We start from the raw sequence: 144,179 nt of genomic DNA, 5'->3' as shown, positions 1-144,179 counted from the left end.
CTTTGGTTTCATCTGACCACATGACATTCTCCCAATCCTCTGCTGTATCATCCATGTGCTCTCTGGCAAACTTCAGACGGGCCTGGACATGCACTGGCTTCAGCAGCGGAACACGTCTGGCACTGCGGGATTTGATTCCCTGCCGTTGTAGTGTGTTACTGATGGTGACCTTTGTTACTTTGGTCCCAGCTCTCTGCAGGTCATTCACCAGGTCCCCCCGTGTGGTTCTGGGATCTTTGCTCACCGTTCTCATGATTATTTTGACCCCACGGGATGAGATCTTGCGTGGAGCCCCAGATCGAGGGAGATTATCAGTGGTCTTGTATGTCTTCCATTTTCTGATGATTGCTCCCACAGTTGATTTTTTCACACCAAGCTGCTTGCCTATTGTAGATTCACTCTTCCCAGTCTGGTGCAGGTCTACAATACTTTTCCTGGTGTCCTTCGAAAGCTCTTTGGTCTTGGCCATGGCGGAGTTTGGAGTCTGACTGTTTGAGGCTGTGGACAGGTGTCTTTTATACAGATGATGAGTTCAAACAGGTGCCATTCATACAGGTAACGAGTGGGGGACAGAAAAGCTTCTTACAGAAGACGTTACAGGTCTGTGAGAGCCAGAGATTTTCCTTGTTTGAGGTGACCAAATACTTATTTTCCACCCTAATTTACGAATAAATTCTTTACAAATCCTACCATGTGAATTCATGGATTTTTTTTTTCACATTCTGTCTCTCACAGTTGAAGTGTACCTCTGGTGCAAATTACTGACCTCTGTCATCATTTTAAGTTGGGGAACTTGCACAATCGGTGGCTGACTAAATACTTTTTTGCCCCACTGTATGCTAGGAAATGAGGTTTGGGAAAAATTGGCATTTTAATATGAAAGGTGAAATTCAACCCAAACCATCATGTACCCTTAAATCTTAAACCGAAAAAAACAGCAGCAGAAAAATGAAAACACAAAATATTTTAGCTTTTACATAGGGTTTGTGAATTACTTCTCATTTTTAGAACAACTTTGGAGTTCTGGTTATGACTGATAATGGGTAAATGATACACAATAACAGTAAATGATACTGTTATTGACATATTGCCACTAGCTAGATGCCAATGGTGATATAGGTGTATTTTGGCCAGTGTGACTCTGTGGGCCAGATACTATGTGGTGCATATTTATGTGAGGCTGCAAATGTAAAAATGCATCTATAGGAGGGGAAGTTTTACTGGTGAGCCACAGAAGATATGCTAATGTACAAACAAAGGCATAGTCTATTTAATAAATCAATAATCTATAACAACCAGAATTCATTAAAATGTATGTTTTATGCTATTCAGATCAGTGAGATGCAGGAGAACAGTACTATGTTAGAATTTTTGTGATATTAATCTAACACACTTCACATCTGTCCCATTAATTCCTGCCTTTTGACAGATGTTTCAGTATGATCCAATACTAGAGAGAAGTAAAAAATAAAGACAGAAAGAAAGAAATATGCCACTATTATTAAGGAGATAGTTGAGACTATACTCTGAACATTTAGAGTGAGGACCGAAGAGCTAAAGGAGTCAGCTAAAGCTTTGGTACCGAATTTACAGCTTTACAGTAAAATTTAGTAAAATATAGACATTTCTGCAGGAGGCTTTTGTAAATCAGGTTTGGATGATTCCTTTTAAAAACTTACTGTGTCCCTTCAGTAAATTCTGACAATAGCTTCTTATTTTCAAATCAAGGTTTTGCAGTGGTGCAGATCATTTCCAAAGCATGGCAATTTCCAGAAAGCAGGTTGAAATGTGCAGACAGCAGGAGATGAGAGAAACGCAAAGTTTTCTGTTGCAGATAGACCTCTGTGGACCTCAGGTTTTCTTCACTGGACACTGGATTTATTATCATCTACAAAAAAAAAAAAATTGTGTAGGCTACTTTCTTATTATCCGGCTGATGTGGACAGTAAGGCAGCTGTCTGGTTATCTGCCTCTGAAAGATTTCCTGTATCTTACTGTAGTTATTATTCAATACAATGGATGTGCATGACAATGGACTCCAACTGTAAGTTAAAGGATGCTCCAGACCTTATTGCAAATGTTTTACATCTAAGATAATGTGAATATGAATCAAGATAAGCTTGAAAAGACTAAGATACTGAAAATGCACTAAATGCAATTTAAAGTGGGTTTTATAGCTGCAATTCATGTTGAACTATGTTGATATATAAAACCATGTTGGCCATAATTATTCAGCCCTAGCATCAATTAAAATGTACCAAAGGGAAAGCGACCATTGTTTTCATCTCAAAACATTCTCACCTGCTTGCCTCTATCACTTATATTACTGACATCTAGTGGCTGCTTTCAGTTATTGACTCTGGACACAGGCTTAAGTCTGCTTGAGTTTCTGTTGATTGTCACGGGAGTGTCTGTGTCCCTTTAACAGCAGCCTGGTGAAGCTGTGAGGACAGCATCTTTTTTTGGTTGGTTGTGCATGTGCGTTGTGGATAAACCTCTGATCTATTTACTGGAGAAGCTTCTGGCTCTGCTTTCACTGCTTTGAGATGAGTATGGTCTGTGCATTTGTCAAAACAGAGCTAGCATTAGCAAGCAAATGACCACTATTTATCAACTTACCAGATGAGCTTTCTCTTACTAATCAGCTTGGCCAGCGTGTGTAATGTAGAGTAGTTAGAGTGCAGTTTGAAAAGGTTTGTAATAGTACCTTTAAGCAAACCTGACTTAGTCCCTGCCTTTCTGTAAAGGTCACTGAACGTTACTGCGTTAAGTGTTAACTGTCATATTGAGAAAATAAATAATCTTGGTAAGAATATTTTAAATTTTATTTCATGAAAAGATACTGTACATACAGAGATTACCATCATCCAAATCAATAAAGCATGTAAACCTACAAGATGTATCAACAACATAGAAAAGTACACCGTCTACTGCAAACGATTATGAAATACGTATGTTGGAGGCAATGTTCATACTGCAGCTTGTTCACCATGTGTGGGCTGTTCCTATAGCCTAATAGTGCTCTGAATCAGTCATCTAAATTCTGCTCCACACACATCCTGACTGACGATGTGAAACAAGAGGGGAGGAAAAAAAATCAAACTTCTGCTTTTCTTACAGCACAGCAGATGGATAGAGGAGACATCTGCAATGTGCACTGTGTGTACAATACATCTCTCTAACTTTCTCCTTCTTACTCCCTCGTTCCCCTTGTGTCTGTACCCCCCCCCCCCCCCCCCCCCCTGCCCCGCCCCCCAACCCTCTGGCTAAACACGCTCCATTGTATTCCTCATGTTGACTCGCAAGAAAAACTGTCACCAGCACACCAGTCCTGTGCCATCATCTGGCTCTTCAGAGGGGAGTGGTGGTGCTGTGTGCGTCTGCGTGATGTTTGCATGTGTGTTTGTGGGTGGCCTGCCATCCCTCTGTCTCTGTTGAACTGATTGGCATGGCAGCAGAGAGAGCAGACACTAATCTCATGTGCCAGGTTGGAGGCATTGCATGGGCTGCTATCACTTTCACAGATAAACAAGTGTTGCAGAAGTAATGCTGCCACAGTACGTCAGTAGACTCAATAAATGACATCGACCGGGGGTAGACTGAGAGTTTTATGCACTTCCTTTACACAGAGGAGGCAGTGGTCTGACAGTGAGGGTCACAAGTTCAATATCCAGAGAGTCACAAGTTCAACAAAAAGTGAAGGGGCCACTTTGTCTTGAGCAAAACTAGGACAAGTTATTGAACATTTCGGCACTCAGTGCCACTACATGACATGATGTGCCTCTTAAGGTGAAAGCCTGAATGCAGAGTTGCAGCAAAAACGAGTTAAACCTAGAGTTTCATTCATGAAAGCTGAAATATAACTGCTGCGTATGTGTACAGTTCTGTGCAAAAGTCTTGAGTGACTCATCATTTCACAAGAGTCAGTGAACTTCTAATGAGCTTGAAAGTCAACATCCTTTATTCTTCAACACAGCCCGAACTCTCTTAGTCAAGCTTTCTTATAATTTCTTTAAGTAGTCTTCAGGAATAGTTCTCTAGGCTTCTTGAAGGAAATTCAAAGCTCTTCTTTGGATATTGGCTGCCTTTTCGTTCTGTTCTCTGCAAAGGTCTCACACTGCTTCAATATTGTTGAAGTCTGAGCTCTGGGGAGGCCAATCCATGACTGATAGAAAAACGCACAATAAAAGACTATCTATAGATATACCTTCACTGCACCGGCAGTGTGTTTGGGATCACCGTGATGAGCTGTTGATGCTCTCCAGATGGTATTACACTGTGAATCAAAATCTTTTCTGTGTTTTTAATTCCATCAATTTTGATAAAGTCTCCAATACCACTGGCTGAAATGCAGCTCCAAGGAATGACAGAGCCTTTACAATTAGCTGTAGACACTGACTGTTAATAAGGGTTTAAACTATGCATTTCAAATCTGGATTTATAAAAACTACCTGTTGCCACAGAGTTTCAGTCCAGTTCTTTTTTCATTTCCGGCTGCATCTCTCTGGTCCTGTCTCCTTTGTAGATTTTATCCCCTATTCCCTAAGCATATAAGCATATGACTTTCAAATAATGTGAATTTGCTCTACATCGTTTTTTAGCTCTGCCACTTCTATTGTCCCTCACTTATCCAGTTTCCTCAAGTTTTTTTAAGGTCACACTGCACACCATGCAGTTTTTCAGTTAATAGTTCCTCGGGAATCACTTCATTGATGCAAATATACTATTTTGTGCCTGTCAGACTGTATTATCTTTGGAAGAAATTGTGGATTCAGCTAAAGAAATGGGAAGAAATTTAAATGACTTAAGCCAGTGGCTAACCAACCAGTGTCCATTGAAAAATTCTAAAGAATTCAGAAAAAAGCCTGTAGACCTACAGTATTACTCGAGACTGCAAAAAATAGTAAAGTATGGCTCCTTGGAAGCAAAATATAAAGAAATAAGTGACTCAAGACTTTTGCACATTATTATTTAAAATGGTATTTGGTGTTAAAAATGTGCAGACCACAATTTTACCACCAAATACATGCAGTACTACAGCTTACTGCATGAGCAAAGAGGGCACGCTCAAGCAGAGCTGATGTATGAATTTAATATTTTTCAACCGTGGCACTTTAGGGCCAACAACTATATTCAGGAAGTGTAATCTCACTTACTGCATGTACAAGTGAGATTGTATTGCCACCCATGGCTACATCCCCAGTCATTTAGAAAGCATCTGAAGACACTTGTTATTTATCCAGGTGAGTTTAAAGAGTTATTCTGCAGCACAGCTATTGTCAGTTTGAGTCACGGCAGACACTTTGTCAAGCTGAGTCTTTTCCACTTGCAACAATCACACAGCAAAGGAAGTTAAAGGTGTTGCTCAAGGGCACACTGTCAGTAATTGTCGATGGAGAAGTAGATCCCGCTGCTATATAAACAAGCATTTGAAACAGATGATGAAACCTGACGGCATAAATTCTCAACATCCCAGCGGTGACACAGGTGGTTTTATCACACATTTTATCCCATGTGACTCAACAGCACAGAGATGGGAACATCAAATGAGAACAGAAATTGAAGCCCAAATAGTGGAACTGTGTGATTAATACAGAGGATAAGAGCGTGGCTGCTGACATTAGGATGGCATTGTGCACATAAACATCTGTTTTGTTTTGTCAAGACAGCCTGCTCCCAGGGGCTCCTGCTGCTTAGCATCATCAAATCCATGTAGATTTGGAGAGTGCACGTGTGTGTGTGTGTGTGTGTGTGTGTGCATTACTATGAATGTGAGAACAAGTTTGTATGTACATCGCCTATGTGTTTGTTGTGTAGTTAACACGTGACACACGCACAAATACAATTTTCTTCTTAAGGAAAAAGGCAGCAAACAGAGGTTTCACCAAAGGGTCCAGACACACAGCCTCAACGTGGGAAACGCACTGTAACTCCAATCCCCCCACCTCACGCCTCAAAATGCTCTCTTCATCATATTAGGTGTAGCAAAACAGAGAGAGGCAGCAAGTAAACAAAGTGGCTGTAGGGATGCTGCAGTTCACACTCGGGCCGTGGGTGTCTTCAAGTAAAAGACAGGAAGAAAAAAAAGAGGATGCACAATCAGTTTGAGGTGCTTTGCTTTTTTTACGTGACATTAAATTTTGCAGAAGGGTGAATTTAAGTTCACGTCGCATAAAATTAGCGTCTGCAGCGTCATATTTCAAATAATCTCTGGTCTCGCAACCCATACATCAATCAGAAAACAACAAACTGATCAGTAATTGTCACAAAGCAGCGTCTTTTGATACTAAGATTTTTTTTATACAGCGCTTCTGACCTAAATACATCAACAAAAAAGTTGCCTTGTTCTTAGCAATGTATTTATATAAATTTGTAGATGTATGCATGCATAAGTGCCTGAATGATTAGATTTTTTCCCCCCAGAACTTTGGAATTCTTTACCACAGTTATGCAAAAGCACCCATTATAAATGCATATGCAAGAAGCCATAAAAATAAGTTCCATCCTCTTCAAACATAAACTTTATACAGAACTCCAAGGGGTGCTCTAGTATTTCTTTAGGCCTTGGGTTTGAGGATGTTTTGCACCGTGAAGTGTCCCTCAGTTTTAAAGTGATGGTTGGTACTTTACAAAGTGATGTAGATTTTAAGTGTTGAAGGTTTTAAAACAGAGATGTCAGGACCACACCTCTTGAGTGTAGACATTGGGAGTGCCGAGACAGAGAGACACCATTCAGAAATGGGTAGAATGGTTCACAGCGCATGTGTGTCCACATCTCTTTGGGTGGGCTATGTCACAGAATAAGGGCCGGTGTACGGACAAGGTGTGCGGCTCCAAAAATAGAAAATCTATTTGTGTCAGACAAATGGATACATTCATTTATATATGGCCACTGCCACATATAAATGAATATATGAGAAACTGCCTCATAAATAAACTTGCCTCTCTCTAGTGTACTGAAGGTGCAGTGAAGCATTTTGCATAAAGATGACAAACTTGACCAACCACTGACCTCATGAGACACTCATGAGACAGAAAAACAAGACAAGACAAAAAAGAAAAAGAAAAAACAAACTTATTGTCTCCTGAGGCCTTTTGCTGGTAGAAAGACTCAAGGTTTAAGACCAAGAAGGGCTTTGCATTAAGTATTTTGTGTTTTGCTTGCTAGAGTTGAGTTGCAAGGATCCGTGAAAAGTGGAAGGAAGAGGCCACTCTCCCAGGACAATTGGCCCACGGATGTATATGCTTCTACACTCGACCCTCATTATGTGAATTGTATTAGTCTGCATGGGTAGCCAAATCCATTGATCTTGGCAGAAGCTGAAAGTAGCTAATTAATTAGTGCCGTCAGGGGGAAGGAGGAGGGGGTGAGCAGAGAGAATACTTAATGCAAAAATCTTCCACACGGCAAAGACCCATCCGAAAGTCACTCCCATACCACTGGTGGAGATTTCAGGTTGAGGCCTGGCTCTGTACCTTATGTAAATATACCTATAATGAATAATTTATGAGCAAGTGTCAGGGACAGTGTTACTTTGGTATGCAAAAGAGATATGTAAATAGATAGCAGCAGGTTGGACCAGCAGTAGGTTTAAGAGATCACTGAGGGATCAATAGTTGAATGGATTGGAGTGAATTCATTTGCTAATGTATGTACACATGTTCACGTCAAACACTGCATATGTGAGCAGGGATTCAGTGCACCGGTACGGACTGTTTGATGAAAAGAAAGGCAGGAGTTGAAAATGCACAGACTGGTATGAATCTATTTCTGATATGTTTCTAACAAAACCTAAAGGCCGACATCTTCGTAGTTGTAAAAGTTCTTTCTTTATTAATGAGCTAAGACACTTAAAAATAAATGATGCACAGAAACACTAGGTTGGCTTTTCAGAATTAAAGTTCCAAAAAGACCACATGCACAGATTTTCTTTTTAAGTACTGTCTCCTTTGCTGCTGCTGGTCCTTTTATGGATCACCACAGCAGATCATCTTACTCTATCTCATCCTATCTCTTCCATTCTCCTCTGTCGCATTAACCCTCTGTGGTCTTCCTCTTCTCCTAACTGTCCTCCGTCCGTCCTCCCCTCGCTCTCTCATTTTCTACATTCATCAGATCCTCACAGTACTCCTATCTTCTCAATGCTCTCTTCACTCTCCTGTTAGCAAATTTCCATCTATATCATTAATCACTCAAACCATCCCTTTGAGCTCGATCTCTCCTCCTAGTCAGTCCTTTTCCTCTGTGGGTAATGAAAACATCTGTACCTCAAATATATTTGGGTTTATCATCTTTATACCTGTTCAAGTTCATATCTGTACATCCGTGTGATTCATTATTACTAACTTCAGTTCATACCTAGCACATTATGTTCTGGCAGAACAGATCCTTTCCGTCAGAAAGCCTGAAGGAGACGAAAAGGTTGCACATTTTCAGCTGCTATTTGAACTAAAACTCAATACCAGCCAAAGTGTTACGTTTTCTCGTCATGGTGATGATGCAGTGATGAGCTGATTCTTCTCCTAATGCTATTTGTCAGATAGACTTAGGATTTAATTCAGCATCGCACATACACGTGCTATGTTTACATGCACTGAGCACCGTCTATCCTGCAGATTCATTACAAACCTTACTGGCCTGCTTTAATTGGATGGTCTATTCTGTTGTCCATTATTCTTTTTCAGTGAAAGGCTTTATTTACAGTGTTATTCTTGGTCTGCTTCTGTTTTACTTAGAGAACTAAGTAGAATGAGGCAAACTGTTGACAAAAAAAATCATTCAGATCACTGAAAAGAAGTGTGGGAAGTTACTGTCTTTACTCTCAAGACTTATTTCCTCCATCTGTCCCCGAAGCCCAGACTGAAGAGGAAAAACAGGGATTTAAATACATTGCTTCCTCCACTTGGAATCAGGTGGAAAGTCAACTCAATATAATCGAAATGTGTATGGGAAAATAAGTGCGTATGCAGCCACTCCTGGTTCAGGTGCTGCTTGGACACTTTTTTAAAACTACCTCCTGATTGCATAAATAAATAACAGCTCCAACATATTCCATCAGTCACCATTCAGCAACACCCTGACAAACTCTCGTCACTAGGGAAGTTGCTAAAATGTGCATCTTCCACTTGATTAGATAGTTGCTGCAGGAGTTGCTGAAATTAGTCGCAAAGATACGTACAGTGCTGCACAAACCAGTGGTTGCCAGGAGGTTGCCAACCACTTTTTTATGCCTGTGTGACTGGATCCTATTCAAATTGACAACTCCACAACAGTTACTATAGTAAATGGCTCTAATGGGGAGAGTGATTTATGGTTCTTTTACTGGAAGGTTATTTGGTGTATTGTTGATGTTCACACACAGCTAACTAATAATAATAACAATAAAAGGCATACAGTGTGGTTTATGACTTTTACAAACAGCTCTCTTTCTATGCTTCGCATTTTGACAATCCTTTTACCTACCCAGTCATTTCTTTTAGTTTAACAGTAATGAGAAGTGCAGCAGAGTGACAGAGCTAGCAGGGCACAGTGGGATGGAAATGGCTTGGTGTCTATCAAAGTGTCAAAATGGAATATAGCTGTGCTGCACTCTGGCCTCGAGCCACAGGGTGAGTCAGGCATTCACACTCACATGCAGACAGACATACACACACCTACACTCATACTGTAAGGTCAATAAAATCACTCCTGAGTCAACCGCTATATTCGTGATTTGGCCTCAAAGGGTGACTAAGAGAGACAAAGGAGTTAAACAGACAGACAGCAGAAACACTTAAGACTGGGTTCATTCTTGAGCTAGAAGGCTCTTTAGGCGCATAAGCAGGGCACTCTCACATGTGTGCGCTCTGGCCCTGCACATACAACTGCTCCATTATACATTTGTCCACATGGGAAATAATGAGATCACTAAGATCATTCTCTTAGAAAAAGAAATCCATTGCATTTTCATGGCTGGTGCCCTCTGCATGCTAACAGCACGAGGCAAGAAGAAAATCCAGCTCTCCATCCACGCGCCTCTCTCTTTTTTCCTCTTCCTTTTTCTTTCTCACTCATTCCTTCCCTCTGGCTTCTGTTAATGCAAAAACTAGAGCATGTGAAGGGAATACACAAGAAGCCTGCAGACAGGGAATTGGGGAAAAATAAAAGGAAGAAGAAGGGAAATCAAAACAAAAAGTTAAAGAACAAGAACAGCTGTGGATTTCATGTCACCGGTTTGACGGCAGGTTCAAGTGTTCATATCTTCCGGGGCGCTTTGCTTTTTTGTTAGACTTCAGCAGAGGCTAACTGCGGCGGCAGAAGTGAAGTGTTTTAATTTGAGAGTCTGCAACACTGTGTGCAATGGCAACGCGTAAAATTCTAGACAAGATATGATTCCTGCTGCCAAAGTGTAAGCAGTATGCGTTATCATCGAGGCTAATTTTGCATAATATCTCCCCATGATTCATATGTCAAAGATGATCCTCGTCACAAAGTCTGCCATAAATGAACATTTCTACATAGTGGCCTTTCCCCAGAGTGTGAGTATTGTATGTTTGCATTATTAATGCTCTTTGACTAAAGGTCGAACTCGTGTTCTGGTTTTTCATCCAAACGAAAGTATTTGCTGCCTTCCTGATTTCTTAAGTTTTTTGGGCAGAAGGTTGCATATTTGTTACACTCACATGTTTCAGATTGTGAAACAAATGTTAATATTAGAAAAAGATAACCTGAGTAATTACGAAAAGCTGTTCAATTATTATTATTATTTGATTTATTAAGGGGGGAAAAGCTATCCAAACCACAGATGTGATTTTTCTTTCTTTCTTACTGTTGAAGGTTCAAGGTTCTTTATTCGTCACATGCATAGATATACAAGTGTAACACGCAGTGAAATGAAACGTGACATGGTCCTTGACTTGTGGGGGGGAGAGAACATGGTTGGTTTAATAATAATAATAACAACAACAGTTATGTATACTTTATTGATCCCCGTGGGGAAATTCCTCTCTGCATTTAACCCATTTACTCAGTGAAGCTGTGGGGAACCACTGGGCACCCGGGAAGCAGTGTGCAGGGACAGTACCTTGCACAGTGGTATCTCAGTGTAGTCGTTTAGTGGATTCGAACCACCGACCTTCCGATCACAGAGTCACCACTCTACCTACTGAGCTATTCCTGTTGTTTGCTGCTTGAGGTTCACTTTGTAACCCTTTCAGGACTGATAGATATCAGTGACTTGTTTCTCAGCAGCTCTAGAGTTTCATTAGATGGTGGCATGATGTGCTGCTTCTAAAGATCTTCTAGTCTACTTTACTTGGTCAGACAGGTTCTATTCAACAGGTCTGCCAGTAAACGGGCCTGTGTGTGGATGGTAAACTTGACCTTAGAATGACTTCAGAATATATATAACAAAAAAAAAAACACCCAGCACGCCCCTGCGGGCGGTTTATCCTTCAAGCTCGGGTCCTCTACCAGAGGCCTGGGAGCTTGAGGGTCCTGCGCAGTATCTTAGCTGTTCCCAGGACTGCGCTCTTCTGGACAGAGATCTCCGATGTTGTTCCCGGGATCTGCTGGAGCCACTCGCCTAGCTTGGGAGTCACCGCACCTAGTGCTCCGATTACCACGGGGACCACCGTTACCTTCACCCTCCACATCCTCTCGAGCTCTTCTCTGAGCCCTTGGTATTTCTCCAGCTTCTCGTGTTCCTTCTTCCTGATATTGCTGTCATTCGGAACCGCTACATCGATCACTACGGCCGTCTTCTTCTGTTTGTCTACCACCACTATGTCCGGTTGGTTAGCCACCACCATTTTGTCCGTCTGTATCTGGAAGTCCCACAGGATCTTAGCTCGGTCATTCTCCACCACCCTTGGGGGCATCTCCCATTTTGACCTCGGGACTTCCAGGTTATACTCGGCACAGATGTTCCTGTACACTATGCCGGCCACTTGGTTATGGCGTTCCACGTATGCCTTGCCTGCTAGCATCTTGCACCCTGCTGTTATGTGCTGGATTGTCTCTGGGGCATCTTTACACAGCCTGCACCTGGGGTCTTGCCTGGTGTGATAGACCCCAGCCTCTATGGATCTTGTGCTCAGAGCTTGTTCTTGTGCTGCCATGATTAGTGCCTCTGTGCTGTCTTTCAGTCCAGCTTTGTCCAGCCACTGGTAGGATTTCTGGATATCAGCCACCTCCTCTATCTGCCGGTGGTACATACCGTGCAGGGGCCTGTCCTTCCATGATGGTTCCTCGTCTCCCTCCTCTTTCTTGGGTTTCTGCTGCCTGAGGTATTCACTGAGCACTCGGTCAGTTGGGGCCATCTTCCTAATGTATTCTTGGATGTTCGTTGTCTCATCCTGGACTGTGGTGCTGACACTCACCAGTCCCCGGCCCCCTTCCTTCCGCTTAGCGTACAGCCTCAGGGTGCTGGATTTGGGGTGAAACCCTCCATGCATGGTAAGGAGCTTTCTTGTCTTTATGTCAGTGGCTTCTATCTCCTCCTTTGGCCAGCCTATTACCCCAGCAGGGTACCTGATCACGGGCAGGGCGTACGTGTTGATGGCCCGGATCTTGTTCTTACCATTCAGCTGACTCCTCAGGACTTGCCTGACCCTCTGCAGGTACTTGGTGGTTGCAGCTTTTCTAGCGGCCTCTTCATGGTTCCCATTCGCCTGTGGGATCCCCAAGTACTTGTAACTGTCCTCTATGTCTGCAATGTTGCCTTCTGGTAGTTCAATCCCCTCAGTTCTGACTACCTTCCCTCTCTTTGTTACCATCCGACTACACTTCTCCAGTCCGAACGACATTCCAATGTCATTGCTGTATAGCCTGGTAGTGTGGATCAGTGAATCGATGTCTCGTTCACTCTTGGCATACAGCTTGATGTCATCCATGTACAGGAGGTGGCTGACAACTGCTCCGTTCTGTAGTCGGTATCTGTAGCCAGTCTTGTTAATGATCTCACTGAGGGGGTTCAGGCCTATGCAGAACAGCAGTGGGGACAGAGCATCTCCTTGGTAGATCCCGCACTTGATGGTGACTTGTGCTATGGGCTTGGAGTTGGCCTCTAGTGTTGTACGCCACATCCCCATTGAGTTCCTGATGAAGGCTCTTAGGGTCCCATTGATCTTGTACAATTCTAGGCATTCCAGTATCCAGCTGTGGGGCATTGAGTCATAGGCCTTCTTGTAATCAATCCAGGCAGTGCACAGGTTGGTCAGTCTGGTCTTGCAGTCTCGGCTGATTGTTCTGTCTACCAGTAGCTGGTGTTTTGCGCCTCTGGTATTCTTGCCAATTCCTTTCTGTGTCCCGCTCATGTATTGACCCATGTGCCTGTTCATCTTAGCCGATATGATGCCTGACAGGAGCTTCCATGTAGTACTGAGGCAGGTTATTGGTCGGTAGTTGGAGGGGACCGGTCCCTTCTTGGGGTCCTTGGGGATCAGGACCGTCCGGCCTTCGGTTAGCCATTCCGGGTGTCTCTCGTTAACTAGCAGCTGGTTCATTTGTGCTGCCAGACGCTCGTGGAGTGCAGTCAGCTTCTTCAGCCAGTAGGCGTGAACCATGTTGGGCCCTGGTGCTGTCCAACTCTTCATACTGGAGACCCTTTCTTGGATATCTGCCACTGTGATGGTTACTGGACCCTGTTCAGGGAGGTCGCTGTGGTCAGCCCTCAGATCCTCTAGCCACTGAGCATTGCCGTTATGGGTTGCATCCTTCTCCCATATGCTCTTCCAGTATTGCTCCGTCTCCAGCCTTGGTGGTGCTGTTCTCTTATTGTTCCCTTGCCACTGAGAGTACACCTTTGCTGGTTCTGTGGAGAACAGCTGGTTTATTCTCCTGCCTTCTATCTCTCTGGTGTACCTCCTCAGGCGGCTGGCCAAGGCTGTGAGTCTTTGCTTGGCAGTTTCAAAGGCCTCAGGTATGGACAGCTTGCTGTATTTCTTAGGCACCTTATTTGTCTTACCTTTCTGCAACTCCGTTAGTTGGCTAACCTCCCTCCATGCTACTTTGATCTTGCCCTCTAGCCTCCCCTTGTCGCTGTTCAACTTGTAGCCAAGCATCTCACTGATCACTGTTGCCGTATTGTAGATGAGCTTGTTAGTGTCGGTAATCGTGGTTGTAGGTATTGCCCGTAGTGCTGCATTAACATCATCTAGCAGACCTTCTGAGGGAACTTCACGTAATCTTGGTAACCGGCTACGGGGGATCCAGGTTTCAAGCTTGGCCATGATCCTATTTTTCAGGTCAGTTCCTCTCGCACTCAACGATCCTTCTCCTATCGCACTTGGGGCTATGTACCCAATCTCGGGTGGTACCCAATATCTCCCCCCTGACCTGGCGTCCTGACTCCTCCTTGCCGTAGCATTTGTGTTGTACCTCGTCAATCTCTAGCTGTGAGAGCAGTCCATGTGAGAGCAGTCCCTTCTTTCGAATGTTGGAACACTGAGCTACTAGTTGTTTCGCCGTCATTGTGGATGTTGGGTATCGAAGAATCCATAGTTCCGTCATCCTATTCATGTAGCCCCTTCCGCCGGGGTTACTTGCGTAGTAGCATTCCAACAACGCCCTGTTTTCGTCTCTTGCCCACCGATGCCTTCTTGTTCCAGTAGCCCACTTTTCGTCAGGGTGCCCTGGTTCCTCAACACCTGACGCGGACCTTGTTGATCCAGGCGACGTCCGAGCCGGCATGCCTTCATATTTATCTGTCTCGCTCATGTCTGCGGTAGGCTTGCTTAGCATAGGGGGTCTAGCCTTAGGACCCTTACTGGATACAGACGCCCCAGGCAGGAATCGAACTTGCGATCCTGGGTTCCAAAGGCGTGTAGTCTAACCACTACGCTATCCAGCTGCCTATATATATATATATATCTATATATATATCTATATAGATATCTATATATATATATATATATAGATATATATAGATAGATAGATAGATATTAAAAAGCAGTTGTTTTCAAAATCTCACCAACTTCCTAGTAAGACTTTGGCTGCAATAAAAAAAAAACAACAAAAAAAACCAAAACGTGTTCATCTTATGTCAAGGCCTAATTTTTAGAGCATAAAGTCTGGATGGAGGGGTTCGGGTGTTGGATACTCAATCAACTAGTCGTCTTTTTTTCCTCAATCTTTTTCCCCCCATCTATACTTCCATCTATTTGTCATTTCTCTGCCTTCTCCAGCTCTGTCTCCCCGCTCACTTTCTGTTATGTAAGTAGTTCTCATTAATCACTGGGCAGCTCCAACTACTAAGACCTGTATGGATTTTTGTCAAATTGCTTCTGCCACATAAATCTAGCACATATAAATTTGTGTGCATTCAACTAACAACTGATGTGTGATTAATGAGTGTGAGTGCATGTGCCTGTTCCACTGCAGATTTTTATTTTTTTTATTTTTGGCCTCACAACGCGTTGCATCAATACCTCATATCCGTAGAGGGACTTCACATGAATGGCTTTCATGGCTGCAGGTCACTGTGCGGAATGTGTGACAGCAAAGGTCACAGGGAGTCTCGCGGATGATAACTGGAGACCTCAACACACTGGTAAGAACTGGTAGCTCCCCTTACGATAAGGGTTCAGATCGCGCGAACAGGTGTGAAATGTGTGTGTTTAGTTAGTTTGTTTGTTTGCTTGTTTTAATCAATTTTAAATCATGCTTTTTATTTGTTTTTGTTTCTAATGTCTCTGTAAAGCACTTTGAATCACCTTGTCGTTGAATTGTGCTATACAAATAAATTTGCCTTGCCTTGCCTGGTGTCTGTGAAGGTTCTCAGTCATCCAGGTCATCGTAGTCAAAGGAGCTTGCAAAGAAAAGCGTCTGGACTTGGTTTTGAGTTCCCTCCCCAGACGCCTTAACGCCCACTCACATCCTGGGCCATCTGACCTCAGGAATTCGCATGATAAGGTGGGGCCAGGTTTCACAATGCGCTCACCCAAAACCCTGGCTGATTGGGACCCACACCCAGTTTCACACCTTGGCTCAGGCAATCGAGGACCATCAGGGGGTCCTTTTGTCCCCTTGTGGGGGGATACTCCCACTAGGTTTAAATCTGGGACTCTCCACCATTTGACCCTAGAACTGAAGAAGCTTCTCGGATGAGAGGTGAAACGTCTTCAAGCAACTTAAAGAAGTCCAGACGCTTTTCTTTGCAAGCTCCTTTGACTCCACACACTGGTATTATATCAGTCATACCTCCTCCCTGTCAGTGTACTTACTGTTTTGTTTTTTTCAATGCTCTGATATCCAGAGCTTCTGTTACCAGGTAACATTTTTCAAGAGCATCGTATATCAGCATCACACATAGGGATGGGTATTGATAAGATTTTAACGATTCCGATTCCATTTTCGATTCTGTTTAACGATTCGATTCTCTTATCGATTCTTTTTTTTTTTTTTTTTAAAAGGAGAACACTAAGGTCGATTAGCTCAGAGCTTTGTTTTATATCTTCTCTTTGAACAAGATAGAAATTTAGGAGTAACATGGCCTTACAAACCCAACAGTGAGATCTTGAGAGATCCAGCCTACGGCTCTTCAATGGGGTGTCACAGGGTCCCCAGGAAAAAAAATTGTAAATGTAAAATAATAAAATAAATATTCTTGTGAGACATATCACATATTGACGGGGTCGGTTTATGTTAAAAAGTATAAATTGTTATACTTTGTTCATTGGTTCAAAGGTACCCCACACTTCTTTTTTTGTTTGCTTGTTTGTTCTGGTGTATTTTTCATTTGAACTGTTACTCTGCCAGAGTACTCATATTTACAAGATGGCATTGAACGCCCCATTGGTGTATCAGGAAAACTATTTTGTACGTATGTTCCTTGAAGGGGATTGAAGTCGTTCTTTTTTCCACCACAGCGAAGGGCTAGGAGTAGGAGAGGAGCTGCTGTATTTTTTTGTTATCAAATCGATCTGATTGTGAAATAAAGCATATGCAGTGAGAAAGCAACTCCAGGAGTCATCCCTGCCTTAAAGCTGCAACATTCTTCTGTAGCAATAACAAAGTATAACATAAATTGTTCTGTGGCAATTACACAAGAATATCCAGTAATGTCCCTGCCCACAATTAAACACATTCACTTACCAAAAATCGGGGGCATCTGCTGTGGCAAATGGGTGCAAGCCTTTGACCACAAACTTAGACACTGCTCGGTGACATTAGTCTATCCTGGCCTGAAAGGAGACGCTACCGGTAGACTGCAGCGAGAACTGCCAGCATCTGAGCCAGCCAGACTCTGTCTCTCTCATCATGGTCACCTACATGTACAGTAATGGCAGGTCTTGTAATAAGGCAGATTGCGCTAACATAATATGCACTGTTAGTTGATTATTTACCTGCCGCATTAACGGGAGAGGACGTGCAAACGTTAGCGCTGCTGCTGGGTTGAGAGTCACGAGTCCGGAGCGGAATTAAAAACGCGTGTCATCGCGTGTTTTGTGAGCAAATGCTTTTGCATATTCGTAGTGGTTCCTCCCTTAAATGAAATATCTACTTTGCAAGTTGCCCTGTTGTCATCGGTTCTCATAAAGTATAATCAAACTTTTGAGCGTTTGAGCCGCTTAGGCGCCGTGTTTCCTGCCAGGTAAATGACGCTCCGCAACGTGGTGACGTCATTCGGGGCGAGTGGAATCGATAAGGGAATCGTTTGCAAAAATGGCAAACGATTCCAAGGAATTGAAACAGTGGGAACCGGTTCTCAACAAGAACCGGTTTTCGATACCCATCCCTAATCACACAAGAACTGCAGGTGTTATAGTTTATTGGGGATAGCAGTGGGCATACAAAACCCAGGATATGGACATTTGAGTCCAAGATTTAAAACACCACTTCTATTAGTGGTTAGGTTAAGATATTATTTCATAGAAAATGCAATCTTTACAGCATCTGTTTTTCTCCAAGTTTGCTGTTAATGTTTGAGGTAAAAGTGTTAAAGGAGTTTCCAAGATGCTGATAAAAATCAAAATAAGGTCATCTCACTCTGCACCTCTACAGTGCTTCAAGTTCTGCTGGTTTGTTGACATTGCTCCCTGGAAGTCCAGATCCAAACACTTACATGGACTTAAAACTTCTGCAGTAAGCAAATACACTTGTGTGCCAAACTGAGCCAGAGATCATGTTAAGGATCACCCACAGTGCCCAGATCTAAATACAGTGCATCAGGACTCACAGGAATGTGCATCTTGAAATCAAATGTCAACATCTACTGTAGTTCAGCTACAGCTAAAGCCCTGAGGCACCTGAAAAAGGATCTTTCACGGAAGTGAATTGTGGCTTTACGTATTGTGGCACACACACACGGTCTCAGACTGCAGGCTTACTTGTGGTTCCTATAATATTTAAAAGTAGAATGGGAGGCAGAGCCTTCAGCTTTCAGGTCCCTCTTCTGTGGAACCAGCTCCCAGTTTGGGATTGGGAGGCAGACACTCTCTCTGGTTTTAAGATTAAGCTTAAAACTTACATTTTAAATAAAGCTTATAGTTACATCTGGATCAGGTGACCCTGAATCCTTCCTAGGTTACACTGCAATTGGCCAAGGATGCTAGAAACTTCCCATGATGCAATGAATGTTTCTTCTTCTCTCACCTCTTCATGCAGCACTCTGGATTTAATCATTAGTTATTATTAATCTCTGGCTGTCTTCCACAGTGTGTGTTTTGTCATGTCTGCCTCCCATCACCTCCAACTAGTCAGTTCTGACAGCCTCCCATCCCTGAGCATGGTTCTGCTGGAGGTTTCTTCCTGCTAAAGGAGTGTTTTTTCATCCCACTGTCACCAAGTGCTTGCTCAAAGGGTGTCATCTGACTGTTGGGATTGTTCTATGTATTATTGCAGGGTCTTTACCTTCAATATAAAGTGCCCAGAGGCAAATGTTGTGATGCGCTACATAAATAAAATTAAATTGAATTATGGCTTGAACAACATTTGAGGCAATACAAATAAGCCTACCATATTGCACTTTATAGAAATGTATGTGATTGGCCATAAATTTACTCATATTAATACATTTCTTTCAGAAAACATTGACTTCAAGCAGATTAAGTGTGCTCACAGGTTGAAGCACTTATCGCGTGTGTGTCCATCTCTGCTGTGAAAGCAACAAAATTAACTGTAATGACATCATCCTCAGGGATATGATCGCTAGCAAAATAAACAGCGATAGAATTTATGTGATCACAATTAAATCAAAGTTATTGCAGGAGTTTCCTTATGAACTTGTTTATTGTTCCATCCACAACACATAAAAAAAGTTTGCCCTCAATCCCTCTGCGCATTCATAAAATAAATATGAAACAGAAATCATTTTAACAAAGCCCTAACTGCTATTCCTTAGATGCCATTTCCCGTGGTTGCCCGGGAAAAATAAAATTTTAAGACAATAAAAAAGTCATAAATTGTGGATATCAAATAGCTTCCTCAAAGGTTTATGGTTGAATTCCCCTCGCTGATGTGATTTTAGGTCGTTAATTCGCACCAGTGAGCATAAATGGGATTGAAATTTCTATTTAAATGGCATACCTCATGTTTGATGTTGGAGAAGTGATCAATGATTTCATTAATTAGCTTTACATATTTGAGTGTGGGGAATAGTGTCTTTTACCATATATTTTCTCTATTATTCTTTTGCCCTGCAGTATGCTAAGGACGTACCCTTTCTTATCCTCCGGTGCCTGTAGTTTTATCTGCCTGCTGGTTCCACACTATCTGTCCTCATAGGCTGGTTGAACACGACACCGCTGCAGTGTGGACCTTCAATTCAGGCGAATGCCCGATTACTATCGAGGCCTCACCTGCGGCTTGGTGAGGCCTTGTGCTCGCCCAGTGAAGCCTGTCGGAGGTCACTGTATTTCCAGACTTATTCGCAAATTTGTATGCATATGGATGTTTTGTTGTTGCAACGAAAAAATAATCAGGTGCTTGTGAAGCTATTGCAGTGCTCTGCTTTATAATATAATCACAAAGACAGCCTATACTGTACATCCCAATTAGAAAGACTGTAGATTTTTGTTTTGATGTGCTTTAGTTATATGAGCAATATTTTCAATCTTGTGTTTTGGCCTTGTCCTTGGCCCAGGGTAAAGACCCTACAATAATCCATGTGTCTTTGTACAACTTTACAGAAATACAAATATTAAATGCAGTCATCATAGGCATGAAAGTCATGGTATTTTTGATTTCTTGGTACTGTCCTATATCCAGGATATAAGGATTATACTGCAAACATCTTAATAAAACAAATGCAAAAGTTGGACTTTATTTCGGATTTTCTCTAATCTACACAGATTCCTGGCTTTTAAGCTTAGTCCACAGGATCATCAGCTCAAACAACATAAGTACACGTTTTTTGTGATGTGTCAACACTTTGCCAAGGTCTGGAAGAAGACTGAAATGGTCACCCTTACATGAGAAGAAGTTAGTTAGCATATTCAGGAATCCCAGGATCCGAGAAGGCTCAAGGCCTGCCATGAACTGTAAACTGCTGGAACACCAGTATCATTGTGCACAGTGAAACCAGTTTTAATCGATTCTGGAGGCAGGTTTTATGGTTAGATGAGACAAAGATTGAGCTATTTGGCCACAATTACAAAAGTTATCTTCAGAAGAGTAAAGTTGGAGCTTTCAAGCCTAAGAACACTGTACCAACAGCAAAGCCCGATGGTGGTAGCGTCATGATCTGGGTTGTTTTGCTGCCTCTGATCCTGGTACATTGCACTAAGTGGATAGAATAATTAAATAGATTTACCTCCAATTTCTTGAATTTCACCTGAAATCAACAACTACCCAGCTGTGTCCAAAAATTTGGACACAACAGGACAGTGATCAATACATCCAAACTGGTTTTGGAATGGATGTATCAGACTAACATTAAGCTTCTGGAATGGCCATGAAAATTTATGAACTATGCTTAAAAGCCGGCTTTGTGCCTGGAAACCAATAAACTTAATTGAACTCTACCAATTCTGCCAAGAAGAGTAGTTAAATATCAAGCCAGAATTATGCCAGAATCTTGTTGATGGGCACCAAAAGTGTTGAGTGGCCCATGTACAACTTCCTATTGGATATTTAACCAAGTATTAGGGGGCCTGTACGTATACTTTTGACCCTGTGTGGATTAAGCAGAATAAAATGTCAATAAAAATGGAAGTTGTACAATATACACCCTGGAAAAGAATAGTTTAAACAAATCTTAAAGGCCCCAAATTACTGTAGCATAATGCTTAACATAATGTTTTGACACACTTCTATATTCTGTCCCCTGCTTTGTAGGGATCTGTCCACATGTCATCCATCTTTTCCATCATCTCTGCCATGTCATTTTTGAAATTTGTAAAATGAGCACAGCAAGTAAACAAACACTTGAAATTCACTTACCCCTTTAATATGCTTTGACAATGGAATGCAAGTACTAATTTCTGATTCAAGCAGTGAATGGAGGTAAATGGTAAACGGGCTGGTTCTTATGTAGTGCTTTTCAATTCCAGCTGAGCACTCAAAGCCCTTTATATAACTTGCCTCATTCACCCATTCATACAAGCATTTTCTCTAAGCTTTTCTACATAAGTGATTTCTGTCTAACATTCAAACTCAGATGAATGTATCAGAGAGCAACTTGGGTGGGGTCGGTATCTTAACCAAGGATATTTGGCAAGAAGACTGGAGCAGACAGGGATCAAACCACCACCCTTAAGATTAGTATGTGCCCTCCTGAGCCACAGCCAACCCAAATAATGGTCAGGTTAGGACAGATCTTTTTATGTCAGAATTTGGCTGCTGCTCTGTATTGGTCCATCATGGTGATTGCACCATTAGTTTCAAAGCTTTGCAAGTCAAGACTTTGATAGAACGATTTCAAAGGTAGCAGCTCTAGCGCATGACTTCAGCACTAAAAGTACTAAAAGTTGCAAATCTCAGTTTCTTGTGGATTTCTGATGTAAATTAAGTATCCATTTGGCACTGACACCCAGTAGTAATATTTCCAAGATTTTCATGTTCAAACTACCTACTGGTATCTGTTGGTGTACTGAAAGGCCATGCATATAGGTAGAAGTAAAATAGGACCCGAGGCATCTCTACGATCGATAGATAGATAGATAGATAGATAGATAGATAGATAGATAGATAGATAGATAGATAGATAGATAGATAGATAGATAGATATGCAAATTTAACACCAACGATGAGATAATCTGTTTCACATTTGACTGTATTGCTGCTGTCTCCTGCCATCCAGTGATGTCAGGCATTTTTGCACAATGTCTCTTGTTCTTATTTATAGTATTCACAATATTCAGTCACTGTTTTTATTCATTAAAAATAAATCTCAAAACAATTCATTGGTATGCATTGCCTAAACATTAATTACATTCAGTTTCATTCTAATTTGTATTAATTTCCCCCTGTCTCAACAGAAAAATTAATACTACCCGCTGTTCATCCCATGCAAGGCAATTCAAATTTTCATTTTTTTTTGTCAGAGAGAACAAGAAAATGAGTGAGACAATTTGCATATCAACATGACTGAATCCTAGTATTTCTTAGAAGTGGCATCTTTTGAAGACAAACATGGAGAAAAAGATAATTGTCGCACATAAACAAACTCCTCGGCTTTGTGGAAGAACTATGTTTTTCTCCTGTCCAATATTTTCAGGAATGATACGACACAACTCTACAATCATGTTTTCATTGTATGTTCTCTTATGTCTCTATGACAGCTAAAGGGGGGGGACTTTCTCCATGTTATTGAACACTGCATTGTAGTTCTATATAAAGATGCCATTAGCAGTTTGAGTGTGTAGGAGAGGCTGCAGCAGGCTGTTAATCAGAGCGTAGGGAAAGGATTAGAATGGATCTCTAATTACCTAGACTGTAATCGCCTCATATATCAACCCAGACACAAAGGCAAGATTGGAAACCTATACTAAACTATATATGAATATAATACTATCCATAGTGATGACTAGTTCATGTTAATGAGATAACGTTATGTAATTGATTTCTAAAATATCAGTAATAGTAATCAGTTACAGCTACCGAGAAAAATTAAAATGTGAAACATTACAATAAAGATATATATACAATTATGTAAAATGAAACATTCATTGAATTGCTTTGAAACTGTTTGCACTGCAGACTTTGATTGCAGATTCTATTGTTAGACAAGGACAAAAATGTTTCTCATGGCTGGAAATTCAGCAATATTTTACCTGTGAAAAATGAAAAGGGACCTGACATTATTGTGCAGAAAAAATATCAATGTGAAAATGCTCAATTTCAAAGATGTGAAAAGATGTTAATTTTATCCTATTCAGTCACGTGAACTTTTAAAAGTTCTTTATAAAGCAAAGTATAATTAATTACGAATTGATCAAACATAGAAAGTGTAATTATAATAAGAAGAGTTGCAAAGCTTATTATATTTCCTTTTTTTTAAATCGCATTTTTAATACCATATGGAAAAGAATAACAGACAAAGCTTCCAAACTCAATTTGACAAATTAATGTTATTCTTCTTTGGAGGATGCAAATTTACAAGATCGTGTTTAGAATATTTAATAGAGCAATCCTCAAAACTATTTTGTAATCCATTTAAAATGTTCTCATAAATTTAAGCTGCATGAATTTTGTTACAACTGGATCAAATGTGTAATGTAAGTGTTGCAAACAGAGTCAAACTAACAAAGAATCATTACCTTATTCTGCAATGAACTTGATCTCTGTGGAGTTAGTCATGTTAATGTTTTGGATGTCGTGTCGACTAATTTCATTTTTCAGCCACAATAAATACATAAATAAACATTTTGTTTTATATAAAGATAAGTTGTGATAAGTAATTTGCTTACCTCATGGTCAAGACTAAAAATGTAAGTTTAGAAAAGCAAAACAAAACTGTAAGATATTTAGTATAGACAGATTATTAGACACTGCCACTGTTATGTGCAACAGTTTGCTAACACATTAGCAATAGCTACCTTTACAAGGTTACAATTCATCTAGCATTGGACAAAAAATAGTAATTGTAGAATTAGCAATTAAATGATCAAAGTTTTGTAATTTTTTTAAACATACACATTAAAAAAAATGGAATTAAAAACTCTTCAAAGACAGGTGTTGTTTTACCATGTTATATTTTAATTTCTGCAGAGACAAAAATGACAAGCAATTTATTTACACAAACCTGTACAAAAGCAAATTAAATTATGTAAAATATCTCATAAATAGAAGTGGACTTGCGTTCAATACACTTTGCCATGTTCAGCTAAGCTGCGTGCATAGTGACTCATATTAAACGATGATAAATTTGTTCCTTGATTTCTATATCAACATCCAAGTCGCAGGACAAATAGTAATGGTTAATATTACAAATCTCATTACACATTGTGAATGCTATACGTATAGAACAGAGCACAGACTGAACACATACCTCAGGTAGCAACAAAGAGAATTTCAACATAAATCCCACCTGCTATTGTCCAGATTTTTGTACCACTACCCCAAATAAAAACAGTCTATCACCACTCAAAGATTATATGGTGTTGACTGTGCTTCTGCTTTCATTTCTGCTTCTTTTTCAGACACTTGCTCTACAGAGACTTTGTTTTCATTTTATCTGATCTCGAAATGCAAGGCATCACCTTGCAACACCATAGCGAACCCTGTACCGTGCTTAGTTGTAGGACAGGGTTTCATCATCTGCTGATATGCATACACTGTAAATCTTTCTGTACGAGTGTTGTGTTGCATGGCACATCCTGAGGTGTGTGTTCTGTCAGCCACTCTACCTTGCAGCTTTTTCCCTCCACACTTCCATTCCTAGTAAACCGTCACATTAGCATTTTTATCTCTAGGCTCCCTCAACTCTGAGCAGTCAAATGTCTCCAAGCATTTTTTTTAAATTTCTTTTTCCTGCTCTCTATCCTGCTAAGCTTCTAAAATCAGTCCTAGAGCTTGTTTCATGCACAAAGAAGGTTACTTGACCTCGGATGTCACACATGTACATGAGTGGAACACGACAAAAAAATCCATTATATCGTTATTATTTCTACCAACAAGCAACTTTTGAATGTACCCGCACTCATTCGGTAATGCACTAAGCTAGGAATGGATATTTCAACAAGGTAATTGAACCCAAAGAGCAATAGCCGTTTGACTATTAGACCTACAGGCTCACTGACATTTGACTGGTCGTCCTTCAACAAGCCTTTGACATCATGGGATTTCATCTAAGATATGCAAATGTATTTCAGTCCTTAAATGCCACCCCATCTATTTTTGTGTTGCATGTCAACGTAATTGTTTATGCACCATTCCAAACCAACATTTAATCATACCGATTGGTATAAAAAGGCACAATTGCATATTTGCATTCACTCTAGTTTTTTTTTTTTTTTTGTATGTTTCTTTTTTTTCCCTTTTTTTTCTTTTTTTTTCACTCTAAATATACAAAGTGGCACCAGGTAAAGAAAAAACACATAGTATACTGATGATCATTTTCACGGCTTTTGACTGTTATTGTGAAACAATATCTGTGAGTTTAAAAAAATCAAATAAAAAAGGAGTATTTTTTAAAAAAAGCAATCAAAAGCTTCAGGTAAAAAGTTGATGAAAAAGAAAACATATGAAAGATATGGGTTTTTGTTGTAGCACGAGGTGAAACAATAATGAAAATTAAGCATGAAAAATGCATGGAGGGGGTAAAATAAATCCACAGCATAGTCCAAATCGATGTACTAAGTTGTCCTACGTAACTCGTGTTTTTAGGTATAACAAAAGCAAAAACGATGAATTTCTGTGTTTACAGGGATAACATTTTTTTTGTACATTTTGTTTTACAGTTTTTTTTCTTCTTCCTTCTCAGTAAGTGAAGTAAGTTCCCATTAAACGTGCAGTAAAAAGTAAGTATTTATGTATACAGTTGATAAGTATAGGAGCACTTTCTTTCAAACAACGAGTAGTACTTACAGACTATAGATTACCGGAAATGCAAGAAAAAGCATCTCCGGTCAAACCAAAGGGGTTTTGCTAACATACAAAAAGTTCCATTGCATCTTTTGCTTTATTACAGTCATGAGATTTTGCACCTCTGTAGCTGCAAAGAAAAAAAAAAAGTCACTGGAGACAGGGAGGCACAACATCTCAACATTGTTATGTGTCTGTTTAACTGGTCATAAAGCATCAGCTCTGTGGGTGTAATGGATGTTTTGTTGAGACATCACATTCTTATCGTTCAAACTCAAACCTTCATTTTTAAAAAAAAGAATAGTTCTTCGTGTACTTACAGCAAAGTTCTCTCTGTTTTGTGTCTGCGTGTTATAAAAGAAAAAGAAAAAAGGGAATGCTTCGTATTACTTACGAAGCTTTTGGTTTTAACTGTAACACCAAATTTTTCAGCCTGTAATCCAAAACCCTTCAGGAATCTGCTCATTCAGAAGTTGCGTTTTGATTGTTCTCCATTGAGCTGATTCTTACATTCATGCCCAAAGAGCCTTCGCTGTGTACTAAGGGAAGCGGCATGTACTACTGGTAGAACAGGTCTTAGACAGCCACTTGTGGGTTAATGTCACCTCGAAGGCTTGAGAAGAAGAGAAAGAGAAGTTGATGCTTGTTGGTCACATGTGCATTATGATATTTATTGCTCAGTCCTATCACACAACAACAACAACAACAACAAAAAAGAAAATAACAGTTTTTAGAAAAAGCTGTACTTGCAGCTGTTTTTAGGACCAACTAGGCCATGTGTATGCTTCCCCCCTCCCCCCAGCCTATTATTGGTGTACATCTACAGTGGCCTATACAAACACACTATATACTGCATATCTGGCCCGTACACACATACAGTTTCCATTGAACCTTGACAATTTTAATCTCATGCCACACACTGTGCTTACCCAGGATTTTCAATGAGTCAGTATAGCAGCGCCAGCGGCCTCAGTTAAATGAATCTGCCTTTTCTGTATGTGTGTGTCTGCATGTGTGTGTTTGAGAAAAACAGGGTAAGTATCACAACTTGGTATAAATACTAGCATCCCACTAAGGTGATCCGAAATGTACAATTGTGGACACACATGCTGCTCTAGCCAATGCGGTTGTAGACGATGGCTGTAAGATCTTGCATTTATTAGGAAGGTTCGGGTCTCAATCTCGCCAATCAAAGACAAAGAACGAGAGACTGAGGAAAGGTAGCGAGACAAAAGGGAATGAGAGCGGTTAGCGCTGTTGCTATGAGCTGATGTTTATGTACAACGAGTGACTCCTGTAGAGAGCGTGCACACTGGTAGTTTAGAGTCAGTCACTGAAAGTTTGTCAGTCTATCAGTAGGGTTGTAGTCAAACCATGGGGGTTACTGCAGCAAACTGCATTGGCTCCCATTTCCATCCACGAATTCCCACATCGGGAGAGGAACGAGTATTTAAAGCTTAGTCTTTCCCCTCCTTATAAGATTCGAAAGCGGTTGACTTTTGGTCTGCAACGTTTATCACAAACAGTAAAGATGACAGAATCCGTGGTCCGTGTTACACCATGAGACCATGAATTTGTCCAGTATATTACTTCAGCCACAAAACATCATGTCCAGACACTGTTCTTTGAAATTTAAAAAAAAAGGGCATATCCAGACACACTGTAAAGTCAAAATAGTTTACATGTACAGCTTTGTTTCTAGAAAAAACACAAACAGAAAAAAACGACGTGGGCTCTTTTGTATAGCGTCAACTTCAGGGAATGGGGCCCTTAATGAGAACAGGGGTTAATGCATGCATGCACTGTATATGTAAAATGAGCTGATTACTGTACAGACTGACTGTCAGGCAGCAGACTGTGTCCTAAGAGCCCGACTCGCCAGTAGAACAACCTCAGAGAGAGTTGAATCAGTGCCCTCAGCAGTTCTTCCTCCTCCTCCTTTCGTCCAGTTAATGGCCAGAATTAGCACTTTAAAAAAACGGTGACTATGTTTATATATCCACAGGGATTTTTCATTAAGAAGCTGTCGCAAAAAAGTCTTTGGAGAAAGTGTGGCTAAAAGCTTCTAAAGCTGTAATGGTGGTGGGTAAGCAGCTATGCTTATTGTTGTGTTTGAATGCCACACGTTGTGACACACGAGGAGCTCTTCCAGCTCACAGATACACCTCCCGTCGCGTCAGAGTACCACATGTTGTGGGCTTGTACTCCCCGGTAGGTGCAAGGGGGATCTCCTCGGTGGGGTGGCCCAGCACCTCCTCCCCGGCTCCTGGCGAGCCATAGGGAGGCGAGCCGAAGGCCTCATAGGAGGAGGAGGAGGAGGCCATCTTCTTGTTGAGCAGGTTGCGATTGCGGTCACCCATCATGTGAGCAGCGGTGGGGTCTCCGTTGGCCATGGCGGCCATGGCGAGGGTCTCTTGGCTGCCGGGCTGCTCGGCGCTGCTGCTGCCGCTGCCGTTGCCGCTCATGAAAGTAGAAAGCTTTGGTTGTTGGGGGGTGGTGGTTGACTTGGATGGCCGTCGCTCGGGCGACGTGCGCACAGGCATCCAGCAGGAGTCCGAGTGGCCATACTCGTCACATTCCCGCGTGCACTTGCCAGTCATGGCTACGTCAGGCAAGGGCCGGGAGTCTAGAAGAAGCAGAAGAGAAAACCAAAAGTAAGTGACGCTGCTTGTTTTGCTAAAGTGGGCTATTTAATGATAAAACTAACGATGGTAATGACACACTCTCCTACCACTAAGTGTTTGTTTGTGGTATGTGTTACATGATTGGGCTGTCATGAATTCCTTCATTCGATGCGTGAATCTGTAACTTTTCCCTAATGAGGTCATCAACGCATCTGAATGTTAATGAAGAAGGTAGAAAACAATAGAAACTGGTCACGATGGTTGCCAGGCACCCACTTCCACAGCTAATCTGAGTTCCAATTTTTCATCCCTAGTGAGTCCAATAAGGCTTTTACGGAGAGAGGTTGTTCTCGTTTTCATGCAGAACCCATACCACATGACAGAAAAAAGTAAAACCAAAAAAAAACAGAGAAGACTCCACTGGTACGACAACAGCCCCAAACAAAAAAAAAAAAAAAACTGTGGCGTAAATCAGAGTTGAAATAATGTCATGCTTCAAAACGCGCTTGTGCTGAGAGGGGAAGGGAGGAGAGGGGAAGGGAGGAGAGGGGACCAGTGATGAAGATAGAAGAGAAGAGGTCAGTTTACACTTTCGGTGTGTTTAAAGATACAAAATTAAGCCTGCTCTGTGTGGGAGTGTGCTTGTGTGTGTCTCTAATAATCGTGCGGCTGAGGATTTTTGAGAGAAGAGAGCACCGACAAGAGCCTGTTTTCTTATTTTGGTGATTGGCAGATGGCAATCATGCTCTGATCTAAGTAGCTTAATAGCTTTGCGTGGCTCAAGCACTCTGATATCCTCTTAAATTCCGTAATAGGAGTCTTAACAAATTGCCTAGCAGGGCGCTGGCCTCAGATTAACCACGTCTACTGCATTATTGTAGAAAGCAAATTATGTGCTTACAGTGCTAAATCAGGACAACAGGTTGGACAGATATCCTTCTGTCAATAGCTACTGTCAGACTCTGTGAAGTATATTAACCCAAATGCAAAGCAGAGATAATGAATTGGTTCAATATGAGACCAAAACCGTAAGGAAGGAAGAAAAGGAGGATCCCGAATGCTTAGACGCTACACAGTGCCAAAGGTAACACAAGTGCCGGTGTTATAGAGATGCTGTGTTAATGTCTTTTTATTCATGACCTGATGGAAAGTATGGAAACCCAAAAATCAAGCAAAAGCGTTGGTGAGTGCAAACCAAGCCAAGCATGCCTTTACCTTTAAGAAAAACAACAACAGAAATGAAAAATAAAAGAGTTTGGACCATGGCTTACTTTTAATGCTCTTTTTCTCCTGTAAAAGACAAAAAAAATTTGAAATCAATCGTTATGCCTTTATGTCACGCATTTTATATATATATATATAGATATTATATGTACTGCAAGAGAAACCTTGAGCAGCCTTCAAACTGTAACTAAAAGACACGCTGACAGCGGCACAAAAAAGTTTTATGCAGAGCAGACACATGACTGAGGACAGAATGCAGCCGAGACAAGGACAGCAAAGAAAGGGGAGACAGATAACACAGAAATGAGGGTCTTCTAAAGTCCTGCTGATTTGGTTTTCGCCTCATCAAACAAATCACTTGTTCCACTATGAAATTTGCCTCACAGCAAAGCATCTGATAGGACTTCAAGAGTGCCATTCCTACGCTCTCGGAAGCTTATCTTTGTTAAAGATCTGTTTGCGGTCTGTTTTCATGTCGGCGTCAACTGTGTAATGCTAGTCAATATATAGACAAAGCCTCAGGGGCGTAAGCACCGCTCGGCAATAAGAAACTCAAATAACCAAATAAAACAAATCTTTGGGTTATTTTTCCACGTCTGAGGGCTCACAATACAAGTATTCGCGCCTAATGACTTGTAAACAGCTAAAGAAATTAGAAGAATGGCGTGGAAAATAAGTGAAATAGATGCGAGCGCAATCACAGTTAATGGCGGCTGATGTGTGATGCAAATGATAACCTTTGCTTCAGATCGGCACCGTGTTTTCTTCCTCCCTCCCTTCCTTCCTTTTCCCTGCCTCACAGCTATCAAGGAGATAAGTGGACACCAAGTACTGATTGTCTCGCTCATTTACACATAGGATTGAGCCATTAAGCTACCCACAATGCACAGCAGCTCTCTCGGGGCCCGTTTCGTGGCCCTGCTCCTGAATGCTCATCCAACTGGATTCTCACCTCACTCACATTCAGGCAAACTACTCCACAAAAAAAACAAAAAAACAGCAGGGCAGGGAAGACCACTCGCTACCTCCAGCTCTCGTGGGTAAGCAGTCAACCTTCAGCAGCACCGTCTCTGCCGCCCTGCGCAGTGAGATGCTGAGGTAGTTAGCCAGTGCTCAGTGTGTTGTGCACACTGTAAGGAGGCTGATTTTCTAGCTATGGTCCATTGACTCTGCAGGCTTGCTAAAAATGAAGACATTTCCGACTGAGCTAATGAATTGGGCTGCTACATCAAAGCAAAAATACTTTTTTTTCCCTTCTTCTTCTCTCTTTCTCCCTTCACGAGCGTGACCTCCCCCAGAGGTTGGACCATCAATATGAAACCATTTAAATCCATCTGTCCTTTAGCTTTGGACAAATAAGTGCGCCGGAGCCGGGTTCAGCTGAGAGTAGTTCCTCCACCTGCTGGCTGAGGCCGTGCTAAATGAAATCTAGCATCACGTTGATTGTTTATCTTACCGAGAAGAGAAAGAAACATTATTCCTTCATTTTCCCACTTATGAGCCCACGCTGGGCCGCTCGATTCCTACTCACTCGAAATCTTAAGGATGTAAATCTGAACAATGAAAGCTGAAAAATAAAATAGTGTAATTATTGCCAGTTTGTTTCAATGGAGAGGACGCGCTGTGCTGCTTTCCATACACACACACGGGGCCCTTTCAAGAGCCAATTCAGAAATGAGGTCGTATAGAATATCTTCAAAGGAAAAGCCCTTGAGCCCACACAGCAGAGTCGCTGGCTTTTTGCTACAATATTCGCAAACGTCCTCCGCACCCACGCTTGCTGACCACCATACGACACAATGCAAGTGGGTCAGATCTGGCGTGTTAAAATAGCCTACTGCGACACTGAGAGCCAAACAAGGAGGCCTCTCCATCCTGGGTCACATCCCTAGGGCTCAGACCTTTTATTTTATTGTTGTTGCTTTTTTATATGGGGATCCAGAGCTAGAAAACTAGTGTGGATGCCCACTCTCTACATGGCTGGAAGACAAGAACTTTCAGCCGAGTGGAGGCTGGTCTGCTAATAATGGCCACGACTTACATTCGCTCAAAAGGAGGCTTCTGAAGGATGAAGGGAGGAGTGCCGATAATGACTTGGGGATTGACAAGAGCCAGAAGAGGAACAAAAGTGCCGAGATGCCTCAGTACAAGCGACGCTCTGAGATGTCAGTGCCCCATGCTGCGCGCACATTTTTAAGGGGTATAAAAAGAAGACCTCCTTCAGCTGTGCAGGGAAAAAAGAAGCAGGCTGAAAGTGGGCCAGCGGCTGCACCAATCGTCGAGCTGCGGCTTTTCTTTAGTCAGCCACCCCTATCAGCTGACTAGCTTACACTTTGGGTATTTCAAAGAGCCTACGCTGCTTGGGTACAGTAGCGATTTGATGCGGTGTCTTTAGCGCTTGCTAAGATGTTGCAGTGGTAGTAAAAAACAAAAAGAAAAAAAGAGAAAAAAAACAGAGCGCCAGACTGTCCGGGCATTTGCACACACTTTACAGATTAAAATTTGTTCTGTTTTGTTTATGTCAGAGTAGCGTATTGCGTGTTTTCACTACAGCGTGTCAGCGAGTTCATGTGATGGTCACTTTTTTTTCTGAAACAATCTCTGAGGCTTTCTCATTTCTGGCCAGCAGATTCAACGCAAAAAGCCAAAGCAAGGGATGGAGGGAAAATGAGGAAATAAAATAGAGATGATGCGCCTGCACGCATTTTTTTCTTCTTTTTCTCTTTGTATGTGTGTCTACTCTGTGTCTTTGACAGACATTGCACTTGGCTGGATAGCAGATAGGGGTCGGAGCGGAAAAAGGAGGCGAAGGACATGAGGGAAAAGACGCAGACAGGGATGATGTAGAGAGCGAAGGACAGGCAGAAAGAGAATAAAGGAGAGTGATAGAGAGTGTGTGTTTGTGTGTGTGCTGAGTATAGCAGGGTCGGGGCATGGGAGAAGGAAAAACAGCAGACTGACTGGAGAAGACAGCATGGCTGCCTCTGGGCCGTCACAGGCCAAACACACTGCCAAAGAGAGCAGTTCAGAGGAGAAGAGAGTAGGGGAGACAAGGGGGAGATGAGGAAGAATTGAGGACATTAGCAAAGACAGGAAAGGGGGGGAGATCGCAGGAGGATAAAGAAAGGCCAGAAGAATAAAACAGAATATGTGGTCTAGTGTAAATAGTTCCTGGTATGCCACTCCATGTCTGTTCTAGCAAGCGCACATTAACTCATCAATCCAAAGCCTTAATTTAGCCCGTTTCAAGCTTCGGATTATTCCTCTAAACAATGAGGTCCTGTGTGCAGCCAGATGCAAGGCGCCACTCACCTCTCTTCTAACTCAACCTAATGTGCTTCTGTCTCACTCTCCTTTATTAAGAAGGCAAAAAAGGAAGGCTATGACCTCCCAAATGCCATTTACGCCCGTCCACATGATTTCAATTTCTCGATTAAGACAAGAGATAAGAGAAAGATTTCAGGGCCTTGAAGAAGGTGTCTGTGTGTGAGAGCAGAGTCTAGCCTAGAAACGGACATGTGATTGCCCTGCAGCCCTGGTGAAAGGCCCTCCCTGTATCGACTTTTCTATTTTTGCAATCACGGCGCACAGTGACGACGTACGTTGCCGGGTGTCGTTGGAGCAGCTTTTGGAAACGCTCTGGTGTCTGTGAGGAAAAATGCAAAAAAAAGAAGGGGGGACAAGTGTGAAGGGGTACGAGGAGACAAGAAAAAGTGGAACAAATGAGCCCGAGTTAGGGATCAAGCATTAAAAAAAACAACAACACCAAAGAGTGCTAGCGTTCCCCCCACAGTTGCTCAGCAGTCGTCTTTCTTGTTTCCCTCTTTCTACTCGTTCGCGCCTCTAATAGGGTCCCGTTTAATTAGCTGAAAACTTGCCGACTAATTATGGCACAGAGCGAGTCTCTCCGTGTTTGGCGGTCTCACTTTTTTTTTTTGCAGGGCCCCTGTGGCACTGCCTTGAAGCTGAGAGGTCCTCAGCATCAAAGGCAGATGGGTAGACAGCCCTAGCTGCAGATATAATCCAACCAAAGGTGGGTTAGAGAAGGAGGTTAGGGGGTAAAAGAGAGGAAATGGAGAGCAAAAAAAGAAGGAAAGAAAAAAAGAAAGAGAAGAAAGAGGGAGAAGGGTCTAAAAGGAGAAAATAAGGTGAGGGAGGAAATGTTCCTGGGAGAGAGGCACGGCGAGAAAAAGGAATAGGTGCTAAATTATTAACGCGGCGACGGCGAGTTCAGACAGAACAATATCCACAGGAAAAAGCGATATTTGTCTTTCTCTTGCTGAGATGTTTGCCAGACAATTAAGGAGGGATGGAAGATAAGCAGCGGCGCAGGGGAAAACGAGAACAAAAAGGGAAGTCCTGGGGAGTAATGACCTTTGAGAACCCGAGACGTGGTGTGCGCCGCCGGCGGCAGCGGCATTAATTGACCGCATTAACATCAACAGCGGATACTTCTTTTGGTTTTTTTTTCTCACCCCTCTCAGTGGCATCTAACCCCCCAGTTAAAATCCTGCAAGTGGGAGGCCGCTTGGATCGAAAGAGCATAAAATAACAAATTTCCCATCCTGTAATTACCATTCTACAAATGACTATTAGTGTTATTAGTAGTGTTATTAGTACTTTTATGCAAATCAGGCACTCTTCCTGAGCCTACTTGACCCACATGTGGCCTTTTTCTTCATAACCGACATCTTTCTGCCTTAGCCGTGCTGCTCGTAGGCCGGTTGGAGGAAAGCTGTTGAATGTGGCAGCAGGTGTATTCTGCAGCTCCCTGTGCCTCTTGAAGTATTTACTACCTGGGAAGAGCAACTAAAGGAATATTCTGGATCACCCTCTGCCTCACCACCACCAAAACCTTGCCTTGAGAGGTGCAAGACAAGCTGGAGGAAAACCTGACAGTAAGAGGGGAGAGAAAACATTCAGACATGAGCATAAAGCTCTGATCAGGTTTCGCAGTGAGCTGTGGCCTCCCTTTTCCTCATTTCCCTAGATACCTAACCTCTGCGGTTAACAGTGTCGTAAACATTTGAAAAGATATGCACACAAAGCCATCGAGAACTTATGGGAGGATCTTTTTTCTGGGTCACCGTATAGACAGGTAGAAGATATCACCGCTTTCATTTCCATTTCATGTTTGCAGCCTGCAGTCTATACGCTAACAAGCACTACAATAACGCCGCAAGTAGGCATTATGGGTATGATATGGACTGCTTTTCTCTTTCAGCAGGGTCAATACTCTTTCCGCAATAATGAATGTACTGTGGCTTGCTCCTGAGGTAATTAATTCAGGAGAGATTAACTAGCATAATTTCATTCTGGTGACGATCTCTCAGCCAATTATCAAATGCAGCCTCGCGCTCTCCCCCTACCCTCTGCACATGTTCTCCCTCCCTGGGTCTCTGCCTCTCTCGGCCCATTTGAACACTCAGCACTCAAAGCCAAAGACCCCCATAAATAAAGCGTCCCAGCCTGTCACGCTCCCTCATTCATCTTGCGATCATGCAGACTTGTGTGCAAGTGCGCATACGAGCGCAGGCTCTTTGTACAGCAGGTGGTTGTCATGTTTGGCTGGGAGCATATTCGCTCTCTCTCTCAGGTAAAAGCCACATACATAAATGTAGACACAACAAACTGTGTCATCTGTGCACTTCTGACCCAACTATCTATAAGGAGAGCGACTGCAAGATGATGTGGCGAGGAGAGGAGGCGAGTGACTCATCCACGCTCCTAATAAGACTGATGATGCTGGCTTCCTGCCATTTACACACACACACACACACACACACTGAAGTCTACTGAAACAACTCAAAAACGCTTCCAAGCTACGCCCAGCACACCCAGAATCTTACAAAAAGGCGATTTTCTCATCGGGCTTCATATTAGCAGTGCAGCAGTTATAATCACCTTTACAAGCTGCGACTCAACACATTCTTATACGCAGTTTGTTTCCGCTTGAAAAACACCCAATTACGATATATAATAAAGTATTACCACCATTTTGCCCAGCATGCTACTCTGAGCTCACACAGAACACTCTGGAAGCCCCGTGTGAGGATTAGAATTAGCCGCTCTGCTATGGTGAACACATGCAGCACATGCTAGCCACCGATAAAACAACAACTCGGCAGCGCGCTCACACAGGCGCTGGCGGTTTCTTTCCCGCCGTAGCAAACTTCACAGAAGCGTTTCGGGTTATACCTAAAATGAGAAGACTAGCGTGCTACGTCACCTAACAGGGCGGACACAAGAACGCACATCGGTGTACAAAATGGCAAGAGCTCACTAGGCAGCTGCGAGAGTGTTAGCGAGGGTTTAAATAAGTTAAAAATGTGTGTTTTCCTTCAGTTTTTTTTCCTTACTATTCCTATAAATTATCCCCCCTCTCTCTCTCTCTCTCACACACACTCCATCCCAGCCGCCCCTTCTCTCTCTCTCTCTCCAGTCTTTAGAAAAAGAAGTGTCATTGCTTCCCCTCCACTGTTACTCTTATCGCACACTCCCAGACACACTCACACAATAGCCTGTTTTACACCATTAAATGGTTATTTGTCAAAATACAATTTCAATTAAACCCTCCCTAAAATAAAAAAAAGAAGAAGAAAAAAGAAAACTCTGTGATTTGTGCTTTTTTTTAGTGACTGTACTATTAAAAAAAACATCTAAGTCATAGGATTTCATGGACGTACTGTAGGTCCACATGGAGAAAGAGCTACACACTATAAGCAGGCTGTTGCTCAGAAGATGGGGACATTTGAGAAAAAAAAATCTATATAGTTCTCTGATACGGTTTAAAAAGAACACATTTCATGTTCAGCGCATGTTCTTTAAGAGAAAGTACAATATCTTACCACGTGGCGAGGACGCGTGCACGTCAGAATTATTCATCCCGTTTGCTAGAAAGATTCCGTGTGACCCACATATCTCAGATTGTGTTCATGCATTGCGTCATCTTTATTTAAAAAAATAAACTACCCTATTTTAAATAACAAAAGACCGAAAGAAAAAAAAAAAGCCCAGATAAGTAATCTCCGCACGAAATGTCTAAAACAAAGGCTCCACTTGTAATAAGTAGTTAGCAGCAGCAGGCGAGCTAGTTAGCTTGTGAGTCAGCCAAATAACACCTACTATCTACCATTCTTGTCATCCTGTGTGTGGTAATTAGCTCTCAGCTGCTAGCACATTCTAGGCCAGAGTGAGCCGGGCATGGTGAGTCACCACCTTAATGGAAAGCTAGTGGTGGAAATGTGGAGGGTGTAATTATGCTGACCTAAAGGGACAGGCTTTCAGTTTTTCACCATGTAGGCTCATAAACAGGCAAAGTGAGCTCCACTCCGGGGCAGGAAAGGCAAATTATCTGGGGCCTGTGTTTCCCAGAGGGATTTGTTTTCGGTGTTTCAGCAGGTCCTGAAAACATGATGGACTTCTGTGTTCTACCTAAAAAACTCTGAAGGGAAACAGAGCTGACCAGGTTCTGCTGATTTAAGGAGGATTAAAAGTTGGCTTTCTTTCTTTTTTCCTTTTTTTGGAAAGCCGAGCCTATTAGCGAGTGCAATTCTGAGCGGGCGGTGAATACTGTGCACGTTAAACTAATAGCAGATTCAAAATCTACTTTATAACAAAGGTTAGAAAATGATGTGATAATGATCTGATTGGTTGGGACACCTGTTGCTGTGTCCCATGGGATCTCGTTGTATGTCGTTTTGGCTACTTATCCTTTCCCTCTAGTTCGACTTTTATTTTTAAGGATATGTGAATGTAGTAATGCTACAAGACATAGTCTTACACTTTAATGACCTGGGAAACCAAATAAGCGATCAGACAGATTTCGGAGAATTTCCCCCGCAGAACAGGCAGAACACCTACTGGGAAGGTTAAAAAACAAACTGCAACAAATGGCTGTGCAGAGTGCAGCCCCTGATGAAAGTGCTAAAAGGATGTGCCAGTCAGCAAATAGGTTCTCCAGCACCTCTTTAATGTATCCTTGAGTCTGACCAGGGTGCCTCTGCTGTGCAAAACCTCCCGCAGTGTTTGAGTGTTCAAGAATGAAAGCGAAAGCCTCAGTGACAGCATTAAGGCCTCATCCCAGACTATGGCAGACATCCAGTGAAAAGGTCCTAATAAGCCACTTCTGCATACTGCTTATATGTACAAAACATATCCAGATGTACCGTGCACTGACAAAAAGTCACTTATTTCAACAGAAGAGCTCAGTGGGAATGGAGAGCTTTGATTTCTTGAGTGCCTTAAACACTCTCCAGCTACTCTTGCTCGGGCTGAAGCTCACAGCGATACAGCCTGATAACGCCAAGGTGTCCTGGATTATAGACTATCTCGCAGATAGGCCACAGTTTGTTCCCTTCTGGAGCAATATATTGGATTTGCTTCTGCAGTGAGGCACCGTGCTGTCGCCTGCCTTATTCGCAATCTATCTTTTGACTCGAGACTCAACTGTGGGTCAAACCACCTCCAGATTTTCACTGATGATTCCTCCATTATGGAGTGCATCCAGAGAAGAGGAGAGATGGTGGGGTTGGTTGACAGTCTGTATCTGTTGCATGTGAATATCTGTATGATACAAGAGGCAAACAAAGAGTTTTGATCAGAGATGCCAAACATGGCCCGGAGGCCACAATTGGTCCAATAAAGACAGCAATCGAGCCCCATTGAACAGCATTATTGGAAATTTTGGACTTTTAACTGTATTCTTAAAATTTTTAACACCTTATCTTTACTGATAAAGACCTCCCACTTGCCCATTCATGCTACACCAGAGTAATTAGGTGATGCATTTAAAAATAAAATAACACTGTGTAACCACTGCACACTATGCATTGCACACATGGCTACACTTTTTTTGTAATTTTACAGGTTTATTTCTTACAATTTAGGAGTCGAGCTGACAGATTTCTTTCATTAAGTACATCACATTTTGTTATCTTGTAGAAAACACTGAATCTGCACTACTTTTTCTTATATTAAGATATCTCAAGGATTCCATGTGTAACTAGACTTCTTTAGACGAACAGAGAAGGGGAGTTTCTGGCCCATTTTAGATCAAAGTGGGCTGTATGTGGCCCACGATGTAAAATGAGTTTGACATCACTGGTTAAGATGAATGAGGCACAGTGACACCTGTCGTCAGCACAGCATATGTCTGTGTGATATTTTTCTTTGTGACTTTTTTTCTCATTTGAAATGTAACATATATTACCCCACGCACAGCTGGAAAGCTGCGTGTGCAGTACCCGTGTCTTCTCCCTAGAGGTTTTGCATGTTGGAGCAAATTATTCAGGAGGAAGAAGCAAAGCGTCAATCCAGGCATTTCTATCCGGTGCTTCTGCGTCACCAGCTGAGGGGAGTGTCTGTAACAGTGGCACACCATGTTTTAAACTTTCATCACCACATGTCTTTTCAGCAATAAGTGCCACAGGGAGACAACAAGGTTCTTCTTAGTCATCGCTTAAAAGTTGCTTTCCGTCCCTGCATCTCCAAATCTAGACGTGAATGCATGTGACACGTTAACATTTGGACGCGTCACAGTGGTGAACAAGAAAAGGCTCAGAGCGGAAGTGAAACTTGCTCTGGATTTAAATTACTACCGATGCCCTGCCTTCAACTCGCAAAGCACACCCCTTTTAACTGGCCAGTTTAGCAATATAGAACATAGTGCCACAGCTGGAGCCATACATAGTGTATTATTTAAAGCACCAGGGGCCCAATTTGTCACTCTGGCGGGCTCATCACAGGCGAACATCCTTTATGAAATGCACTTTTCACGCTGCCTGTCAGAGGGATCAAAGCAGCCTTGGCTGTTTCTCCCTCTTCAGATTCTCTGCTCCGATTCCCACTGACAAAATGAGTCAATTTAAACCAAATGGATCCCCTATCAAAATAAAGAGAGTGCATGAGATAGAAAGATAGCAAGAAAGACAATCATTTCACAGGCAGATGAAGTACAGACAGGTGGGCAGCCACTAGTGAACATCTACTGTCTAAATTGTTGGATGTGGGATAGAAACGCTATCATTACAGAAGGACAAAGGCAGTTTTTTCAGCTGAACTGGGTAAATGGTCACATATATTGCATGATAGAAACAGTTTAGCCTCTCAGCTCTTTCTGTGGAAAGCCACATTGCATACACTTACATTAAAACCACTAAGGTAAATAATTAAAATTCAGCGTTCTGGCAGAAAGCCTTGTGAATGTTGAAGACCAGGCACAGCCTCTCTAGGACAACGTGACACACAAATACCAAGAACACACCAAAGGTGCTGGTGTTGACCTGCACTCCAAACTATCCAATCCAAGGCTCTTATCAAGTCAAGGATCGTGAGGTATTCAAATTTACACTGTGTGCAATTTAGATTTAGAATCACCAATTAACCTTACTCCATGTCTTTGGACTGTAGGAAAAAGCCGGAGTACTCAGACAGATACGGGGGGAACACAGAAAGGTCCCACCCTCTGAAACTGCATTTGAACCCAGTCTTCTTGACGTGTAGCATTAGTGCTAACCACCATGCTAACTAATAGCTTAGCAATATCTTAAAAATACATTCTAATATAATGCAACTCTAGCATAAGCTCAGGTAACTGCAGAAAACTTTGACGTTTGAATTCTGCCACTTTTATTAGGAAACAGTTGTAAGTGAGAATAGAATGAATGTTAAATGTAAATGTGAAGCTGACATTTAGTTAAGGACATGGAAAAACAGCCTTTTAGCTACTATTGATAGCATAGCTCATGTTGCTTAAACCAGCCATTTAAAGGGCTTTTACTTAACAGGTGTCCAACTGACAGTCTAAAGCGTCTCTTTCAAATGTTGCAAAGATAAGTTTTCAAGTTCAGTGGGCATTTGGTCACGGACAAAGGTGGGGAGCACTTCAGTGAATACACAGAGCCAGTTAGATTTGAAAGCCCCTAAAAAAAGCAGGAGCAGAGTACTAACTTGACACTGATATGCAATTATTGAGAACTCCTGTTGATACTTTGTGCAAATATTACTGATTGAACCTTAAAGAGCCACTTGAGAACCGCAAATTAATGCCAGAGAGTTCAAAAGCCCCGCGTTCACCTCAGCATTCTGTACTTTAATAGAGTATCATATGAACCAAAAATAAAGTGACATTAAATGACAGAGTCCATAACATGACTTCACTATGCCTTTTCTCCTCTGCCTTTGAAGCACTGAAAACATGCTTCATTATTCACCCAGCCTGACAGGCCTCTTCTTTTCTTTTTTTTTCCCCTCAACCCCCTTTTCCCCAACCACCATGCCTCCCCACCCCCTTTTTAGCAAAGCTCTCGACCAATTGATTTTTCCTCTTTCCTCTGTCTGTCTTTTTTCCCCGTCCTTGATTCTAATGCTTCTGGGTTGTGGGAAATATTTATTCACATTGATCGACGACAGAGCTGATGGGTCTTTCATGAGCGTCAGAACTCAAACTGTTTTTGTCCCACCGATGTCTCCAAATATCAATCACCAGTGGGAGAAGTGCAGGCTGGACTGCAGATTAGGGCAATAAAGCCCCAGAGGCCAGACTCATTTTCCAACAACTGAATAGAGAACAGAAAAATATACACCAAAACACCAGCCGTCTGACGAGTGATGGAGTGTTTGTGGATTCTGCGATGATTCCTGTGAGCTGTCACTCGTCAGAGACAATGTTTTAGGGGACAAATAGAACTTCTCTAAGAATGATTGAAATACCCGAAGCAAATCCATACAAGTCTGTCCTGAAGGTGCAGAATTGTTTGGGTGCTATGCATGAGGTGGTACTGGGGGCCAGAGGGAGCATTCTGAAGATAATTCCTGCATCTGCGTGGTCTCCATTAAAAATGCAGCGCCAACAGGATATTTTCTGCATCAAATTTTCATACCATCAAGCAGTCTCGACAGCCCTGTCTCACACACACACACACTCTGCTAAAATGATGAAATTCTTAAAGTGTGTGACTCTCTCCCTCCCGCTCTTGATTTTCTTTGAGGGACACAGACCAAGTATTGTTTTATGGTTCATCGACCGTATGCCATGTATTCTTATTCTTACCTTTTCTTCAGCCATGCTTTACGTTGGTGTTTATCGTCTCTCTTGCATGTGCACATAAAAAACTTTGCAAATGTCTTGAGCTGCCCTTCATTTCCTTGTCTTTTGCTAGTAAAATCGGACAAAAGAGTGATTTATTGAAAAAAATACATAAATGTAAAGACAATATATGAGGCAAAAACAGAGTCTGTGCTATTCTAACCAGCTTAAAAGTCAATATTTTTTCCACCATCTTTATTCTTTGATACATGCCATAAACAACATCTAAAGTGATGATGACTGTGATGATCCCTGTGTGATCAATAATGCTGAGGTCTTGGTTCTGGGGAGGCCAATGCACGACTGATAGTAGTTTTATGTTTTTCTATCCAGGTATGCTTTTACTGCTTTAGCAGTGTGTTTGGGATCAGTGTTGAAAAATGGTGCCATGGTTTTCGCCAATCAAATGCTTCATCTGTTCATAACCACATGTACCAAAATCTGATTGTATCCATGTTCATAATTCCAGCACAGCTTCTTTGACAGCCACGTGAGCCACATGTCACTGAGACCATTTCTGAGAAAGCTTTAGTAAATATTAGATGGATTAATGTAAGAGCCAGATGCATCTCTAAGCTCCTGTGTCTGGTCTTTCCTGTTTCTTAAGGACACAACTTTCAGATATGTTCATCTACTTTAGGTAGTTTTTTAGGTCTGCTATGCACTTGTCCAGTTGTCTCACATTTCTTAAGGACAGACTGCACACCATGCCAAAATATGCCAAGTTTTCAGCGAATATCTCTTTGGGAACCCCTTTGTCGGTACAAAAAGTACCATTTCATGTCTGTCAAACTGTATTATTCTTTGATTTCTTCACAGATTCAACTAAAGAAATGGGATGTTAGTAATAAGGTGCCTAAATACACAAATTAAATGATACAATTTAAACCAGTCAGTTGTCTGCAGTCATATGTAGACACAACACTGCTTCATCCCTTGAGTTAAGTGCCCTTTTAAAGCTTGAATTATTCATAGGTTAGTGTGAGTTAGTTTAACAGACATTTTCTGAAAATGGTCACGTACACGGGACTTAAATTGAGTGAAAAAGCAGCCAATGTCTAAAGAGAAACTTTAAAAGACCAAAAAACTATCGCTTGGGGCTACAAGACTACTACAAGCAACAATTGTAGGAAAGTCTGGCTCCTTGGAAACAAAGCAGAGAAATGAGATGAGGTTGCTCAAGACTTTTGCACATAGCGATAGTACACGCACTCTTCCCCAGTGAGGTTAAATTACTATTTTCACATCATTTGTCGAACCTGTACTAGTATTAAGTGACAGGTTCTAATTCATACGTAGGGAACAATATGTGTGCTACATGTGAAATGAGCCACATATATGTAAATGTAAATAGTCTTAAACCAGTCCAATGACATAATATACAGTAACATCAGCAGCCAAGCTAGTAAACACATTATGTCTAATCCTCATGAATATCACGACCCGTGCTGACTCAACTGCTCCTTTCGTATTTTCATATTCATATTCTGCTGTCACATCCGAGGTAAAAGCACATCATTTCAGCAAAATAAAACTCTGCGAATCCCCGTTTCACCAATTGCTGAACGCAAGGTCATATGTAAATAGGCTTCGCTTGCAGCAAGGTAGACAGAGGCATCACCATCCGTGTCAGCGTCATAAAAAATGGCAAAAGCCTTGTTTGATAAATATGCCTGGCGCACAGTCACACGCATTCCCTTGGCCTAAGCAAATAATATATAAGGAAATAGAGAGCTCTGGAAGTTTCAGCTCTGTGCACGGGCTATGAAGACGTATGTTCGCTTCATCCCCATTATAACCACAACAGATCACATGTTCTCCTGTCATGTGTTGAGACCAGATACGATTTGAGCTCTATTAAAAGCGTTATCATGGAGAATGCAGAAGAGAAAGAAGTTACAGTTGCAGTGGTTGTACCGCGATATTAAACTCATAGTACTCTGGAATTATCACTTTCCATACACATAGATAGATCAGAAAAGGAAGAAAAAAAACCCTTTTGATGACTCCTAACTTAATTCTCACAAAGCTGACAGAGAATTCGCTTTCTATCCAGTTCACTGGATGAAAGATTAGCATTGTCTTTGTCCTGCGATGAAAAGAATTCACTAAGACTAGGACAGAGCAGATGAGGCTGCACTATAGCATATACAATGAGGAAGCAAGTGAGTCATATGAGGTTCTGGAGCCACGAAAGGGCATGCTGTGTTAATACCTGATGAGCGAGGGGGAAAAAAAGTAATAATATGTATTTACTTCCTTTGTTTCCTCTTGAGAATGGAATAGGAGGGCGGCTGTTGAGTTACAGTGGAGTGTGCAGCCAAATTAAGAGACTGGTAGGGAAAGAGTGAGAGATGCAAGTGTGTATGCGAGAGTGAGAGACACACAGACAGAGCGAGAGAGAGAGACTGGTAATATGCTTGGGAATTTAATAAGGCTCAGCGCTCCTCAATAATATCACCCGCTTCACAGAGTCCTCTGGGAAACATGAAATGTGCCGATAAAGGATGATGCCTCCCTCTGACAAACGGGGTGTGCTAAAAGCACCGTGGAAAAAAAAAAAAAGAAAGAACGAAGGAAAAAAAAAACTGCCACGTGTCGCCGCAACAGCTAGCGCAGTATGCTAATGCGCCCCAGGCTACACTTTAAAGAATTATTCACTCTCTACTCCTTACGCTGCGATTCTCCAAACTTCCCTTCTTTAAGGTCACACATGCTGCACACTTATTCTGACTCCAGCTGAATATAGTCAGCTTTGTTCACTGTTAGTGGACTTGAGCGGTGGATGCAAGAGAGACCCAACCCGCCCCATCCGCATTTCGAACCTTTCTGTGTAATACAGAGGAAAACTCTGATGTGTAATTTTAATTGTTAAGCTCTGCTTTTGTTTTGTTTAGCAACGCTCTTTTTTTTTGTTTCTTAAAAAGCCTCTAATGGTGGGTCATTCTGTTGATCACAAAAGATATTTTTCAAAAACACGATTAAATGAATACCAGCGCAACATTCATTTGGACTAATGCTGATAATTTATTCACTGTTAATTTCCTTCACTGGCAGTTTATGCCAAAAATGACCACAGCCATTCTGCAGTCAGAAATTCTACCCAAATGTTTGACCATTCTGATGACAAAGTATTTTAAAAAACAGACAAAACTGCCAGGGGGAAAAAGTGAAGCCAAAGCTAATGTGCCTTAAACGTGCAAACTATCAGATGGCGATAGCTGTGGCAATAGCCCTACAGGAAAAAACGTCTCTCTGTCTTGACCACTTTAAACATGGCTCCTACTCAGGCTCACTCGTTCATTTTGGGTGATAATGCATAAAAACTTCACGTCTATTTTCTAAATCTTGGTCATGCAATGTTTGAAAATTAATTATCTGCATAGTCTTTGGCTAATATTTCAGTCACAAGTTGTTAGCCAGTGATTGTACGGTTTCACAGGCACACCCCTTCTCATTATAGCCGTTATTTTTGCATGCAATATCGTGATGGCGGGAACTCTCATCTTGATGTTAAAAAACGGTATGACATCCATGATTTATAATATGGAGGGAGGGGCTTAGGACAGAGAGGGAAGAGATGTTTTTTTCGTCTGAGTAACTCAGTATGTGAAAAGTGTCCATATACTTTTGACATTACAACGTGCATCTCCTACAGTCGTAGACTGAACAAAAGAAGTGGATACAACCACCATGATCTCACTCATTAACTTATGGGCTAAATGGCATTTTACTAAATAATGGCCTTATTCTGAAAAAGATCCAAAGCACACTGACCAGGAAGACCGGCATCATCCTGACCTTAAGTGGTATTTCATGCTGGAAGTCCACCGTATGTTTACAGGCAAATAAGCACTGAACTGAGTGGTTTCATTGAGTATTTCAGAATTTCTGCTCAGTGTGACTTTCACAGACTTTCCTCGAGTCGCATTTTAGGTGCGACCCTACTCAGGTATGTCAAACTCAGACTGTTCATGTTGACACCAGCACAGCTGAGAAATGTACCCCCACCCCTTCCATGACCTGTCATGTCCTGTCAAACGAACAGAGAAAGACAGCCTCTCGCTCTGTTGATTCCTGTGACATTTACATACCACACTGTCTAGTAGTGTAGGAATCACCCTAAGGCTATACCAGGCCTTAAATTTAGGACAGGCACTTCTTTTTCCCTTTTTTTTTTTTTTTTTTTTGCAGTTGCCTTACCCAACCACCACCACCCCGTAGCCCCATCCGCTCTCTTGTCACTACCTCACTGGGACCTGCTCACGCTTGACAAGAAGAACCCCAAACATGTACCTTGCTCCACTGCCGCCAAAACGGCCTGCTGGCTTTCAGACAGGGGGACGCAAAGCGTGAAAGGGGAGAAAAAACATGCCCCATTTCACTCTTCTTTCTCCCCCTTCCACCTTCCCTCCCTCTGCACAACTGAGCAGACGTTGATGTTCCCATTTTTTTTAAAGCATCTCTGTCTATCAAGGCTCACCTGCTCTTTTGTCTTCCCTAATCCGTTCTCTTACACTTGCTCAATTTCCCCTCCTTTTTTTCCCCTTCTTCCCTTCAATAACTTTCAATATTCCCTCGTTGTCGTCCCTGTAGTCACTCCCGCCCCCCGCCCCCACACCCAACCCTCATTTCTCTCATTATCTGCCTCTGTCTCCGTTCATCGGCCAACGACTCCCAATTGGCAAATTCATGAGATTGATCATTTTTCCACGGGTGGGTGGATTTACTAAAAGGGAACCCCTCTCCCCGCCAATCCTCACCCACCCTCTTCTCCCCACTTCCTGGATTCCTGGATACATGCGAGTTATGTGGCACCCACAAACCCAGCCGGTGAGGCTCTGAAGCCATATCACTTAACATGCACTGGGCTCAACTCCCAGGAGGAGAGCGAGAGAGAGGAGGAGAGTCGGAGAAGAAAGCGGAGTAGATTCTCAGCAGAATACTAATAAAGTGGAGCACTTGAGAAAAAGGAGCGGAGAAAAGACAGCGGCAGCATTCCGGTGCTATGAAATTACCACTTAATTTGATTCAATACTGTAGCATCTCGGATTTGTATTCTTCTTATGTTTACGTGTGCCAATGTGCGCGACCATTTGCGCGAATACCGTGTACGGGTGCATGTAAAAAGTGTGTCCACGGGCATGTGGAGATACGGAGTTATAGAACTCTCCACTTAAGATATTCATACGCCTTTGGGGACTCTGGGCGCTCCATTCTCTCTCTCTCTCTCTCTCTCTCTCTTTTCGCCTTTAATGTCTGCACGCATGCGAGTGTGTGTTCTCACAAATTTATGTGTGCCAGAGTTTGGTCGGCTTCTCTGATGGAGAGCGGGGTTGCATTAGCATGATTAAAAGGACAGTAACAAATGGCTGCTGTCTGAGAGAAGCCATGTGACTATCACAAGAGGATATAGGCCAAGTATATCAAGACACACACACAGATCCACACAGACACCCTGATGATTTGATGTTAGTTCTCGAAGAGATGGTGGGCTGGGAGTTCAGCACACACTCTGTCTCTCACACACACACAGAAATATTCAACAGCGTCTCACATTTTGATATTTTCCTTGATTGCATATGTTGTGTACAGTATTGTGAGACCCGGCGTGTGATGCCAGTGTGTTCAGATTGATCAAATATTAATGCACATGCGGTCTCTGGTGAAGCCTCATTATCACAATTTCTTTTAGGAGAAGAATACAGAATAGAGAGTTTCTTTCATTGCTACAACTGCTGAGTTGCAGGCAAAGGCGCTCTCTAAAAATAGCCCCAAGGTTTCATCACGTGCCGTAACCCACCCACCACCACCATCACCACTACCACCACCTACCCTTTCTATCCTATTTTTCTGGGTTGAAGTGCTGGTGATGGAAAAGTACATTTTCCATACTGGTTCCGCACATTATTATTCACTCGCGGTATTAGATGATTTTTCTTCTTTGCAACTTTTAATCACTTAGCTTGAGAATTATTTTCCTGCTGCCGGGAGGTTCATTTGTGCGGCTTTCAATATCCTTTCTCAAAGTCATCAATTCCTGCGTATCGCTCGGCTAATGCGAACCCGTGGCTCTGCAGCAAAGCCTCGCCGGCCAAGTGAGCTGGCTTCCAGTTCCACTCAGGGAGCTAAGGAAGAAGCTATCACCTTTTTTCATGTTAGCTTAGTGGAAAGAACGTGTTTCTGTCTTTTCCTGTGGCAGCATTCAGCTGGCTTTCATTAATATTGGAGGCAGAGGAAGCGAGGGAGTCAGAGAAAAAAGATTTTGCGGTACATTAGTGGCCAGATTTATTGACGTCTTTGCGCAGAGAATGTGGCAGGTGCTCTTTGGCTACTTTTCTGGGGTGGTTTTTGTGTTGGAGGAAGGGGTGGGGACATGCACACAGCGTTCTGTCAAGGTTGCCGAGACTGTTTTAGAGACTTTATGAATGTTCTCTGTCTTGTCAGGGCACAGTGTGCAGCCTCTCACTGACAGCAAGAACAAAATGATGGAGGATCTGTGCACACGGTTGCCAACAGTTGAAAATCACCTGCTGGACCTGTGGTCAGACCTTGAAAACAGACTAAGACCACTTTTGCGGCCGCTAAGTCCGATTTTAAATCCAGCGAATGCTCGTCTGCCAGCGGCCAGTTTTGGTGCAGAGAAGAAGGCTTCAGCATTGTGCCAGCTCAGCACTTTTACAAAGTTTGTTAAAAACATCACTTTATACAATTAATTTGCCTTTTTTTGAATGAATTCATTTAAAAAAAAAAGAGTGATGCTGAGATCTAGAACCGATCTCTTGAGAGGATAGTGTGCAAAATCTTTTTTAATCATTCACAAAGTGTTTTTTTTTTGTTTTTTTCGCACAACACAACACCTTCTTCTCCTTCATCTTCTTTCAGCTGCTCCCTTTAGGGGTCGTCAAAGCAGATCAACTGCCTCCATCTCACTCTATTCCAAAGCATCCTCCTCAGTCACACCAACCCCCCACATGTCCTCCTTCACTACATCCATAAATCTCCTCTGCGGTCTTCCTCTTCTCCTCCTGCCTGGCAGCTCCACCTTCAGAATCCTTTGCCCAATATATCCACTGTCCCTCCTCTCCACATGTCCTCAGCCACAAGCCGCCCAACCTGAGTGGTCCGTCTGACTCATGCTCATTTCTGTCCATCAATCTTCTCCAACCTGGTCACTCCCAATGAAAATCTCCACATCTTTGCAACCTCGAGCTTGGCCTCCTGTTATTTTTTTTTAACTTACTATCCAAATAAATGGTAGTGGTTAGGTTAGCTAATATCTAACACAGCACTTTTCTACTCTAATTGAGCACTCAGAGCGTTTTACTTAGCATGCATCATTCACCCATTCACACCCATTCAAGCACTTTTTTTCTATGCTCTTTTTATCTAAGTGCTTTCTATCTAACAGTCGCTCTCTGATGGATGCATCGGAGAGCAACTTGGGGATCAGTGTGTTTTTTCAGGGATAGACACCTGCTCTACCTCCTGAGCTACAGCCACCCCAAGTCCAAATATGTCACTTTCTTTGCCTTTTATTCATACCCGCAAACCAGAATACTGCTCCGGCATGCAGCTTATATCTATTTACATTGTTTCACTAGTTAAGAGCAGACATGAAAAATACGAGTCCGTTTCCAGCAGATGAATGCACCATATTCCCTTTCTTTCTCAAGTTTCCTACTCCCTACTACATTTGTTTTGGCCACAGTCATAACCTTTTCACCCCAGATCACTTATCTCTCTCTCTCTCTCTCTCTCCCACTCAGGCCTGCAGCACACAGTGGGCTCCATCATTCACACGATGGGGACTTGATGTATGGCACGGCTCATCCGTCCAATACCGTTTTATTGTACTTTGCCTAAAGTCTGAGATTAGTCTTCAAATCTGAAGAAGCCGCACTGCTATGCAAGCGCCAGCTGTGGCGTATTAAATGAATGTGAAACCAACACAGTCTATAAAGTGTGAAGAAATAATGACCACTCCGGTTCGTTTCTGCAGGTCAGCCCGGCCGTTTCGGGGGCTGTGTAGGTGTAGTCCTTGAAGTGTCAAAGCTATTTGTCAGTAAATATTCCATGCAACTGCATACCTTGCTGGCCAAGCTCGGAGACAACCTCCCTACTATGATGCCTTTGAAAAAAAAAAATAAGAATAGGGAAAAGGAGACTAAAACCACATTTTCATTGGATTTAGCAGCAAGAGAGCCTCAAAAGAATCAAAGGAATGAGCTTAGGCTATGAAATGCCATCTATTCTTGGATTCTATTTGTCCTATATTTTGGGGAGTTAGTGTGCAGCATAAATAAATATGCTATAGAGTGCTTTCAAATGTTTTTTATTTTTTGTGTCATGTGAAAAACCTCTGTCTATATGCGGGGAGGGGAAGAAAAGAGGCAATGTACACACTGCTACAGTTCATACAATACCAGCCTGGTTATCTCTTTCTTCATTTCCGTCTGTACGCTATAAAGAACACATTGTGTCATCCTTCAAATTGCCTTTTTTTTTTTTTTTTGCGCTGTTTGTGTGTTTGCGTGTGTGGGAGTGCAATGACATACAAATGTGGCAGCCCGATCTTCAACACTATGCAACTATGTACAGGTTTTGGAATTCAAACACAGACGCATCCCGGGTGCTAAATCTCTACCAATCGATTTGAGCTGCGCGTATCACAACACGGCAGGAAATCCGACCAAATATTTAATACACAACAAACATATCAGCCGCTAACAGCTGAGTATGGATTAGGCCATCTTCCTGTAAGTGAGCGCATATTTACTGACACAAACAAGCGAGGGAGCATATTACTGAGATGCGCACTGCTCAGTGCCAGTGTGTGAATGTTAAACTAAACAGTATGGAGGTTCAGAATTGCTGTGGCCTTTGAAAAAACATAAAAAAAAGGAGACATAAACAATTCTTCACGCTCTGCTAAAGATTGCCAGATGCAGAAGTTGTTCGATGGGCTGATCAGCTTTATTTGAACGCAACTGGCGATAAGTGACGTTTCGACTGCTGCGAGCAGACAAACTAGCGGCAGATTTATTCTTTAATGCCGATAAATTTTTAAGACAAATATTGACTAGTTGAATACATTTGAATGCTAGTAGACATTAAAAGCTTTGCCATCTGTGCAACGTGCATTCCCCAACAGCTGCTGAAGTAATGACACTTCTCTTTATAGTCATTTTTTTCCCCCCTCAACCTCACACTTGCCGTTGGAAGGCGTTCCGATAGAGCGGCATCCATAAGTGATGAAAAGGAAAAACAAATGGGCCCCGAGTTCATGGATGTAGATGGCTGTTGTTTTTTTATTGATTACTGTCGGCCGAGGAGGCGGTGACATAGAGTCTCCGCTCATCAGGGCAGGTTATCGATTAGCTTTGGGGGGGGGCAGCAGGGTTGCTCGAAGGGTCAAGCGTGCGAGCGAAAAAGAGCTGGAATGTGGCCCGCTGGAAAGCATCGCGGCAAAACCCCTGACACCGGTAATTAATGTGGGAAATACGTCAATTTCTCTTTGGATGAAAATCCGAGAGTCAATGTTGACTTCTGCGCAGTACCAAAATGCAGCGTTGGCCTTCACAAACAAATAAAGCATTTACTATGCTTTGCTTCTTGACCAGTGCTAATACTACCATTAAATGCATTGCTACGCCGCTACACTTTAAATAGCCATCTCTATTTTGCAGAGGCCTTTACTTAGAGGACACCAGTACACTCAGAGGTAGGTGAGACAGATGACATTTTGAAACCCCGCAAGGACTGAATCATTACAAGCACCTCCCCACTGGAAGTGTGGTGGGATCAGCAATATTTCACACTGACAGAAGGACCTGACAGCAGGCGTCCGCGCACAAGCCCGACTCCTCTTCTCTCATTTATTTATATATTTATTTCCGTGCCTCTTTCTTTGCCCCCCACCACCAACCTTACCCCCATTTATTTGGGAGTTGCCAGATTGGATCAAAAGCACATCAAATTCAAAGGTACTCTTTTACTCTATCACAGACGTCTTCAGTTGAGGGGGGGTGGAAAAAAGAAGAAGCAGAGTGTGTGATTAGAAATCTCAGACTCCACAGCTTTTCCTGACATTCCTCTTTATGTTTCTAATCAGCAGCTGAATGTAAATGCATCTTTGGCTCCAGTTGGAACGATAGGAGCAGAATCAGTATGTGTCTGCTTAACACCAAAGTGTTTAAAATGCCCACTGAGTGCTCTGCTATCTTCCCCTCCTCCCCTTCCCTCCCGTCTCTACTCCTTTTTCTTTCCTCTGACTTTGTTGCTGTTGTATATGCAGAAGACACAACATCAGGTCTGTGGTTCAGCTGATCGAACCCATTTGCCGCAGACTCTTGCCTCTGTCCCCTCACCTGTTAGATAACGTCTTATCGCACAACAATTCCCTCATTTACATCTTAGAGCGAAGATGAGCTCATTTGATGTGAATACTCCCGTTCTTAATGCATCTTGTTCCTCGTGCTATTTATTTCTATTTGGGCCAAAGCCTTTCTTCCCCCCGTCAGGACCCATGAATAGTGCATCATTCTTGGCTGTGAGCGTTTTAGCAAGAAACACAAGAGGTCTTGGAAGTCTGAGCTTGACTCCAGGGCAAGTCTCTTCTTCTGCACCCCGCCCTCCAACTATATACGCCTGAGTCTCACCTCTTCCTCACAACACAGGAGTGAAACGAGTTGGAAATAACGGCTCTGTCTTTGGCAGAGCATCTGAACAATCTAGACGTATTAGCTTTGGAAACTACTGACATGGAACGATGTTTGCTGACAGAGACCGCACTAAATCACTTAGGAGGAGTTCTTCTTTTGTCTTGCGTCTTGCCAAGAAAAGGACACTTCAGCCTGGGTGGCCTACATTGCCCTTGGGAATTAAGGACAAGATGAGACCTTTCCAGTGCAGCTTTCTCGTTTGGTGATAGGACACTGAAGCTTGTATGTGTTACAGTGCTGAAATTTATCCAATATTTTACAGGTTAATTTTTTTTCCCTCATGAGCAAATCTTGGCGTAAGAACGGGCAAAAACTGGCAAGACTGCTAGGGAAATATCTGCCAAATGAATCAGTAAATAAACAATTTTTGTTGATTTCTGTTGGTATGAAAACATAAGATTTTTCCAACAATCTCATTTATTTTTTCCAGAGCTCCCACAAATTAAGCTCACCAAAAACTCTCCAAAAAATGATTCCACTATCAGCAACCACGAACAGTGACTAATACCATTTGTTGGGATCAATTAGACTGATTGGCTTAGGCTCTGTCTTGGCCAGCCCAGGGGGTTGGCAGTTGCAGACAAGTTGTCCAATTAAGTGAGCACAAGCACTTGCCAATAATGGGTGAATAATGGGCCTTAAGGGGAGTGTGATTCATCTCCAATGTTAGGCACCAGGGAGGCAGCCATTGAGTGTGTAAAAACCATAGATTTCTCTTTTCAGATTACAATCAATAGCACCCCCATGGCTTTGGCAATGGCCTCAGTGAAGGATTAGACTGTAAAGATGTTGGTATCCTGGGTTGATGCCAATAGTTATTTTCAAACCCACTTTCTCTGTGTACAGTGCACAAATGTCAACGTTTGCTCTTCAGAAAAAGTAGACACAATCATGTTAGTATTTGCATTAAACCCCACATTATGGATTATGGATAATAGATAATAGATCTATTATCTATTATCGACATTAACACATTAACACATATTGTTGAAGGTGTAGTCAGTTGTTTTGGGGTTTATTTAATAGCACAATGATATTACTATGATTAGCTCAAGAAATGCATTCTTATAAACTTAAACTTAATCCATTAAATTATACATAGGAGTGGTGCCGGTTTGTGGAAGTGTGTTTTGTATTTGTGGATAAAGACCAAACACATACATTTTTATCATTAGAGCAAAGGGCCTCTTTCACCAAAGGAGTGAAAATGTAAAGAAAAGAGAGAACGCATGAAATAAAACGTCCTCCTCTTCCCCCTAACGTCAAGCCTGAACTGAAGCCAGGGCTCTAACCCATGTATATGTGCATAAACAGGTTTATTTATTCCAAATATTGTGGCAGTTGCTTATTGTCAGCAGATTAGACATGCGACCCTTTTAGCAAGATAAATGACAATAGTAGCCGATTGTAAGATAACGTTATGCTAGCTCATATTAGGCTTGAAACAAAAGTCACACTTGGCCTTTGATTATATTATCACATTGTCTGAGTGTTTAATCACTTAATGTCTGAGTCCAATAATGTTAGATAAATTTCAAAAAAGTTTCATTAATGCTGGCTAACAGCAGCTAACGCATGCTAACAGCAGCTAACAGCAGCTAACACAGGCTAACGGTGGTTAAGGAAAGACTCAACAACTCAGTTCAGAATTAGTACCACTCGTATCAGACTCGTTTCAGAAAGTTTTGCAGTGCCCTCTAGAGTAAATGGATGTGGACAGCTGAATTAATCAGCGGGCTGACAGCCCACACTCACAAATGAATGGCAACCAGAGTTTTTTTGTCCAACACTGGAGACTGTAGCTAGGATTATGCACTTCAATTGGGAGGCATAATAAAACAGAACTCTGTTCACTGCAATCTGCAATCTATTAACATCTAGTGGTGAGATTTTACACCCTGTACCTTTAAGTTGTTAAGTAATATAACTGACAAATAAACATAGCTGCAAATGTATTTATAAATAGAACAAGTGCTTCCCTAAGTGGATGGGAGAACAGTACAAAAGGTGGCAGTCAGCAACTACTTAAGCCACTATAACATTAGCACGCAGAGACTTCAAAGTTGCTGAGAGGAAAAATTACTTTCACTGAAGAGCTTGGAAGCAGTCACTGGTATTTTTTTTCCTATTCCTTTCCCTTTTTTTTCCAGATCCATCTATAAGTCTTGAAGAACAGTCAATAAGTAGTTGAAAGGCTTTAATTTCTTCTGACATCACATCCAGTGCCTATCTCCCCTCCCCTCTCTTTCACTCTCTGTATCTCTTTTGTTGATGTGTCTAGCACTGGCAGGTTTCTTAATGTCACATGTAAGCAGCTGTGATTTAATGCATTGGGTGCAGCGTCTGACAGTTGCACGTTTAATCTCCCCCCCTGTCGAACGCTTGTTAGTACCACTACCTGATCATAGGCCCAGAGTGGGAGATGCCACCGCGTGTTACAAAAGGACCATTTGAAATGAGAGCGAAAGACAGAGACGAGCTATAGAAAGGCTGCCATCTTTGATTCCCTCTTTTATCTCCCTTGTTTCCATTTCCTGTATTATATGACTATCCACGATTGAACAACGCCACCTGAGGGAAAGAGCAAGGAGAGAGACAAAGAGAGTTTGCACTTTGCTGACGTAATCTCACCTTTATGGTGTTGCTTACTCACTCATTTCAAATGTAATTCTCCCCCCACCACCACCACCTCTCTCCCCTTCTCGTCTTTCTTTCCCTTCTATTGTATGTCTCTGTTCAACAGGAGAAAGCACACTTGTGATTGCGTGCATGCACACCTGTTCCCCCATGCAAGCGTTCCCTCGCTGATACCAAAGCTGTCAATCGTGATGGTCTGAGAAATATGTGCTTCAGTGCAGCAACAAGCTAGAAAATGTGCAGCTGTACACACTGCCTCTCACCACTGCCTCCATCCTGTCCGCCTGTACCTCCACTGGTCTTTCCTTCTTTGTGTACAACCTTTGTTGGCTGTTGACAGGTTAATTGTTTAGGAGACGCACAGTTAAGATGTCAAACTAACATGCGAATGGGCGACAGAGGTAAGCTGGTGAGATGTTTAGCAGGAGTCCAATTAGAGTGTGTTTGAACAGCATGGTTTTCGTGAGTTTTGGCTTATCAGTTTGTGGGCGGGGCATTATGGGTGCATTATGGGTGGAATGCAATTTATTGCTGCAAAACTCAACGGCCTGAAAAATCACGTCAATACGGCCAAGAGGGGTGAGGATGGTTGAGAAACCAGTACACGGAGCCTGGAGGTTTCACTTAAAGCTCGCTGTGGTGTTACAGAATAGGCTTGTTTTTGAAACGGCAGGTTTTTACTGAAACACCTGCACTGGTCAAATAAGTTGAACATAGAAAAAAAACCAACATCAAATTGGTTCTGATCCATTTCAGATGAATGTACAACATTGGCACCAAGAATGCAATGACTTGATTGCCTACAAACAACAACCTGTTAGCTTTGGGCTGTCAGCAAGGGCTGAGTTAAAACACCTGTCACTGCCAGCCCCTTCCTGGTAGGTAGCTGTGCTGCTCAAGCTGCTAATGATAATGACAGCAATCAAAACATTGGCACTAATGCTGTTAATAGCTATGATAGCACTAATGAGGACACTACCTGGGAGGCTGTTTGCTTAAGCTGTTTTCCTGCTTTGCCCTCTGGGACCAGAGAAGACGGCCTGATATCCTGTTGCAGTATACCCCCCGTGGCCTCCTTGATGTCCTGATACGCCTTCATCTGTGCCGGCTAGCCGCTAATACACGCCGCTAATTACAAACAGGGGAAATGAGGTAATGGCAAGAGAGCCTTGAGGGGTTGGGATGTGCACCCTGACTCTGTTGTCTCTCCCCGATTGCAACCTTTTGCTCCCTATCTTCCCCCTGGAGGTTTACAGCAACTTTCTAAACAGCTATTTTCTTAATCTCAACCTGTCGTGAGGCTTGGCTGAAAACACACAGGACCGCATGTCAGTAGGAAGGAAATAAGCAAGTTGTTATCCTCTCCAGTGCTCAGGGTCTCTGTGTAGCAATTAAAACCTGAAATATTAGTCTGCAAAATGTCGGCATTACTGATCGATGCGGCGGCGGCGGAATGGCAAAAGCACAGGAAAAGCTGGAAAAGAGCTCTTAAGCTTGTCTATGTTGATGAAAGCTATTTTTATACAGTGTTTTTCTGCTCCCTAATGAAAGTGTGAGGGAGGAAAGGGGGTGTGGGATTACAATGTTGAGGGACCACCTTTGTAATGCTAAATCCCATTCTAACTCTGCCAGTATTGATTAGCCATCACAAGCATCCATTTACAAAACAGAGGATTGTGGAGGAATCAGGAATTGGAGGGTTAGGAGGCGGACAAAAGCAACACAAGGCTCTCCCAAATGGCCGACACTGGATAAAACCAAAGCCAGCTTCGCAGAGCCTGCTCGGAAAGAAAAACAGAAAACCGAGGATAATGCTCCCCCTCTCATCTACTGCTTCCACTCGCCACAAGCACAAGGGAGAGAATAACCGCCAGAGCAAGACAGAGCTAAAAAGGAAAATAAATAAATAAATAAAAATGACGAAGAAGAAGAAGGGAAAAAGGGTAGAAATGAGCCCTCCTGCCTTCATTTGGCTCGGATATCTGGCAGTTGCCCTTTAAGAGCGAGAGTCTGCAGGGTCCAATCGGGGACAGGAGCCCAATCCCCTGTTCAGTCATTAAAAACAGTTTCTAGAATGGCATCCATCTGCTGCTCCCCTCATTACTGCTGTGAGTTATGGCGGTAAGGTTCCTAAATATGGTACTGACGAATTGTCATCGTGACCCTTGACTGGGGAAGTGGACACAAGCCGGCTAATGATGCCAGCATGTGCACAGAAGTGAGCCGTTGGGTTTCCAACTTGGAATCTATGCAGGTGGCGCGTCATTAAGCCTAAATGACTTGTCCTTTTAGGGATGGGACTGCCTTCCTGCCGCACCACACCACGGAGAGGCACGTCAGGTGCGATCACCTGCATTATAACCTGCATCAACAATTGAACGTCAATCAGCGTCGTCTGGCCCCCACCCCCCGGACCCGTTTCTTTTCTCCGCTGCCTTTAACACATGGAAAACTCGAGTGTGTGAAATGAGTAATAAAGCGTTACTAAAGAGCTAAGCTGTGACTCAGCAAACAGCACATTCACGAAGGATAAAAGCCTTTTTCCACAGCAGCCATTTTGATTTCACAACCTCGACGTGAAGTTGAGCCTGACGTTATTTTCCCCTCAACAGAGGGAAAATCTCTCTACAGCTCAAAATTTTTTATTTCTTTTTCCCCCCTTCCTGCTTTGCTCTAAACTGGCCCCTCCCCTCTTCCCCTCTCCATAGCTGCAGTGTTCACTCCCATTAATTACCTGCTTACAGAGGCTTTGCATCCGGCCTGCCAAGGCACAAACAGAAATAGAGCTCGAGACAGAATGAGAGTCGCTCATGCTTCTTGGGTTTGCAAAGAACATCTTTACCACCCTGGACACACACACTCTCTCTCTCTCTCTCTCTCTCTCTCACACACACACACACACACACACACACACACACACACACACATATATATATACATATATATATATATATGCAAACCGCTCCTCGTTGTTCCCTTCAGACAACTAAGAACACAAACACACACAAAAAAGAAAAAAAAACCATCAGCGCTGCTAACAAACAGCCTTGTATGCATGCTGATGTGAGTCTGAATATGCAAATCCATACAGTAGAACAACACGCGTGGACTTGTATGTTCACTCGCACCCGGCTGTTATTCATCGCTCCAAGAGGAATGAGACACCCTGGTGTTGCGTGTAATTACCTGGAAGAGAGAAATATACAGTACACTAAGGACTAATGAGCTCATTCTCTCATTCTCTCTACATACGCTCTCAAACCCCCCAACACTCCTCTGTTTTCACCAGTCGCCGTCTCTGTTGCTTCCCCATTTCAGATTCCTCTTTGTGCGTCTCACTTCTCCTCCTTCACTCCTAGTTCCTGTTTTCTGCTCTCCTCCTACTTCCATTTCCCTCTCTCTCCTCTCTCTATCCCTGAGGCATATCCCAAGGAGCCTCACTGATCCAGCGGCTGTTTGTTTGGAGAGCAGTTGATAGGGCACTTGGGCACCTTGGGGCACAAAGACGGGATACGGGAAGAGGCATGTGAGGTAACGGGAAAGCAGGGGAGAGCGACTGCGATGCTCGGTTATGTGTGCACACTTGAAGGGAGAATGCTGAAAATGTCGGGAGGTACGATGCATATGCGCGGGATAGGTGGTGGCTTTGTACCCAAAGTTCTGGTGTAGATAGAAACCTCCTGGATCCCTGGTTTTCCCCATGCTCTGCAGCAAAGTCTGCAAAGCCTTACAGTCAACATGATCTACTGTACACCTCTGGAAGTAACTGCTACCAAAGTACCGGCAGACAGAATGTAGGAAAGTGGGGAGGGACGTCATGTAAATCTTATTTTGCTTGATTTGTTATTGTAATTTGCACTATTGATTAAAAAAAAGTAGGCATGTAGTACGTTTTCAAGAAAATCGATTTGGAAAAATCTTACTGTGTAACCCAGCCATTGCCAGACACGTGAAATTGTACTTACATTGTACTTACCCATATCTATCTACATCCTGCTCATTGATTTGCAAAGTTACCAATGATGGGAATAAGAAAACCAACATTCCTCACAGTTGCAAAAATGTCAGTCTAGTGTCATCTGAGAACACCAGCCTGAAGGAAAAATGTGCGAACAGTGTTTATATTACTACTGTATATGTTCAGCCCTAATGTATAGCAATATTAAAAGGCCATTTAGATAGATGGAGGATTACGGTGACTGAGTTTCGTGGTTCTTTTTATTCTGAAACGGTATTTTCCTGCGAGATCAGAGGCTGGAAAAAAGGAAGTGCTGGCTCACAGTGTACTTGGATAGAAAACAGCTAACAGGCTCCATCTAAAAGCTTACTTTCACTAAAAGTAGCTCGCAGATGATTGACAAACAACAAAACTCCGTCGGACACGGCGATTTGTCACGTTGCTAAGGAAACGCGAACGCGTACGCACAAATGTGCACTTGTTCTACATGACAGGAGCACAATAAAAGGGACACTCTAATCCCATAAAAGGTGTCTTTGTGGTATATGAAGCCACCGCACTGCAGTCTGCTTCACTTTGCTGGTAATTATCACTGCCTGCCTGGGAGACAGAAGCAGTAATGCTTCATTACAAAGTGCTGGAGAGACACTGAGGACACTGAGAGGAAGAGAACAGACCAGAAGAAGGGAGGGGGGGGTAAAAAAAAAAAAGCAGTGAAGGAGTATCATTTTGTGCCCATTTGTGTCAAAACACAGAAAGGGGAATGGAGTAGAGTTTGAGGAACAGAAGGTGAGGGGGAGATTACTAAATGTTTGAGAAAGGAACTCTTCAGAAAAGAATCCAGTTCAGTCCCACGGCGTCTGCCGCCTGTCAGCGAGGACCAATTGGCGACCGCAAAATGAACCGAATCCAGTTCAGAGAAATGTGCAGTTGACTCTCCGATTCAATTTCATTATTCCACCTTTAATTACTTGCCCAATTTGAGGCTATAGCATGCCTTGATTAAAATGGACACTATTTAATAACCCCAGCCCCCTCTAAAAGGAACGCACCTTGAAGATGGAATAATTAAAGCAGCGGTGAGATAAGATTCATATCACCTCTCTCTAACACACTCCCAGCAAATTGGATGTGCTCTGAAGAGAGTAGAGGGAGCCGGCGAAGGGGGAGAGAGCATCAATGGGTGGTGGTGGAGGTGGAGGTGGAGGTGGTGATGGTCGGGGAGAGACAAGCTGAGCGAATGAGCGAGTGGTGGAAGGATTTGATGGACAAGTAGCAGGGTTGTGAGACAAGACGAGATGATACGTGAGGAGGTGGAGACATGTGGCATACAGATGGTTTTGTGGAAATGGAGAGCAGGTGCTGACTTTAGTGCAGGCCTGAGCGCCGTGAAGAATCAGACAGGCGATGTTTAACGCTGCTGATGCGCCCGTGTTGTGAAGGGTAAACGGGCTCCAGAATGTCGGCGGGGTAGCAAGGCTGACTTTGCATGTGTCCAGTGGTGCCCCCTCCACCCACCCAGGGGAGGGCTATTTAAAGAGCAGCCTCCCTCACTACCTCACCGAGAAATGAGGGGCGCGAGAAGTGGGGCAGGACATTTTCAGCGTCCTCCACGAAAAGCACACACATCCTCATCCCGAGTATGTTCATGCGGCCTCTGAGCCTCTAATTTTTATTGTATTTCTTTTTTTTTTTTTTTTTTTTTTTTGCACAAACGGAAACTGAACATGTTCCTACTTCACCTTAATCACACCCGGTGGGCCTGTAGGTTGTGGGAGTTTTTGCACTTCCTGTCAGTGCATTTTCAAATTTGTGAAGAGCTTTTCTGCAAAGGAATTCGCATCTAACAGGGAAACCTAGAATCTGAACCTGCTGACAAATGTATTTATGTATTTTTTTCCCCTGATGTAACAGGAATGTTATATCAGCCCACAGCATGTCTGCATGGGCAGAAAGCCTCAGTGCATTTGTGCGAGGGAGGCTGTATCGCACGCATGTGTGTGAGCTTGCCTGCTACTGTAACAACTACTAACCTGCCTGCCCTCCTGGCCTCACCTAGTGAGAGTGCCATGCCTCGTTAAGCTGGCGAGGATGATAGGGCCTGACATCTATTTACCGTAGCCACGCAAAAACACACACAGACACACACAAATGGCCCATTCTGGCCGACAGCATCACCTCCAGCTATTTTACGACTCTCCCTTTCACTCTTTTGCTTCCATTACCCCCCTCCCACACCCCCATGTCTTTTACCTCCCTCGGTTCTTCCATTTCAGTCTGAATCAGTTAGTGTCATACATGGGTATGAGGTTGAAACAGGAAAAAGGTGGAGTTTTCAGTGCCCAAAAATGTTTATATAAAGGCAGTGTAATATCTACTTGTAAGATGCAATCATGGGAGTAAAAAACAGGGTGTCCAAAGACATTAAATGACTGGTAGCTTCTTGAAGGCAGCAAGAAGAGTCATTTTAAGTCTTTGTGACAGATTTTCTATGTGAGGAGAAGGATTTTGAATTGAATTCTAACTTCTAACTAACTTTAGTCAGTGACGAGAAGCTAAAATCAGAGAAATGTGCTCTCTCACTACAGCATTAGTCGTTTAAATACAGAGGGGTGACAAATTAAAGGAAATAATTGGTGGGTTCACTTGCTGTATAAGTAAGAATGGGATAATATTACATTAATAATACAGTTAGACCTGATATTAATATGTTAGGTCTCCATCCTCCTCAGCAAAATCCTAAATGAGTGAACTTTTATGTATCCATCCAGTGAAGTTCCAGTTGCTTCTACAAAGCTAAAGCATATAGTAGCTCACTGAATGACATGAGGTTACCTAACACCTTACAAAGATACTTTAATGTTGTGTTTTTTCCCTTTAATTTGACACCAATGTGCCGCATGTGCACAGCATACTAATCATACAATAAAATAATATGAATCTATGTTTTTTTTATTGGATGCATTGCCAAAAGAAATGCCCATATCTTAACTTAAGGCCTCTTTGAATATTGCATGCGGTATTTAGCCTGCTTAAGCATTTTACAAGGGCTTTCAGCATTCTCTCAGAAAGCAATCTAAATGAATGAAGCACTGCGAGAGGCTAATGTAGAAAGATGGCTGGAGAGAGCAAGGGAAATCACAGCTTGCTACCCTGGACTCAAGCAGATCAGCGCTGTCTAGGTCAGCACATTTGAAGTTAAAGCCAGTCTTAAATGGGTCTTCAGACACTCTCAAATAAAGCCGGCAGACAGCGCTGACCTTTACAAACTACCGTCTGCAATGAAGAGCGGGAGTCGGGGTGCAGGGGGAGATCGAGCGCAACGCGGCCGTGGCTGAAACTCCTAATTGAAACTTTTCAATACTTTTTTCCCCCCATCCAAGTTGAGCAAAACTCTAGAGAAGGAAAATAAAAAGAGGAGTGGGTTACTGTTTTGACTTGTTCTTTTGCAGTAACATCCCACTGCATTTCCAACTGTTGCAATGTGTTTATATTCAAATCCAGGTTGCTTCAAAAGCAGGGGTGTTATTTGGAGCTCATGTTTTTTTCCTCTTATTTTTCCATCTCACCCGGTACCACGCAATTAAATTTAATGACACGAGCATTTGTCTAAGTCGTTTGAAGCAACTTAGCTTTTTTGCTGGTGAAATAAAATCAGGAGTAAGCCAAGGTCGAAGACCCCGAGATGTCATAAATCTCTGGTAACCGTAATCTAATGACCCCTAGTGTTCACTTGTAAATTCAGTCATTGCAAAGAGGCTGTAATTCAAGTGAGACATGGAGCAGGAGTGAGATATAGGAAGGGATGGGCTGAAGATAGCAACAAAAACCACAAAAATAAAAAAAGAAACTATGCTTGCTGTCAATCAGTGCAGAGAATATTGTGGAAAAACCAGATGGTTTCAAACTTTTTCCTATTGGCTGGAGTGGCCTAAAGGTATAAGTTGCCATTTGCTAGAAAACATCAGATGCATATGGGTGTATGGTTCGGCGCATGAGTTATTTGTTTATGCACGACATGCCTTGGCTGGGAAGCGCGTGTCAAGCGAGCAGGTGGGGGCGGTCACCAATGAAGACAATTAAACACCTCTGAGGCACTCATCCAAAACTTCCCTCTGTCCCCTGCGCTTCTGTATCCTTCCTCCACCTCCCCCTTCCCTCTTCCTCTCTCTGTCTCTGACGGATGATAATTCACTGGAAGCGAGGGGTCACGGCCTGACAGGGAAGGGCATCATCAGCTGTGATAACCATCGCCGGACACAGACAGTCAACAGCAAGTTGGCAGCTGAAAACAACAACAGACGTAAAGGGAACTTTTCAAAGACACACACAGAGGTGCTGCCCCCCGGGTTTTAACCGCAACCTCACACAGACACACACACAAACACGGCGACTCTCTTTGAAGGTGCGTGCACGGGCTTTAACGCCGAATCAGCAGTTTCAGTGAAGGATGGGTACACCGTGCTCTGGTGGGAAGCACACTGCTTACTCATCCTAACTCGACTCTCTTTTCTGCGTGCCGAGACCCAGAGACACACAAAACCGCCGCTCAGCCCCTTGTTGAGGTCAAAAGGGCTCTCAGTTTCTCTCGCATCCTCTCAAATGCTCGCTAATTACAAGGAGATGATGGGTATTATTGTACCCCTCTCTAATTGCTGGAATATTCTAGAAGGACAAAAATACTTCTGTCACTCGCGCAGCCTCAAAGGAGGGATTATAGTCCCAAACTAGAGAGGGGAAAGAAAAAAAAATCGGTGTCACAAATGGGGATCGACTGTCAGCCCAGCTAATTATCCCCGTTGAAAAGAGCAAGCTTCATTTCCCGGACTTACGTCGAGGGGAATCATTTGTGGCGACCTCATCCCTGACTTTATGAAAAGAAACATTACATTCATAATATTGCTACCCCCCACCCCCCCGAACCCCCCCACCCCCTATTCTTTCCAGCTCTCTTCACAGTGGCTCTCATTTTGACGGCTAATTCCGGTGTTTTCATTTCAGAGGCACGAGCTTAATTCTAATGCATATTAGCGCATTACAAGAGGGGGCCGGGGTGGGGTGGGGGGTATCTGCGGTGGCAGCCCACACACACACCCTCACACACACATACACTCACACATCATACTGACACAAGGGGATAAAACATGTAAGCTCTCCCAACCCCACAGTTCCAACCGCAGTCAAAAAAAAGAAAGCGGGAAGAGTCTGCTGAGTGATAGCTTCTGCACAGTTTCCGCATGTTAGTGCTTCTTTAATGCACTGACACCGTTAGCCTCGTGCCCTTAAGTGCTCCATAAGAAGTGCAGCTTGACTAACGCTGCTCCGCACCTCCATCGAAGCTCAGAGGGGAGCGCAGCACACCAAGGTCAGAGCCGGGGCGCTCGTGCGATCGATGCTAACGTGATTAGTGACATGCTAGTGTTCAACCGGGGGGGCCACGTTCGCACCCGGTGGAGGTGCCGGTTACGGGATCTCTTTCCCAACGCACGTGAACACCCGGTAGCAGATGTGCACGCAAGCCGATGTGGAGCTGCCCATGGACCATAATCCATTTAAGACTGTAAACATGGAGGAGGTTGGGTGGAGGGGGGTGGGGTTGGGGAGAGACATTTACTGTCAGACAGCACTTGCCACAGCCGGTATATCATCTTCCTGTCAGCAGTGCACACACACACACACACACACACTCCATTCTGAAATCACAGCAGCTACTCTCAGGAACATTACCTTCGGGCCTCTCTACCTTCTACCAAAACTGTGAGCAGAAGACAATTTTTTTAAAAATGGGCAAGAGCTGTACCTGACTCGATGATTATGAGTAAAGCGAACTGTAAGTAGTTATGCATAAGTCAGTTTTAACCTTGTATCCATTTCTATTAATCAGCCTGTTTAAGTGGACGCAAAGATCGGCAGTAACGGTAACTTTGTTTGCCATGTCTATAGTACTGATGCTTCAGTGTGATCCCATTGACCTTACACAAGGTGAATGAGGGCACAGTATGGCTGAATGGCAGCCAAGGTTAGAGAATTGTTTAAGAAGAGTTGACATTTAAACACATTACAAGGTTGCCTAAGCCTTTGGCCTCACAGCAGTCAGTCAGTGGCTTTGTGTCCTGCTGCTCTTGCCATGGCGTGCGGGTGACAGTTAAGCCAAGGTTATGTACAATGCATAGGTGGGGAGGGGAAGGGAGATGTGCCACACAGAGAGGAATGCGGTGAGACAACGGAGTGTGCTTTCTTTGTTGCTGTCTATTGGTCGAACACACACACACACACGTATATACACAATGGCACACCACGACACACTCTCCCTATCCCATTATGAAAACACCTCTTCTAACACTCAGCGTTGCTTGCAGACCTCTATACGTCTATTATTATAGAAGGGCTCTCCAGCTACTCCTTTTGATTTTCATTTGTGGCGGCTTCTGAGAGCAGGTGTGATGGCCTTGCTGGCAGAATCCGCCACTCGCGCTCTCACAGGGGACACGCAATTAACCAGCTCGCAAATATTTACACCTATTTAGATCTGTCTGCTCTGGCAGCAGACGATACATCATTAATGACTTTTTTTTCCCTGTTTGTCAGCTAGAGGACTTTAGGTGAAGCAACGTGAAGCACAAACACCAACCCTTCCACGCTCAAGGTTTCATGCAATACGTTCAGATCGATATCTTCTCCCAGTACAAGCTGCTGGAACGTGGGGTGAGCTGAGCAGCACAAGCCTCTGTGTTCGACCTGTTTCCTAAAGGAAAAGGGGGAGCGTGTAGTCAAGGTTGGCAGGAGATGTGGGGTTTATGGGCACAGAATTTTAAGGTAGGAAGCAAAAACATCGACATCTGAGTTTGCGTGTCATTCTGGATGAGATAGAAAAATAATCACGAGCTCCGTCTTTTTTGAAATGTCTTCTATGAAGATTGCTGTTGTGTTGGTAAAAGTGTAATCTACATCCTGCTGTTAGTTATTGGTGCCTTCCTTGGATCTGCACCCTGCTTATCTGCTTGTTAAATCTGGTGTAATTAGCTATTAGCCCCAACACCTTTTAGTTTCTGAAATAAAACAAACACCAAGGCAGCACTGAGAGTAGCAAAAAGTCCAAAGTCTTTCAGTTTCACTAAAAAGTAATCAGTGTAGATGCAGGGCAGGAGAAAAAGAGGACTGAACCGAGTTAAATGTTAATAGTATGTAATTAATGCCAGCTGACACATGAAATGCACAACAGTAGTGCTATACACTTTTCTAACTTATTTATGTAGCATCAAATCACAATAGTTGCATCAAGGCGCTTTATATTGTAAGATAAAGACTCTACAGTAATATAGAAAAAACCTCAACAATCAGATGACCCGTGGGAAGAAAGAACTTCCTTTCAACAGGAAGAAACCTCTAGGCTCAGTCGTTAGTGACCTCCTGGCAACCACAGGTCACTTGTTAAAGAGTACTCCCTGTTCTTTTGATAAGTGGCTGTTCTCTAGGTGAAAATAATAAAACCTGAACCTTTCATAACTTTTTGGTTGTAAAGGTGAGCGTTCATTTTAAGGTGAACACTCTCTGTTTTCAGTTTGCACTGCACATTTACAAGGTCAGCTACCGCTTGGTGAGTAGTTCGAGAGTGTTTGCAGACAAGACGACTTCTATCTTGCATGCTAGCTATGGTCAAGTGCAGCAATCTGCCACTGACCAAAGTAATCGCCGGGAGGTTTTTCTCTTTGTGATTGATTTCACCTATTTACAGCCAGCAGCCTCCAGCAAGTAGCCGAGGAATACATTATTGCTACAGGGTTACTGATGAGTCTCTAAGCCTGTGAGAGCTAACCCAGAGCTTTATGGAAGTAGATTGACATGATTATTTTTTTTTGTTTGTTTTATTCACGCCTTGTCAAAAAACAAAGGACAAAGCAATGCAGAAGGTCAAAAATTCAACAACCCAGCAGCAGACGCTTGGACTTGGACAGGCACACACACTCACTCATATGCAAATGGCAACCGAACACTCTCATAATAAGAACATGAAACTTTCCTACATTGCTGAACGTCTCGTGGCAACATAACACCACTCACAGACACCGTCAGAGTTATTAGTCTATTATTAGCAGCAGCAGCGGCAGCCGCCTCCTCCCTCCCTGTCGACACAGCGCTGTCATCATAGATGACTGGCTTCTAATTGGATACAGAGGAGGCCACATCCTTGTTTCACATGCTGCGAGTCGCCATTGAATGTCGAGAATCACATTTTCAGTTAAATAAGCCCCAAAATACGAGAAATAACATTTCTTGGGGAGGTGGCAGGCTGATTAGCCAGTGAATCATATTGGGGTTTTTTGCATGAACAGATCATTACAACAAGATGTTTGCGGAGAAGTGGGAAAACGAGGAGGTGGGGGGTGTATTTTGCTGAAATGTGGACAGATCTGAGACAACAAGGAGAGGGGGGAGAAGTTTGTGGAACAAAGAAAGACCCTCTCTTCCATGTCTCTCTGCGCCTCAAATAGTTGGCACCTAGTTTTTGTTTTGTATTTCTGCTCACACAGGATAAAAAGAGGAAAGAAATAGTATGCAAGCACACACACACACACAGCAGCGCTCACACATGTACAGTATACACACACACAGTGGGAAACTGGAGAAAAGAGAGTGAGGCAGCTGTGAAAACATTGCTTCTCGGTATCTGAAGAGACTTGAGAGGAAATATGGTGCAATTTTTTACAGCTTTCAGCCTGTCAGGGTGAGTAAAGCGAGCCCTGTCCAGTGGACCTTTACAGTCCACGCAAACACACACACAGAAATGCACACACAAACACACATCGAGCTCCTAAATCAAAACCCTGGTGTCACTGAGTGGGTAGTAAACATTTGCCTTTTGCTTGATTTGAAACAACTTGTAGATTATTCGTGCGTTCGCGCAATCTTTTTTTTTCTCTCTTCTCAGGCTAGTCCGTGGCCTAATTCTCACTCCAACACAAACAAGTGATTTCACGTTGGAAAACCTTATCACTGCTCTGTTTCGGCACCGGGTAGAAGCTAAACAACATTCTTTTTTTACAATTCTTTCTTTGGGAAGAACAACGCGCACAGATCACTCGCCTGCATCCACTCCGGTACGTGTACGTTACATTCAGGAACGCAATATATGAGAAACAATTTAGCCGCCGAATGTAATTTATTTCCTTTGTACTTTTATTCTTTTTCTGTAACAAATCAAGAGAGTAGGCATTCGTTTAGAGGGTGCGCAACAATGAAAAACCAGACATTGCATTTCATTAGGGGAAGTGCTCTCTGGCTCTTAAATGCGCATTCTTTGTTTCTCTTTATTATTATTTTTATTTATTTATTTTTTGCCCTATTCACACAATCAGCACTTCAGATTAAACTGACACAATCTCCTGCCCGAGACACACAATTAATCACGAGGAAGGGTAAGCGTCTGCTCTCCCCGGGTTGCGTAACACCTGAAAGAGAATCCGATGGCGTCTGCTTCACTCCCACAGTCTCTCCCTCTCTCTGCCTCCTGCTCCCTCCTCTCTTCCATCATTACTTTTTGCCAGAGGATAAAGACTTTGCCTTGCAGGCTTCGTATCAAAGCACCCCCTCCCTCAAAAAGAAAACACACAAAAAATGAGGTAGTTGTCTTTATTCTTGCAATCCCTTTCGCACTTTTGCCACTCTGCAAGCCAGCTCTGGCATCTGCCTCCTCCAAAGTCCCCCCCCCCCCCACTAACCCCTCTGATGTTTTAGAAACAAATTGCTTTGTCCTCACGCTGAGTTCAGCCAAAGAACACGAGTGTTGACAGCTATGGTCTTTTTAAGAGGAGAGGGGGGGATTACCGCATGTATGTATTGAGGTGGATTAAGACTTTGACGCTAATGAAAGATCGTGACAGGAGTGGGGTTTTTTGGGGGTGGGGGGTTTGGGAATTGGTCAGCAACTCTTAAGCTCTGATAATGCGTACGAGGCCGAAATGAAATCGCCAAAAGCAGGGATAGTAATAATCATAATAACACAGAGGAGGGGTTAAGGAGGGAAGAAAAAAGCGCAAACAATCAAGAAATGCCCGCAAAATACTATTTTCACTCCCAAACCATCTGTTCTTGGTTATAATCTGCAGCTGCTTTTGATTAAGATTAGAGGCCCGTGATCTATTAAGAGAGGGCATGAGATTTTAAAAATAAGGATGAGCGATTTAAACAGTGATTTCAGGGGGTTTGGAACAAGGTGAGGTGTTTGCATGGATGCGTGTGTGTGTCCTTGCTTCATCTCCAATCACTCAGGGATTAAGATGATTTATGCTGCCCTGGAGTGACTTCACATTCACAATGTGCAAGGTGATGGAACCATCATTCATCTGTCTCCCTCTTTCCTTCTCGCTGTCAGTAAAAAAAAACCTAACTTGTAGAGCTCTTCCTCTTAAAGCTAAACCGTCTACAAAGTGTTGATTCTCATTACCGCCGATGCTATTTAGGCTAAGTGCATTCGGCGTAAACAGGAGGATTCTGGGTGTCACAAAAAGAGCACTTCGCAGACTTACCGTCGCACTCTTATGAAATAACTCGCAAAGAACAGTTAAAAAAAAAAGAAAAGAGATGCATCACAACCAGTGCACACACGTTCTTGTCAAAAGCCGCCATCTGCATTTCTCACAATGCTATCTGACCGCCGGTTTGCTGCTAGCCTCGAGCAGAGACGTGGATGTTTACAGAGGTTTGGCCGCTCTTCTTGTTCCTTCTTTCTCACTCATCCGATCTCGATGCTATCAGTACATTAAACTGCCGTTGTCAGTTGTTATCAGTCCCTCCTCCACCTACTAGCAAGCTAGGAAGGTGGTTATCATCCATTCTAATCAGTGATAAACAGAAAGCAAGCCAGATTGTGTAGGAGACCTTGCGGATGTGTGAATTCTTTGTGGATGAATGCCACTGTAAGCTAGCAAATTATGGCACTGCAATATGTGCTTCGCATTGAAAGGAGAAAAAAAGGTGTGTTTTAACCAAACACTGTGACCTTTTTCCATTCCTGAACTAAAAGTTTTGCTGCTTATGCCAAGAAAATAGAAGATAAAGTTCAAACGATGCGTCTCAAACTCATGTATCATTGCTGAAAGTTAAATGGATTTACTCTTCAACACCCCTACTACCTCCTAATGTGGACTTTTGTTGCTATTTTCAGACCAGACAGACACCACCCATTCCTCCTGTTCAGCAGAGCAGAACGGCCACATTTCAGTGAGGTGATAACTACCTTTTTCAACACGTAACGGACTGACAATAACTGATAATGTCCATTTAATGGGTTGATGACAGCTGAAAAAGGTGCCTGACTCTAAACCCTACGTTTGTTGTGAGTGTCAGACTTTTAGTCTTCCACCTGAGTCCTTCTTTTGTCTCAGGTGACATCACTTGAAAGCAGTTCATCAGATTACACTCGGTTCCCTCCAGGAGCCAGAAAACATCCAAATACTTTTTTGTTTGCAGCCCAGAGGTTCGAACAGAGTTTGATGTGAATTACCCTTTAAATATTTAAAGGCCGTAATGAGCAATAATGTTTACGGTTTGGAGAGTGCTGAGAGAGGGCAAACAGATGAAACGAGACAACTACCCTAAGAGCAGTTCGAGGACGAGTTCATCGCGGCAGCTGTAACTGGATAATGACAGTAACTTGTTTCCCAGCAGCGTGCGTGAACCCAATCTGTCACTTCCAGGAGATTTTCAAATCCGAGCTGTGCATTTGTGTGTGGGAAGCAGCCTAAACAGCACTACTCTGGATCCCCCAGACCCCTGTGCATACTGTAGCCTGGTGCAAGCAAAAAAGAAAAAAAAAAAGCACCGGAGTAAGCCGAGCGCATTTTCTCATAATCGTTCAAAACTTCCAAAGCCAGCTAAACACCTACAGCACCTTCCTGCTTACGTATGTACACAGCCTGAGGTCGACATCTCGCCAGCAGCATCTCTCCAACGACTGCTCAAAACACCTCGCAGTGAGTTGCAGGCGATGCAATGTTTGTAGAAGTTTGCAAAAGCTGATCCCTGGGCATAGGCATGTATAAAGAGATTGAATATATATCTATTTTTTGGGAGTTTTTTTGCATCCTCAACATGAGCCTTTATGCACATTTGTGTGCTGTTCAGTATGCACCAACTAGATTTGGATGCTTTGTTTTGTCATTTCATCAGCGGCAAGGGGATCTTTTGTCATCATATCTTCTCGTTTCTTTCTGCTCACTCACTCGTAACACCTGATAAAAGTCGAAGGGCTGTTTGAACCTGCGATAACAGGGAAAAAATTAACACAAAGTAATAAGGAATAAAAGGAAAGACAAACGACTTCGAAAGCAGTTCCTTAAACAGCTCTTTGGCTCTCTGTAGATCACTGCTCGCTAGTTTTCCACCACTTAAACTCAATCCTCCCTGCGCCCTGTGTGCAGGCACTTCTAGTCTTACAAACCTCGGCTAAAGTGATTGCCTGAAGCTTAAGTTTGAACTGCAGAGAAGATAAATGCTATTGTTTTATCCTTCAAGGTAGCCATTAGTCTGCGGGCGAGACTGCAAACAAAAGGGCAGGAAACAGACAAAGAAACACATACTTTGCCACAAGTGCACAAAAAAAACAAAAAAAAAAAAAACAGGTGTTCCCTCATTGCATTTGTTCAAGGAGTTAATCTTATTGTAAACCCCAGAAGGAGGGGGGGGGGGAGACAGTCACCAGGCTATATCACTCATCAAATCCACACCACATTTGCCTTCATTGTTTGGCTGAAGGTGTCGGGTTACGTCGCGCTGACTGTGCGTCCCTGCCTATGTGTTTTGGCTCCTGGGCTCTCTTTCCTTTTGTGGTTTTAAAACTGAGGCTTTTGACTGCCACTTTGGCCACTCTAATCATCCCTCACAGGAAGTTGTGCACGCTCAGGACTGTAGTCATCGGAGCCCACGCATAACTAAGCCGCCTGCTTTTGTGAGGTGATTGCGTTGCATTTAGAGGCTTGAAAGGACAGCTGCCACGGTGAATGGCACACAAAGGATGGGGAGAATTCTTCCTTCTTTTTTTTTTGCTCCTTGTTTTGTGACCTCGGGTTAAGAAATATTCACACACACACACACAAAATGGAAAGAATAACATCCACACCTGGAGGAAGGGCGGGATCTAATATCTGAGCACGCTTCCTTGCCTTTCACGACCAGGTGCGTTCCAAGTCGCAAACAACACGGAGGAGGGAGTGGCGTGCAGTGATGGAAACAGGGCCAGGTGAAATTTGTCAAGTCACGGGCTCGAGTTGACGCCGCACTTCAATTACCGGGTGCATATTCATCCCCCAGCATGATGGAAGGGGGGTGGGAAATGGTGCATTGTGCCCCAAAATAATTCCCAAGCTGTCAGCAGAGCCAGGCAATGTTTTGCCTGCTGCGACTCACGACATTTCATTTTAGCTTCGAATCCTCGCATTCCAAGATGGGAGACAAGGTTATAGAGGAAGGAAGCGAACGAGAGAGAGTATTTATGAAAGGAAAACAAATAAGGGCCGGCCTGCTTAGAAATCTTGTTTTGTTAAAGCATCCAAATGCTGTGATTTTTTCTTTTTTGTATATATTTATGCTGTTGTTTGTGACTGCAGATACTATATGTAGGGGAATAAAGTGTTTACACTGTGAGCTAGGAGAGCACTAAAGCCCTTAAATGGGTCAACAATGCATAAGCAAGTAGCGTCACACTAACAAAGGAGAAGCAGACAGAGTGCAAATATTGGCAGCACACACACTTACACACAGGCAGTTTTCTCGTTCTGCACACACACACCTACAAACCATACCATTTTCCCAGCCACGTGAATGCGCTGAATGCGAATGCGTGCCGTTTGTCTTAAGTAGGGTGAGCTCCCGGCCTTCATAAAACATGTATGGTGCTAATGCTGACCGTTCTGCGAATTTCTCGCCAGGGAAACTGCTTTGATGGACTAAATGGACGAGCCTTTGTAAAGAAAAAAAAAACGTCTGTTGGAAAATGCATTAAGTCATTCTCAGCGACTTCTGAGAGAAGCGCGGAAGGATTGTTCAGGGTAAGAAAAATAATGAGCATTCTTCCTCCCTGCGAAATAGAAAAAAGAGGAAGAAAAAAAATCATACATCTGCTTTGAGAGAGGATTTTTCTCTTTTTTTCTTTTCGCTGATACATATATGGCCAAGAGTTATTGTGTCCATGAGCACAGTTCCTATTTAAAAAAAGAAAAAGTGCAGCTGAATGGAAATAAGACGGGAGAAAATAATGAAATTCCTCAGCTACAGCAGCTCAGGAGGATATTGTCCCTCCAGGTGAATGGAGGTGTGCACATCCATGCATACAGCTGTATATAGAGGTACTTGTGATGCTTTCGTGTGTGTGTGTGTCAAAGTGTTTTGTATGCAGCCGTGTCGCTCTTTTCGGAGCGGTGTGTGTCGGTGTTGTGAAGCCCTCCAGCATCACCGATGTCAAAGGTGGCAGCGCGGGCCCGCGCGGAGATCTCCAACGCGAACTGTGCCACAGGCGGGCCGGACTGTCCCACCCTGTAGATCGTGTGTTAGCTTTTCATTTCAGTCCATCCTTCCCTCCCTCGCTTCGCTTTGCTCCCTCCCTCCTCCCTCGCTCTTCCACCATATGAGACACATTAATTGTGTCCTCAAAGAGAGAAGGCGAGAGAGAGAGAGCGGAAGGATAATCCCCCTTCTTCCATTGTTACACGCTTTCATCTATTTTTATGAGGCGAAGAGCAGGGGAGCGGAGGGTTGAGAGGGGAAGAGGGAAGTAAAAATAAGTTCTGGTGGGCCGAGGTAGTCTTGTTGCACCGCTGAGAGCATGATGCATCTCTACTTGGATTCGAGTGCATCTATGCACACACAGACATGCTCGCACTAACAGCAGTTAGAACTGATTTCCTCCACTTTCTTATCCTGCCGTCTTAAGCATTTGTTAACACTTCTTTAAATGCTTAATTGATAATTTATGATTATCTATAATGACTGATAATAAGTAATTATCGCAGTATCTATAGCTGGTATGGTAAGAGTTTAATAGACGATACAGTATAACGTAAGTGTAATGGTGTGATTCTGCACCAATTAAGCCTCTTAAAATGACATAATGTGTTTGCTTTTATTACACGTGGCCAAAGTTTCAAATAGTCAGGTGTCTCCACAAATAATGAGACAACAGCTCCATATTGAGGCTGCTGTAAATCCACTGGGTGGTGTCAGTCAGACAGCGTATGGCTTGCAGAAGTCTTGAGCCACCCCCTTTATATTTTCCCTCCAAGGGAAAAATATTTCATTTTTTTCTTGCATTATTTTGTTTGTTAAGCCACTTAACACTGACCTATGAATCATTCAAGGATAAAAAAAAGTAACAGACAACTGAGCAAAGAGCCAGTTTTAAATTATATCTTTTAAATTGTGTCTTTAGGAACTTTGTTACTAACAGCATGTTTCTATTTCTTTAGTTGAATCTGTGAAAAATGACAAAGATAACACAGTTTGACAGAAATAAAACAGTATTTTTGCAACAAAAATGTGATTTCCAATGAGCTGTTAGCAGAAAAGTTCACCTTTCTCTTCGTGGCGTGCACTGTGTCCTTAAAATATTTGAGGAAACTGGACAAGTGGAGAACAAAAGAAGTGGCAGGTCTAAAACTAGCAGATGAAGGACCTGAGAGACGCATCTGCCTTTCTGTTCATCCAACTACTATCACTGTAGCCTCACTAGAAATGGTCTCTGTGGAAGGGTGGCTGTGAAGAAGCCATTATTGCCACAGTCCTGCCTGCTCTCGGTGTATGAAAATGATTAAGAAAAGGAAAAAGGGAAAGCATGTCAGATTGCAAAGCAACTAGCCTAAAAATCCACAGCAATAGGTTTGATAACGTGTTGTTACAATGGAGGCCAGGACAGAGTCTATACTCAACTGCAAAACACAGTGGTGGCTCTGTCCTGTTCTGTTGCTACATTAAAGTCAGTTTTGTTGGGGATCTTGTCAGAACCGTTAAAATACTGAACACAGAAATAACCACGAGATTTTGATCCATCGTGCAATTCCTTCTGGAAAGTAACAACGCAGTAAAAGAATCCCTAGATAGAAAAACACACAATGGAACTCAAACATTTGCGCAATATTATATAATGGTCATGTCACGGATAGAGCGCTGGCTGTGAGCGCAGGAGCGCCACTCACCTGCTGGGCTTTGTTTGACAGGCTGCACCAAGACTCAGTAAAAAGTAAATACAGATTCTACACATAAAGCTATTCTAGTAGAGTCCAAGAATAGAAATGCAAAGGTGGAAATGCACATTGCAAGTCCCCTTTAAGGCCCAGGGTTTATTCCTGAACATTTCATCATTTCCACCGTCAAATGACGTTCACTCAGTTGTCACAATGAGAAAATGATGCTTGAGATTTACAATTATTTTGCTTATCAGCAATTTCCAGGCAATACTGACAAAGATGCATAGCTTTAGCATGGGAACGTTTCACAATGCATCTTAAGGTCATACCATCCATACACTCCACACAATACACTGAGGCCATCCTATCACAAAGAAGCACGCACTGATTATTATTAGTTGGTTTTTTTTTATTCAATGCCTGCAGCAAGCAAGCATTTGTTTCCCTGTTTTGACAGTTTTACAGCATTTAGCCGTGCATCTGACTCATCAAACCAGCCCGATTAAAGACAAACACGATGTCAAATTCCTAAATAATGCGACCTAATTGCTATCAATTAGCGGTAGCAGCAGATATTGCTGGCAAAGCTTCCTGACAAAATCCTTTTCCAGAAGGAATGCCAGTCCGCAGCCGTGCCTACTGGAGATGTGGAACAGCAAGCTGCTCTGTAAATAGACACACGTGGGTAAACTCGGACGAGGTAGCGAGACGAGAAGAACGAAAATATGGAAATGTATTTCTTTCTTTTTTTTCCGTATTGCTTTTCACTCCTTTAAATGTGAATGAGCGGCAGAGCTGCGGGTGGCCAAAAAAAGCACAGTGTGACATAAGGTCAAAGGTTAAGCTACTGGCAGGCTGGGTGCCACACATAAATAATGTGTAAGATAAACAGAGGAAGAGCTACAACATGCATGAGTCAGCTCGTGCACAAACACAGAGAGGGGGGAAAATACACAATTTGCATTTTCTAGCTTAAAGGTCAAAAACAGTGTCACTGCTTATATTCAGGCTGAAACTATGTCTCTCACAGCATCACAGCCTCACACACACACACGGAGTCGCAATATCTTACAGCAATTCTGACAAACTTTCTCCAAAATGAGAGCTACATTTTACAGTTCATGTACCGGCTACAAGTAGGTTACATCCCATTCTGGACAGTTTAATTTGTTCCCTGTTCACCTTTTCTTTTTCTTTCTCTGGGCAAAGGTTTGCCTGGTTTTTTGCAATCAGTGCGGCATTCCTTGCATGCAAATGAAATTGAAAGTTTTCAGATGTGTGCAATGTTGAGCAAGAAAGCAAGGAAAAAAAACCTACAGGAGGGCTATTACGCTTGCATTTCTGTCTGCATCTCCTAACCTCAAGATTTGACGGAGCGGGGTGGCAAGGGGCGGTGTTTGCACACAAAATATGTTTGGCAAACACATGAATGAATGCATGAGGAGCCGCGGCTCGGCGTCGGCCTAAAGAACGTGCGAACACCTGAATCCTGTATGTTTGTGGGGTTTTTGGATGAATTCCCTGAAGTGAGAAAAGCAAAAATACATAAAAATAGGACCTTAATGCTTTGTCTTTCTCAGTATTCCTCTCAGATATTGCTTCAGGTGTGAAGCTGGCGTGCTGCAACACACGCACTCCTCTGACCTTACGGTCTCGTCATCGCGTGCTTGAGAATCCGAAAATGCGCAAATAAATAAATGAAAACTTGGCGAGTTAGGATTATTGTCATGCCTTACGGGCAATCCTCCTTCCTCGCTGTGGACCTCACGCTGGGAAAGACACGGCACCCACTGTGTCCCAGTGCTGCACACCTGATGTTCCAGAGTGCTCGCTCTGCACAACTTCTGCACCTCGGCGCAACCGTGCACGGAATCTTAACAGGATGCTTGGACGCGAGAGAAGAAAGTTAAAAAAAAGAAAAACAAGAAGAAGAGTTAGAGAGGAGGGTAAGATCAGGGCAGGAGGTGAGGAGGGAAACTGAGCAGAAGACGAGAGCGCCCTGAGACAAACGTGGTGGGGGTGGAAGGAGTGGAATGGAGAGTGGAGTGCAGGAAGCTTTTGGGTGGAGGTGGATGTCCGGGAGGTGTTTAATTCTCTGCGTTGAAGACCGCCCCATCCCAGTTTTAATCTCTCTGCTGCAAGACCCGACTCGCCCGCTTTATCAAGTATGTGCATCCGGATCGGAGGAGATGACGAAGAAATGCAACCGACTGCCAACTCTGAGGCGCGAGTATCCTTCCACATTCCTGGCAAAACAATATGGCTGCCTCTCTCAGTTGGGGGAGGGGGGGGGGGGGGGGGGGGGGTCTTATTGGAATCACTTGACTATGACACTTTAAAAACGCATTTGCCACGTTTTCTGTGTGTGTGTGTGTGTGTGTGTGTGTGTGTGCGTGCGTACACCATACATACAGAGTCGATCTAAAATGGCTCCACTTTTTTCTCTCTTAACCCAAATGGCCATTGTGGTTGTGTAATGCTTCTCTGTGTATCGGTGTTTGTAAGCCAGCTAGAATGGCTTTTGTAATCTCTGTCAGGAGTGGGTGTCAGTCTGCCCCTGGCTTCACAAAACACCACAGCAGCAATTCCATTATCCACACTCAGACAGCCACAGTGTGTGTGTGTGCGTTTAGGTGTGTGTGTGCACGACGTATGTTTTCAGTTTGTGGCAGGTTGCTTTGTAAGTTACATCGCAGGTAGTGATATTAGAACCATACCAACAAATCTTTTCTTTTTCACGTCTTACAACAAATCTCTCTTAATTACATCTTCTTCCACATTTTAATTGATTTAGAGCAGGGATGTCAAACATAAGGCTCAGGGGCCAAAATAGCCCGGCAAGGACTCCACATCGCCCCTATTGAATCCCTTTAGAAAACATGAGAGAAGGCAAAATATTTGTCCTTTTAATGCATTTTCATAGGTTTTACAACTTAATCGTTACTGCTAAAGACCTCCCACATGGCTGTTCAAACACTAAAGTTATAGATAAAAAAATTCAATGATTGAAAATTTCTGTTTTTTCACTACTGTAGAAATGTATATTTTGTACAATGGATACTCAGTAAAATCAATTAACTAACTACAACTTTCAGTTTTATAATTGTAGGACAGTCAGTTAGCTGTCGCTAACAGAACTTTTTCACCACTAAGACTGGTGCTGACAGGTTTCTTTCATCTACAACAATAGCACTTCTTAATCATGTAATAAAATGTCCTGTTGAGATTCCTTTTTTTATGTTAACATATCTCAGGGATTAAACATGTAGTTAAACTTTTTCACACTGACAGAAGGAGGAGCGTCACTGGTTTGGCTCACTTGAGATCAAAGTGGTCTACATCTGGTCCACAATGTAAAATGAGTTTGACATCCCTGATTTAGTGGATTGGTTTGCCTCTGTTTGCCTTTCGCTGTCTCCTGTTTCCCTAAAGAAATTGCAGGCAGGTGAGTTTAATTTAATTTGTTCCCCCCAAAAACGTAAAAATGACATAATTACTTTGCACAATTAAATCTTTAAATCATCTCCCAACTAAATAATCCCATTATTTACCTTTGAGTTGAAATCGCTGCTTCTGTCCACAGAAAACTAACCTCATGCTTTTCTTAAACTGCATTTTTTCCACGCTGTAAGCTGGGAGAAAAAAAAAACACTCCGATGTACATCATTAAATTTTCTTCAAATAAACCGTGAAGTCTCCATAATGACTTTAATTGTATAGCACGTTTCAAAACACAGTTACAATGTCCTTCACAGTTTGAATAAAAGCCACACCATTAAGCTACACATTCAAACACACACACACACAGAGTCACACATTCATTCCAACATACACACTTTCATACGATTTAACAAACTGAGGGAATGATTAAGGGGAATCTAACCTAAAGAAATTAGTTCTCAGGAGCCATTTAAAACAAAGCACACACTCGGCTAACCTGATAGGCCGAGGAAGGCTTTTCCAAAGTTTGGGCGCTACAACCTTATAAACATGACAAGGCTGGAACAGTCAGGAGACCTTGATCAGATGATCTGAGTAACCGGCTGCCGCGACAAGCTGTCAGTAGCTGGATATATATAATGTGGCGCTTTATACACTGTAAAAAGAATAACCCTATTCAAATAAAAAAAAAATGATGTCCGGTTGTCACATGCAAAATATTTGGCTTTATAGAATCCAAATTGAGTCACTTGATATGACCTGATACTTTTATGTTGATATAAACAATATTACTAGACTTGACTGAAACTTTAAATTTTGCATTGATCCAAATTGATTTTTTTACATGGAACCATATTTTAATTATTGAACCAAGCTAATATATTGAAATTTAACCAACCTAATGTATTCACATTCGAACCAAATTAACATGAACTAATATGTTTGTATTGAAGCCAGGTAATTGATTTACATATATTCAAACTATATTTTTTACATTTCATTTTATTTCAGTTCAAAAATGCTCTGCATTTCCTATAAAAAACAAGACAGTTGGCCAACCAATTATTTCAAAATTATTTATTGTTCCAAACCATTTTAACTATAATCAATAGAGAGGATTAGTAATATACAGATTTAGTGCTACGGCAGAAATGATTAGAGAAATGTTTGTTTTATAAAACCTGCAATCTTTTGAAAACCAGTATAAAACCTGCAACCTGTCTAAAACTGGCATAAAACCATTATAAAAACTCTTTTTAAACCAATTTGCAAGTACTCAAAAATGTTTATATGTGCACTGTGCCTGTACAATGTAAAAAAAATAAAATAAATCTACACATGTATCAATGAAATCAACTTAAATCTCCCTTTCAAATGGGTGTTCTTATAAATTTTGAATGTAGAATACCACTGCAGGCCAACCAAGCAAAATAACCAAGCACACATGCACATGCATGTGCACATACACATGCACACATGCATGCAAACACACTACTGTGCAGTGTTAAGTTCACAATTAAGTTTGCGAATCTTAGAGGTCATCTTGTTAAAGTCAAGCTCCATCATAATCTTTTGAAGAGCCTCAAAGGTGAACCTGAATCCTCGTGGATATTCCATATTAAGAGCATAACAGAGTCCAAAGACCATTGCCACTCCAGCTGCCACAGAAGGCAACTCATTCAGGACTTCCACACCATCAATGATTATCCCGATGTCTCGAGGCTGATGTAGGAGGCTTGAGTTGTCCCTGAAGACGAAGAGTGCCATGGTGGTACTCTGCAGCTCTTCCTCAGCTTCATCTTTCTGGGATATCTTGAGGTAAAATATGGAACAAAATGTACAAGTGAAGAACTGAAGTCTGGCACACCTGATAAATCTTTGACCATAATAAACTACTATTTTGATAGTTGTTTGGTCACAGACTATTAGAACAATTATTTGCCTAATCAGATTGTGAATTGCATAATCATTAAATTAAATCAATAGTGGAACATTTTCATAAATGTTCCACAAAGCCCAAGAAAAAAAAAGAAAACAATACAGAACCCTAAGATATTAACTTGATGAGTTGATTAATCGTTGCTGTCCTACATTAATCACTGCATTTAATAGCAGAGTTGTCAAATTTACATCAAGAGACAGAACAGATATGGACATACCATGTATTCTTTTATCAAGTCCTCAACACATCAGCAAGGTGAATGAGAGGATAATGAGGGAGAGTCTAGATTATTATGAAATGTTTAAAAAGGATGTGCAGTGTAAATGCAAAATGATACCTGTTCAGATTAAATGAAAATGTATGCTTCAGCCATGGAATGGATGGAGCGATCTGTGGTTCTGAAAGCATACAGAAAAAAAAGAATAATGTTACTTCTCTATAAAACACATTACATAGAAAAACCAAGAAATACGTAACATGACATACCAAACAGTCTACAGACCAGCCATTAGCGACTAAGTTTGGCATAGGGTCAATTTTTTGCTGTTAAAATTACAATTTCTTCAGAAAATGCACATTTTTCCGAGCCGCGCCTGAAAGTCAATTGAAGGAATTAGTCTTATGTCACTGATCTTATATGCTGGCTTGTTATTTCTGTCTCTAAATCATGCACATTAATAATTATCTTTTGCGCTCGGTGTACACACACATAACACAGATATTTATATGAAGAGAGACAAACGTGCGCGCACAAACACAAGCTTGTGTCTAGAAACCGCGAGCTCACCAGAAAAATTCAAACGAAGCGGAGCACGGAGTTATACTATGAATGTTATGAACTATGAACTTATGCTAGCTAGCTGTATCCACCACCGATGCATCGTGGTAACGCTAGCTAGTTAGTATACTGGTAAAAAACGGCTTTTTGCCTAACTTGCATTCCCGACTGTGATGGTCGGTTTCTGGTAACCAGTTCTAACGTCGCGCCGGATAGCTAGCTAGCTTATAGCTAGCAGCTACAATCATGCAAAAATTAGGGGTGGCTGTCGACCCAGCTTAAATGGGGTTATTTTCTGCAATTTTGGCAATACAAATTATAAAAGCTTTTGTAACACACTTGGCTTTACTTACGTTTATTTTCAGATGAAATTAATCAAAGATGTGACACGATGTTTCCAGCAGCCATGCAGAATAAAAATGGGTCCCGGTCTATTTCTGGTGGGCGTGTTCAAGTGCAAATCACTTTGACTCAAATTAAAGATATTATCTGTTCAACATGAAAAGAAATATATGTTTTGAGAGAAATCAAAAACTTTGCGTTGTGTCCTTTGTACAGATATTTAGTTTCATCCAAATCAAAAGTGGTATTTTAAAATGCAAAAAGAAAGGGTTTCACAATCAAATCAATGATTTTATTCTGTTTTGAATGGCACTTATTAGATTGAATGAATGACTGCATGTTAGACTTTTTTCAGTGTATGTTAATAACAGGATTTTAAAGTGGATTTCATTTGGAGCCAGTGAAGGGAAGCAAAAGTAGGTGTGTTATGTGACCTGCTGCATTCTGCATCAATTGGAGACGGACTATGAAGACTGTGACCTGCGATGATCAAAGCGGGGAGAAAATGAAAATATGAATTAAACAGTTCATCGAAGCCCAGTCGAGCTTAGTGAGACTCAACATTCAGATGTGGGTCAAAGATGATACCAGCAGATGATTTATGTAGCTCCGTGGATGCCAACGGAAGTAAATGAGAGAAAGTTTTGTTTCCGGCACTTTGCTTGAACCAATCCTTCATCGCAAACATAAATGAGCCTTCGCCCGCTCCTTCCTCGGGTTTCTCCAGTTGGTTTTTAAGAGCAGGTATTCCTCGAGCTTAATTCTGTCAGCGTGCTGCGGCACTGAAGTGAAGGCTGCACTGAAGGGGCTTCAAAGTCCAAATGTGCCTGTGTGAGGAGAAAGATGGGATCACGGATGTGACACTTGGGTATGATTTGAATACCTGCCTCCTCCACCTGAGCAGTGATCAATCATCTCTGTCTGTCAACCGCCACTCCCTGCCGGCGACTCCATAACCTCCATCCTTGGCGTTTTCCTTCTGTTTCTCTCTCTCTCTCTATTTTGTTGTCTGTTAATTTTTTTTCCTCGCTATCTCCTGGTCTATTTCCAACCTCCCATTCATTTCTAGGCTCCTGTGTGGCGTGTTACTCATGTACTCTGTCTTGCCACTCATGCCTCTTTTTATGTCCCCCCCCCCCAGTGTTTTTTTTTCTCACATCATCACACCAGGTTCTCTTGTTCTTTCTATCTCTCATGCTGTCCCCTTGCCTGAAGATATCACACACACTCTCAAAAAATAAAAGAAAATAAGGGGCGAGTGGTTAGGGACAGATGGAAATGAATGAGAGACACACGGCACGACTGGAGGCGCGCGCAGAATTTAAACCTTGCTGCAAAATGCACAAGCGCCCGAATAATTTATAGGCTTTTTTAAAGATGTAACAGATTATCATTCCCTTTCATTCCTTTGCTGACTTTAATTTTCGGATTAATGCTGTGGTGTTTTTACGCCGTGACCTTGGGGAATGCACAAGCGGGAGGCGGTGGGGTGAATATATTGTGTAACATGCTGATTGATAGCACGGCTCCCTTCCGCTGAGTGATTTTTTTTCTTTTTTTTTACACTACCAGTTACAGAAACACACACACACACACAAATCTCGCCACCAAGTTGAGGGAAATCAGACCTAAGACCAGCGCTGCTGCCGCTCGACTCTTGAAATATGAATGGTTTTAATTAAACAAACTCGCTTTGCCATCTGGCCCTACAATTGGGCCTGCCTAATGAACAGCCTCACACACAAACACGCACACTATTAACCAGGCAAAGCGGCATTCCAACGGGTAAAGCTTTGGAAATGGAGAAACAACAACAATGAAGTGATCTAGTGAGGTGCTTCACAGAGCTGGAAAATGACTCAGTGGCTCATTGCGCCGAATGAAGGGTGGATGTGCGTGCGCGCACGCGTCTGTGTGTGTGTGTAAGACGACAAAGAGATGATTTTTGTCTAAAAGTGGGCATTTGAGCGTCTCTCTGTCCGGCGTTTGCTTTGTACTTGGTGATTTTGTTAGCAAAGGCTCAGATGGTGTTTGTTCTCGCTGACTACCTGATTGATAACCGCTGTGATGCGCCACTTGTCTGTCCTACTCTATTGAACCGACTAGCCAATGCTAAATGATGATGTTTGTAATCCAGCGGTGGTACCCCGAGATTTCTCAGCAGGACAGACAGGAGAAAGGTAGTGCTTGGTCTGTGTGTGTGTCTGTGTGTGTGTGCTGTGGGTGATTGTCTGCCAGCCAATGCAGAAAAGAAAACGTGGGAGGCATGCTAACATTAGCAGCCAGTAGGACGTGCTATCACTCTCTTAGAGGCTACAATAAATTTGCGGTGCTCCTCTGCCTCTGCGTTCAGCACAGGCGTCAGCCTCTGTGAGATCTGCACTGTGATGCAGAGGTGAATAAAAAGTTGAGTCAACGATCTCCTGCAGGTACAAGTCAGGTTATACGTTAGTTATACTGCGCATATCACACAAGCATTGTATATTTCTTGAAAACAAAATTCAGGCAGAAAATACAAAGTCTATTAACACTGTCCTGTCCTCTACATTCTCAACGTTCCCAAATGGTCAGGTCAGATAGCTGCACCTCTCTGGGAAAGGTTTCTTCCTCTTAAAAGAGAGTTTTTTCTCCCCACTGTTGCCAAATGCTTGCTCATAGAGGGTCTTCGAATTGTTGGGGTTTCTTTATATTACTGTAGGTTCTTTACCGTGCAACATGAAGCACTTTGAGGCGACTGCTGTTGTGATTTGGTGCTATGTCCACATACAGTAGTATCAGCAGGCCTTGCTAACCCCAGCATAGCCACTGCCAGCTCAGTGTACATAACATGGTTTGAATGCAAAAGGTGAACCTTAAAAGTAAGAGGTTATAGATATATATTAGCAATTTTGTAAAGAAAAAATATATGTATATAATGTGATGTTGTGGATCAAATGCGATACATCCTTGGCAGCGTGACCTACAGCAACAAGCACATCACACTGCATAGCTGCACTGATCTACTGAAAAATGTTATTACATCTTCAGTGCCGGGAGCTGCTCAGATTCATGCAGAGCCTTTACAAAAAAAGAAAAAAAAAAACACTTTGCACACCTCAGACACGTAACTCATCATGAAAGAGCAATGTGGAAGCATGTTATTTTGAAGTGCACTTGAACTAAAAATTGAAAAATCCTCTGCCCCCCTGGCGATGCGGCGATCAATAATAGAGCACGAGTCTTTGACCTGCCGATAACGGCGTACATCTGGAAGGGCTGTTCGACATCCATAACGGCCTAATCGGCTGTTTGACTCCAAATGTTTATGAATATCTGATGAGCGCCGGGGTAAGCTTATGAATAAGTGAGGATGCGAGGGTGCGAGGAGGAGTGGGGGTCCAACTGAGCATCAAAAAAAGACCAAGACTTCATTGAGACGTACCGAGTGGCGTCTCTGAGCGATACGGAGGCCCAAGTATAATGGCAGCAAAATTGAATTATTTTGCGTCCTGAGCAGGTAACTCGCAAGTATGAAATTTCAGTTTTGTTCAGCGGCGTTGGGAGAGGTGCAGCAAAACTTCCTATCGCTTCCTGGCACAGACTTTTTGGATGTCTCTCAGGCTGATCAAGCAGTGTGTGTTTGAGGTCAACAATGTGTTCATATTCCCACGATGAACTCCCTGTTCTGAGTCAGTGTGGGAAGAATCTGTCTTGGATGGAGAGGTTGATTGTTTTTTGTTTTGCTTTTTTTATTTTAAATGTTTTTCTTTTAACGCTCCCCACGGAAAGAAGGAACCCAACAGAAAATAATAAAGTTTGCAACATGACCTTGATGAAGGAGATGAGGAAAAGAAAACACGGTCCCTCAGCACATCTGTGCAGGGTGGAAAGAAAGGAAGGACGGGGAAAAGGAGGCAGGGTGAACACACAATGTGAGTGTGTGTGTGTGTGTGTGTGTGGTGGGGGCTACTTGCATGCATGCATTCATGAATGTGAGCAGCTGCGGTGGAGGCCGATTGTTCGTGCGAACATTGATCGACAACGAGTAACCGAGAGCTGGAAAATGCTCCGAATCGAAAAAAGCAGACACTCGCTTTTGTCTGCATTTCACCCTAACACAAAGAGACGGCAATCAAACATGATGGATCGATAACAAGGGGGGAAAAAATACAACAACTCTCAAATCCTCAGTTTCTAAAGTTGTCAAACAGATACTAATGCTTCCAGGGGCAAGGTTGAGATTTGGGCCTACTATAGGACATAGCCGTTGCATTACGCACATAAATGTCTGCAGTTACATAGTTACATGCCGCTAATGATGCCCTTGTCGGCAACAAGTGCCACAGCAAGCCATCTGCTGACTTTTGTTTTCCTTCTTCCTCGTAATGCCCTCATTTTCTAAAAAAAAAAATGGAAAAAAAAGGCATGTTTGGGGGGTGGGGTGGTGGGGGTTAACACTGAGTAAATGCGGTGCTGATGCTTTCTGTGCGAGCTCCTGCCACAACACGAGAAGGGATGCTAATGACCGCAGAGGCTGAAGCAGTTTGCCAATATTTAGCCTAACCTTAGATGATTGCATTTACTTTACACTTAGGTATTTAGCTGATGCCCTCATTCAGAGCGACCTGCCATAAGTGAGCAAGCAGGGACTCGGCGGTGTCCTCAAGGACGCTTTAACTGGAAGCACAGAGATGCTTTTTTTTTTTTCCTCCCTCTCTCTCGCTCTCTCTCTCTGGGACTGAATCACAGGACCTAGACCAATTATAGTCTCTCAGACCACAAGGCCACCCCGCTGCCTACCAGATTATATCAGCTCATAGCCTCGGAGTACAAACTGTGTAAGAACTCCAATTTGTATAACTGTGCTGCAAAAGAAATGTGAGATGTAGAGGCTGATTTTTTAAACAATATCAAGCCAGCGTTCACAAGCGCTCCCTTTTCTTCCAATCACACATGTGCTGTTGCCTTGCCTTTCTCACACACGCACACACACCAGTTCAGCCGATCTCACTAAAGATAGCAGCAACAGCGGAGAGTGTTGTTTCTCTTAGATGGAGACTGATTCATGAATTGACCTTGACTCTGTTCTCCAGCAAATCTCCTCTGAAGCGTCAGTATGCTTTTCACCAAGCTGAGGAATTAGCGAAAACATGCACATTGAGCTAAGAAGTGAAACTGGTGGGCATATTTGGACCAGTATGAGAGCTCCTTGGGTATCAAACGCTCCATCTTTGGTTTAATGCATTTCCCTATTTGTGCCGTATTTATTCTAAAAGTGGTTTTACTCGACAGGCTCCTTAACCGGATCGCTATCGACTCACCCCCCTTCCTGTAACAGAAACCAAAATGAAACGATCCTTTTAATTTAAAGACTTATTTGGTAATTTAATGGGCACTCGTTGTCGGAAAATTGAGATTTTTAATATCCACGAGGTAGCCTTATCAGCTCACATGCTCACATCAAAGTGTTTCAAATCCCCTTCAATCTGTGTCGGGGCCGAAATTTGAAAAAGCTCACTGTGGACACTCCGGTATAACGGCCTGTTTGATGTGCCCATCTGTCTGATTTGACTAACTTTCTGTTGCTTGTCTCGAGTCAGTGCAAACACCATAACTAGACATCGGCCCTTGAGGTAGAACCAGGTGTTTGTCCAGGCTCCACCTTGTGGATGTAATGGTGCTTGTGTTGACCGCACTGATTTAAAATAAGGTAAGGGCATCATCCGCCTAACAGCTCCATTGTAAAAAAGAGAGGATGTGAATCTTTAAGCCATTTGAATATCCTTATCCTAAGCTGCAGTGGGGAAGCCTCTGCACTTAGGCTTAGCACTCTCAAGACAGCTACTCCTTGTTAAGCATCGCCTCAGACTCCTAGACTATGAATGGGACCATTACCCTCATCTCTCACTGCACATCCAGATACACACACACACACACACACACACACACACACACACACACACACACACACACACATATATATTTTGGCTTTGGTAGGAAACTAGTTCAGGCTAGCTGTGAGAAGAAGGTTCTGCAAGAGAAGAAGCTTTTACAAAGGATTTTTTTTTTCACTCTGCCACCGCTCCCGTCCACTCTCTCTAGGCTGGAGTCTTTATGCATTACAACACACGGATCATCGGTTCGATCCCTTAATTGAAGCAAAATGAACTCCTTGGTGAGGGCCTCGAGGCCAAACACAAATCACAAATCAGTGCAGCAGCTGCCTGTACAGCTTCTAAACAATTCAGAGTATTAGCCCCCTCCCCGTTACACCTCTTTTACTTTATCTCAAAGAATGCAAGGCGAGCTAGAGAGCGAGATCTTGCTGAACACCTATCCTCCCCTGCAGCTGAGATCTAGCCTACAAACGGAATTCAGCGGGATTTGTAAAACGGTGCAACAAAGCAACAAACTAGAAGGATAAAGACGGCCCTGAAAGGTGGTTGATCTAAAAGAATTCGTCTGCTACATATTCCCTCTTGTAGCCCCTTTGATCAAATAAGCCTTCTGTTTCTGAAACAGAGACCTCGGTTTTATAATAAATCCCGGACCTCGTTGTTCATACAATGTACACTGAATGAGCTTTAGGCTTCAGCAAAAAATAGTTGCATCACAAGCGCCACACCACATCCATACCCTTGGCACAGAGAAATGTCGAACTGACAACAGAAGCATTTTAGCACAAAAAAAGAAGGAAAGAAAGAAAAAGGGACGCTCGTGTGTTTCTGCACTTTGCTTGTGATGCTTTCTACAGCGTCCCGCTTGGATTTCTCTAGCCAGTTATGTGCATGTGTTGTTCCTGTGTCTTAACGGTTTCTACATCTCCTTTCAGTGTTTGCCCCTACCATTTTCCATGTGCTCTGCCTCACCGACACTGCCATCCGGCGTTGTCCTCTCGTAGCTGTCCTCGGGAAGGGGAAGGGCGCCCAGCCGGGGGCCCGACGAACTCTTGCTGCTCGGTGTCTCCGACTCATCCAGGCCGCTGTCGTAGCAGCTCTGCAGCGATCCCTGCTGGTGAGGATCCTGGGGCTGGCTCACCACCGAGAAGGTCACTCGGCGAAACGGCTACAAGAGAAACCAAACGGCCGAGGGTCACTATTAAAGGGACTTCTTTACTTTTTTTTTTTTTCAACTTTTATTATTGGATGTCAGCTTGGGAGCGGGATCCTTTGGAAATAGAAGGGATTCAAGTCAGGATGGCAGGGACATAGGTTAGGAAAACAAGGGAGGCTAGGATACGTAGACTCAGTGAAGGCCATGGCTAAGGGTATTAACAGCTACCTTAGCAACCAAACTAGCTCTAATGCCACCCTCAAAAATAAAACTATGATCTCTTCTATCAGAGTAGCCAAGAAAGAACTACTTTGCCTTTCTCTAACCCTGAAAACTTTCAAAAGGACACAGAAGAAGCTGCACAAAGGAGTCTTTCACAAGCACGCTTAGAACTCAAGGGACCAAGGAGACATGGTAGCTAGCTAGATTTGTGTGTTAAATACAGCTAAAATGGAAAGAGGGAGTGGGAGTGGGGGAATGGTGGTGCATCAGCCTCATTCACTTGTTTACTTTCCCACTAAAACGAGGACAAGGTGAACAAGCTTTCAGCTCTCCGGGAGGTCTGATTCGCTGCCAGAGAGCGAAGGCGCAAAAGGCAAAAGACGGGCGCACACAAATAGGCACACCCACTTGACAGCATGCGACTAAGTGCGCACGTACAAAAGGCTTTTCTTGATGAGCTGTGGGTTCACGCTGTCAATATGCGTAGCCCGCTCTAACACATTATTGAACAGTGTCTTGTGTTAAGCAGTAACAGAGCATGTCATTAAAGCCGAGGCCTCTTTCTCACTGTATCAGCCTGATTTTCTTTTTCCACTCTCCGTGTCTCCTAATCCCCTGCCTTAGCGTTGTACAAAGGTAAATGGCAGAGAGGAGAAATGAAAGAAAGAATGAGCGCAGGGCGAAGAACCAAACACCAGGCTTGGTCATTACCAGAATAAATGGCATTACAAATGGCTAATGCCGTTAATTAATTACATGCAAACACTGTCGGAGCTCGCCTCTGGTGCAGCACATCTTCTCTCTTGCACCTCACTGGACCTCATCACCTTCTCGTGTTCTCCATCTCTTCCGATTTTACCCCACGTCCCACGCACACACCTCTACACACAGACACATACTCCTCCTTCTGCTCTCCTTGTTTCCTTGTTTCATCATAAGAATATTACACAGGGACAGAGGCCCATTACTCAAAAATGTTCTCTTCTTAAAGCATTCTCCCTCCATTCGTTCCCCATTCGTGTCACCTGATGAAGTACAATCTATTATCAGCCACGGTTGCCTGCACTTTGAAATTTGCACATCATGCGTAACTCATCTAACACTGTCGCTCAGTCTCAGACGCAGATGTGAAAGCATCGCGTCAAACTCCTTCTGTCAACAGATATTTACACGTGGCAGAGATCCATTAACTCAAAAACAAAGTGTTGAAAGGCCAGCTTAAAGGGACAGCTCACTGCAAAGTCAAACATTTTGATCCCAATTGCCTAGTTTTGAAGAAATCAGCTCTAAAAATGTTTCCCTTCTGTTGAGTAGACGCCAATAGCCTTGCGGTCCACAAAAGACAAAAATAAATAAATAGATAAAAATGCTTTAAAAAAAATATACTCAGCACAAATGTCTATTGTCAGGACCAAATTACCCAAAAAAGAAAAGAAAACACACTTGATTTTGCCGAAAATACCAACTGTATCCCACCCCCCAAAAAAGCATCTAGCTTGGTGATATGAGGACGAGCTTGGCTGTGATGTTGGCCAGCTACTTGGTTCTTTTGACTGGTGCATCTAGACGTTAAGTGACATTGCTCCTGAGTTCGGACATCCGAATTCCGATGTATCTGGAGCGTGGCATGAAACATGGACATAGCAAAGGCCATCAGAGGACGATAGCAGTGGTTACATAAACGATAAGATAAGATAAACCTTTATTAGTCTCACACGTGGGAAAAGATTACTGGTCTATTGGAAAATGGCTTTCTAAAATGACCTTTGTACACTCTTTCCTGCTCATGGGCTCAGTCACTCATTTTTAGGTGATATTAGAATAAAAATTAAGTATATTTTGTAAGTTATTCAATAGAACTCGTTAGCGACTCAGACTGTGGATTTACAGTCAGACCCACCATCTCTCGACGCATCTATTGTTTGACAAAGCTCATCTTGAGGAATCTGAGGGAGACTTCAAAAGAATAACTAGCAATGTCACGGTAACTACGTCCATTTTTTTATACTGTCTTTCACTTAGAAACAATTTGCTTTGAAACAAACTCGTAGTCCATTTCGGACATTCCAGGCTTCTGTTATCTAGGTACCGTACTCTTGGATGTACTACCAGTTCATGTCTCAGTCAGTGGTATCCTATCTTCTCATGGTAGTCGCTTCAGTCTCATGCATATAAGTTGAGAAAAGTCTATCTCGGGTCCCATCCGCCAACAGTCACCAAAGGTTATTTGGCTCAAAGTCAGTTAAGTTGCCAAAAGTTTCTGGTCACCACATCACTTAAGATCAAATATAATTACTTACACTTCATTTATCAGATTTTCTTTCCTTTTTTTTCTTAAGTAACCAGGCCATGATTCTATGACAAGAAACACTTATGCTGAGTTTTTGTAAAATCTACTGTTTTGGGCTCCAACACAGTGAGTGCAATTCACTTCTATTATATTCAAGAGATGTCCAGCATGTCTACAGATAATTTCTTGCAAATTGAGACCGAAACAGCGCAGCACTACAGGTCACGGTCAAAAGCTGTAAACCTGATTTTGAGGTGAACAGTCATGTTTTTTTTTAAGTGGACCTCTCCATCATTTAAACTCTTAAACTTAGTTTAAGAAAGTTCTGCCAGGCACACAGTGTGGCGTATTCTCTTTCTGATAATGAAAATTTCCCACAAGCCACTGGGAAAAAAGAGCTTTTTTTTTTTGCTGAACGGGTGTGTGTATGTGGGCAAATTTACATATATTTATATATTTCTGCCTGGTTGTCTTTCTATGGCTGGCTGGCTAACACAGCAATCTTGGCAATAAATCATGTTTCCATGTAATTACAATCAACACTCAACAAATGAATTGGTATAAATATTCATGCAAATTTCACTTGGATAGTCAAACATTTGTTGCATAATTAAAACCGGAGCCCAGAAGGAGAACTGCTCTCTATAAGTGTAATAACACTTGAAGAGATGTTAAGATATTAAACCCTGTTTTCTTTTTGGTTTGTTTGTTTGGTTTTATTCTATTTCTTCAAAACACTTGTTTAGTGAGAGGTGTGTGTTAACAAGTCCATTTGAGCTAAAAAAAAAAAAAAGCACTTTGTCTGGATCAGATTTAGAGCAGTGCCATAGTCCTTGGGAAACACGGTTTTCTAATGATACAAATTAAATGACTGCTGCCTAATGAATAGCAGGCGAGATCGCGGCAAAGAAAAGAAACACTCCAGCCGGTGCACGCCGAGGAAAAATTGAGTTTGTGGGGTGGGGTGGAAAGAAACTGACTGGAAGGGAGAAAAGAAGGAAAAAAAAAAGAAAGGAAAATGAACAAATGCATGTTATTCACCTGAATTTCCCCCCTTATTTTCACTGGAGGGAACGCAAGATAGAAAAGAAAAAAAAAACCTAATTTGTTTGCAGACCAGAAATGGAGTTCATGCAGAGATCGCCGGAGGCTTTGGATTAGAATCTGCAGCAACCGCCGCCGTCTGCACAGCAACCTTCGCTCCCTTCATTCTGTGTCTTTTAAATAAATGAATTTTTTTTTCTTAAAGTGATTCTTTCTCTGTGGTTCCCTTTTTTTTTCTCAACTTCTTTTTGTGTGCCTACATCTAGGTGCGTGCTTCGCTAGTTGCCAGCACAGGAAAATAAATAAATAAATAATTGTCCAGCATGCTGTGTGAAATAACATATGGCTTTCTGGTTGTCACGACCAATTTTTCTCTCTCTCTCTCATTCACAGGGAAGACCGTTTTGGGACTCGACACATGTCCAAACCGCAGGGAAAATTTAACAATTATCTCCTTTGCATACGGACACACACGCGCGCACACACATGCATGCATGCATACACACAGGACTTGGGTTGACAAATGGGATTTTGCTCGAAGATAATGTAATGCATGAGCACGGGCAAGTGAGATTTCACACGGAGAAATAAAAAGTGAGTGAAGCTGCCTTCCTCACTGTCTATCCATGCTGTCATATGGCACAGAGTTGACCTCCTCTCACTAGATATTGGCCATTTTCAGACCTGGAGTGTTTGTTAAGCCTGACTTACTACATCCCCTTTGATGCTGGTCCCTCTACCTCCTACCCTGACCTCCTGCCCTTCTGCTCCACTCAGCTGCCAGTCATTTCAGCAGTGACTGAGCCAGAGACACTGCCACACATGTACACACACATACACGCTCGTAATGAAAATGGCATTTTAAAGGACAGCCATAGGATTAAAATAAAAAAAAACTTAAGCTGTGATTAAGCCACTTCACTTTATTGACTGTCCAATATATGATGGATATTTTGGGGACATTTGAAGACGATTCAATTCAGTTTTTTTATTTAGCACCACATCATAACAACGGTTGCCTCAAGGCGCTTCATATTCAAGGGTAAAGACTCTACAATAATAAAGAGAAAACCCCAACAATTAAACGACCCCCCTGTGAGCAAGCACTTAGCGACAGTGGGAAGGAAAAAAATCCCTTTTAACAGGAAGAAACTTCCAGCTCAGATAGGGGCAGCCATCTGCTGTGACCCGCTGGGTATGAGGAAAGGATTGTACAAAAAGCCATCGTTTTATATGTGAGAAAGTACGCTGTAAAAACCCCATGCTGCTACCTGTCAGAGAGTAGCCAACCTTTTAATATATGGGTTTCATTACAAGTTAACGCTCCTTTGCTCTATTTTTGCCAGATGCCAGGAAGTCTTATAGGGTCCTGACAGCAGAGGGCCTTTAAGGGGTGTGCCTGCAATCTAAATCCAGCTGTGACAGCAACGGATGATTGAGCAAATCCGTCATCCCTCAAAAAAAATGAACAGTGCAAACAAGCCACAGGTTTACTGGGACCTCTGGCTGAAGTTCGGCCCGGGCTATTTCCTGGATGCTAAAGGGAAAACAGATGGGCAGCCTGCGCTCAAACAAACCTAAAGCCAATAAAAACAGACCCGTGCCACTAGTGTCAATAATGTGTGACCTCTTGGATTTGATTTTCATTTCCTCTTCCCCCCCCAAAAACAAAATGCTGAGCCGCTGTCAGCCGCACTTTGTGTGAGTCTTACTTCTTCTTTTATCTCTCAGAAAACCTTGAACGATAACCCACTGCTTAAAGTGGAGAGCTCTGCCTTTTCATGAAACCTCAGACCAACAACCCTGGTTGAAAATAGCTGATAAGATCAGTCTAGGTTATACAAGGACTTTAACGTCAATACGGTCAAAGGGCTCTTTATTATAAGAAGTCCACTTACCTTCTTTGTTTAACTTGGCAAAACTGACTCATTAATGCCAATGTGACACTGCATGCACTAAATGTGTGTGTTCGGTGTTAAAATTCTTCATATAGGAAGACTTGGCTTTATAATGGAGCCCCTGAATGAAGAAAAGGATGGAAGAACGATGGAAGTGAGTCTAGCTGAAATGCACAGTGTGTATGTGTGTGTGTGTGTGTATGTGTGTGTGTAATTTCAGCTGTAAATACCCTTGGCAGATGGCAGTGACCCGCTACCGTGAACCACAGGAAGCAATTGTGGCTGGGTTGGACGTGGGGCGAGGGGAGCAAACATAAACTGCAGGACCAGTGTCTTTTTGCAGTCAACCAAGAGAAAGGATCCAGAGGAGGAAGTTTGAGTAAGGGAGATGGAAGGAAAGATACAGACCCTGCTTAAAAAAAGAAAGGAGAAAAAGAGGCCAGGATAGAGTAAAGAGAAAGGAATGACACACGAGAACATTCGCGATTGCCAAAAGTGCCAATCGGTAATTAAGAACCCATGTTTCATATTTAATGGCAGCCAGACAGTGACCTGTGATACGCCACCTGAGACACAAAGAAAGTGCCAAATAGCCAGGGTACACCAAACAACATACTTACAGAGATCCAAAATTGGCTTAACCCAATTGCGCCTGCTCGCTTTGCAAAGATCAAATGCACGCGGTGTGATTCGAGTACCGCAAATTCCAGAGATCATGAGATGCACTGATGTTGAAGCGTTAAACGAGACAAATGTCCTCAAGGTGAACTGACTGGAAATCAATCGGAATCTGATCAAGAGGGGTTCAGGTTCTATTTGGGTGCAGCTCAGTTGTACTCAGGTACCACGTTACAGAGGAGAATGCTGATGCGTTGCAGCCTCAGCAGTTAAAAGCAAGCGGCGTTAGGCTGAAAGTGGAGGGTCTCTCCGGCCCGTTAGGTCCCCCCGTGATTGGCCGGTGGGGGGCGGAGGTTTAAAATGATTCGGTTAGGGCTGAGTAAGTTGTGGGAATTTTCACAGAGCAGTTGGCTGCAACTTTTTTTTCTTTTAGGGCAACCACCCGCAGAGTCGAAGGTATCAGGTTCTAGCCTGACTGATAGCTTTGGCCCTGTCAAGCTCCAGCGCTCCTCTTCCCGTTCCTCGTCTTCTTCAGAATTCACTAGTCCATGCACATTCCACCCAGGTCACTCTTTCCCATTAAAAAAGAAAGAAAAAGAGAGACAGGAGGAGGAAGAAAAAAAACTGGGGTACCGTTTCCAAAGAACACCCGAGACTCCAGGAGAAGCCAAAGAAAAACAAAGACGAGATAAAAGAGGCTTCTGCGAGTTGAGGGTTTTATTTTTTGCAACGTTATCTTCAGAGTCAACAAAGATGCAAAGAGTGTTGTTGTTTTTCCTCCTCTTCTTCTTTTTCTATTCTGCTGAGTTCAGGAAAAGTTTTTTTTCTTTTATTTTAACTTTCTTTTCAAGCTTACAAGGGCATCCAGCTTCCACCTTCTAGCCCTAACTGTGCACACAATCTCTTTTTCATAACTACGTGAGTGAGCTGTGGGGTCCTTTAATAAGCATGGGCGCAAAGCTTGATAATAACATTTTTAAACACCTTTTAAAAAAAGTTTTATTACATGAGGTGCAGATATTACGGGCAACATGGCGCACGGTCTCGTTAAGCGTAGATGATGCCATTAGCACTCTCCCGTCGATCTTTGGAATCGTGAGGGTGGTTTTTACTCTTCTGTTTTACCAGCCGGTCGCTTTTATGGTCTGACAGAACGCCGATCAATTGACTGTCCTCCGGTGCTCATCTACCGCCGTTCTCTTGAGTCTCACTGACCCTTTATTGCCCTCAATTTTGGCATAACGAAGAGTTGTATAAACATATGCGGTCCAGCAAGACAAAAAAAACCATTCAAGGAAAGTCAAAAAGACAGCGGGGAACCCGAAACACGAACTCTCCGATGCCTCTTACTGTTGTATGGTTGGGGTTGTGCCATATAAAGTTGTTGCTAGGCACAGGAAACTCTGCGGGGATCAATTCTCAGAGCTTGTGCTTTGGGAACCACTTTGGATTGAGAAAGAAAAGAAAAAAAAATGAGGAAGTGGGCATTGAAGTTGGGAAAAAAAGATGCAAACGTTGGAAAGAGTTTGAAAAGAAGCGTAGGGAATAAAGAAAGGTTAAAGAATTGAAATGAAAAAAAAAAGATATAAAAACTGGTGATCCTTCCATCCCGAGATTAGTCTTTTCTTTCCTCAGTGGGGTTGGAATGCCTTTGGAAGAGTGCCACTGCTAGCGCTTTGCTATTAGCATGCACCCCATGCACAAAGCCAGAGAGACGGGCCCGGAGGAAGCAAAAAAAAGACAGGAAAAAGATCACACGTGGTTACTTTCTTAAAGTCTGGGCTAAACTTTTAATTGCTCTTCAAGTGGCGGATTAGGCCACTGGTGTAACAGAGATACTATTCTGGTGGGATGGGTTTGAACATCTTCAGAAGCTTAGTCCAACCCCTGACCTGTTCTGAATGCCAAAGAGAAAGTCCTTTTTTTTGGTTTATGGGGTGTTGGAGCAAAATGAATTGTTGTTGGTGGGGACAGTAGAGAAGGGGGGGAGGGTTGGGGTAGATTTGACTGGCAATGGATTAGCTTTGGGCTGACAAATAACATCCTTTGTAGGATTCAGCTGCTTTTTGGATGCTGAACTCCAAGAACACTATGAAGACGAGCCCAGTGTCATGTAGCAGACCGCATGAGGCAAAAAAAAAAGGACATTCAAAGGCATAAATGAAAGCTTCGTAATTCACAAAGGGACGCTTGTCAGTGTCGATGTACTTCCATGTATAGGGTGGTAATTTTTTCCCCCCTTTTTTTGCGGGTTTCAACACCAACATCCGCTACCGTCAACTACGAATTATGTTGCATCCTCTCATTAGGAATGGATGGGATCTTCTCCTGTGTCGTCGTGTTATAGCTGCTGCTGCTGACACAAGTGCTGGCAGACATGGGGAACGAGTGTCAACCAAACCCTGACCCTGGTGTTGCTTACATAGAGTCTGCCTGCAAATCCTGAGATCGCATTTCCTGTATTTTTTACCCCCTCCTTTTCTACTTCAGTGCTCGGCTTATGCGATGACAGCTGAATGGCGTGCCATTCACTGAGTGTGTGCGCGTATCGAGTTGAAATCGCTCCCTGCACATTCAGGTGTGTGCGAGTGTCCCTCTCCTCTGTCTGAGTGTCAGCATTCATGTGTATGTGTCATGTCTTTGGCATCTTCATGTCATTTCTCATGTCACCCCCCTCAGCTAAGGTTCTCAGCTCTGGCATTTGGGGGGGTGGGGGGGTGGGGGTATCTAGGTGTCGCATGTGGGGATCCATCACAGGCACTGGCAGCGCTGCGTCTGACCAACGGCCTACTCCTGTCAGTTTGTGACAAGCCTGGGGCTGGCGCTAACATTAGCTCGTTGTGACACAGGTCTGGGTGTCAGCAGAAAGCATGACATGGCATCAACAAAGCCCGGAGTCGGCGCAAAGCGGCCAAATGCCTGGAGCCGAGCATTCGCCGCTGAGGATATGAGAGGCGGCAGCTCGCTTGTGTCGCTACCTGTCCCGCACATGCACAGATGGAAGATGTAAAAAGCCTTCAAATGCCATATCTAAAGAAAACGAACGCCACCGCAGAGAGAGGGAGAGGGAAGGAAAAATAAAAAAGGAGCGATATGATCAAAAGGGATAGACAGACTTCGGATAGGGAGGGACAAAGAACGAAAAAGACAGAGATAAGGAGGAGAGAAAGAGACACTGTAGAGCCTTTAATAAGGCTGATAAATGATTCTTTATTTACCATCCTGAGTCACTGATGACAGATAACCTGCATTTAGGGGATCAGGGCTGCCATCCAAACAGGCAAAAAGAGAGAGAAGAGAGATAGATTGAGGGAGGTTAGAGAGCATATCCAGCTTATCCACTAATGAGGCGTTCTATTTGAGTATGATCATGGGGGCATGTATCATTCATGTGGGATAAGTAGCGTGCGTCTCCTTGCGTGTCTGCAGCTCTTGTCTGTTGTCTGCGCCCTCTTGTCATCTTTTAGAAACACCCACACATCCCACACTTCAATGAAACAGTACCACCAGGTGGCGTGTCTTTGCCTCAATCAAATGAATTCCAACTGTATGTCCTGATCACAATGCACACACACACAGACACACACAGACACACAGAGGCTTCCCTTACAGGTCCCATCCACCACCTGTTCCTGACAACAGAAGCATTGGATGATTACGATCCAAACAATTATGAAAACAATTACTACAAATGAGTAATTAAACCCTAATGTCAGGATAAATAAACTGACGGTGTGAAGGGAGAGGTATGAAGGAGGATGGAAAGAGCCCAGGGCGAGTGAGGGAAGGAATGAATAAAGAGAAGCGGGGTAGGAGAGGAGTCGACAGAGGAGCGAGGAGTCACGGTGTTGCACTCCAGCCAGCGTTACGTAAGGATTATTACCAAAAGCATTCAAAAGACGTTTTTAACACAGCTTCAACAACAATCCTTCCATTCCTGCTCATCATCTCCACTCGGACCCCTTTATCTCCCAACTTCCCCCTTCCCTCGCTTCGCTATCTCCGTCTCTGTCACTCTCGGCGGCTCTCTTCCTGACTCGCTATCTTGGTCGAGATCACGCAAGGTCAAACCTCCCCGACGTTTGATGGATGAAAATGGAATTAAGATGAAAGCACACTTTCAGATAATGAAGATATGCAGTAGGAGATTAGGAGGCTGGGGAGGCTGCCGAGGTGCCGACCAAATTAATATTGAAATTTATGTGTGTTTGGCTCCTGCCCAGACAATCCCCAAGTGTTATTTCCAGTGGGGGTGGGGGGATGAAGTGGAAAACATAACAAAAATTTTAATAGCATTTGGGATGGGGGTGAGGAATAAAGGCGGCGCCGCTTTTCCAGCCGACAGAGTTCATTTTGTCTGACGTAGGAATGCAAAATGAAGTAGCCGTAGCAGTGCACTACACAGCTGTTCAGCAGCGAACGATGGACTGTAAAACAGTAAACGTGCACATTTTGTAGGTCTCTGTGTCTCTCTCAAAAGTAAATATCTCAAACTTATGTGTGGTGTTTAAAGGTAAGACAAATGCCCTGACTCGCTCAGGTGTGCCTGTGTGTGTGCCATTTAAAGCACGTTTGCATACTAACACGGGCCAGTTCAGATATTTGCCTGCACTTTGAAAGGCACATGATCTCTTTTACAAAAAGTGGCAAACGCATCTCACAATCCAATCTGCAGAATCTCAGCCGCTCTAAAGAGCTGAATCAGTCTATGTGTGTTTGAGGAAAATAGGCAAAAAGGGATAAGGCTCCCGCGCCTCAGAAGGCATCAAAGACAGACAGTCTATCAAGGCCCCGTATCACTGTCTGATGACGGCGATATGCACACTAATCCGCATGTAAAATAGTCCTTTTCCTCCAAGGCTCTTCTTGGAGTGCACTTAGCAAGCAGCCCCTCTCTGCTCTCCTTTCCTCAATCTTGCCTTCTCTCTGACACTATTCCCAGTGAAAGGAAGAAAAAGAAGATAAAACCAGGGAGATCCACAACATGCTCTTAAGGTCTCATTTTCGTCCAGCCCTATTAGATCTCATTACTCGGTTGTTGACTGGGCAGACTTTTTTTTTTTTTTTTTTTTTTGGCGGGAGTGGGGAAGCTAATGGGAAATTTGATAATGGCGTCAGGTTGTTTTGGTCTCCACTGTCACAGCTTTCCAGCACTCTGCTTGTGGCACTTTGTTAAGGGAACACAGGAGTGTCGAAAAACACAATTAACAGCCCGGCTTGTTTGTTCCCTCTAGTATTTCTCCTTAAATAAGTCAAAAGTAACGCAGGAAAGAAAAAAAATGAAAACACTGGAGGAGGAGTGCAAAAGACATTCATTCAGAACTGACTGACTTTGGCCTTGTTTTTGCCCTCTGTAGCCTGCAAGCTGTTCCCATTCACTGAATAAGAAGTGGTCAGGTTACATAGGACACCACCAACAAAGAAGCTCTCTGTTAAGGCATCAGGCAGAATGTAGAGAATATATATATATATATATATATATATATATATATATATATATATATATATATATATATATATATATATATATATATATATATATATAGCCAACCCAAAGGGTACCGAGAAGTCAAGCAGCCATTATTACTCGACACCTGCGTCTGCTCCCGCAGGAGTTCGGTGCCAGCGTAGCATTGCCCCCTTGTGCCTTCGGTCCCCGCCCACTTGTGTGCATGTCTACATGTGTGTTTCACCTGTTTCACCTATCACCTTACGGGCAGCTGGTATCCTAGGAATAAAAGACTCTTCAGCGAGATAGCCAGCAGCGGCGGAGGATGAAGGAATATTGTGGGTGGGAGAGTGTCAGCGGTGCAGATGGAAGGGATCCTGTGTTGAAGTGAAAGCCCTCCTCTCATAATGGTGCAGGTGAAAGCACCTAACTGGAATGCAGAAGCAGGAGCCCCCCCACCTCCACCCTCAAAATTTTTTTAATCAAGACATGGAAAGAAATTAGAAGGCCGGGGGTTTCGAGGGGGAGCAGAAAAACAATGGCTGCCATTGAGGTATCCTGGACTAATAGTGAGGGGATGATGATGAGACTCGCTCGCACATGCATACACACAATATGCAGTGACGGCACCTGTTTTTGCTTGCTAGCTCCACAAAGGAGCTGGTGTTAGAGGTGGCTGGAGCCGTCCAAATATCGATAGCATCGATACCAACGCTGGTATTGGTATTGGACTGATGCAATACAGGCCCTGTATTTACACTACTAGCTGATGTAGGTGGCAGTGATCGTGTGCGGCAGTCTGGGCATCGATTTAAAGCGAGACCAGCGTGACCGCTATCAGTGACGAGCGCCACGCGTCACGTGCAGTGGCAACATCATGGGTCTGTGATGCCAGATCAATACCCATATGTGTGTTTGTGATTGCCATAAATAGGCCTTCCAGCGTCCTTGTGGATTCTCTGTGTCCCTCATCCTCCATCCTTCCCACCTCTATTTCAATATCTTCCTCCCTCTGCCACCTAGTCACAACAGGGCTGCTTGGGAAAAAGAAAAAAAAAATAAAGCCACAACCCAACATCAAGACTCAAGGCTCCCAAATCGAGGCTGTCACATAAAAAGACAAAACATCCATGTAATTTGAGCTTGTATTACATTGCCATTTTCTCTTTCTTTGATCTAAGAACAATGCCCAGGGTTTTCCTCAGACTGGGCTGTTTCCAAACCCCATCCACTCTGCTGCACCTAGTTATTGCAGAACAGGTTTTCTCCCTATTCAGCGCCTCACAAAAGCAAGAGCCAACCGCTGTAGCACAGCAAAGCCCAGCACCCTACCGCACTAATGACGGCCCTCATCAGGCTGGCTAATTTAACCCCCCTGCGTAAATTGAGAGGTAGAGGTCATGGAGGGAGTTGGATAGAGAACACAACAATAATCTCTCTCTCTTCCTCTCTCTACAAATCTCGTAAAAGATCTGGGAAAAAAAAAAGACACAGAGGCAGCTGCCTGGCCCACATTTCTACACTAACAAGAAAATTGGGTGTGTTTTATTTATCTGCAGTGCAGACTATATTATTATGAATTTGGGGCATTGGAAGGCTAGTTATTTAGAAGGCTACAGTCTCTGTTATCCCCCATGTACTTAGTTTGCCCCCCCCACTACCCTTCCTCCACCCATCACTGTGCCTCTGGTCTTTCTCTTCTTCTACTTCTTTTTCTACCTCTACTCCAGAAAGAAAAGCAGGTCAGGCAGAAATGACAACTCAATACATTACAGAATAATACACCACAAAGACGCGTGAGTGGTGGCCCTGCTAGTGGTTAGCATGCAATGCAACTTTACCACCATGAAGCAAATCTGTCTTTGAATGTTATTTCAAGTCCTGGAAAATTGCACATGCTGCCTTTGTATATATAAATATATATTTTTTAATATTGACATGTATTCCCAAGGGAGTGCTTTTGAAGAGGGTTGGGTTTGAGGTGAGTGTCCTTTTCTTTTGGTACTTGATGGTATAGAAATGGTGCCGCAATGGCTAAAGACAGCAAAGACGGAAAAGAAACATGTGTTCTGCATAAAAACAAGACAATGCTCTTGGTGTTTTTGCAGGAGTCAAGCAGCTTTTTTTTTTAATTTAAACCAACATTTGCTAGGTATCAGCCCATCCAGATGTGATCATCGCCATTAGTGAGTTTGTTTTTTCAGCACCAACAACTTTTCATTTCTCATCCATCTGTCAAGAATATTTCCCGCCATCTCATCCATCACGCTCACTTCCACTCCCTAATTCTCGTGTCTCGCGCTTGGCTTATCTCAGCACTTTGGGGCTGATGCGTAATACTAACAAGGTGGAGAAAGACGAATGGGGTTGTTGGGTTGTAAATCCAGTGATAAGGTGAGCGGTATGTTTCACATTACGCTTTGTCTGCCATGTAAAGACCTTGGAGGAACTTTCGGGTGTCTCAATGCTCACGAGGAAGCACACACACACACATATGAATAAAGGTCCCTGTCATCCTTCTCCCTCTCCACTAATGAGTTCCATTTCATTCCCACATTCCTTTACATGACCCTATCAACCTCAATCGTGTTGAGATGCCACCGTCTCCCTGATATCCTTCACCGTCGCCCCTCCTTTCTCTCCATGCAGCGCTTCCCGGCACAGCTGATCTCCGCCGAGTCCTACAATCTAGTTAATATTTCATCAAGTGGTGGAATCTCACATCTGTAGGTCACGTTCCGGGCCCCGGCAATTAGAAACTCAAACAGCGACCTGGTGTGCTTTTTTAATTCTCTGTCTTCTTTTTCTCCTCACCCTTCTCTGCACCCTTTTTTTTTCAAACAGAATTGACAAGTCGAAATTCATTTCAGCCCTCGCTGCAGTTGGAGAGGACTAAAAGAAGGATGGGAAGAGGATGACATGCAGAGACGGAGCGTGTGAGGTGGATATAGCAAAGAGACCACCAGAATCCACATAAATAAACGAAAATTTCGGTTTTTAAAGTGCCGCGTAGCTAAATGAGAGGCGACCGCGGCCATTTGCTTCGAGAATAGATTCTCTTTGGTGTGGGACAAAATTCCTCATTTAGGAAAGTAAGAATGTGATACCACCATGGCTGCTGGAGGCGCAGTGGACTGTAAAATGACGGTTAATTACGCCACTTAGTCCAGCTGAATATTTGTACAATAGTTGTGCGAGGCTGTGTGTTTTGACAATAAATTTGCAAGCTCTTGCTATTAGTGTGTGTGTCACTGGCATGCACTCTCACCAAAAGACATCTGTTTAGGAGCATTAACTGTGTGCTGTGTAGGTCTTTGGTGCATGCTGGGTTCCGTGGGTTTACCCTAGATACAACATCTGAACTGGATTAACAATGCCTCATTCATTCAAGACCTTTGATTAACCCCGCCCATACCTCACAGTGCTGGGAGGCTTAACAAACAGAATGTCAGAACAAGATAGTGTGGGGAAGGGGGAAGAGGGGGGGGGGGGGGGGGGGGGGGGGTTAACGTACAGGAGGTCCTCACCATTCTTCACTGCTCTGCAATTTGAATGCAGGGACCAATATGCGATGCGAGTCACATGCTGTTGTTTTCACTCGGATGCGAGCACGGTGGCTCTGGATAGGATTTAAAAAGATTCCCGAGCCTTTATCTGCTTAAGATACCAAGTGGAGTTTGCATAAACACAGAGAGGAGCTCAGTGTGCTTTTCTAGAGCACTAAACAATGCTCGGTGGCTCTGATGGACACTGATGTGGGTCAGGACTACTGCTGATTTTTTCACTGCTAATAATTAGCAGTGATCACGGAGAGCCAAACCTGCTTTCTGTGCAGTGCACTACACACACACGTGACCTTGTGACCGTCTAAGCCTGGTAGCCTCCTTGGAGCTAATACATATCGATCGGATTGTTAGGGAAGGGAATATGTGGAGGGAGCGAAAAGAAGATATGGACGGACTTTATGTTCAAATTTGACCAGATAAAATCACTCTGGCAACCACAGGTCCCTGCTGGGCTAATTTAAGCAGGCAAACAAGAGAGGCAAGGCCCAGCAATCTGGCAAACTAAAAAAAAAACAATGCTCCCGCTGCCACCAGCCAACCAAGGCCATCCCAGAGAGATGGCTGAAATCCACCGAAAAGTTTTTCAGCATTATAGTGTTCGGCAAAAGCCCCAGCGACGCGAGCCAATAAGAGAGCAGAGATGCACACCTTCTCGCGGAAGCGTAGCCAACAAAAGACGAAGCTTTGACGCGTATGATCCGAAGCCGCACGAGACGACAGGAGACACGCCCATCCCACTTGCAGCCCAGATCTGTCCATCAAGCCATGCGCTTATCCAACCTGCAAAACGGCCCCAATCAACACAGAAGCCGAGGGTTGTCAGTCACACATTAGCAGCCAAGTCACCACAAGGCAGAGGAGGAGATGAGGCTGAATGCTTATTAGTGGCTGTGAAATCTTAGCCCCAAAGCTCCTTCTGCATTCACAGACTTCAGTCAGAAAGCACTATTGGTTTTCTGTAAGAGGATTTTTTTCTCTTTTCTTTCTTTCTTTTTTTGGATTTCTGCACAAATTCATACAGGAGTAAAAATGTAGGGTGAAGGACAAAAGCACTATTATGTCCAAAACCTGTTGCTGTAGATGCAAAGGAGGCCTGTCTTTGTTCCACCCAGGTTTACTTTGGTCGCTGGCTGGAAAAAAACAAAAAAAAACAACATTTGCTTTACATTAAAATTCACAATTAAGGTCAGTGAATAGAGATTGCTCACTCGTACAAGACGCTTATAGGTAGTGCTGTTTCCCTCTCTAATGCCCTTCCCCCATTCTCACTCCCCAGCTGTGCTCTTTTATATGTACATCTCAATTTGATCCTCATTATCCTAAAAAGGTGTTTGGACAGTTTAGAAAGAGAAAAAAAGCCCACGTCTCACTATATGAGCGAAGATCTTTAGAAGAGAAGCCCACATGCACAAATCTTTATACATTAATAAAAGTGTGCATTCGCACACACCAGTACAGTAACACACACACTCCCACACAAGTGCCGAAACAACGCAAGCTCACATCTGCGCACTCGCAAAGGGACGGACGTGGCGTTTAAGTGGATGTGACATTAAAACAGGCAGCCTTGTTTGGACAAACGCACACACACACACACACTATCTCTCTCTGTCCGCATCAATGTTGAAAAAGCGACGTCTTAACATATTTGTCAAACAGATGCGGCTACTTTACACTCGCCGGAGGACGATGCAATATGCAAAGCTTTATGTGATTATGTTTTCAATGGCGATAACGCAGCAGCTGTCAGTCAGAGCTTGACCGAATTTCAAAACACACTCCCACTCGTGGGCCTAATTAATAGTTGTCATGAGTCACCGTTAGGAGAAATCACTGCTGTAAGAAAGAAAGAGGGACAGACAGAGAGAAGAGAAAATGATAGAAAAAAGAAAAAAGACAGCAGCATTAACTCATACACAGCACCAAACTGTGGTAATACGTCGAATCTTAGACACACACGCACGCATTCACACATTCGCAGAAGTCAGGTTTTTGCAGTAAACTGGTTGGCATAATTAAGACGGCAGGCAAACAAAACGCATCTCTTTAGATTTGTGTCACAGTCGAAGCATATGTGCTTCGGATTGGAGAGACATGCACCCTTTGCTTAGCATGTTTTACCACTTCGTCTGTCCCCCCATTGGCGCGTACCGACCCCGAGGATTGACCATCAATCGCGCACCGGTCCCCGTTCAATCTGCTCATTGTTTGATCTCAGCGAGGCAGAGCCAAGGAATAAACAAGTCTATCACAGAAGGATTTTGCATACAAGAGAAAGGCAAAGAGATACAAAGCAAACAAATAAATGTGCCAGCCCGTATGAGGAATTTCTGGGGCTGCGTAATTAGGCAACATTCATAATACATGACCGGAGGGAGAAAGGGGGAGGAGAGAGACCGAGAGAAAGAGAGATGAAGAGAGAGGAAAGGTGCAGGAGAGCGCTTGAGTGCGGTGGCAACGCTTGATCCGCTGTCGTCGATGAGATGGATGCAGGTGTGCTCGCGCTCACGTCCGGTTGCTTCCATCATGTGGCCGTTCGTGCGTCTCTCCCGCACCCCGCCGTGCGCGCCAGTTTGTTGTTGTTGTTTATTTTCCCCAGGAACAGTGATGGAGGCAGAAGGCCCGTGGCAGGTAGAAAATGGCCCGGGCCTTTTCATTTGACACCGCTGCGCCTTCAAACAAACTACCTGGGGCCCCTGCGCACACCCATAATCCATTCAAGGTAGCAAGCAATTTTCATTATTGACTGGTGAGAAACAGGCAGGAGAGAAAGAGAGACAGAGAGGGAGGGGGGAGAGAGAGTAAGCGAGATGAGATGGAAAACTAAAAGAGAATAGCATGGCTGAAAGGGGTGAGATTGAAAGTAGTAAAAAAAAAAGAAGGGGAGAAGTGGAAGAGATAGCAAGGTATTGGCAAGGGGGGGGTTCACTAAAAGAGAGAAAATAGATTACAAATAAAGAAGGGTCTCAAGAAAGGGGAAAATGGGAGGAGGAGATCCGAGAAGATAGATGTGATTGAGAGTGATGCGTACGAAGGGGGCAGGAGGAGATGGAGGAGAGTGGAGACGAAGTGGATGCAATTGCAGGAAGTGCTAATGTATGGGGTCGAAATATAGGAAGGTGATGCTTTAACCAGTGCCAGAGATGCTTTGCACCTTGTATCTGAGGACAGGTGAAAGTGATACAAGGTGCAAACTTAAGAGCAGAGGTATTCGGTAGAGGTGGGCCAATCGACCCAAATATAGATAGCATGGACACCAAAGCTGGTATCGGTATCGGATCGATACTAGTATGATAGGATCGATACGTGTGGATCAAAGTAAATTGTTTTTAAAAAAGCTAGAGCTCAAACATCTGCTGTGAAAAATGTATGAACCTTTTTGTGTGTGTGTGTTTGTTTTTTTAATGGCATTTCTATTTTATTTAGAGCCAACTGCTTATTTAGAGACAAAGTGCTTTCGAGACAGGCACAAAGTACACGAACAGCTGAAAGGTGTGTGTTTTTGTGTTAGTTAATTATTATAGTAAAAATCACAATGATTTAGTGTTCAGAATTTGCAAACTAATGTTGATTCCTCTCATAAATCACAACCCGCTACTTTGCCCCACATTAGCTGCCTCTACATGATAAAAATGTCGGTATCTGTATTAGCATTGGCTAAAGATAGCAACTATGAAAGGTGAAAGGGGTGGAACCAAGGTTTGACGGTATGCTAATCCAGACCTTGTAAAGACTACCAGGGCTGTCAACAAGAGACACATGGTGGTGACCATGAGCTGACGGATGGAGGGAGTAAATTGTGCACATGCGGAAGAGGAACACACACACAGATGCGCACACACACTCTTCTGTCTTCATCATGCCTTTTCTTGAAAGAAAAAAACAATCCAGACACAGATTTAAAGTCAGGTGAATTTCTGCCGCTGCCTGTCATTTTTATCTAGTTTTACAGTATCACGCTCTAGAGATCTGCCAAGAATATTGACGGGGCTTTTTTTTTTATTTTTGGGACAAACTCATTGAAATGCAGCTCAGCAAACCTCTGAAGAAGAAGCTGCGAGCGAGAGAGAGAGGCAGCAGACTGATAGATGGAGGAAGGGAGGGTGTTTTGGGGGTGTTGAGAGTTGTTAACACTTGAAAGAAATCCCCCCTCCTCCTGTTTGTTACATGAAATCACACAGATTTGTACTGTTTAACCCCTTCCGCCTCCTTCCTCCCCAAGTATACTTGCAACTTTTTAAAGCCCACTTCTTCTCCAGACAACATTTAGGAGAAAAAGAAATGGAGACAAAAGAATGTATTTTTATGATCGGAGCTTGAGCTTCGCATTATTCGCTGCAGGCCTTGTGGGCTAAAAGAGGAAAAAAAAATGCTGCCAACAGAGAACATACTTTTCTTTTATATATAGGGAGAAGTTGTAACAAAAGGGAAAAAAAAAGGGGGGGGGGGGGGGGGGGGGTGGAGGAAGAAAATAAGAGAAATGATTGATATTCCATGACTGTCCTGTTTCAGTCAAGTGACAGAATTTTCTCTCGCTTGCGTCTTTCTCTGTCTCTCTAACAATCCGATCCAGCAGCCAGGAAATGAGCCCAGCTTGTTTTGTTGAAATTTTCTTCCACCCCCCTATTCTAAATAAAAATGACACTTGATTTGTCGCCCTGTCTGAAGTTTTAGTGTTTTATTTATTTTTTTAATTTTCTTGGTACAGCAAAAAGGTGCATCGTGTGAGAGTTTGGATGCCTCCTGCCTGAGGGATCACAGCAAGGGTACGGGAGCCCCGTCCCTCGCCGAGAAGGTTAACATCGCTGCATGTAGTGTGCACGAGCATCCGGCTGTGCAGTACCGTAGCATCCGTCAGACCTCGACGAATAGTTGGTAATAACTGCCCGATCGCTGCCAGATTCCCACCCCTTGTTTCGCATTCATAGCAGCCACTTCCTGCTTCCAAACCCCTTATGCAGACACCCCACTTCTCTTTTGCCTTATCTTTTCCCTCCTCTCCTTTCAGGCCTCCATCCTTCGCTCTTTGCCTCTCTACCTTACACATGCATCTGCACACATTACACTTTACACATTACACTTACAGGGAATGTGCCTAAGACTGTGAGTGTCTCTCTCTCTCTCCCTCTCCCCCTCTCACTCTTTCTTTCTCTTTATGACCAGGGCTGGGGTCTGAAGTTGCCTCTGTCAGCACAATAAGGTCCTATAATGGATGGTAATCATTCAGCAAGCGTGGCGGCTACAGCTAGCCTGAATCAAAAAAAAAAAAGAAATAAAGCAAGTGAACGAAAGGGAGAGAGAAGGAGAGGAGGGGAGAAAGAGAGAGAGAGCCTGGCTCCTCCACTGCTAATCTCAGCTAATGGCTTCTGCAGAGCCAGGAGAGAGCCATACGCAATAATAATGCAGCAGGGGGGAGAAACTGAGGGACTGGGCGTTTGGGGTGGTCAACTGAGCGTTCAGAAAGTGTGAGAGAGGGGCCAGGGGTGTAAAGAGAGAGTGAGAGAGGGAGATAGAAAGAGAGAAAGGTGGAGGCGGGAAGGGGGATAAAGGACGAGGGAAAAGGAAAGCAAAGTCAGCTTAAGAGAAGGGTTTAATAGCATCATTATTATGGGGAGGCACCCACTATGGGATTTAGAGCCCAACACACACACACTTTCACTCATATGCACAAGTCACTTTAAAGACTTTCTCTCCCTCTTGACACTCGTTATTAAAAGAATAGTTTGACATTTCTGGGAATAACCTACTCTTATTCCCTTTACTGGAGGTTGGATGAAAGGACCTATACCGCTCCTCCCACCCTCCGCCCAGTAGCTAAGCTATAGCTGGTTAGCCTAGCATATCTTCGGCTGCATACCCTATTTGATGGTTCAAAGATGCTGTATTAACACTTTAGAGTTTTATAAAGCTCAAGCAAGGTACATGGATTTTGTTATCTTCAGGCAAAGCTAGGCTACCTGTTTTCCCATTTCAAGTCTTTAAGGTAAGCTAAGCTAGCCATCTACTGTCTGTTGCTTAACATATGAAGCTATAAATGAATGCCTGCTTGTTCACACAATAAAGCCTACTGACTGATAGGTAACATTCTCTTAATTTTGTAGTATAGCTAGAGTTTTCAAATGTGTTACTGGACAGCTGGACAAAAAATGATGCTTTACACAAAGACAGCTTAGGAGAGGGAAGGAGCAACCGCCATTTTTACTTAGATCATAGACGTCATGGACATAGCTTCACATTAGAAAAAAAAGAAAGAAGCTAACCTGCAGTCTATCTGAAAGCTACCAGATGGCGATAGGATTTTTGGTCCTATAGAAGTCTATGACAAAATTGATTTCTGTCTTTCTTGCGGCGTTTATGTGCTGTCACTCATAGAGTATCATACTGAATAAGAATTTACATTTATTTTGTATGTCTTGGTCATGCTATATTTTGAATTGTAGAATTGTCTGTGGTATGTGTATTTTTAACCACTCAAAGATAACGTCTGCTAATATTTCATAAACTTAAAGTCAAAATTTTGTTGCAAGCACAAATGGGAAGTCAAAGACAAAGAAAAATTCATTTGAAAAATGACCAAAAAATATATATATATTTTAATATAGGACAGTAATCAATCATCAGTTATGATAGAGCACATTGGCTAATGTTGCAATGAGCACCATGCTCTGAGGGATTCAGCGTTTGTCTAAAGGGATTAGCTGAAGGGATAAGCAGAATGTTTCCCCTATCTCTTTAGCCTAACTGAGCAGAGAGACAGCAAAATAGTACTTGTTTGTGCCTGGCTCATTTTCAATTTCCAAATATATATTTATCCTTTCATCCGGTTTTCATCATCCACAAGGTTATGCAAGCAGAGGGACAGGACTACGTGGTCTTAATATATGAAAGGCCTGTACCAAATTACTATCGTCCAGTGCTCAGCACAAGCACAAGGACTAGCTGGGTATTGGAGGAGAGACCAGCGGGCGGATTTCTGTTATTACAACGCCAACAGACACAGATGGCCGTGGCCAGAGCAGGGGATCAAATCCGTTGGACAGCACCCAATGGGTGAGCTATGATCCTACCCGTGGTCACATACTAATGTGACTGTGGGAAATAAGCTTGAGAGAAATAGCAAAGTGTGCAGAGTTCAATTTTGATGGCGACAAATGATGAAAAATCTTAGTACACGAGAATTAAATTACATTTCTTTTGAGAAATAGCTGTCTTTGCTGTCAGTGTCATCTAAAATCGGAGCGGAGCTGCGGGTTTCACTTAGTGGTAATGGGAACATTTATCCATATCAACCTGGTCAGGCATCTTAAATAATTCTCTCAGAGGAATTCACAATAGATGATGTGGTGAGGATTTTATACAATTAGCTTTGCTAGACTGGCCTTGGTTTGAAAAGAAAAAAAACTGCCTCCAAATCTTCCAGCAAATATAGGTCAGATTTCAGCATCCAGCACAGGGACAAAGTAGACATCATCTATAGTGTGTGAATAAAAACCCAAACAGAGAACAAAGAAAAATGAGTGGAAGAAAGGGAAAATGATACTTTTGTGTGAGCGTGCACGCTTGGGGGAGGGGGGGACTGTAAAAAGCGATACAGTGAGGAGATGAGAGTCGGTGAAATGAATAAGATAAAGGAGATTGTAAGTAGATGAAACGAAAGAAGTGGGGGCATGGAAGAAGATGAGCAAAAAGGAGCTTAAGTTCAGAGACTGATGTCTAAATTATTACTGTGTGTCAAAGAGAAAATGGTCACATGCTGAAGATTCGCACAGTGTTGTCGGGCTGTCCACCACTTTGGTCCATAGCGTAAATATAACATCTCAAATTCTATTTGATGGATTGCCATGAAACGTGTTAGTTATTTACTTTCCACCAGAAGCTGTGGTGTGGGTCAGTGCTATTACCCATTCAGGGAGACTCCTTAACATCTACATCTACCATTTACTATAAATAAATCCAGACACTGATGTTCTGCATTTGGTGAATCCTAATGACTTTGGGGATCCCATGATGCATGTAGGTCTAGTACCAACATGAAACTCATATATTTAATTTTTAGACAGCTACTGAAATGGAAGTTCATGGAGGATAAATGTTTTGATCTCAGGGATCTCTTTACTGCAAACCTCAGATTTGTCCTTCATGTTTGTTTTTGATATATTACATTACTTTGTCAATAGGCAGAGAAAGTTAAACTAAGACAGAAATCTTGTCAAACAATATACTTAACATTTTAACATATTCTCCCTTTTGCTATTTGTGTGCTAGCTTGCTGATGGTTCAAAGCACCATGTGTGAAAGTGCAATGTTGCCTTATAATAAGAAGGGCCTTGGTTCCGATCCACCATATGTAGGGTTTGCATCTTCTTCCCTGTGCATGGGTTCTCTCTGGGCACTGCAGGGTTACATTAACTGGTGAGTCTAAACTGGCTACAGGTGTGAATGGTTGTCTGTGTCTCTGTATTTGCTCTCCGACCTGTTTAGAGGGAACCCCAACAACAGATCCTTCAAGGCCCTTTATACTGTAATGTAGAGACCCTACAATGATAAAGAGAAAACCCCTAAAATCGGACAACCCCTTATGAGCAACCACTTGGTGACAGAGGGAAGGAAAAACTCAATTTTCACAGGAAAAAACTTCTGGTAGAACCAGGTTCAGGGAGGGGCAGCTATCTGCTGCAACTAGTGGGCTGTGAGGTGAGGCAGCCAGGACAAGGGACACACTGTGGCAGAGAGCCTATTGGAATGGCCAAGAAATCTGTGCTCAGCGCTAATTAGCAGCCATCTGTGTCAGTGTAAAGCATCAATACGTGTTATGGATGTACCTTACTAACAAAATTTAACTCAAACTTCTTTTCTGATTATTGTCAATTCCACCTCCAAAGGACTGAGATAGCAGTAATGCTCAAAATTAAGGCTCCGAAATAGGACCTCACAAAGTCGTGAGTGAAGTCCCCCAACTTTTATAATTTGTATAGTTTATGGTCAAGCTGTAGCCATTTAGAGCAGCTAGTGTGACTATAGACTACTAATCTTGCATCCTCATGTTGTTAATATAAAAATTTCTTGCATTCAGTGTGTCTTGCACACATTTTGTGCATGAAATATTTTCCTCTTTATGCTTTAGACCCAGACCATTTATTCTTCTTTGATCTTTTTCTACCCTTGTCTTTGCCTTCATTCCTTTCTTCTTCATAACCCCCTTTTCTCTTCACATTTCATTCCTATGTTTTACCTCTCTCCTCATTTCTTTGTGTCTTCTTCTCTTTTCTTCCCACTCAGCATTTTGGAGTTTCTGAAGGCTGAATGTATGCCTGTTTAAGAGATCAGTGGGAGGGTGCACTCATCAAGAAAGTGTTGCTGCGTCCCTTCGCCTGATGTGCGTAAGCCTACACGTATAAACAAAGCTAATACTATCAGAGGCATTCGACATCTGTGTCTTGGGTGTGTGCTTGAGTGTGTGGCAGTGTGTCTGGGTATAAAAACACCTCCTTGAACCTTCTTCCACCTGCCGTGACTGACTGGAGGCAGTGTGTTGAATGCTCCCTGCTTCTTTCTTGTTGTTGACATTCAAACAGTGTAGTAGGTTTTGTTGCTAGTGAAGTGCCAGGGGTGGAATCCATCTGGCATTATAAAGAAAATGTGTTGACAAAAGAGTGCATTTCTGAAATACAAGCACAGTCAAGAGCATGCGCGCGCATTCACGTGGATGTGTGTAGGACTAATACCCACAAAGGAACCATGAATCATGTTTACATCCTTGGTGTGAGACCTTTCATCCATCAGTGCTGTGTGTGTGTGTGCGCGCCTGATAGTCTGCAGTCTCCTAATTTGACCAGAGAATGAGTGAATGTTATCATTTTCCTGCCCTTGACCTGTTCACGCACTGGAGACAGAAGCACCAGATTGAGGAAAGATTGAATGAGGGGACTGGAGACAAAACTAAATAAACAGGAGAGACGGACAAAAAAGAAGAAGAAGAAGAGTGTAATAGTGGGAAAGATGCTGCTCCGGGCATCAAAAGTACACAACAACTGCAGGGGGAGAATATTATAAATAGTTTTGAAACTTCTTTTTTTCTGTCTACAGAGGCTTTTTCCATCTACGATGGAAAATCTCATTTTCAATAACACAGCATGTTGCAAATATTAGATTTTCTCCAAACCCAGGATGTCGCCATTCTCATCAGAAAGTGTCATCAAAAAAGAGTTATCCTCAGCAGATGGATTAGTTTCAGTTTTCCTCATGCAGACTTTGACCTTTAAGTTCTAAATCGCAGATGGTTATCAAGAGACGAGCTGAAACAGAATGACAGCCGAGTTGAATATGATCCTCCGGCTAAAACTTTCGAGCCCGTCAGAGGAGTCTGAACGCCTAAAAAGTCGGGTGAAACTCGTCCATGTCAAGTTTTTTTTTTTTTTTAAATCTCGATCCCCCATCAGTTTTTGACATTATTAGGTTTTCTAATAGGATTTTGGCTGATGCGCGCACGCGAGCGAGCACTCGCTTCTCGCTGCGTTTGATCTGGCTCGCGCCGAGGTGACATCCCGCTGTTGGTAACGAGGCCCGCTCTTGAGCAAGGAGAACCTGAGGTCAAAGAGGCAACTACAATTCCACAGGCTTTCATTTAGTGTTCGGCTAAACCGCCCCACCTGCCTTTGAGCCGAGATTAAAGACCTCAAAAATAGACAGAGAGAGAGAGAGTGAAAGAAAGAAGAAGAGGGGGAGGGGGGGGGGGGGGTAGAAAAAAAGTTCAGTAGCAACGAAAAGAAAAAAAAAGAAGAGAGAACCCTCAGTTGTCAAAACTCAATGTCATTGTATCTCAAAAGGGAATTGGTAATTGGCCGGGAGAGTGAGGGAAGAAGGGGACTGGAGACAAGAGGGGACCGGGGCGAAGGTTCTTCAGCTGTGTAGCCCTGCTGAGGTATGCTCCACGCATCATTTGTAGCCCCAGGCAGAGAGAGGCCAGCTCGGCTGCAGAAAAGCCGTGCCTCAACAGCATAGTTCTAAAATGCTATTGATGTCAAAGGAGGAATAAAACTCAACAGCATTTTCTATTGTTGTTGGGTGTATAAAAAGACAAAGTGGTCGCCCCCCTACTGTGATGAGGGAAAAAGATGTTGGCGTGAGTCATAAAGAATCAGCACTAGCTGCTCAATGGTTAACCAAATCACTTGCTGGGAACAGGGCAGGGTATCGCATGAATAGAGACAGAAATATTCTGACACAATTCTCTGGTCAAAAGCAAAATGTGCTAGGAGAGGCACTTACTCTTCACAAGCACAATGGTTATTCTCTCTCTTCATTTTTCCTTTTTTTTCCTCTTTTTTTTAGGTGCAAGGGCACCTGTTTGGGGAAATCCTTCTAAACCTCAACAGAACCTCTTATGCAAGACAAAAATCCAGCAACAAAAGACACAGGCTCCTTAAAAAACCTCAAGACTGCTTTGTTGCCCCTTAGAGAAACGGCGATATTGGGATGGCCTTCATTTATCCGTATTCATTCAGCCTGTTCTTAAACTCCTAATGGCATGTGCAGAAATTTACTGAGTTAAGAGTTCAAGGGAGGCCAAGGCGAGCACATCAAAGGGCAGACTGAGGGTAAGCATCACTTCAAAGAGGGGGGGTGGGGCAGTTGTATGGAAGCAAGTCGGACAATGGCTTAGCAAAGAGGACATTCAAGTAGCCCAATGGTAACCAAGGGTTATTTATATGGCCAGTTTAGACCACAATCCAAAATCAATCCAGAGATTCAGTGATAAAAAACAGAATATGGTCCTAGCAAAGCAACCTCCCTATCCAAGACAAGGCTGGATAAACTATTAAACCTAACATGTAAAAACAGCGTTAACATAAAACTTGCTGTCATCAAGGCCCAAGCTTACACTCATCGAAACAAAACAGCTTGTCATATGAAGCAGTGGACCATTCACGTTTTAGCAGCATAGGCGCACAAGATGAAAGTCACATTTCTACTGTGTCTTCACTCTAAAAATGCCAGATTGTTTGGGTTAAGCCAGTCACTCGCCTGACCTCATTCCTAATACTTCACTGCTAGATTTACCTTCTTTGGTCATTTGGTTATGTTACTAAATCCTGCAAGGTTTATCCAGACGGTCACTGTCCTGCGTGCGACGGTCCAAGAAAAAAAAAAAAAGCAAGAAAAAGCAAACAGAGGATTCCCAGAGATATCTTTGCAGCACGCGGCTTTTAATATTTCAAGGTTGTGAGCATAAGTGCTTGCACACTCTGGGTCAGAGAATTTCACTTCAAAGGAAGGGCTTGTTTAACACTGAATATACTCTGAAACCATCCATATTTTTTCTTGCTCAACTTCTATATTTTCAAAGCCTGTAAACTTAAATTTAACTGTAAGTTGAAGCGAAATGTCAACATAACCATCTCTGAGGACTGATTTTTCTCTGTGCATGGGGTAAAGTGGCATCCTACTATATCGGGCGCACAGGTACGTCGACATAAAGACGCAGCAGCGCCGCTTTCCAGCGAAGATGTTTAAATGATGCGGTCGGTGTGTGTTCCCTTTCTCTCTGGCCCTGCATCCACTGCCTCATCTTTTGTGGCTTTGACATGCTCGTACGTTCTCGGTTCCTTTTTTTCCACAGAGCTATGTCACGATCAATTTACCGCTCGGCACATGATGGCCCCTAGCGCCTCTGAGGATTTGAGGGACTTTGTGTGCAATCCCAGCCTGCCTCGCTTTCTCTCCCACATACAAAACGGGCATTTGTATTCTTATCCCGCTTTGGCCGCTGAGTGAGACTGTGTCCCAGCTTTTGCCTCTCCGATTCCAGGTTATTGTTTGGAAGAGAAATCTCTGAGCAGACATCATCTGGCAGTTGCTATTTCGAGGCGATATCTCAACTCGTTTTCAGCTGCGTGTTACTCTCAACACAACTCCGGCTATTTGCCTGCGCCCACATGCGAGCATGCGTGTCGGTGTGAGCGCAGAAAGGGGAAAAGCAGCGAAGCATTTTGAAAACATCAGGCTCAATCAGCGCTCATTTTGTTCAGGGACCCTGAGAAACTGGGCTCACTGCCTGAGTGAGAAGGAACCATTGACAAGTGTTGTTCGACGCAGCTACAGTATGTTTGTGCACCTGCTTGTTTTTTAATGGGCCCCTGACACCACACAAGGCAAACTTGGCTTGGGACACATGGAAACATAAAGGCACCATTTTCCTCAAGCTCAAGACGTGCCTTTGCTTTCTGCGGAAAACATATCCTGAACAGACTCAGTTTCCAATTTTCTCAAAGAACTTGATCTAAAGTGCTAAATAGTTGGCCTAATATTCCAAAGAAGCAAGAACATCGAAGAAATGTGCAACTCAACAATAGCTCTCAGTGCTATATGTACCACGCCGATCAAGCTAAAATATTTTATCATCATTCTGCTTTCGTTTGCTGGTTAGTGACGCTACCACCAGCAAAGCTATGGTAGCGTGAGTGTGTATTTTGGTTCATGTTAATAATCTGACTGAGACTGAATGTTTTTCATTACTCCATCTCACCATCTCTGCCTTCTCTTTCCAGTCGTCTCAATGAGGTCCCAGATCTGTCTGGCCAGTACCCCGTCCCAGAGACTTTTACAGCGGGCCTTTCTTTACTCATCCTTCTAATTGAATAATGCATTGTAGTATAAAAACAGCTCTCATTAAAAGGCCTTCCGTGGATGAAAATGCTGAGGCTAACACATTTTCCGCATGCAGAGCTAAATTAATGCATTCGGTTACCTCCAGTAATGAAGTGAAAATGAGACTCGACCGACTGACGTACTCGAATTTATGTGTTTGCTAGAAAGAGCCAGGCTGGTGGCACACTCTGACCTAATGGTACTTGGCCAGGTTTGTAGGTCATATAAACACCATTAGGGAAAGATAAAGTTTAATGTGTGTTTGCAGACATATATCCACACACTTTGCTAGTACAGTGTGCACAGTGATACATCATAAATGCAGGATTTACAGCTGTTTGTCTCACATCTTTTAAATTCTTCGTTAAAGACCAATCTATATTAATGTCTAATGGACTATTATAGGATCTGCAAATTATCCTGCATGTTGTAGTAAAAGTTAACATCAGTCACATCAAAGTACATCTTTTCATTGTCTAGTAAACCCAGCAAGTTTTGTTACACATTACTTGATTGTTGTGCGTTGCTGACTTATTTTGTATATTTACTGATTTTATTCTTCGTTATCAGTGAAGTCTTCTGGTTTCCAGTCTTCAATTCTTAGCAAGACCAGGGATTTATGCTTCAGTGAGAAATCAACGGCGTTGACCGCAAACCCCTCTGAAACCCTTAAACCTGATGTGCGCCGCCAAAGAAATCTAACTACACGTCGGGTCATCGCAAACCGCAGCTATTGCGATAGTGCATGTTCATCCTATGCATGGCTAATTTTTTTGCTGCAGTTGCTGAGTACATCACTGATATTATCACCTCAGTATCTCAATAGTATTACTATAAGCACCCACAAATCTCAGCAAATTTCTGGAGGGGGAAACTATTGAAATGGGTTTGAGGGAATGTACAAAGAAGTGGCAACATTTTTTGTAAAAAACTGACCACAACAAAAAGAATTTTATCTGTTCCTATTGGCTGGCACAGCATTGGCTGGCATATCATTCTAGGGTCTTTACCTTACAATACAAGACACCTTGCGGTGACTGCTGTTGTGATTTGGTACTATATAATTAAAACTGAAAATAAAAGTGAATTAAGACATAATGCACCAGAGACAAGCGTAAAAGTTGGCAATGACATCAGCCACTTCCATTGGTTATGCTGTGGGCTCAACAAAGATTCACCACAGAAGTCTGAATCAGGCCTTAAACTCACCCTTTCCTTTACATTTCCTGGTTCTGCAGTCAGACTAAGAAGAGTTGCTAGATTGCAAAACCCTACTTGCTACAGTAGCTTTCCTCCAGTGAGACCTATCTAGGCGCACAGATAGACAGACTGGGGCCCTCTACCAATCTTTAAGCCTTGTGCATCACATCGTGATTAGGCACACGCCACCTTCCTTACTTTCTCCGAGATCGACTAAAAAAAGCTTAACATCGCTCATTTATCAAACCGACACGGGCTGACAGGGAGCAAAAAGAGTTTGTAAACCACTTTTTTTTTCCACCTCCTATTTCAGAAAACACAGAATGACTGTAAATCCCTTGGTATAAATTCAAATTACCCAGCCTCATTCTAGTATGGATATGAGATTTCTTTGGCTAATATTGATATGCAGAATTTTCTCATTATCCCAGGCGAATGAAACAGCTACAAACAACACTCAGGCAACCGTGTCTCATGCGAGGTGCCGGGAAGAAGAAGAAGAAGAAGAGAAAAAAAAAGAAGAAGAAAGAAAAGTTAATGTTTAATTTGCAAAAACAACGCCCTGACTAATGAATTTTCTAAGCTTGTTTCCTTGCTTACAGCTCCTTGTTTGGCGTTGTTTTAATAGAGCATGCTGATTTAGAAAAATGAGGGGCCGCAAGAGCGGGAGTGGAAAGCGAGAAGGAGGAGAAAAAAAAAGGTGTTTCTGCAAGAAAACACCTTATTTGGACTTTTCTGAGGTGATCCAACTACGCACTGCCAAAATGAGATGTTGGATAGTAAGTGTGAGACAAGAAACAGCTTACACGAGGAGTGCGTTGCCAGAGGCATTTTAATGATGCAGAGGGGCTTGAAACGTGAGCAACAGACAGTGCTCCTGTGAGCTTGAGACATGAGATGAATTATTACTGTACACAGAATCCAACATTTCCTTGTAGGATCACATAAATCTCAGAAAACAAAAAAAAAAAGAAAGAAAGAGGCAGGTAGGCAGGTGTCGTGGTGGTCTCAAAGAAATCGCAGAAGTCCTTTCCCATCTTCTGGAGTATAAATGCGAGGGAAGTACTGTTGCGCTTGTGCATAGAAAGTATTAAAAGTAAAAGCAAGGTAACTATTACACTAAAGGTGGTAATTTGAAGAAAGAGCATATTAAAGTCTTCTTTGTGGAAATCTCTAAGTTGTTTATTGATTTTGTAATGGTCAGATATCAGCACCTCCAAATGGGAAAATCTCTTTGATTTGCTCGGCCTAATCTTCCTTCTCCTAAAATATGCAGCACCATCATTTACCTGTGGCTCATACTTCTCTGACTGTACCGCTTTTGAGGCAACCTTTACAAAGGCTAAGGAAATGTCTTGAATTAAAAAAAAAATCACTATGATATAAGCACCCTGCCTGTTCCACATCTACATCTTTCAACTCTCTGCCGATCCCTAAGACATTAGAAGTACTGGAGCCCTGACGTGGAATAACCTTGCAGAGTGCTGTGACCTTGTTGCAGTCAGGAAATAAACACTTTTGTAACTACGTGCCACAGCGACGGAAGCGAGGCATACGAAAGAGATGCACGCGAACGGAGACCGAACAGGAAAAACCAGAACAAACCACGTGGATGCCTGAAGAGTAAATGACAGGCAGAAGCTACTGTTACATTCCAACGTGACAGCACAGGATGGACACGCCCACTGCAACACAAAAGCAAGCCAAAAAAAACCAAGAAATGACTTCAAGAAAAACCGCAATGTTTTCATGTTAAACTTGGCACGAGATGGCTTTTCTAAGCCATGCGCCCTTTCATCTAAGAATTACTACTAATCCAAACTGCACTACAGTTGTTGCAATACTATTATGGTGCGAATAGAGGCATGTACTAAGATCTAAGTCGCCCGCTTCCTGTTCAGTTAAACCAGGTGAGTTGAAGTTTATGATCTGGGCGTGTAAGTGAAGTAAGGAAATGTGAGGAAAACTTGGCAAAGAGCTTAGACTAGTTAGGGGAACAGTTGGCCTTGGCGACAACTTCTGTCAGCAGGAAAGGAGCCAGGTATTCAACGGTGGTCCTTTGAGGTATTCAACGGAGTGTAGAAATCATTCCAAAACTCTTAGAAAACCTTCTTAACTTTGACACAAGCCGTCACCTACTGTAAATTATCAGATATCTGTGTTTATTTAATTAAAATGAAACAGATTCATTTCCCTCCACGAGCACATGGGAGTCTCTGGAGAATAAGAGGAGTGTGTTCCATCCGGCGTGCCACAATAAATGTAATTACGCTGGGTATTTAATGTTTTCTTCATGTCTTTATCCCCCCACCACCACACACACACACCTTTTATACTGTTTTAACAAGAGCCTTGTCAGTCTGTAATTAGCGATCACTGAGTGGAATAAAAAAAACAAGAAAGACTTGTTTTTGTTGAGCTCCTTGCTTCTTCACATCTTCCCTTTCTCCCCTGAGGGGAAGATGCCTCACACACAATTTGATTCAGAGACGAGTGCCAGAACTCACTCGACTTCAGACAATGTTAACTCTGGGAGACTCACGCCCGTATCCTCGAAACCTGTAAGATTTGCTATTAATACATGTAGACACGGCTGTGGAGAGGATGAGACATTAAATCCTGCGGGTGCTGTTGATGCCTTGGAGTTTCGTTTTGTTCATCCCGAACAGACCAAAAAGACCTGGATAGCTTCTGTAAGTGTTCAAAAGTGCCTTTGTATTTGCGCTTTGATACATATCACTCTCTCCGCAGAGGTGACACCAACCCAGGGCTGGAGAAAAAAAATTACTGAGCTTGAAGGAGGAAAACATGATTTCTTTTTTTATAATATTTTCTTAATACACTGAATATTTAAAAATAAAGTCAAATTAAGCCTCAAGGGAGGGAAAACATTATATTTCCACCACTTCTTTTATAAATAAACGCAATTTTCTAGGCTGATCTTTTTTCGAGATGCATAAATATTTCCTTCCTTGTCCATCATTATCTGTAATATAGGCACCCCACAGCTAGCCCCCTTTCTTGCTTTGTGCCTTTGATGTCTTTAGATGATCTCCTCGCTCTGCATACTGTATCAGCACAGCTACACAGATCAGTCACAACATTAAAATCACTGGCAGGTGAGGGGATTAACTTTTTTTTAAGGTAAAGTTTAACTGGGAAACCTTCGGTTCTGGTATTCGGTTGCGCGCTACTTCCACAGGTACCACCCACTCCACTGAAGACTGCGGGGTTTTTGTATTGGATTGGATCCCCAACCCAAAGGCTCTGTTACTGGCCGCCCCGCAACACCACCACATGTCCTGTTTCCGCTCCTCGATAGGTCAGCGACATGAGGGAAATCTACATAATATTAAGGAGATCATTTTAATGCTGATTAATGCTAATTTGCTGGTTCCACTCTACCTGAGCAATCAAAGAGCTTTATACATGCCTCATTCACCCATTAAGTGCTTTCTATCTAACATTCACATATCAGACACACTCCGATGGATGCATCAGAGAGCAACTTGGGATTAGCCCAAGGATATTTGGCACGCAGACTGGAGCAGCCAGGGATTGACCACCGACTTTCAGATTAGTAGATGACCTGCTCTACCTGCTCAGTTACAGCAACTGATAATCCACGTGAAACTACGGTAAGACATACAGCTGGCTCTGCTGGAGAGACGTTTCTGGCCTTTTTTATCACTAATGAAATCCACCACCTCTCATAAAAATCAACACTACCAGAAAGACTTTTCGAGGCCTTCGCTCTAAAAGGTTAGAAATCTTTCATTGTGGACAAACAAGGCAAAGTAAAAGACCTCAATAATGTGTGAACACAAGCAGCCACAGAGTTTTATGCTTTGTGAGCTCGCACTGAAGTGCTATTTATACATGTAATGGACTGGTTCGCATGGAAGAATTTTTATTTTTTTCTCTGCATCCTATCAGACCGCTGAACCTCTTGGCTCAGCGGTCTGATGGGACTCTGATCAGAGATTGGAACTGCTGCTTGTTTGAGTAGCTTTCTAATACTGAGGCCTTCTGTTTATTCACCATTGATCCCTCTGTCCATTACACCTTGATGGGAGGGCCAGCCGTTGTCAGTAACTGCCATTACAGGAAATCTATATCTAATACTTTTCTTGTTATGAATGCTCATTTAAAAATCTTCAATAACACAGGAGCACTAGCATGGCTAGTTATCATTATATTTTCGGGGATAGGTGATAAGTGATTTTATAGAAGTTGTATATATTACTTTTTCCACCAGCTTTAATTTTGTATTTTTTTTTTAAATAAAGCCTTCAGGGAAAATCCTGGCCTTGAAATAAAATGTCAGTGTAGTAATACGCATGTACTTACGCTGCTGGTAAATGTAAATTCCAGCTTCATTGCTTTACTCGTGTATGGAGAGAAAAACAAACAAAGCATCTCCCAATAGCTTCGAGGGGTGTAGGGTTTTCACTCCAGTGACACAGGGAACACTGGAAGAAAACAAAATCAGCAAGGGAGCAGGCGCTTTTAAATTGAAATATACATTATAGATGTATAGATAGACTTATAGAGTCACGGGGAGCCCGGGGAACCATTCTGGGGCTGTGATGAAACAATGACCCAGGAGCAGCCAAATTTAGAGACAAACTGGGTCTCCCAGGAAGCATCTCCATTCGGGCTGGAACAGGCGAGAGTGACCCTCATCTCTCTGCTCCTCACCTCCTACTAATTGAATCAGGCTGCCGCCCAGGATAACTCTGTGTGTGTGTGTGTGTGTGTGTGTGTGTGTGTGTGTGTGTGTGTGTGTGTGTGTGTGTGTGTGTGTGTGTGTGTGTGTGAGCAAGAGAGAGAGGCACAAGATAGAGAAGCTGTGGAGTTGTGGGTGTTTTTAAAGAGTCTGTAAAACCAGGCCGAAAAATCATTAAAATATATCTTTCTGTGCTGATGCTTCAACCATCCAATATATTTTCACATGTGAAAAGATGTGTTGCGGCGTATCCACAGCTTCCCGAGTAGAAATCAAACTAACCAGGGCCACCAGTCCTTCCACCAAAAGGGCAAATGTGTAACTCCACTTGAAAAAAATATATATATCTATTAAAATCCCTCATGGGCCTTGTCGTGAAAATAAACGCATTATAAATTTGTCAGCTAACCCAACCCCTGAACTCCCTTCTGATACTGGGGCTTTTCTGATGCATGGACTTAATTAAGAAACCGTGAAATAAACATTAAAAATGTATGACTGGAAATTGCCGCAAGTTCCATTTCCCCTTTTCTCTACTCTTTTATAGTCTCGTCCATTGAATATACCAAAACAATGTTTAACAACTGTTCAGAGCATTAATTAAAGTTTTTTTGGTGTGAAAGAGCAATGCCAGGCGACGACACGAAGAAGGGGACGCTCAAGGGGAAAGGCTCTTGTTCCTGTCTCGCTCTCTTTTTCTAATGCTCACTCACCAGCTCCAACAAGCAGCACCCTCATCAGCTTGTGAAATTTAAACACGGCTTTGAGGAGCTTGTGCCTAATAATTAGTCAGTAGTCTGCTTTAAGACTGTTGAGGTAAACAGGGTTTAATTAGGAAGGGTAGAGCAATCTGGGACAGATGTTGTGCAGGAAGAATCACGCTGTGACTGTTTTCGGTCTGAGTTGCAGCGAAGGGGAGGGGGTGAAGAAAAATCTTGCTGTTGCAGATGGGGAGATTAACTAATTGTTTCGTACACATGGGTCTGGAGCTGAGTATGCTGCTGTACTGGTTGGGCTTCTGCTAGTCTCGGCATTGCATTTATGGTTTTCAGTAAAGTTGAGCATATCGATACAAATCATGCTAGTATCGATACAAATGCTGGTATTGGTATCGGATTGATACTAGACTTGATTCTGTCCTCTAAGTTCAGTACACTGAATCCGTTCATCAAGAAAGGAGACACATCGGTGCAGACAACACTCTTCTCATGCAGTCAGACTTCAACATTAATCCAGAGTACATGTAGACTACGTACACAGAGACAAATATATAATATATATTCAAATATATTCAGCCCACTGAACTGGAAATGAAAAAATATACCTCAAAGATGAACTATGAAAAATGTGTGAACCTTACTGTGTTGACGGTTAAATGTTTTAATTATCGCCTATAACACATTTAAAAAACAGAAGTTGCACCTTAGAGACAGGTCTTGAAAAATCTGAAAGATGTAATTATTGTGTAAAGTAAAGAAAAAATCTGTTTTCGTGCTCATTAAAATGTGTTCAGAATGAGCAAATTGATGATGATTAACTTGAGGAATTATGAACACTTCTCTCCTCTACTTAACCTGCCTTTATAAAGTATCAGTATTGCTATCGATATCGGGAATATTAGCCCAGTATTTACTTGGTATCGGCTCGATACTGAAATTTGCAGTATTGCACACAGGTAGTAATCATAACTTACATTTACAGCCCTGCTGCAAAGAAAAAAAGGGTGAGGGGCAGGTAGAATGTACGCTACCTAAAACCTACTGACGGGAGGGCCCCATCAAGGCCGCGAGTCACCGCTAAACCACATGAAGCTCTCCTCTTAACAGGCAGTGGCTGAATGAGGATCAACAGCAAACAATGTGGCAGTCACTGCACCATTTTGGGAAAGTAACAAAAGCAAACACACCTAAGGCGGGTTTTATGGATTCTAAGCCTTAAATAACCACGTCCGCTAAGCTGGAAGAACAGAGGGAGGGGGGGCAGGGGCGTGGGGGGGGATTGTTGGGGGGGGGGGTGAGAACGAGAGAAAAGCAAAAACACATAGGAGAGACGGAGGAGGGCATGTTGGTAAGAGAATGGGAGCGTTAAAACAGAGATGATGAGAAACGGAGAGAGAGAGGGGAAAAGGGAGAAGAAGAAAAAGAGGTGAGCTTTGAGGGGCAGATGAGGATGACAGCAAGCTGTGGGAGGGAAGGAGGGAGAAGGAGTGAGAGAGGGAAAGAAAGATAGAAAATCACGCGTTCTTGACAGAAGCAACATGGCAGGATCACACAGCTATTTTTCATTCACACTCCTCTGCATTCGCACATGATTTCAAAAGGTACCCAAGCCCCAAGGAAGCCTTCCAGCAAACACTGTTTGCCAATTTTTCAAACCTGTCACTCCCTTTCGGTGTATCAGCTCGTGCTGTACAAAAGGGGCCTCCTCCTAGTGCTGTCGCAACTGTTGTTGTCATTGTGCCTGTGTACGGCAAACACGTGAGGCAGCGGCGGCGGCGTCCATTTCCTCCCACAATGCATCACTCTCGGATCAAACCTTATTGTGGGAGGGACACAGGGTGCGTGTGTTTTTTTTCAGGGGGGGTGCGGTGGGTTTTTCGCCGCCATTCCATTTGCATTTTGACAGCACACAATATCCGTGCGGCGTATTTGAGTCAGAGCTGAAAAATCACACAAACGCCTGAAAGTATGAGCGGTATAAATAAGCCACGATGGCTGAGGCAATATATAAGAAACTGTACACATTGCCTAGTCAGTTCCATCAGCTGCAGTTTATGAAGTGGAGCTTGTTTCTTTTTTTTTTTCTTTTTTTTTTTTTTTACCTGGTTGTCTTCCTCGTCAACCTTTTTATACCTCCTGGATGTTAATAAAAACAGCTGAGCCTCTCACGCAGCCTTGCCTGGAGTGAGATACATGCTAAGCAGGCAAAGCAGATCAGGCCGCTGCTGCAGGTGGAACAGGTAAAATGCAGCTTGTGTTAGCGTTGCTCACGTCTGACAAACATGCACAGACACCTTCTTTGCCCCTCGTTTTATCACGCACTGAGGAACCCAGCGCTCACTGCCCACAGCGCTCATTATGAGCTTTGACACCAAGTCTGCAGAGGCGCAGAGGCCAGTAATCATACAGGAGCCAATGTGTGTTCCTAAAGGCAGCTATAGCTTTTCTAGAACGAGGAGGAGGGATATTATTATTGTAAGAGAATTCTTCAAGTTGCCTCTGCACACTAGCAATGTCTTATGGAGACTGAAATACAGCACCTCCTTACAGGATTAGATGCGTAAGATGAAATGGTAGTGGAACTGCAAGATTTGACAAAACAAAGGTGAGTGTTTATCATCACCAAGCGTAAAACATGGAGCGAACGTGTTCAAACACTGCAGGTAGTCTTTGGGAGCAATTTCGCAGCAACTTCCCAATCAGGCGCATTCATGTCGTCACACAGGCAAAGTCCCACTTCATTAGGCTGCATGCTTGCCGAGAGTCATTACGGTGAAGAGATACTCTCCAGCTAGATTCACACACACTCACACACAAATACAGACATGCACGCACAGTTGCACAAACACACAACTTCTGGAGTTCACTCCTGTTATTCTTGCTTCTGGTTTTAAGCTGTGGGCTGATGAGCTTCCTGTGTACCTCTTGTTATGATAGGGTGATTTACTGCCTTTCACTCTACGTACACAAACACAACCACATGGACACACACACACGCACACTTAGTCATTCGCTCTAGTCCTTAGGCATTCACTGTATGCATTCACCATTCCTTCTTTTTGATCCTTAACACCAGTTCCTTTAATCTCCCTGAATGAATTCATTGCTATTCAGCCATCATTCACTGGATTAATTGCTATTCCGTCGTCATTCTCCTCAGATATGGAATAAAATACAGACAACTTGTTTCATCTCTTGATTCATGACGAGATTGTGTGGAATGTTTAAAAAACACAAGATTTCAATACGTCCCATCAATAATAGGCTCGACCTTGCGAAGCATTTCTTGTCTCAAAAGGGCTGGAACTGCTGTTGTTTAGCCACATCAAGCATATTTTTTCTCTCTTCTTGTAACTTGTAACAGTGCTTATAACTGAGCCACAAAATTAAGCTCAGGCAATCCCAGTAGGTCAGCTGATCCCAGGGCCAGTCCATATTGGCTGGTGCCTCAGCTATTACCCTTTTAAACATAAAATTATCCAGTCTCACATAAGGCAAACTATTTAAGTTGTTTAAACTTCCCCACAATTGCTGCACAACTGCAAGCTGCCTTGTAACCCTCCTACAAGACCCGAATAAACTCTGGAGACTGTTATTCCTGTTATACGTCTTCAAAGTCCACTTGAGGTCTTCGCCTGAGGTGCATGTGCAGTCGGTTCAGTGTAATGTAAAGCAACCGTGGACGACTAAGATAGGTATAGCGATGTGTGCACAGACCCTGATGAAATTTACATCAATCGGACCAAAGCGTACCCTAGCGGATAAGTGTAATCTAGGCTTAATGCTGCGTCTGAATGAATCAATGGCACATCTGTTGTCACTGATACCTGCTCTGTTTTTACCGTTGCTCTACCTGGTTCTGTCTTTCCACGTACGCTCATGGAAATGTGAGATGGGTCTTTCCAAGTATGCAAGTTTGCATGTGCAGAGTTCATGAACAGAGCCATACCACCCAGTATAATTTACTGCAGATGGAATTCACGATCATCTTTTGGCTATAGTGGTCCCTCCTAGTATTTCAAATCTCTCTGTAGCAGTTTCATATTATGATTCACACATTTCGAGCAGAAATAGATGTAGGAAATGGTTAACCAGCAAGTAGAGCGCATTTGAGGCTTTGCCAAAATACTGGCCTTGAGTTAAAGAGCAAAGCATTGTGCAACCACTGATGTTCTCTCACTGTCTAATTTGATCTCATGAATCAAGAACTCAAAGTGGGAAGGGCAGTAAATCCCAAAGGTTCCCTAAGGAGATGTGACACAGAGAAGAGATGAGCCCACTGTAGTAAAGCAAACTGCTGCCAATTTAGTGTTCAGGGACCTTCATCTTTGAAATGCTCCCCGCTTGCCCAGATGGCTTTATCAAAACAGTTTAGCAGAACATGACGTTCCCACGCCTCATCCAACTTCGGGCCAAAGCTGTTAAAATACCGTGACTTTTTTTTAAGCAGGACGTTGCCCCTGAGCTCAGCTTTTGGCACTGGTGGGTCTGAATTACCGGGTACAAGCGAGATGAGAGAGCAGTGAAAACCTTTTAAAAAACTCCAGGCATATGGCCACGGGAGAAGTTGCAGTGGGTGGGGGAAGAGTGCGGCGGAGGTATATTGCCATAGTAACAATGGATAGCCCACCAAGGATTCCTGCGCAAACACAGGCATAAGGTTTTAAACAGCGACTGAGGACCCTAGCCAGTGTGCCTTCGTGTTCAAGCAAAATCACGCTGGCACGGATAATGCTGGCATTTTTAAACATAAATTACAAGGTCTCCAATTGTCATGTCATGTCCCCAATTCACAGAGAAGAAGAGGCTGCTTCTGCAAAGAAAAGCTTATTCAAAGAGACTTTAAAGTGTAGGCACACACACATGCTCACACCCCGACGTAAATCTTTCAAATGTGCAGAGGAAGGGAAGGGAGGCAGGAACGGTTATGCATGTTAAGCACATTTGCGTAGACATCAAACGATTGCCCGCAATTGGCTTCACGGGGGAGAGTAATCTGCGCTACTCAAACATTTGATGCAGCACCCGCAGAATTCTGATGGTGATTAAACAGAAAGTAACAATCTTCCCTCTAAGTCCAGCTGGGGATCTCCGCGACGCACTTGTAAATGTCACCCGTGTAGGCACTTTGCCGCTTGTCGATGTCACTTTGAGCTCCCCTCACGTCACCAGTTCATAAGAGCCCTTCACTGTGTGATAGGCTTCCTTTATACACTTACGCTCACAGCAGTTTGCCTCCTTCCACTGAAGACTGTTATTAATATATCATTACATGCAGATTAAAAGTGATGAATCTGACGTAAAGTGAAGCTTAATAAGCAAATGCTGGGTGAGGAATAAAGTTGAGGCACAAAAAAAAACAAAAAACAGGAAAAACCCAGTCATGTTTAAGCTGCTTTGTTTACCATTATTCTAATAATCTCGCTGCCCCGGACATGTCAGTTTGATTGGTTTCCTCGCCTTTCTCCCCAATCCCAGACCTCATCAACCTCGACCCGAATGGCAACAAATGTAACAACATTCCCTTATTTCCCCCCACCCTGACTCTGTGGACCGGCTCCCCCTCAAGGCACTTCTCACCACTGAATCCACTCTGTAATTTAAAATTAGCTTTTGCGTCCCAAGTGTTGCACTGGAACAACTCAAAGAGTAAATGAACCTTGTCAAAGGCCAGTCTTTCAGTCTTGATTACAACCCCCCGTTTGTCTCTCCTCCATAATCGAAGAAAACTGAGCAAAAGCCACAGCTCAGAACACGTTCTTATTATTCAAGCACCTGGGGTCGCCCACTCATCGGCGAACCTAAACAGCAGGCCAGTTGTTTGCCCAGTGCAAAGTTTGAGAGAGAGACTAATGTGTAGTCGCTATCAAGAACTTTGTTGCCGATAAGAGCGGAGGAGAAATAACTGGGAGGACTCAATCTCCTGAGATTCTGTCAGAAAAATAGTAAAAGGTGAAACCAAAGCAAGATAATAAACAGGCTATAGGGCAAGGTGCCGCAAATCAATACATGAAACCATATTAAATGTCTGGAGCTCCTCAATCCACAGTAGAATTTGTCTGACTAAAGCCAGTCGTCTTTGCTTTATATTGCAGTTTCCAACAGCGCCGGTCGAGGAAGTATATACACACAACGCACAAGGGCTGGTGTCAGACTATAAACAGTGCCGTTTATTCTTGAAGGATGATACAGAGCTGTGCAAAAACTTTAACTGCTTTTTAGTCAAGACATCTTTTTCTTTTCTTTTCTTTTTAATCAGCAAAATCTACCACAGAAGCGCTGTATCATCACGAAAGTTATGAACACATATTTGAATCGCAGACCCATTACTCCAATGGTAACTAAGGCGCAACAGATTGTATTTTGATTATTATTGATCTAGTGAAGCCTAGTCATTTCCCAAAAGCCCAAATTAACTTCTTCAGACTGATTTTTCTCATTTTTCTCAAACAAAGTTCTAAAACTAAAAGATATTATTAGAAAAATGCTTTTAGTTCATCTTTTTTTACATGCGCCAAATCACAAAAGTCGGTATGTGAGGTGCTTTATATTGTAAGGTAAAGACGCTACAATAATACAGAGAAAACCACAACAGATGACCCCTATGAGCAAGCACTTGGCAACAGTGGGAAGGAAAAACTCCGTTTTAACAGGAACATGCAAGATTCTATTCAATACAGTTTCATTTATATAGCGTCAAATCACCACAGTCCCCTCAAAGTGCTTTATAATGTAAGTTAGAGACCCTACGCTGCCACGAGACTGAAACTGTGGTTGTCTGTTATGCTTGATTTTCTGTCCATAACAACTGAATAATTGCTTCAATTCTAAAAAAATAAATAAATAAATACTGATTATGAAATCATACACTACTGATGCCACAGAACAAAAACTGGATTGGTCTCAAATTGCTGTCAATGCTTCTACTTCATGATAACACGAGTACAAAGACGAGATTTTTTTTAAATGCACGTAGGAAGCACTTATTCACATAGCTCTATGCAGCACAGAGAAAGAAGCTATCAGAGGGAACTGTACACCAAGAAAGAGGCAAATTGAAAAATTTGCTTTTTCAAAAAAAAAAAAGAAGCTAGCTGTACTTCATATTTCAGCTGATTTGGTAGCAGCTACCTCGCGAGGCCGGTCGTAACTCCAGCTGCCCCGTGACCTTCATTCTTCAGCAGGCAGGCAGATTCTTCCAGCCTCTGACAAGATTTATCGGGCCTGGCTAATAGCCTGCTCTCTGCCAGGTAAGGTCCCATCGATACAGGGGCTTCTGCTGCCCCTGCCAGTACTTTGCTAATGAATATTTCAGCTTTTTTTTTTCTTTCCTCCAAGCATATCTGCAGGACTTAATATACGTGGAACTGCGAACGTTTAAGCTGAAAAGGGTAAATATATACGCGCTGGCGTTGCAATAATTAGCTCAGCCGGGGCGAAGAAGTTCCAAGTCCTTTGCACTTGTGATTGCTGAGAGCCACGAAAAAAGGCGCGCTATCAACACCCGGACTGCTGGAGCTTGTTGTGGATTTTTAAAAGGTGTAGATAAAGTATTGCCCCCGCCTTCATTCTCCATCTGCTTCTTTACGCATGTGTGTAGAGAGTATATGTAATAACCAGACACACATACAAATATAATGAACTGCATTCCTTGGGTAAACACAGCTTCGCAGGCACACAAACACACATACACAGGATATTGAAACCCTCTCAGGCATGTCGCTACGCGTGTGCCTGGCGTGCAGGATGATGGAGAGGCTGAACTGCGGAGGCCCCCGTTTGCTCTCTTCTCCAGTCCTCGCAGGATGCATAAACACACACACACACACACACACGTGCATACTGTACACCCACACACTTTATCACACCCTAACAAATGCACACATGCATCAACACAGTGAGCGAACCCACTGAGTACACATGCACAAACTTTCACACAGGTCCCCCCAGGCTTTGATGGATGGTCGGTGAGTGCTCTGCCTCCTGTTTCATACACATATAATCTCATTTGGGGGCCACATGGTGGGAGCCGCACCAAAACAGGGCTAATAGAAGCAGTCAAGCTGTCCTATTCCTCCCCTACCCAAGTCAAGTCATATCCATTATAGTCTGCTGCTTAGTAAATATGCATGACTGCAGCCTGTTAATAAAAAGGCAAATCCTTTGGAAAGAAAAGAAAAGGAAAAAAAAACAACAACAAAGCCTTTGGATGCATTATTTATCGTGGACAATTCTTACTTTGTCTTATGCAGTCAGGAGGTCTCTGTCCATCTTAATATTTCAACAGATTTTCAACACGAAAAAAGGACTTTTAAAAATGTGGGAAGAAAGACAGAACAGGTGCAAAAACCAAAAAAACAACAAAAAACTGAATCCAGAATGAACGCTCTACTTATTAAATACGGTCCAATTACATCTTTGAACTTGTCAACTTTCCCCCTGTCGACACCATGAGATATATACACACGCACACACACACAGACACGCACACACATTGTCTTACTAAGTCCAGCATCCTTCCTCTGCCCAGCTGGGAGACCGCATGCCAGTTAAAGCCTCTTTTTCTCCACCTGTCAGCTTAATAAACAAGTTCACTTTTGCCCTGAGGAGCTTTACAGTTGCCTGCCGGTGGCAAAGGGTGGCACTTAGGGGTAAATTATGGATGGGCGTGTCTGGCTTTCACGGCTCTTATTCTCATTTTCATGAAGGCCACATGTGACAACATGGCTGATGCTGGATGGGGTTTTAAATCACCACCCCTCCCCGACAGGTGGTTGTGGGAGCAAAGGGAAGCGCCTGTTCATACACTAAAATGAACTGAATCAACACCAAGAGACCAAATGACCTGTGACCTTTCCCCCCCCACATTATTATGTACCTGCCAGACGCTGTTGCAATTTTGATGAGGTGCAATGTCACAGTAAGCTATTGTTCTGCCTATTAGTCTCACAAACAGCCCCTCTTACTTTTTGATCTGTGTTGTGAGCCAACCTGTCAACAGGGAACTTACTGGGGGGGGTGTAGCAGCACAGCAGTAGAGTTAAGTGCTGTTCTCATTTAGCTGAGCTCCGGCCTGTGGAGTCGATACGAGGGGACAGTAACGGGGAAAGCAACGAGGCTAGCATAGCATATCATAAACCTTGGGAGCCTTGTAAAAGTCAATTTACTGTACAAACTCCTCAGAACAATTGCCGTGAAAAACAAGTGTGCAATATGGCGAGCGCGCGGTGATTGATAGTGCCACAGGAAAAGCAAATCTGCAAATATGAATCGGCTTTATCCTGGTAAGCCCTATCTAATGTGATCGCTGCCGAGTATGAAATGAAATTCCATTTTCGATGACATCAAATTGAAAGAAGCGGCGAGGAGAAGGTGGCATCCTCGACACTGCCACTTACAATCAGCAGCGTGGAGAGCAATCAAGGTGGCACGCGGCTTAAATTTCTCGTCTTTTTGTTTTTTTCTCGCCTCCCTCACTTCACTCCCCCCATGTTATCGTGACAAACGTTGCAGGTGAGTCGAAGCTTTTTTGCCCTCCGTGATGGCAAGCGCTGCGATTTTTTATGTGCTCGCTGCCATATGCAAAGAAAAGAGGGAGGTGAAGAAGAAGGGGGAAAGAAATGAAGAAATGCTTTCGTGCTATAAGTAAAGGAGGTGCGGGGAGGAAAAAAAACACACTCAGTATTAAAATATTACGCAGAGTAATATAGCAGGCACTGTAGCAACCAGCCGTTGCAATCTCTCCCTGCCTTTTTCTCTCAGTCGCCACCATTTTCTGCCCATATATCAGGTAAGTCTAATCCTTAGATTAGTAATTGCCTTAGAGCGAGTGCATTCAAATCACCAAACCACATTATACCAGAAAATGCTGCCCGCTGCAGTTTCATGAGTATTACTGAGCTCTCTTACTCCCTCCATTTTCCTTTAGGAACATAAACAACAAAAGCCCGAGCAGCCGTAGATTGAATTAAGCCGTAATAGATCCAAAACAATTTTGATCAAATTAGACACAGTCAGCAGTAGAAAGGACGAGCACTAATAATAATAATGAGGCATTAAACAAACCAGCTCATTGCACATTATCTTATTTCTTACTAAAGACAAGATTTCAAGATTATTCATTTTTCCCACCATTTTTGGCATTCTGTTGGAAATTTCTGTGAAGCTGAAATGTTTTCATTACCAGTTTTGCTAATTTGATAATGGTGCCAGTTGGCCAGAAATGTTTAATCTGGGTCCTAATGATGTGCGTTTGGAAATCCCGTGTCTGGGATCAGAAAATCCAACTTAGTTTTGTGCCAGTTTTTCAAAGCAGCATTAGACCGAAGTGCACGGACGCAAGATTACCAAATCTCGAATAGCAGCACTCTAAAGGCAATTACATATCACAGTGTGGGATGCTAGCTGAGCAAAGAACAGCAGGTAGAACAGCCAGCAGTGAGGGTCGACTCTAAGTGGTTTTAAATGAAAGGACGTAGAGCTGTGCAATAAAGCAATGTATTTAATGCTTCAGTTTCCTTTTTTTTCTTTTTTATTAAGCAGAACAGTCATCTGACAGAACCAAAAATACACAATCCCCAAATGCATTATGGGTTGTTTTCATAATGTATGTCAAATTCTAAAATAATAATATCCCGCGGTTAAATCTGAACAATCAATTTTCATGATCTGGCTCAGTCGAAATCTGATCTGATTATATCAACCAGCCACATGCCCAGCTATCTGCTTACCTGATTTTGCAACTGTCTGGCTCACATTATAACAAAGCAAAATAAGTGACCTGAATCAACAATTAGATGGAGACTGGGGCATGACTAAACCTGTTAAAGTTCTGACAGACTCAGCAGAACCTTTTAGCAAGTAATTGTCTTACTGAGCTGAATGAGTCACTAGCTCCCACTTATGAGAGTTTGATGCCTGTATATGTGTATTTAGAATACAAAAAACACACGCAGTGGGCTGAAATCAGAGACATGATTACATGATCCTAAATGCAAGCATTAATATAGAGGCTAACTGATCCTTTGTCAGTTTAAATTGGTGCACTTGTGGGTTTTTACAGGTGTTTAGGCAGCTACATTTCCTAAGTTAAAACAAATGATGCCGTAGGCAAAAAGCTACATTTCCATATTGGTTTCCTGAACGTCTTAGAGTCTGAAGGGCAATCGCATCCTATGTTTTGGCTACAACCACCACCCAAGTGACCTCCATTTGCATGGCGATATTGTTTGTCTTATATAAGTGCAGAGGGGCGAGGGTTTGCCCTATGCAAATCAGATGCTTCGCGGCCATATTCAGCTCGTGCAGGAGAGGTGCAGGAGGAACAGCTGGCCGGAGTGCACGAGACGAGCACCGGGGAAGCCGGGTTAAGGGCAGCGTCCAGTTATGCTTGCCGCATCAGCCCCGAGGCAAGATAACCTGGTGTAAGTGGTTGGACGGCGGCTTTGACTGCCCTGAGGGGCTACGCTGCAAGAACAGAGAATACAAGCTGCTGTGGCTCACTACTGATTAAAAGTGATCCACCTGGGCACGAGCGCCGCTTTGAAGTGTAATGATAAAACAAAAGCTGATGGCTTGTGCTAATTCAGTGACTAAGTGATTTCATTCCTCACAAGGTTGGATGGTATTATTTTTTTGCCGCTGCGCAGAACAGAAGCTACTGCCAAAAGTAATAAAGTTAAGTGTTCTGTTAAGTGAATGCGCTTCTCATCAGCCTTTGGATGGAATGGCTTGGCCGTGCGTATATAAGGAGCAGTTAGACCACGCATAATGTTGTGCGCATATAGCAAAAAAAAAAAGAAGAAGAAGAAGAAAATAAAGACAATTACAAATGACATAAGCTGCAATCAATGGAGTGACAGGAAGAGATGAAATGTCAGGTCTGCTGCTGCTCCTGTTCAAACTCAGCAGCAGCTGGGTGACACGCTGGCTTCTCCCTCACAGTTAGCTCAACTTAATGACTCTTTAAATGTCTGTCGGGCTAAAAAGAAAGGTTCGCCTCACTGATAAACTTCCTCAGTTGCCTGGTTACCTGCCCGAGCAGGTTGCCTGTGCGGTTACTGTAAGATTAGGAGAGCGAGAAGGGAGAAAGATGGAACCCGATACCTCCGACATTACAGTCAGTGGTCAGCACTTTTCTCCCTCTCTCGCTGTCCTTCTCTCTGTCTTTCCACCCAACCCCAAGTCCCTTGTGAAACAGTGGGGGCCATTCTCTATACCGCTAACAGGGCCGTCATTCTTGCGCCCGTCTCTATTTCTTCCCACAGATGGATAAAAAAAAGCCAGAAAGAAAGGTTTTGTGTGTATGTGTGTGCGTAACAAAACACGTGCACGGTGACAAATGTTCCGAAAGAGAGTTACAAGAAACTAATTGTGGCCAAATGTGAAAAAAGGGTCAATCTGACATTTAAATTAGCTCAGGAACATGAGTTTAGGTCTAAAAATGTATGAAACGTGATAAAAAAAAAGCAGCATTCTTTGATCTTATCATTTTCTAACACTTTTTTTGTGCACAACTTGTTCCCATAAGCGAGGCGCACGAGTTTCCTAGAGTGTTTCATTATGTCCTTAGCCTCAGAAGCACTCGCCAGACAACAGAATATTTTTAGATGCAGTGATCTTAAAATCAAGAGCGTGACCGCTTCACTACTTAATCTCATACAGAGGTGGCTGTTTAATGCCATAATTGGAGCACATGAGCACACACCTTCTCTTCAGTTAGCTCTCTTGTGTAGCCATTTAATTATGTCCTTATGACCCAAACTGAATGCATCAACAGTAAGTATTCACTGAGCCCAGAGGGCATAAATGGAAATTTGAACACATGCTATAAGTTGTATATTCAATGATAAACCAGCTATATGACACAGTGATCTTAGATGTTATTGCCCAGTAGAGCACTAAGCACATTTTGTACCATTTTAATGCCATTTGGGTTCCAAAATTAAGCACCTGTGAATCAAAAAATAAAGAAATACATTTTAAAAATGCGCTGCAGATTGTTGTTGTTTTTCCTCCTCCAAGATGCTGGATGGTAAGAAATGCACAGTCCATAAAAGTTAGCGGTGCATTAATGTAGAGAGTAAATAAATAATTATATAAGTGGAGCATAGTGACACACAATACATGCCGCTGCCGCAGCAGCAAATAGAGTGCCCTTTTAATTATGCAGGAGACATCCGAAAACAACAGCACTCCTCACACTCTGGGAAGCAGCTCAGTGAATGCACTATATTAGAGGCTGTTAGAGACAGAGCAGGGAAAGAGAAGGAAGAGAAGTTAAAAGAGGGCTGAAATGATTTGAAGGGGAGAAATACAGAGGGGAAGGAGAGAAGGGCATAGAGAGATGACAGTAAAGATTAAAAAAGAAAGCTCTGTAGGGGAAAAAAGGAGTTGGGCTGTGCGGGCTAAGATGTGGATGAGGCTGGAATAAATAGAGGGAGAGGAAGAGCTACGGGGGGGGGGGGGGGGGGGAGGCGGCACAGGTGGATGCAAGACATGCAAGGGAGTTCTACAAAGGTCCAAGGAAGAGTTAGAGGGGAAGGGGAAGAATATAAGCAAGAACAAAGATATCTAAAGGAGAAGGGGGAAACCAGGAAATAAAAAAGTGCAAGCAAGCGAGCAACACTACCGATTTCAAAAGGAGTAGTGCTGACACAAAGTAAAAGAAAGATCAATAATTCATTAGACTTCCATAGGAAAAAAAAAGGAAAAATACAATGGTGTTCTTTTTCACGAAAACGCAAATAAGCTGGCTTCATTAAGTATTATCTTTGATTCCTCGCTGTTGCTTCACCTAACAGTGCAAAAGCAGCCAGAGAAATATAATGACCGAGTCCATAAAAGCGCACACTTCCTCAACTTTAAAAATCTAATAGCGTCACCTACAAGTTCTGTCTGTGCTGTGAAAGAAAGAAGAGAATTAAAGGTGGGGGGAGGGGGGGGGAAGCAAGGCAAAAGAAAAAGGAAACATGAAAGGGGAAAGACGAGTGGAGGGCGGATACGTGTGGAAGAGAAAGAGCAGCAGGTACAAGACGGCATACATTTATAAACATGGATGAAAAGAAAAGACGGAGGATGTGAAGCTGAAGCACAACATGGGAGTTGATATAAAAGTGTCAGTTTTCACTGCGAGGTCAATGAATTGATGCAGACCTTGAAGCACACCGTGATGTTAATGTGACTCGGGGCCAGATGTTCTTAGTCAAGTAGATTCTCTCAAAGTGACTCAGAGCCCTAACAAAGCCACATTTGTGTTGCATCTACCTTTTCCCTTTTTCTTTTGCCTTTGTTCATTTTTTTTCCTCCCTTGCATGAGAAGAAAAGGTAGCCTTGTCTCAGACAGAGGGCAGGGCAGAGGGGAGTGCAGCCAGCCCCTGCCATGCATGCGCCCCTCTGGGATAAAATAACTGCAAACCAAATCCTTATGTGAGCTGTCTACAGTTTTCTAACACATATTGCCAAGGTTAAGAGTTGTGACACCCATGACGGAAAAGGCAGCTTAACACGCTGAGATAAAAGTCCAAAATAGTCGGACATTTGGTTAAGTTGTAACAGTATCCTTTCCTGAGCTAATCTAAACCCTTTCTCTTTCCTTTCAATATTACATGTGAATGGCACTCCAAACCAAAACAGATCAATACCGCTAACTTGACACACATTAGCACCATAAAGGCAACAAGACTACTGAGACTAGCCCTGTCAGAAAGCATTATGGGAGAGAGAACACTAAGAGGAAAAAGCAGAAGACATTTAAGAGTAGTGGAGGGAGACAAAAGAACACTGAAATGTGTCTTCTTACCTGTTTGTTGTACTTGTTGATAGTTTGACTGCTGTATTCAGAGCAGTGGTCAGATCCAAGGGAAATGTTATCTCCGGTGCCAACAAAGGTATTGGCAGGGGGCAGGTCCTGAACTGCCTGGTGCTTTTTTCCAGCTGTCGGCGACTGCGGGTGAAGCTGCACTGTGGGCAGTGGCGAGCTGGACTTGTAGTGCCGGGCCAGATCTGGGCTTCCCGGCCCTCCGTTGACTGAACGGTAGCGGCCCATGCCAGGGCTGTCGGACAGCTTCTCGTTGACGCCGTCATAGCGCTGCCCGTTGGGTTTCGAGGCCTCTACAGTGACAATGCTGCTGTAGAGCGGCTGTTTGGACTTTTGTTTCTTCTTATCTTTCTTGGGTTTCTTAGATTTGTCATGCTGCTGTGGTGTAAAGAAGTCTTCATGGTCTTTTTTGCCAGCTTCATAACCGTTCTTGTTCTTTGGGCGGCAATAACGGGCCATGACAACAACAAGAATGATGAGGATGACTGTCATGATGCCTGAAACTATTCCAATTACAATACTTAACCGCTGTTTGCTTAGGTCATAGTTGGGGTCGCCGGCGATGTTGGTGTTCAGAGATGTGCTCAGGCTCTTAGCCACCTGGGCCTCCACAGCTGAGGAGTTGGAAAGTGTCTCGTTAACATACACATGAACTAGTGTGGTGGTGCTCTGCGAAGGCTGCCCCTTGTCATTCACCTGAACCACCAGTCTGTGGAGGCCATGATGCTTCTGCTCCAGCTTTGCCATTAGCGAAATCACCCCTCTCTCTGCATCAATCTCAAAAAGTCTGAAGGGGTTACCCCCAATGATGCTGAAGTTCAGGACCGCATTGATGCCAGTATCTGCATCACTAGCTGTGACGGTTCTGACCACAGTTCTGATGTTAGTGGAGGGAGGAAGAAGGGTGTAGGAGCTGTTTATTGGGAAAGTGACAGATGGAGCATTGTCATTTTCATCCATGACAAAGAGTGAAACTGTGGCGGTGGCAGATTTGGGAGGCTCACCTCCATCCACAGCCTTGACGCGGAATGTGTAGGTACCTTTCTGTTCTCGGTCAAAGGACAAGGTGGAAAAAATAGTCCCGGTTTCATTCTCGATAGAGAAAATGTCCTCCTCTTCCTCAATAAAGAGGCCCATTTCTGCATTTTGGTCTTTATCTGCATCGATTACTGTAACCATGCCAACTGGGCTGTTAGGATCAAGGTTCTCTTTGACATAAAAGGTGAAAACATCCTGCATGAACTTTGGCTCATTGTCATTCTTGTCGGCCACAAGGACGACTACTGTTGCAGAACCCTGAAGGGTGTTTATGCCCTTATCTTTGGCTATCACTTTGAATTCGTAGCGCTCTGTTAGCTCTCTATCCAGAATGGTGTTTACTCGGATGTCTCCACTGTCTGCATCAATAGAGAAAATCCCATTTACTGATGAGTCTAGGGAATAGGCTATTTCAGCATTCCTCCCACTATCTGCATCTATGGCTTTCACTGTTGTCACCCTCTCACCTGGTGCATTGTTTTCCGGAAACGAAACCTCTACTACATTCTGGCTGAAGATAGGAGGGTTGTCATTAGTGTCGCCCACTTTGACGAGAAGAGAGTTATTACTCGCCAGACTGGGGCTCCCAGAGTCCACGGCCACTATGACCACATTGTATTCCTGTGTTGCCTCAAAGTCCAGTTGTGCAGACGTGTGGAGAAAATATTTCTTTTTATTCTGCTCGCCCTCCATCTCACTGGCCGGTTTGAGCTGAAAGGGCACATCTCCTACCACTGTGCAAGTCACTATGCCATTTTCCCCCTGGTCACGATCTGACACCTGAACTAAAGCAATGGGTGTGTCCACCACCACATCCTCAGCCACATTGGCTATCCCGTCTTTTAAGAAAATGCGTCCAATTTTCCGAATTTCTATAGCAGGCACGTTGTCGTTCTCATCCTTGATGTTCAGCACCACTGTGGCCTTGTCCATCTTGGGTGGCTGGCCTCGGTCACGGGCCATTACTGTAAACCTCAGTTGGCTCACTTCTTCACGGTCAATGCGGTGCAACACACTCAGCCACCCCGTGCTCTCATCCAACCTCAGCAGTCTCCTTACTGACTCTGTGGCTGCCCCAAACACATATTCTATTTGACCATTAACCCCCACATCTGCGTCAGCCGCTTTGAGCTGGAGTATGGGGGCGCCAGGGGAGCTGTTTTCAGGCAGGTCAGCCTCATACACACTTTTCTCAAACCGAGGGCTGTTGTCATTCACATCAGTTATCATTACTCTAAGAATGGCCTGAGAGGAGCGAGGGGGATCTCCTCCATCCCTAACACGCAGTGTAAGCTCATAGGAGTCTCTCTGTTCCCTATCAAGGGCCCCCTTAATGATGAGTTGAGGCTGCTTCTCTCCATCAGTAGTGTCAGCAACTTGCAGTTCAAAGACACTGCTCCTGCTCGCTCCCTCCTCAAATCTCCTCTTTCCTGAAAACGAATCCCCAGAAGACCCCAATCGCCTTGAATTCTCCCCATTGTCCTGAATGAGCTCATATCTCTCTATTCCATTTCTGCCAAAATCTCTGTCTGTGGCTGTGGGCAGCAGATAAAGGGTTCCAATGGGTCTGTTTTCCTCCACAGAAAGTGTCAGGACAGGGGAAGGGAAAGACGGGGTGTTATCGTTTATATCTAATATGATGACTTTTCCCTCAAAGAGGTCGACCCAGCTCTGCGCTGGTCCTATCACCGACACTTCAAAATCAATAAAACATTCGTTTTCATCAAATATCATTTGGCACTGCTGCAGTTTTTCACGGTCTATCCGCCTCTCGTTGGTGGAGAGCTCACCTGTAATGTTGTCTATCTTGAAAAAATCGGACCCGGATTCGAGGGTGAACGTCACCTCACCGGACCCGGCGACAATGCCCAGGTCGGTGGCTACGTTCCCTACTCTGACATCTGCTGGTCCCTCTTCAGCTAAACGGTACCGGAGCACTTGCTTGGCAGCGGGCTGATGCACAAGCTGCAAGATGAGCATGCAATAGTACAAATAGTCCACTGCACCAGTAGTCCTCATTGTTCAGCCCAGAGAAGGAAGGGGGAATGGAGAGGAAAAAAATGTCCACTTTAATAATAAGTGAAAAAAAAATCACTAATAGAAAGTCCGAATATGGGAAGGAAATATCGCTTTCATTCAGAGCGAAGCCTTCTGGTCTGGGATGCGTGAGACTTCATCCTCCCGGACTTTTCTCCTGCTGCAGTGAAAAAAAATCGGCAAACGCACGGGCTTACCCAGCTCTCCTCTGCTTTCCCTCCTTCGAATGTCTCTCCTTCCTTTCTTTTAGTATTTTCTGTTTGTTTGTTTTAAAGTGATGTAGAGAACAAGCCGGATTCTCCGTGCGCCCCGGACAGTGGCCCCCTCCTCCCAAAATATCTGAATGTCATGCGTGTAAAAAAAAAAAAAAAAGCCGAAACGTTATAGTCCGAGCATCAAATAACCAGAAAGTAGATTCAGTCCAAGCCGCTCCGTTTTACTCACAGTTTGTAGACGCTCCTCTCTCTCGCTCCCGCTCTTTTAATTTTTGGGTGAGGCTCCAGTATTCCTCTGTATTCCTCTGTCCGGTGATATGTCCATATATGTCAGAAGATCATTTAAATGCCCGCTCAGTTCAGACAAGTCATCACCCGGCCGACTGTGTTAACAGCTCGTTAACTGTCTTGAGCTCGGCGATACGAACGTAAGGCAGAAATTACCTGTCCGGCTGTCTTCCTCCAAGTCACTTGCAACTAGCAGAATAGTACTCTCGCTCTATCTCTTTCGCTTCTTTTTTACCAGCTTGCTGCACGAATGTGTAACCTACTGGAAAAAAATCAGGGTAATATTAAAAATAGAAAAAATACATATACAAAATAAAACAAAACAAAGATGGAATGTACATCCGAAGCAGTTATTGGGAAGCGGTTGGTTTAATTTCTCACTTTGTCCAACATATCCCTCCTGTTCCCACACCTGCAGACGCGCCGCGTGTGTTGGCAGCCCCTATCTGCAGCACTGTGAGAGGGATTCACAAATGATATTGCAGTCTCTCTCTTTCCCCCCTCTCTCTCTCCCTCTCTCCACCCCCTCCTCCGTTCGCTTCTCCCCCCCTACTCCAGCAGCGCACGTAAACAGGGTCGGACTTAAAGTCTCGATCGCCAGGTCTAGAGGCCAGCAGGCAATATTAGGAAAAATAATAATAATAATAAAGGGGGAGACATATGAGGAACATGCACTCAGACGTTCGTTTTCATCGGTGTTTTCTCGAGACGTGGCTCGGCACTTTGCGAGGATCTCTCGGATGCTTCGTATTAATCCATTAACATCCTATGTTGTGGCTATGGCGAGAGATCAGATTCAAAACAAACTGTGATTTGAAAATCTTGAAGTACCGCTCTTATACTATTTTCCACCCTGTGCTGCATGAGATTACCCGGAACGCAAATCCAGAGTGCAACTTTTACGCACTGCCAGACCGACACAAGTGATCGGTTTCAATGTTACCTACACATGTTACAACTTGCGTGGTAAAACAAAAAAATCAGACAGTGTAAGTTCTCGGGTTTTAACACGACAGCAGCAGCAGGACAGGAGAGACGGGACAGGGCTTCCTGTGTGCGCAGAGCTGTGGTTTCCCTGTGGTTACTTATACGAATGCGTGTGGTCTCCAGTGGCTGTGCTCTCCGACGCGGCAAGCTCCGTGTCTTTCGGCTGCGTGTTGCTCAGTCCGCTCAGCGTCCAGGAATGTGAGAGACCGTGTCTATGAATTCATTTCCACAAAGAGGGAATAAGACCCCCCCAAAAAAGGAAAATAAATAGATCAGCCCTGCATGGCTATCCAGACGATCGCAGCAAAGGGTTTCGTTATTTCGGCCACTGCGCAAACCCCACTTCCCTGTATCAGATTAGTGCGTGTGTGTGTGTGTGTGTGTGTGTGTGCAGTGTGTGAATACTACAGTTGTCATTTAACTGCTTGTGCAGGACACATTTTCTGAGAGACATCCTTGACATGCTCGCGGACGCTCTCTCCAGCAGCATAATTTCATTGCCTG

At 43.2% G+C, this 144,179-nt stretch overlaps 1 protein-coding gene across 8 annotated transcripts; it reads right to left on the bottom strand.

Moving 5' to 3' along the window:
* Window positions 1-24,095: 24,095 nt before the first annotated feature.
* Window positions 24,096-143,145, bottom strand: pcdh7b (protocadherin 7b). Of its 8 annotated transcripts, none has more exons than XM_004562689.4 (4): window positions 142,630-143,145; window positions 139,093-142,524; window positions 88,703-88,922; window positions 24,096-28,571 (listed from the first exon to the last, which is right to left on the bottom strand). In XM_004562689.4, exons 2-4 carry the CDS (start codon window positions 142,165-142,167, stop codon window positions 28,099-28,101), a joined length of 3,768 nt encoding a protein of 1,255 aa, XP_004562746.1. In that variant the 5' UTR covers window positions 142,168-142,524; window positions 142,630-143,145; the 3' UTR covers window positions 24,096-28,098. The 8 variants fall into 8 exon arrangements, 7 of the variants coding, with proteins under 7 accessions (XP_004562746.1, XP_024662111.1, XP_004562747.1 ...); XM_004562692.3 differs by adding an exon at window positions 29,841-29,859 and having other exon boundaries at window positions 28,438-28,571; window positions 139,093-143,145; XM_024806347.2 differs by adding an exon at window positions 29,841-29,859 and having other exon boundaries at window positions 28,438-28,571; window positions 88,727-88,922; window positions 139,093-143,145.
* Window positions 143,146-144,179: the final 1,034 nt, after the last annotated feature.

The sequence above is a fragment of the Maylandia zebra genome, linkage group LG3 (assembly GCF_041146795.1).
Source record: "Maylandia zebra isolate NMK-2024a linkage group LG3, Mzebra_GT3a, whole genome shotgun sequence".
Classification (NCBI taxonomy): Eukaryota; Metazoa; Chordata; class Actinopteri; order Cichliformes; family Cichlidae; genus Maylandia; species Maylandia zebra.
The sequence above is the reverse complement of the archived record's forward strand: the minus strand, read 5'-3'. Positions and strand labels throughout refer to the sequence as shown.

Coding starts and splice junctions, on each gene's coding strand:
- pcdh7b (XM_024806343.2), bottom strand. CDS start 142,167: ATGAGGACTACTGGTGCAGTGGACTATTTGTACTATTGCATGCTCATC. Junction 88,923..139,092: donor TCAACAAGTACAACAAACAG/GTAAGAAGACAC, acceptor TTTCTCTTGTAG/CCGTTTCGCCGAGTGACCTT. Junction 28,572..88,702: donor GGCAGAGCACATGGAAAATG/GTAGGGGCAAAC, acceptor TGCTTCTTCTAG/ACTCCCGGCCCTTGCCTGAC.